Raw genomic sequence first — 142,719 nt, 5'->3', positions numbered from 1 at the left:
CTAGCTCGCTCTTGCTGTTTCTCCCTCCTGATATGTGATGAGGTAAGGCAGCTGTCTGCTCCTGCTATGCTTTCCCTGCCATGACAAAGCTTTCCTCTCAAATTGTAAGACAAAATAAACCCTTGCCTTCCATGAGCTACTTCTGCTCAGGTGTTTTGTCCCAACAGTGAGAAGCTGCAATGAAGAGATGAACACCCACATGAAAACGGACCCTCAGCAGCAGCCCCAAACCTTCTGACATCTTCATCTTGGACAGGTCTGTGAGAAGTCAAACCTCAATGATTGATAAGCTCTGCTCTGTGCTGGCATCTTGTTACGGCAGCCTGCCTGAACTAAGACGTAGCGGGAGCATGGTGAGAAGTTGGCCTCCTGCTACAGAACCATCTTCTACGTGGACAGAGGCTCTCAGACTGGGCTAGGCCCACTACTGGCAGACACTTGTGTGTCCATTGTTTGGCATGGGTGAGGGGTGCCACATGGGGGAAAGGAGAGAGTTCTGGTACTGGGGGAATCTTTTGATTGTGACAGCTCTCTGGAGGTCTAGAGAAAGCCCATTTTTAGGACACTAGGCTGGGCTCCTCCAAAAATAGAGCTAGGTCTTGACCCCTGCCTTGCAGAGAGATGGTATTGAAGTCAGGGGCTATGGGAGCAGCCAGGTCCTGAGTCATGAAGCCTGGGTACTGGAGTGATCGTGAAGGAAAAGGCAGATGAGGCAGAGCCCCCGATTAGCGCAGCACGCTCAAGCAAAAGGGCATTCTACTCCCCCCCTTTCTTCCCAACAGAATGACAAAAAGCAAATGTCTGCTTGGCTCCTCTGCAAATTGTCCATGGACCAGGCCACACCAGGCCACACCAGGCCAGGCCTGATGCAATTGGATGTGAGTCTATAGAAATTCGGCAGGACGGCTCTGAAAGCTGTGTGGGACTTCACCTGAGCAGGAAAAAGGCGAGACCTAGTCCCAGAGGGCAGCCGTGGACAGCTTTCCTGATGCCAGCAGAATGTATCCAGGATCGCAGACAGACATGCAGACAAACAGATGTGCAGCTAAGGGTGACATGCACAGCTCTGGGCACAGAGATGCACTCTCTCATGCTAATTCTTCTCCACCCAGCCAGTCCCACAGGGCACCTCAGTCTCCTTAGAACTGCGGGCAAAGAGCATAGATCAGTGGGAGAGCACTGCCTAACTGCTTGTCTCCAATTCTTTTTTTTTTTAATTTTTTTTGTTTATTTATTTATTTGAGAGTGACAGACACAGAGAGAAAGACAGATAGAGGGAGAGAGAGAGAATGGGTGCGCCAGGGCTTCCAGCCACTGCAAACGAACTCCAGACATGTGCACCCCCTTGTGCATCTGGCTAACATGGGACCTGGGGAATCGAGCCTCGAACCCAGGTCCTTAGGCTTCACAGGCAAGGGCTTAACCGCTAAGCCATCTCTCCAGCCCATCGTCTCCAATTCCTATAGTGCTGCTGCTCAAAGAAAAACTATGCACTGAGAACCTTCTATTTCAACCAAGGTAGAACTGGATTTCCTTCCTTTCTGAAACAACTAAGCCATCAGGTAAAACCCATGAGATAATCTTTTGTTTTGTTTTGTGTTGTTTTTCCAGGTAGGGTTTCACTCTAGCTCAGGCTGACCAGAATTCATGCTATATTCTCAGGGTGGCCTCAAACTCATGGCGATCCTCCTACCTCTGCCTCCCAAGTATTGGGATTAAAGGCGTGAGCCACCACGCCCAGCTTAATCTATTTTTTAATATATATTTTATTTATTTGAGAGAGAGAGAGAGAGAATGGGCATGCCAGGGCATCAAGCCACTGCAAATGAACTCCAGATGCATATGCCCCTTGTACATCTGGCTTACATGGGTCCTGGAGAATCGAACCGGATCCTTTGGCTTTGCAAGCAAACACCTTAACCACTAAGCCATCCTTCTAACCCTCGTGAGATAATATTAAAGACATTAATGTAAAAAAAAAAAGTGGGGACTAGAGATATTGCTCAGTGGTTAAGGCACTTACCTGAGAGGCCTAATGACCCAGGTTCAATTCCCCAGTACCCACATACAGCATATGCACAAAGTGGCACATGCATCTGGAGTTCATCTACAACAGGTAGAGGCCCTAGAACACCCATTCCCCCTCCCCCTCCCCCTCTGCTTGCAAACAAAATGGGGCTAGAGAGATAGCTCAGTGGTTAAGGGTGCTTGTTTTCAAAGCCTGATAGCACAGGTTTGACTCCCCAGCACCCATGTATAGCCAGATGCACAAGGTGACTTATGTGTCTGAAGTTCATTTGCACTGCTGGAGTTCATTTGCAGCATCTAGAGGTCCTGATGCAACCATACTCTTCTCATTCTCTCAAATAAATGAATAAAAATTGTAAAAGAAAGAAACAAACAAACAAGCCAGGCATGGTGGTACACACCTCTAGTCCCAGCCCTCGGGAGGCAGAGGTAGGAGGATCACTGTGTGTTTGAGGCCAGCCTGGGACTACATAGTGAATTTCAGGTCAGCCTGGGCTAGAAAAAAACACATAGAAAGAAAGAAAGAAAGAAAGAAAGAAAGAAAGAAAGAAAGAAAGAAAGAAAGAAAGAAAGAAAGAAAGAAAGAAAGGAAAGAAAGAAAAGAAAGATGGGAAATTGACCAGGCACTGTGGCATGTGCTTTTAATCCTAGCACTCAGGAGGCTGAGGCAGGAAGATTGCCATGGGTTCAAAGCCCGCTTGGGCTATAGTGAGACCCTGCCTCAAAAAAGAAAAAGGGAAGGCTGGGTGTAGTGGTGCATGCCTTAAATCCCAGCTCTCAGGAGGCAGAGGTAGGAGGATCACCATTGAGTTCGAGGCCACCCTGGAACTACATAGTTAATAACAGGTCAGCCTGGACCAGAGTGAGACCCTACCTCAAAAAAAAAGAAAAGAGGGGCTGGAGAGATGGCTTAGCGGTTAAGGCGCTTGCCTGCAAAGCCAGAGGACCTAGGTTCTATTCCCCAGGACCCACATAAGCCAGATGCACAAGGTGGTGCACGTGTCTGGAGCTCATTTGTAGCAGCTAGAGGCCCTCACCATCCATTCTCTCTCTAACTGACTCTCTGTCTCTCTCAAATAAATAAATAAAAACAAAATATTTTAAAAAAAAAGAAAAGAAAAGAAAAAAAGAAAAATGGAAATTAGGCGCTGGGTTGTGGTTTAGTGGTAGTTCAATCCCCACCATGCTCATGCACGCACGCATGCACACACATACACACAGATAAGAACAAGGCAAACCATACACTTTTCCCCATTTGTGATCTTAAGAGCGTTTTCATGGTACAGCAAAAAGAAGATGAATCCATAGCCGAGCTTAGTTAAGGACAGGGGATGCAGCCAAGAGACTGAGGGGACCAAGGCATAAGCATTTCTCAGATTGAATCCAACAGAAGTTCCCTCAAATATTCAGCAAGGTACCAGTTTATGCTGAATATGATGATGGTATCCAATATCATGAAAAGAATTGCTAGAACCAGAAAAAAAGCAATTTATAGAACACACTGAATTGATAAAATGAAATGCAAAAGACAAATAGTTATCTAGTTTTTAAAATATTTTTGGGGGCCAGGTGTGGTGGCACACACCTTTAATCCCGGCACTCAGGAGGCAGAAGTAGGAGGATGGTCATGAGTTTAAGACCACCCTGAGACTACATAGTGAATTCCAGGTCAGCCTGGGCTAGAAAGAGACACTACCTCGCAAAACCAAAAAATGTATTGGGAGGGGCTGCTGGAGAGATGGCTTAGTGGCTAAGGCACTTGCCTTAAGAGCCAAAGGATCCAGGTTTGATTCCCCAGGACCCACATAAGCCAGAGGTACAAGGTAATGCATGCGTTTGGAGTTCCATTGCAGCAGCTGAAGGCCCTGGCACACCCATTCTCTCTATCTGCTTCTCTCTCCCTCTCTCAAATAATTAAAATAAATATATGTTAATATTAAAAATATATTTTTATTTGCCAGGAGTGGTAGTGCACACCTTTAATCCTAGCACTCAGGAGGAAGAGATAGGAGTATTACCATGAGTTTGAGGCCACCCTGAGACTACATAGTAAATTCCAGGTCAGCCTGGGCTAGAGTGAAACCTTACATCAAAAACAAAAGAAAAGAAAGAAAGAAAGAGAGAGAGAGAAAGAAAGAAAGAAAGAAAGAAAGAAAGAAAGAAAGAAAGAAAGAAAGAAAGAAAGAAAGCCAGCCAGCCAGGTGTGGTGGCACATGCCTTTAATCCCAGCACTTAGGAGGCAGGTAGGAAGATCACCATGAGTTTGAGGCTACCCTGAGACTATATAGTGAATTTCAGTTCAGCCTATGCTACCTTGAAAAACCAAAAATAGAAGAGTGGGCTGGAGAGATAGCGTAGCAGTTAAGGCACTTGCCTGCAAAGCCTAGGGACCTACATTTGGCTCTCCAGATCCCACATAAGCCAGACCCACACAAGGGTGAGGTGAGCGCAAGGTATCACATGCCCACTAGGTGGTGAAAGCATCTGGAGTTCGATTGAAGTGGCTGAGGCCCTCTCTCTCTCTCTCTCTCTCTCTCTCTCTCCCCCTAAAAAAAATTTTAAAAGGAGGGGTTGGAGAAAGGCTCAGCAGTTAAAGGTGCTTGCTTGTAAAGCCTAACAGGCTGGGTTCAATTCCCAAGTACCCACATAAACCCAGCTGCACAAAGTGGTGCTTGTATCTGGAGTTCATTTGCAGTGGCAGGAGGCCCTAGTATACCCATTCTCTCTCCTCTCACTCTCTCTCCTCTCTCTCTGCTTGAGAATATGAATAAATAACTTTTTCAAAAAGGGACTGGAGGGATTGCTTAGCAGTTAAGGCACTTGGATTCAAGGCCTAATGACCCAGGTTCAATTTCCCAGCACCCATGTAAAGCCAGATGCAAAATGGCTCATGTATCTAAAGTTTGTTTGCATTGGCTAGAGGCCTGAGTATGCCCATTCTGTGTGTGTGTGTGTGTGTGTGTGTGTGTGTGTGTGTGTGTGTTTTCTCTCTCTCTCTCTCTCTCTCTCTCTCTCTCTCTCTCCTTACAAATAAATAAATAAAATATTTTTAAAATAGCACATGCCTTTAATCCCAGCATTTGGGAGGCTGGGATAAGAGGGTCACTATGAGTTCAAGGCCAGCCTGGTCCCCAGGACCCACATAAGCCAGATGCACATGGTGTTGCATGCACCTGGAATTCATTTGTAGTGGTGAGAGGCCCTGCCACACCCATTCTCTCTCTCTCTCTCTCCCTCTCTCTCTCTCAAATAAATAAAAATAAAGTATTTTTTAAAATACTTATAAAAACAGAAAAAAAAGAGAGTCACTGTTGTAGTCAGCTTCACATTGGTGGCAGAAAACACCCAACCAAGAGCAGCTTGCCAGAAGAAAGGTTTATTTTGGCTTCCAGACTTGTGGGGAAGCTCCATGATAGCAGAGGAAAACGATGGCATGAGCCGAAGATGGACATCATCCCCTGGCCAACATCAGATGGACAACAGTAACAGGAGAGTGTGCCAAACACTGGCTATCACACCCATAATCCCTCCACAACAATACACCGCCTCCGGGAGGCGTCAATTCCCAAATCTCCATCAGCTGGGAACCTAGCATTCAGACTACCTAAGTTTATGGGGGACACCTGACTCAAACCACCACAGTCTCTTTACCAAACAAGATATCCAAAGGGCAATTAAGAGCCACTAGAGAAATGTAAATTAAAACCACAATGACGCACTGCACACCTAGTCAAAGAGTCAGCAACTGGTCATACTGAGCATTGGGGAAGATGTGGAGAAACCAGAACCCCCATCCATTCTACCAGCAGTGAAAAATGACACGATTACTTTCCAAAACAGCTTAAAACTCTCTTTAGAAAGTTAAACATACCCCTAGCATACGACCCAGCCAACTCCTAGACATACACCTGAGAGAAATAATCACACACGTCTTTACAAAGACGTGCAGATGAGTGTGTTTATAGCAGCCTTACCTGTAACAGACACACATGAAACAACCCAAATTTCCATCAGCAGTTGGGTAAATAAGTATGTTAAAAGAGCAATTCAGGGCTGGAGAGATGGCTTAGCGGTTAAACGCTTGCCTGTGAAGCCTAAGGACCCCAGTTCGAGGCTCAGTTCCCCAGGTCCCACGTTAGCCAGATGCACAAGGGGGCGCACGCGTCTGGAGTTCGTTTGCAGAGGCTGGAAGCCCTGGCGCGCCCATTCTCTCTCTCTCTCCATCTGTCCTTCTCTCTGTGTCTGTCACTCTCAAATAAATAAATAAATAAAAATTTTAAAAAAATATTAAAAAAAAAGAGCAATTCATCAAACATGTTATTGTTAATAATAACACAATTTAGTACATTTTATAGCTTACAAATATCTTTTCCTTCTATTTAGAAATCATATAATTGATTTTCATTAGGCAAAGGAGTGAAAAAGAATTACTAACTTAAAAAAGGGGGCTGAGCCAGGCAGGGCAGCGCACACCTTTAATCCCAGCACTCAGGAGACAGAGGTAGGAGAATTGCCGAGTGTTCAAGGCCACCCTGAGACCACATAGTGAATTCCAGATCAGCCTGAACCAGAGTGAGACCCTACCTCAAAAAACAAAAATAAAAATACATAATAAAAAATATATATATATATATATATTTTTTTTCTTTCCCTAAGGTATGATCTCACTTTAGTCCAGGCTGACCTCAAATTCACCCTGTAGTCTCAGGGTGGCCTCGAACTCATGGCTATCCTCCTACCTCTGCCTCCTGAGTGCTGGGATTAAAGGCGTGTACCACCACACCCATCTTAAATAAAACACTTTAAAATTAATGTTTTTATTTAATTATTTATTATAGACAGAGAGAGGGAAAGAGAGAAAGAGAATGGGCGTGCCAGGGCCTCTAGCCACTGCGTGGTGGTGCACGCCTTTAATCCCAGCACTCAGGAGGCAGAGGTAGGAGGATAGCCATGAGTTGGAGGCTACCCTGAGACTACATAGTGAACTCTAGGTTAGCCTCGGCTACAGCAAGACCCTATCTCAAAAAACCACCAAAAAAAAAGTTTTATTTAGAGCTGGAGAGATGGTTTAGTTGTTCAAGTGCTTGCCTGTGAAGAGCTGCTTGTGGGAAGAAAAGAGGATTATTTTGGTTTACAGGTTCTAGGGGAAGCTCCATGATGGCAGGGGAAACGACATCACCCCCAAGCCAACATAAGGTGGACCATAGCAACAGGAAAGTGTGCCAAACACTGGATGGGGAAATAGGCTATAACATCCATAAGCCCATCCCCAATAATACACTCCCTCCAGGAGGTGTTAATTCCCAAATCTCCATCAGCTGGGAACCTAACATTCAGAACACCTAGGATTATAGGGGACACCTGACTCAAACCATCACAACACCTTCCAAGGCTCAGGGTCCATTGAGGAAGAGGTGGTGGAAAGAATGTAAGAGCCAAAGGAAGCGTAGGACTGCTTACAATGCAATTGTCCAGACAGAAATTGGTCTCAATATCCATGACCTCGCAGTGCCTGGCACTACCTCCACAAGACCCTCATGATAGGAGGAAAAGATGACGACATCAAAATAAAAGAGAGACTAATGGAGAGAGGGAGGAGATGTGATGGAGGAGAAAATGGGGGAGAAGTTGTCATGGTTTGTTGTCTGTAAGTATGGAAACTGTCAATAAAAAATAAAATAAGTACTGGAGAGATGGCTGAACAGTTAAGGCACTTGCTTGCAAAGCCAAAGGACCTCAGTTCAATTACCCAGTACTCACATAAGCCAGATGCACAAAGTGGCACATACATCTGGAGTTCGTTTGCAGTGGCTGGAAGCCTTGGCATGCCCATTCTCTCTCTGTCTCCCTCTTTCCCTCTCTCAAATAAATAAATATATAAAAATAAAACAAAATAAAGTTCTACCACATATATATATATATATACATGTATATACATACATGGCTGGAGGGATGGCTTAGCGGTTAAGGCGTTTGCCTGCAAAGCTGAAGGACCCAGGTTCGATTCCCCAGGACCCACGTTAGCCAGATGCACAAGGGGGCGCACGCGTCTGGAGTTCGTTTGCAGTGGCTGGAGGCCCTGGTGCGCCCATTCTCTCTCTCCCTCTTTCTCTGTCAAATAAATAAAAATTTCTCTGTCAAGTAAATAAAAATTTAAAAAATATATATGTTAAAAAATAAAATGTTTTATTTAGGGCCTGGGAAGATGGCTCAGAGGTTAAAGAAACTTGTTTGCAAAGTCAGCTAGCCTGGGTTCAATTCTCCAGCCACATAAAGTCAGATACAGAAAATTGCCTATGTGGAGCAAGAGTGCCTGGAGCACCCCACATGCAAATTAATATATTTGTTTTTCTAGGCAGGGTCTCGCTCTAGCCCAAGCTGACCTGGAATTCACTATGTAGTCTTAGGGTGGCCTCGAACTCACAGCGATCCTCCTGCCTCTGCCTTCCAAGCACTGGGGCTTCAAGGTGTGTACCACCACACCCAGCTAAATTAATAATTTTTAATATTTTATTGTATTTATTCATTTCACAGAGAGAGGCAGATAGAGAATGGGCATGCCAGGGTCTCCAGCCACTGCAGATGAACTCCAGATGTATGTGCCACCTTATGCATCTAGCTTATGTGGGTCCTGAGGAATCAAACCTGGGTTCTCTGGCTTCATAGGCAAGTGCCTTAACCTCTAAGCCACCTCTCCAGCCCTTAATAAATGTTTTAAATGTTTACTTTCAAACTATATTTTTGGTCAGGCGTGGTGGTCCCGCCTTTAATCCCAGCACTCAGCAGGCAAAGGTATGAGGATCACCATGAGTTTGAGGACAGCCTGGGACTACAGAACGGGCTCCAAGTCGGTCTAAGCTAGAGTGAGACTCTGCTTTAAAAAAGCCAAAACATGTGAGCAGGGTGTGGTAGCTCATACCTTTAATCCCAGCCCCTGGGAGGCAGAGGCAGGAGGATCACTGAGAGTTCGAGGCCACCCTAAGACTACATAATGAATTTCAGTTCAGCCTGGCTAGAGTGAGACCTCACCTCTTAAAAGAAAAAAAAAAAAAGAAAAGCCAAAAAAATAAAGTAAAAACTGTATTTTTGCATGTGTGTGTGTAATACGGCATGGTACAGTATGTGTTTGTGGTGTGTGCACATGTATGTGCCCGTGCACTTGCTATAGGATGTGCTAACCTGTGGGGGACAGAGAGAAGCATAGCATGTCCCCTTTCATCACATTTCTACCCATTCTTTTTTTTTTAATATATTTTTATTTTTTTTATTCGAGTGTGAGAGAGAAAGGCAGACAGAGAGAGAGAGAGAGTGGGCAGGCCAGGGCTCTTGCTACCACAAACAACTCCAGATGAATGCACCACTTTATGCATCTGGCTTTACGTACATATTGGGGGAATCAAACCTAGGCCTTCAGACTTTGCAAGCAAGCACCTTTAACCACTGAACCATCTCTCCAGGCCCCTACTCTTTCTTGAGTTGAAGTTTCTTATTGATCCCAAAGTGTGTGGGGGAGGGGACTGAAATTCTCAGGTCTCTGCTCCCCATAGGACTTGGGGTTAAAGGCAAGCATGGCCACACCCATCTCTTCATAGGGGTCCAGAGAGCTCACTCAAGCAGTCTCCCAAACCTCAGGCCTTCATGCTGGCACAGGAAGGGCTCTTACCTGCTGAGCCACCTCTTCAGCCCTAAAAAACATTTTTGTTTTAAATGCCAGGGGAAGGAGGAGGTCCCTTGTAACTTGAAAGAATGCTAAGCAACTTCCTGGAGGAGGTGTCCTCTGGGTCCTGGAAGAGGGTTAGGATTCAGCGAGAGCAAAGGAAATGGGTGTTCCAGGCAGAAGGCGGCTTGGGCAAAAGTTAAAAGGCTGGAGGGGACTGGATGGTGGCACCCGAAAGTGGTCATGGGGGTGGCAGGTGGAGGGATGAAACGGCTGAGGCAACTGGAGGGATCCCCACCTCTGTTGAGCTAGGGAGACACTTCTGAAAACAGCCTGAGGCTGCCAGGCCCAAAGCACCAGGGCTCCATGGAGCCGGCCATTCTGGGAGGGAGGGACTTGGAGCTGGCTCTGGACAGTCATCAAAAAATAATCATGTCCCTGGACATGCAGGAAATGCTTGGCCAAGGCTGTGTCCAGGCGGGGCTGTTTGCTTATTTGTGACTTTCCTGCTTTCCATCACCCTGTCAGCAGCCACTCTGTCCCCGTGCTGACCCTGACATCAGGCCCAAGCCAGCCTCAGTCACTGGCTCCACAAGGAAAGTGGGCTGTGGCTGGGAAGAGCACACAGGCAGGAAAGGAAGCCAGATAGTTCGAATGGGGTCAGTGGGGTGGGCATTGGGGTGCCCTGGCACACAGGTGATGGTCTGGCAGTATGTAAGTGGTACATTGTGCGGGGAGGTATGTTTGTTCATATGTACTGAGTATAGGGTGATGTGCTAATGCACATGAATGTATGTGCGTCACATGCACAGGCAGGCTATTTGGGGGTCAGTGTGCATGCTGGGCCCAGATAAATCTGATTCAAATCTACCAATCCCCAGCCTTGTGATTCTATGGGCCTGCTTCAACATCTGTTAAATGGGGGAAAATATTATCATACCAATCTCACAGGGCTGTCATTAGGACTTAAAAGGGCACTGGAGAGCTGGAGGAATGGCTTAGCGGTTAAGGCGAACCCTCACAGACATGCCCAGAGGGGGGGTCTCCTAGGTAATTCCAAATCCAGTTAAGGTGACAATGACATGATGACCATGACACGAACCCATAGAGGTTAAATGCTATCTGGAAATGGTGAGCAATGGACTCAGGACAGACTGATGTCAAGTCCCAACGCTGTCAAGAGAACGTCTCAAAGGAAGCCAGCCCGGCTGATACTGTGATTCAGGCCTCCTGGCTTCCGGACCAATAAGAGAATAAATTTCTATTGGTGTAAGTCCCCCGAGTTTTGGGAATCTCCTACAACCACGGGAAACTAGCACACAAGCAAGTGGTTGTGCTTCTTTCTCTAAGCCTGGAAAAGTATTCCCTCCTCTCGAGTGGTTTGCTTTTGTTTTTTACTTTTTTTTTAGAGAGAGAGAGAGTGAGAGCAAGAGAGAGGGAGAGAATTGGCACACCAGGGCCTCAGCCAATGAAATCAAACTCCAGAATCTTGAGCCACCTAGCGGGCATGCGCAACCTTGTGCCTATGTCACCTTTGTGTGTCCGGCTTGTGTGGGATCTGGAGAGAGATCAAATCAAACATGGGTCCGTAAGCTTCGCCGGCAAGTGCCTTAACTGCTAAGCCATCTCTCCGTCCCTGGCTTTTTTGTTGTTGTTGTTGCTTTTTATTTTATTTTATTTATTTATTTATTTATTTATTTATTTTTATTTTTTTTGTTTTTCAAGGTAGGGTCTCACTCTAGTCCAGGCTGACCTGGAACTCACTCTGTAGTCTCAGGCTGACCTCGAACTCATGGCGATCCTCCTACCTCTGCCTCCCGAGTGCTGGGATTAAAGGCGTGCGCCACCACCACGCCCAGCTTGTTTTATTTTGTCTTTTGAGAATGATTGAAGTCTAGGCCACTAACAGCTCTTTCCCTTGGTGAATTTATCACTGGAAGCAGCCTTCCCAAAGCCACTAAGTGTTTTGTGTTGTTTTAGTCATTGCTTCAGGAGATATAATTTACATAGCATACAATTCACTCCTTCATATAATACTGCTGAGTGTGGTGGTAGAAAGCCCGTAGTCTACATAGTGAGACCCTGTCTCAAAAAAAAAAATAAAGGGCCAGGGAGATGGCTCAGTGGCCAAAATGCTTGCTTTGCAAGCATGAAGACCTGAATCTAGGTCCCAGCATGTTAAAAACCAGGCATAGCAGGGAGTGGTGGCACATGTCTTTAATCCCAGGGAGGCTGACTAAGAGGATCTCTGTGAATTCAAGGCCACCCTGAGACTACATAATGAATTCAAAGTCAGCCTGAGCTACAGTGAGACTCTACCTTGAAAAAAACAAGATAGATAGATAGATAGATAGATAGATAGATAGATAGATAGATAGATAGATAGATAGATAAAGTGGATGTGGGCATGGTGATACACACCTTTAATCCCAACACTCAGGAGGCTGAAGTAGGAGGATCACCACGAGTTCGAGGCCACTCTGAGACTACATACTGAATTCCAGATAAGCCTGTGCTAGAGCGAGACCCTACCTCGAAAAACAAAAAATAAATAAAAATAAAGTAGAGGGCCGGAGAAACGGCTTAGCGGTTAAGGTGTTTGCCTGCAAAGCCAAAGAACCCAGGTTTGATCTCCCAGTACCCATGTAATGCTAGATGCACAAGGTGGCACATGTCTCTGGAGTTCATTTGTAGTGGCTGTAGGCCCTGATGCACCCATATGCATTCATTCATTCTCTCTCTCAAATAAATAAATATTTTTAAAATAAAATAAAATAAATAAAGATGTCTGACATCAGACGTGAGACAAGATCCCTCAAACCGTTTGCGTTACACACACACTAAATGTCACCGCACTGGTTCCTGCACCACAGGATAGCGCTAGCCTTCCAAGCCGAGCCTAGCATGACCACAGGCCTCAGGCACACAGCTAAGGATGCTGGATAGGCAGGATCTCTTACTCATTGAGAGGAGAAAATGGGGCTGGAGAGATGACTCAGTGGGTAAAGTGCTTGCCACACAAGCATGAGGACCTGAATTTGAATCCCCAACACTCACATTTTTAGAAAGGCAGGACAGGCTAGAGAGATGGCTTAGTGACTAAGGCATTTGCCTATGAAGCCTAAGGACCCAGGTTCAATTCCCCAAACCCCACAGATACACAAGGTCTGGAGTTCCTTTGCAGTGACTAGAGGCCCCAGTGCACCATTCTCTCCCTCCCCCTCTCCCTCTCTCTCTCTCTCTCTCTCTCTCTCTCTCTCTCATTAATAAATAAATAAGTAAATAAATAAAAGCAAGAATAGTGACATATACCTGTAGCTCTGACACTGTAAAATAGACAGGAAGATCCCTAGGGTTTGCTGGATAGCTAGTCTAGCTCAATCAGTGAGCTCCAGGTTCTATAAATGACCTTATTTCAAAGAATAAGATGGAAGGCAGGGGAGATGGCTCAACAGTCAAAGCTGCTGGCTTACAAAACCTACCAGCCCATGTTCAGTTTCCCAGTACCTATACAAAGCCAGATGCACAAAGTGGTACATGCATCTAGAATTCATGTGCAGCATCAAGACACCCTAGCATACCCATTCTCTCTCTCTCTCTCCTCCCAAATAAATATTTTTTTAAAGGTGGACTGGAGAGATGGCTTAGTGGTTAAGGCATTTGCCTGCAAAGCCAAAGGATCCCAGTTCGATTCTCTAAGACCCACATAAGCCAGATGCACAAGGGGGCACATATGTCTAGAGTTCATCTGCAGTGGCTGGAGGCCCTGGTGTGCCCATTCTGCCCCCTACCTCTCTCTCTCCCTCTTTCTTTCTCAAATAAATAAATAAATAAAATATGTTTAAAGGCTACACCACTATTTTTTTAAAAGGTGGAAAGGGGAGGACTTAAGGAGATGGTATTGTATATATGTAAATAGATGAACACATTACTGGCGGTGCAATGGCCTACGTGAGGTCACGGGAAGAGATTGAGTAAAAGAAGGGTTGGGAGGGTTAATCAAAATCCAAAATGTTATGAATAAGATATATGGACACCTGCTTTTGTGAGTAATGGCTCACCCAGAAGCTGTTACTAGAAAAATAGCAGTGGCAGGGATGGGATACCTTCCAGTGAGTTGTTGGCCAGGGAGGTTCCTGATGTCCCCAAAACATTACAGGCTATTGCCAAGGCCCTTTGTTTCCCACCAGGAATAAATGGTAAGGCCCTACTGCTGAAGTCTCCTCATGCTTTGGCTGCAAGGCCACTGAGAAATCAAGCAGGAGCTGAGCTGAAACTGCCTCCCTGTAGAACAGCTGACAGACAGCTGGCAAAAGCCATGCTGCATGCAGCCCTATGAGAGAGAGAAGTCATCAGTGGTGAAAACAGTGGACACTGCAAGCCTTAAGTTGGGCCAGCCAGGCCAAATGAGCCAACATGCAATAATGGCATGTCTGTTATGGGGGAAACCAATCACTCTCTACTTGGACTGGAAACCCATTCTATGGGAGGGAATACATGCCTGGTACTGAAAATCTGTGATGGGGGTGGTCATGAACCCTAGGAGTGCAATGCCTGCTCTTGCATGACTAAATGCATATGTGATGCTCACCAAACTGCCCTAACATTTATACCCATATATTAATGCCACTCTCACTTTTGGTTAGAGAAGCTTCTCTTTTCAGTGACGTCTGGGATGACTCAAAACTCACCGTAGTGCTGAGAAGTGACAGGTGAGCATTCATCACTGCAATATCTCTATCACACCTTCCAAGGCTCATTGTCCATTGCCGAAGAGGTGGTAGAAAGAATGTAAGAGCCAAAGGGAGGGTAGGACTGCTTACAACGCAATCATTCAAACACAAATTGACCTGGATATCCATGACCTTGCAGTGCCTAGCACTACCTCCATAAGACCCTCATAATAGGAAGGAAAGATGATGACACCAAAATAAAAGAGACTAATTGAGAAGGAAAGAGGATATGATGGAGAGTGGGCTTGTGAAGGGGAAAGCGGGGGAGGGGAGGGAATTATTATGGTTGATTGTCTATAAGTAAGGAAGTTGTCAATTAAAAGAACTTTTTTGAAGGGCTGGAGGCATGGCTTAGTGATTAAGGTGTTTGCCTGCAAAGCCAAAGGACCCAGGTTTGATTCCCCAGGAGCCACGTTAGCCAGATGCACAAGGGGGTACACGCGTCTGAAGTTCGTTTGCAGTGGCTGGAGGCCCTGGCACGCCCATTCTCTCTCTCTCTCTCCCTTTCTCTGTCAAATAAATAAATAAATAAATAAAACTAAGCCATCCCTCCAGCCCCTAAAATACATTTTTTTTTTTTAAGTTTAAAAAGAAAACAAGGGGCCGGGCATGGTGGTACACACCTTTAATCCCAGCACTCGGGAGGCAGAGGTAGGAGGATCACCATGAGTTTGAGGCCACCCTGAGACTATAGTGAATTCTAGGTCATCCTGGGCTAGAGTGAGACCCTGCCTCGAAAAACCAAAAAAAAAAAAGAAAAGAAAAAAGAAAAGAAAGAAAGAAAAGAAAAAAAAACAAGGGAGAGAGTGACTAACACCAACAATATCAACTTATGTTCTTCCTACACACACACACACACACACACACACACACACACACACACACACGTGTGCATGAAAATGAAAGCAGAGTAAGTGGAGGGAAGCACTCCCAGCTGAGCCAAGGACCACAGCACCCCAATACTGTGTGACTCCAGGTGCCCCTGCCAAGGAAGTGGAGCCCCTCCTGCCTGTGCCACCAGCACCTTCCCTGTCCTCTGGCCATCCCGCAGGCCCAGCTCAGGCCACAGCCTGAAAAGTGACAAGTTTCCCAGGCTTTAAGACATTTCCACGGCAGGCTAAGCTGGCTAGAATCACTTCTCCTCCCTGTCTCTGCCCAGGGAATTCATCTGGGTGAAAAAGAGCAGAGAATGTGACCAGGTGCTAAGTCCAGAGTGCGCCTCAGCCTTACCGTGTCAGAGCCCCACACTGTAGTATGAATGAGCCCCACAGTTTAAGGAGCCCCCCCCCCCCACCTCCAGGGCTCTGGACTGCAGGAATTGGCCCTGCCTGTGCTCAGAGACACATCTTCGAGACATCTGCTCTATGGATGCCTCCAGAGCAATCGGCCACCTTGCCACCGTCTCCTGTCCTCATCCTACATCGGGACCTTTGGTCCTGCTCTGCTGTGGTGACCCAAGTACAACATCCAGAGAAGCAGTTGGATAAAGTGAGAATTCAGAGCCACCTAGGGCTGTGCCCTGTGTCTGCTGTGATCTTGGCCAAGTAACTAATGCTCTGAGCCTCAGTGTCCCGATCACTAAAACTAGAGTTGATAAAACTCATGTTGGTAAATGGTAGTAAACATCAAATGAGGCTGGGCGTGGTGGCGCACGCCTTTAATCCCAGCACTCGGGAGGCAGAGGAGGGTCGCCGTGAGTTCGAGGCCACCCTGAGACTACATAGTGAATTCCAGATCAGCCTGGGGCTAGATTGAGACCCTACCTCAAAAAACCAAAAAGACGGGGGTGGGGGATGTGGAAGGATGGCTTAGCAGTTAAGGTGATTGCCTGTGAAGCCTAAGGATTCAGGTTCAATTCTCCAGATCCCAAGGAAGCCAGATGTACATGATGGCACATGCATCTGGAATTCGTTTGCACTGGCTTGAGGCCCTGGCATGCCCATTCTCTCTCTCTCTTTCTCTCGCTAATAAATAAATAAATTAATTAAATTAAATAAAGCATGATTCTTCTTGCTTACTCTGTCCTTGTTGCTAGAACTTGCCAGCAACCTCCTGCCTCAAGGCTGTTCCCTGTGCTTAGAAAGTTTCCCTGTATACTCAACAGCCCAGATGTGGCTTTCTGAGAGGCCTTCCTTTACCACTCAACTCCATCCATGCCTCTTTTATCCACCTTAATTTTCTTCAAAGCCCTAAGTTTACCTCCACGTCTGACCTACTTAGGGCCCCCACCTCACCTACACCAGGACCTAGCTGGCTACTCCCAGAAAGGGGTTTGACGAAAGGCCCTCTGTCCCCATAGAGAATCCAGGCCACCTGTCCCCAAAGGATGGGTCCTAGGCCAATGCTTGAGTTAGACTTGCAGGCCAGGTGGGGAATGAGGCCAGACCCCAGCCGGAGGAACCAGAGGACACCATCACCATCACAGGTGTGCAGGCCTGAACTGTCCCACCAGGTGACTGGCGTGCAGCAACTCAGAAATGGCGAGAGCCCAGGGTCATGGCCAAAAGTAAGCTCCATCCCCTTAATTATGTGACCTCTGGAAAATTATAGTTGTTCTGTGCCTCGGTGTCCCCATTTGTCAGTGGGAAATAATAATATCCACTTCACAATGCTGATAAGAGGATCCTTAAGAAGAATAATTAGGCTGGAGAAATGGCTTAGCCATTAAGGCGCTTGCCTGCAAAGCCAAAGAACCCATGTTCAATTAATTCCCCAGGACCCACATAAGCCAGATGCACGGGGTGACACATGCATCTGGAGTTCATTTACAGTGGTTGAGGGCCCTGATGTGCCCATTCTCTCTCAATCTCACTCTCTCTGTCTCTTTCCATCTCTCTCTCAAATACACAAAATAAAATTTATATATAAAAGGCATAAAAGAGTCTTTTAAAAAGGTAATTATTGAGGCTAAAGAGAGAGAGCGGCAGTAAAGGCACTTGCTTGCAAAGTCAGATGGCCCAGGTTCAATTCCCCAGTGCCCACATTTTAAAGCCAGATGCAAAAAATGTGGTGCATGCATCTGGAGTTTGTTTATACTGGCAAGAGACTCTGATACGCCCATTCTTCGTCTCTCTCTGTCTTTCTCTCTCACTCTCTCTCTCTCTTTCTGCTTACCAATAAATACACAAAATATTTTTAAAAGAAAGATTACTGATCAGCAATCTGCTATGCATTTGGAGGGTGGTGACATTAATTCATTTGATCCCCAAGCCTTCCAATATTAAGGATTTCTATCACAACTTTATCACTAAGGTTCAAAGAGGACAGTAACCAGCCCAAGGTCAGACAACTAAGAAGCATCAGGATAAAACCACCCAAGACGGCCAGTTGTAAAGTCCAGTTTTAACCACTATCACCATAGAGAACACACTGACACTGCCGCCCCCCCCCCCCCCCGCACAGCCCCTCGCCAGGCACACAAAGACCTCCAAGAAATGGGAAATTCAACTCCTTCCTTGAGCTTCAGGTCTTGGGACAGCAGATGACTATTGGAGCTGGAAAGGCAGGTGGTCCTAGGTGAAGACCACAACATGAACCCCCAACCCTAGCAGACTGGGCTTCCCCAGCCTAGGGAAAACTGAGGTGACCTCCACAAGCCAAGCAGACGTTCAGCGAGGTCAGGCCCATTTCCCACAGCCTCAATGTGACCTTCTGTGTCTATCCAATCACCTTTAGACAGGGAGTCCCCTGAGGTCTCTGCCCAGGGTCTGGAGGGCTAAGCTACCACCGAAGAGGCTGCACCCTCAAAAGGGGGACAGCCCTCCCTCACGTGACCCACACTCATAAATCAAGGAGGGGTAAAGGGTGGAGACATTCATAAATCCATATCAAACAGCCCCCAAATTATGACAGATGACATTGCAGTCATAAAATTGCACAAGCAAAACTCACCAAGTCATTAATTTCATGGCCGTAGAAAATAAACAGACACATTTTTCCCCGGCCCTAATAAATTTTTAAAAACTCAAAGAATGGTCCATCTGCTTCGAATAATTTTTAATTTCCTATTCTGTCTCATTCCCATTAGCTATTCCACTGAGATATTTGCTAAATTCTTTCATTTACCTCCGCCCATCTGTATTCAATTACCCGATTCCCAAATAGAGTGAGTTTTTGTTTCTCTCATGCGCGGGACAAAATGCCCTCACCTGTCCCCTAAAGCAAATGTTATGTGTGTTTTATTATCTGCTAGACGGTATGAGTCATTCTAACCCGATTGCCACTACGGAAAGGCTTGGAGCCCCGCATGTGATTTTGATGTTTTCTGGCTGGGGTAGAACGCACCTGCCCCGTTCTCAAAGCTAATCTATTAACGTGCTAAAATGCTGTAGCAGATGTTCTTGAGTGAGCGAGCGAGGGGCCGCGCTGGGCTGTGACCAGGTCCAGTGTCGGGCATGCTGTGGAAATACTCAGAGATCAGAGGCCAGCAGCGCCACCAGGGGCTCCCTGGAGCTGTCACCAAGTCACTTTTCCTGGCTGGGCCCCTCAGCCCCTGCTGTCTCCATGTGTTCTCTGCAGCTGATCGAGATGCACAGACGTTTCAAGGTCACCCCTTTTTGTATGTGTGTGTGTGTGTGTTCACAGAGGGGAAACTGAGGACCAGAGAGGAGGTTGACTTGGACAAAGCCACACGGCACACTGGAAAAGGACAAGGTGGCAAGCAGGCTTGGGAAGCTTAGCTGACTTGGTGGGACACACTCTCCCACCACTATTTTTGTTTATCATTATTTATTATTATTTTGGCTTTTTGGAAGTAGGGTCTCACTCTAGCCCAGGAATTCACTATGGAGTCTCAGGCTGGCCTCAAACTCACGGCCATCCTTCCTCGGCCTCCCCAGGGCTGAGATTAAGAGGCATGTGCCACCACGCTGCATGGGAAATTTTTCTGAGGAGACATGAGCAAATGTCTGCTCACCTCAAGCAGGGTACCTATGACAGAAACAGGGGGGCGATTCCACAAAGGTAGAGCTTGGTGAACCATTTTAATTGGTTACTTACAGAAGTACAGGAAACTCATGGGCAGCTACCCGGCTGAAGAAAATGTCTCTCACAGCTAAAAATAGATCTACCACATGACCCAGCTATAGCACTCCTAGGCATATATCCTAAGGACTCGTCTCATTACCTTAGAGATACTTGCTCAACCATGTTTATTGCCGCTCAATTCACAATAGCTGGGAAAGGAACCAGTCTGGATGTCCCCCAACTGATGAGTGGATAATGAAGATATGGCACATTTGTACAATGGAGTTCTACTCAGCAGTAAAGAAAAATGAAGTTATGAAATTTCCAGGAAAGTGGATGGATCTGGAAAGGATTATACTAAGTGAGGTAACCCAGGCCCAGAAAGCCAAGCGTCACATGTTCTCTCTCATATGTGGATCCTAGCTACAGATGATTGGACTTCTGCATGAGTAGGAAGAAAACTCAGTAGCAAAGGCCAGTAAGCTAGAAAAGAGATGTAAAGGGAAGAGAAAGGAAGGGAGGGGGTACTTAATAGGATGGTATTGTATATATGTAAGTAGCAGAATAGATTAAGGGGTGAAAAGGCCCAAGTGAGGTCAGGGGAAGAGATTGAGTAAAGGAAAGGTGGAGGGCGTGCTAATCAAAATCTAAGAAGATATAAATAAATCATATGGAAATCTACTTTTTTGAACAATGGAACACTCAGGAGCTATAGATTGTTACTAGAAAATTTTCAGTGCCAGAGATGGGATACCTTCCAGTGAGTTGTTGGCCAGGGAGGTCTCTGATGCCCCAAAACATTACAGGCCATTGCCAAGGCCCTTGGTTTCCCACCAGGAATAGATGGTAAGACCCTATTGCTGAAGACTCCACATACTTGGGCTGAAAAGCCACTGAGAAATTCTGCTGGAGCTGAGCTGAAAACCTCCTCCATGTAGATCAGCTGACAGAAAGCTGGAAGAAGCCATTCTGCATGCAGCTCAATGGGAGAAAGAGAAATCACCAGTGAAGATACTCAACAGTGGACACTGCAAGTCTTAAATTCTGCCAGCCAGCCAAATGAGCCAATGGGTGCAATAGTGGCATGTCTGTCATGGTGGAAACCAACTGCCCTCTAATTGGACTGGAGGCCCGCTCCATGGGAGGGAATACATCCCTGATACTGAAAACCTAAAACTGGGGTAGTCATGAGCCCTAGGGGTGTAACATCTGCTGCTGTCTGCCTAAATGTATATACTATGCTTATCAAACTGCCCAGTAAGCACTTCTCTTAATGTTCATACCCTTATATTAATGCTACTCTCACTTTTGGTAGAGTACCTTCTCTTTTCAGAGGGCAGTGACCTTGGGATGACTCAGGAGGTATCATGGTGCTAGAAAGAAGTGACTGGAGTGCTCAGCACTGTAATATCTCTATCACACCTTCCAAGGCTCAGGAAGAGGTGGTGGAAAGAATGTAAGAGCCAAAGGAAGGGTAGGACTCCTTACAACATGCTCCCCGAGACACAAAATGGCCTGGATATCCATGACCTCACAGTGCCTGACACTACCTACACAAGACCATCATAATAGGAGAAAAAGATCATGATATCAAAATAAAAGAGAGACTGATTGAGAGGGGGAGGGGATATGATTGAGAATGGAGTTTCAAATAGGAAAGTGGGGGGAGGAAGGGCATTACCATGGGATATTGTTTATAATCATGGAAGTTGTTAATAAAAAAAATTAAAAAAATAAAATGTCTCTCAGTAATGGCTAAGTCTCAGTAATGGCCCAATGGTTAACCCCATACATAGCCTCAGGGAGGGGCGTGGCCACATAAGCCCCACCCCCAGCGGATGCTAAGAGTCTGAATTCCTGAGAAGAGGCTGGACTCATAAGCCCCTCCCCTGTCAATTATGAATTGTCCACATGGTTTGTGAAGAGCGTGGCCTTTTGAGCCCCTTCCCCTAGCAACCGTTATTTGTCTATAAATCCTTGGGCAGCAGGCTGGGGAAATGCCTCAGTGGTGAAAGGCTCTTGCTTGCAAAGCCTGCCAGCCTGGACTCAATTCCCCAGTTACCTATGTAAAGCCGGAAGGATAAAATTTTTAAAAATATTTTTTTAATATTTTATTATTTTTACTTATTTATTTGAAAGAAAAATACAGGGGGAGAGAGAGAGAATGGACGTGCCAAAGCCTTTGGCCACAGCAAACAAACTCCAGACGTATGTACCACCTGTGTATCTGGCTTACATCGGTCCTGGGGAATCGAACCCAGGTCCTCTGGCTTTGCAGCAAGTGCCTTAACCACTAAGCCATCTCTCTAGCCCTAAAATTTTTTTTTTAATTCCTTGGGGAAGGGTGGGGCATTGTGAACCCCTCTCCTCTGGTCACCATTAACTAAGATTCTCCCATTCTGCAGGGTGTATTTTCACTTTATAGATATGTCTTTAGAGTAGAAATTTTAAGTCAGGCCTGGTGGTGCACGCTTTAAATCCCAACACTCTCCCGAGGTCACCCTGAGACCACATAGTGAATTCCAGGTCACCCTGGGCTACAGTGAGATTCTACCTCAAAAAAACAAAAAATAAAAGAAGAAGAAGAGGAAGAAGAGAAGAAGAAAGGGAAGGAGAAGGAAAGGGAAGAGAAGAAATGGGAGAGCATGAGGTTGGGGAGAGAAAGTCATCCTCACAAGTGTTCTATTTATCTGTCTATCTATCTATCAGATCTATCTATCTATCTATCTATGTCTCTATTCCTGGCTGTCGTGAATTAAAGAGCTCTGTGCCATGATGGAATGAGACTTTGGAATCCATTAGCTAAAAGGACACCTTTTGTTTGGGTGCAGTAGCTCACGCCTTTAATCCCAGCACTTGGGAGGCGTCTGGCTTAACATAGGTACCAGAGAATCCAACCTGGATCATTAGGCTTTGCAGGAAAGCGCCTTAGCCACTGAGACATCTTTTCAGCCCTTTTTATTTTTTACTTTTTTCTGTTTTCTAAGGATTGCATTTCTTCATCTTTAAAGCCTGGCCTACTGGCACATCACTTTAATCCCAGTGCTCTGGAGAATCATCTTGAGTTCAAGGTCAACGTAGAGATACAGAGTGAGGTCCAGGTCAGTATGAGCTACAGTGAGATGTTACCTCAAAAAAAAAAAAAAAAAAAAAAAGTGTGGCCAGGCATGGTAGAACACACCTTTAATCCCAGCATTTGGGAGGCAGAGGTAGGAGGATTGTGTGAGTTCAAGGCCATCCTGAGACTACATGATGAATTCCAGGTCAGCCTGGACTAGAGTGAACACACATGCACGCATGTGTGCATATCTTGAGAGTTGGTTCAGCAGTTAAAGGTGCTTGCTTTCAAAACCTGAAGGCCTGGGTTCAATTCCCTAGTACCTACATTTATCCATATGCACAAAGTGGCCCCTGCATCTGGAGATTATTTGCTGCGGCAAGAGGCTGCACTCATACTTCGCTCTCTCTCCTCTTGAGAATAAAAAATTAATTAACACAAGCTGGACATGATAGCTCACGCCTTTAATCCCATCACTTGGGAGGCAGAGGTAGGAGGATCATTGTGAGTTTGAGGCCAGCCTGAGTGTACGTAGTGAATCCCAGGTCAGCCTGGGCTAGAGTGAGACCCTACCTCGAAAAACCAACACACACAAACAAATAATAATAAGTAAAATTTTAAAAATAAACCATCATTACTTCTTTATTGTATCCTTTGGGGGTTTTGGTGTTTTGTTCTTCTCAAGGTAGGGTCTCACTCTAGGCCAGGCTGACCTGGAACTCACTCTGTAGTCTCAGGCTGGCCTCGAACTCACAGCAATCCTCCTACCTCCGCCTCCCGAGTGCTGGGATCAAAGGCGTGAGCCACCACGCCCAGTTTATTGTATTCTTTTGAATTGAAGTTGGTCTCTTCCCCACCACTAGTTTGGGAGATTGGTGTTTTTTTTTGTGTTTTTTTTTTTTTTCATTTCATTGGTGATGATCAAACCCAGGACCTCCCACAGTTGATGGACATTTAGTTGTTTCCATTTCTTGGCCATTATGAACAATGTTGCTAAAAATATTCATGTATATTTTATGTGGATATATGGTTTCAATTCTCTTGAATTGAATACTGTTCTTTAAAGACAATTTTACTGCAGTCACAGTCGTTAATGAGTATGATTGTTTAAATGGACATGTTAGTTACCTATGGGGTGCAGTGTGGTAATTCAGGACAGGTGTACTATATGTAACAATCAAATCAGGGCACTTAGCATTTTCAGTCTCTTCAGACATTATCATTTCTATGCATTGGGAGCATTCCAATTCTTCCGAAGTTATTTTGAAATGTGTAATTGTTAGATAGTTGTCCAATGGTGCTGTGACAACATTAGTAACTACTTCCACACACACCACCGTCACCACCACCCCCCACCTGTTTGGTATCTCTCTCCCCTGCCTTGAGACCACTCTCTACTCTTGTGGGATCACTTTTTGTTTTTTTCGAGGTAGGATCTCACTCTAGCCCAGGCCGACCTGGAATCCACTCTGTAGTCTTAGGGTGGCCTCGAACTCACAGCAATCCTCCTACCTCTTCCTCCCGAGTGCTGGGATTAAAGGCATAGGCCACCATGCCCAGCTTTTAGGTGAGTTTTTTTAAAAGCCAAGCTAACTATATCTATATATATCTATATATCTATATCTATCTATCTATTTATCTATCTATCATCTATCTATCTATTAAAATGTTATAAATATGAGCCGGGTGTGGTGTCCCATGCCTTTAATCCCAGCACTCGGGAGGCAGAGGTAGGAGTATCGCTGTGAGTTTGAGACCACCCTGAGACTATAGAGTGGATTCCAGGTCGACCTGGGCTAGAGTGAGACCCTACCTTGAAAAAGAAAGAAAAAAGAAATGAAGAAAGAAAGGAAGGAAGGAAGGAAGGAAGAAAGAAAAGCTCACCTGAAAGTTAATATTTGGGCTAGAGAGATTGTTCAGTGTTAATGGCACTTGCTTGCAGAGCCTAATCACCCAGGGTTCAATGTCAAGCCAGATACATAAAGTGGCTCATGTTTCTGGAGTTTGCAGTGGCAGGAGGCCATGCTACACCCATACTTACTCTCTCTGTGCCCGCCTCTTTCTCTCTGCTTCTTTCTGTAATAATAAAGAAAAATAGTTTTAAAAAATTCATATTTTTCTCCCTTTCATTGTTACAGTTAATATTGGTTTTTTTATTTATTATTTATTTGAGAGCGACAGACACAGAGAGAAAGACAGATAGAGGGAGAGAGAGAGAACGGGCGCGCCAGGGCTTCCAGCCTCTGCAAACGAACTCCAGATGCGTGCGCCCCCTTGTGCACCTGGCTAACATAGGACCTGGGGAACCGAGCCTCGAACCAGGGTCCTTAGGCTTCACAGGCAAGCGCTTAACTGCTAAGCCATCTCTCCAGCCCAGTTAATATTGTTTTTGATTGTTACCTGTTAATCCATTTTTTTTTTTTTTTAGACAGGATCTCACTCTAGCACAAGATGACCTGAAATCCACTCTACGGTCCAAGGCTGGCAACCCTCCTCTCAGCCTCCTGAACACTAGAATTACAGGTATGAGTCATCACATCTGGCTCAATTAAATCTCTTCTAATCATGGAAGTTGCAAACAATTTTTCTGTTTTTTTAATTTTTTTTTTGTTTATTTTTATTTATTTATTTGAGAGCAACAGACAGAGAGAGAAAAATAGAAATACAATGGGTACGCCAGGGCCTCCAGTCACTACAAACAAACTCTAGACACATGTGCCCCCTGTGTATCTGGCTTACGTGGGTCCTGGGGAATTGAGCCTCGAACTGAGGTCCTTAGGCTTCACAGGCAAGTGCTTAACTGCTAAGCCATCTCTCCAGACCAATTTTTCTGGTTTTTGTTTATTTTTTAAGATCCCCCTGTTTTCTGCTGTTCTTTAAGTTGATTATGATGAATGAATTTATATAAATTTATTTTTATATACTGTTTGAGATCATTGGAATTGCTGAATCTGAGGACTTTCTGGAGGGGGACAGGGTCTCATGTCGTTCAGGCTGGCCTCAACCACATTTGAGGAGATGAAACTGAACTTGAACTCCTTATCCTCCAGCCATCACCTCCCATGTGCTGGGATTACATACAGGTGTCACCATGTAAACAAGTTACATACACTTTACATACATTACCTGTAAACAAGGCCATGCTGAGGTACATGTGACCACAACACATTCTAATTGATTCAGGTTTTTTTTTTGTTTTTTTCTTGTTATTGTTGTTTGAGATAAGCCCAAGAGACTGGCCTTTGTTGTGTGTGAGAGAGAATTGGCATGTCAGGACCTCCAGCCACTGCAATTGAACTCCAGATGCATGCGCCCTCTTGTGCACATGGGCGGCCTTGCATGCTGGGTCATCGTGTGTCCTTAGGCTTCGCAGACAAGCACCTTCACTGCTAAGCCATCTCTCCAGCCCTAATTGATTCATTTTAAATGGTCAACATTTATTAAAGAGGACGAATATACCACAAGGTAAAACCCACAGTCATTTCCTAGCTCAGAAGACATTAGGGAAGCTTCTTGCCATGACTCAAGTTCATGTTGTTATTGAAACACGCATACCTGGGGGCAGAAGTATCTAGATCTCATCTCAACCTCAAGCTACTTAGAAAACCAATTATTCTAACCACATGTAGTAGTCTCCTGGAAGGATGTTCGGGAAAATTATTTCCATCTCATTACATTTCCACTGGTATTAGTTGCAATCCTAGCTATCCCATAATTCTAGTGTTCTGAGTGACTATTGCCACATGACAAGTCCTACCAAATGATGTACTACTGTTTATGGATTGAACTGTATCCCACAATGAGATATCATAAATTCCTTACACCCGTACTTCAGAGTGTGACCTTACATAGAAATAGGGTCATTATCAAAGGCAACAGAAAACCAGGCGTGGCGGCACACGCCTTTAATCCCAGCACTAGGGAGGCAAAGGTAGGAAGATCGCGTGCGTTCAAGGTCACCCGGAGACTACCTAGTGAACTCCAGGTTGGCCTGAGTTAGAGCAAGACCCTACCTTGAAAAAACAAAATAAAAAGAGAGAGAGAGACTAATGGAGAGAGGGAGGGGATATAATGGAGAGCAGAGTTATGAAGGGGAAAGTGTGTGTGTGTGTGTGTGTGTGTGCGCGCACGCGCAGAGCCTGGTGGCACACGCCTTTAATCCCAGCACTAGGGACCCAGAGGTAGGAGGATCACTATGAGTTCAAGGCCACCATGAGACTACATAGTGAATTCCAGGTCAGCCTGGGCTACAGTGAGACCCTACCTCAAAAAAAGCAAAACAAAAATAAAATTACTATTTTCTTTTTGTTTACCTACTTAGAGAGACAGAGAGTAGGTATGCCAGGGCTTCTAACCACAACAAATGAACTCCAGACACATGCACCACCATGTCCATCTGGCTTATATGGGTTCTGAGGAATTGAACCTGGGTCCTTAGGCTTCACAGGCAAGCACCTTAACTGCTAAGTCATCTCTCCAGCCCAACAACAAAAAAAAAAATTTTAAGAGGTACTAGGATATCCAGTCATGATGGCTCATGCCTTTAATCTCAGCACTCGGGAGGCAGAAGTAGGAGGATCATTGTGAGTTTGAAGCCACCCTGAGACTACATAGTGAATTCTAGGTCATCCTGAGCTAGAGCAAGACCCTATCTCAAAACACAAGCAAACAAAAAAGACACCAGGCAGATACAGGAGGACTGCTGTTAGTTTGAGGACAGCCTGGGGGTACAGAGTGAGCTCTGTCACAGAGCCCCTTGTGCCCAGGCTACACATTTCCACGGGAGCAGGGACATGCAAACCTAGAGAGAGTCCCTGGGGTGCGTGGAGCAAGAGAGGCCTTCAGAGCCACCGGTACCCCCCCCCCAATAGTCCATGCTTGCCAGCTGTGGAAGAATCAGTGAGACCCAAGTCCAAGTGGGGTTCCCACTCCGTCAGACCCAAGGCTCCCGGGGAGGGGGTTTGGGGCAATGCGGTGTTTTTTTGTTGTTGTTGTTTGTTTTTGTTTTTCAAGGTAGGATCTCCCCCCAGCCCCAGCTAAGCTGGAACTCACTATGTAGCTTCAGGGTGGTCTCTAATTCATCGAGATCCTCCTACCTCGGCCTCTGGAGTGCTGGGATAAAAGGTGTGCACCACCACGCCCGGTTGCAACAGTTTTGTTGTTATTGTTGGTTTTTTTTAATTTTAATTTTTATTTTATCTCATTTATTTGAGAGAGGGAGAAAGAAAGAGAATGGGTGCTCCAGGACCTTCAATCACTGTAAACAAACTCCAGACACATGCGCCCCCTTGTGCATCTGGCTTTCGTGGGTCCTGGGGAATCGAACCTGGGTCCTTCCTTAACCGCAAAACCATCTCTCCAGACCCTGCAACAGTTTCTTATTTGTGGATCGTCCTGCCTGCCTGCGGAGTGAGCCCACGGAGTCAGTTATTTCTAGAAATGTAAGTACCGAGACCACACGGCTTGTCAGTAAATTCATAATCCCATTACATAGGTCTGAATTATTCACAAGTCCAGAGGCGGCCGCAGGAACGCGCAGCACAGAGCCTGCGGGCGTCAGTGGGATGGATGGAGTTGGCTGGCCCCAGGCACTGCTGGCCCAGGATGAGGGGTCCGGGCCCACAGAGGCTGCCAGCACTGGAAGGTACTAGGTATCTGGAGGGGGTGGGGGCTGGAAAGTGAGTTCTGGGCAGAAACGCTCCTCCTTATCCCATCAGGACCCTGCGGAGAATGACTTTGCGACCCCATCTGTTCCACGGGACCTGTGGACAGATCTACGCTCTTCCCACCTCTTCCCGGCTGCCTGGCCTCCAGCAGATTGCCTCTCGGAGCCTTGGTTTCCTCGTGTATAAGTACAGCAGTGGTGCTAAATATTCCCAGTAACTGCTTTGACTTTAAAGAGGACTAATTTTACATCGTCACAACGATATAGATCGTTGTAAAGGCACTTGTTCGCAACCCCTGTTCTATCCCGCAGTGTCACATCAAGCCAGACGCACAAAGGGCACAGATGTCTGTGCAGTGGCTGGAGACCGTGGCACACCCATGTTCGCTTGTTCTCTCTCTCTCTCTCTCTCAGCCTCTTTCTCACTCTGCTTAAATAAATAAATATTAGCCGGGCGTGGTGACGCACGCCTTTAATCTCAGCACTCGGTTGGTTGGGGCAATGGTTCAACAATTACCAAGCTTGCCTGCAAAGCCTAATGACCTGGTTTCATGGCTTTGCACATGCATCTGGAGTTCATTCGCAGTGGATGGAGGCCCTGGCGTGCCCATTCTCTCTGACTCTCGTCTCTTGTTCTCTCTGCTTGAAAATTAATTAATTTATTAATTCAAAAGAATAAAGATGAGCCGGGCGTGGTGGCACACGCCTTTAATCCCAGCACTCGGGAGGCAGAGGTAGGAGGATCGCCGTGAGTTCTAGGCCACCCTGAGACTCCATAGTGAATTCCAGGTCAGCCTGAGCTAGAGTGGCTACCTCAGAATAAAAAAAAAAAAGAATGAAGACCATTGGCTGAAGGGTGACTAAAGTGCTGGTCAAAGGAATGAGTGCAAGGTGGAAGGCTCTGGAAAACACTCAGGCAGCTTTTCAGTTTCCTGAAAGGAAGGGGGAGAATCCCATTTATTTAGTCCCATCCTTTTCCCTGAAAATTGGGTGCAATGGCCAGAGCTCAAGCCGCTGCCTTGCCCAATTCAAGAAGCCACGAGAGGGCTGGGGAGATGGCTTAGCGGTTAAGCGCTTGCCTATGAAGTCTATGGACCCTGGTTCGAGGCTCAGTTCCCCAGGTCCCACGTTAGCCAGATGCACAAGGGGGCGCACGTGTCTGGAGTTCGTATGCAGTGGCTGGAGACAGTGGCGCGCCCATTTTCTCTCTCTCTCTCTTCCTCTTTCTCTCTCTCTGTCACTCTCAAATAAATAAATAAAAATAGAAATTTTTTTTTTTTTAAAAAAAGAAGAAGCCATGACAGCTGCAGTGACACCTGACCTCGAAAACAGACAGACAAAAAAAAGCCACAATAAGGAAGGCTTTTCCTCCAGGATAGTGTAGAGTTTGAGAGCTGTCTGAGCTGGAGAGACGGCTCGGTAGTTAAGGTGTTTGCCTGCAATGCCTAAAGACCTGGGTTCGATTTCCCAGTACCCATGTAAAGCCAGGTGCGCAGTGGTGCATGCATCTGGAGTTCGTTTGATGTAGCTAAAGGCCCTGGTACCCCCATATTCATTCCTTCTCTCACTTTCTCTCTTTTTTCTCTCCCCTTGCAAATAAATAAAAAAAATTTTTTTTAAAAAAGCAGGGGGGAGGGAGGGTACTACCATGGGATATTTTTTATAATCATGGAAAATGTTAATAAAAATTGAGAAAAAATTTAAAAATTAAATTTTTTTTTTTTTAAAATTTGAGCTGGAGAGGTGGCTCAGTGAACTAGGCACTTGCCCCGAGTACTGGGTTCAGATCCCCAGAACTCAGCTATGACTGCCATTCCAGAGCACCTGTGGCGTCATGGGGAGTGGCAGGAGAATCCCTGGAAACTCACGCAGGCCAGCTAGCAAGGTGAACGAAAGACCGTGCCTCAAATAAGGTGAAAATCGCGAACAGACACCCAAGAGTATGCCACGGCTGGAGAGATGGTTCAACATTTAGGTTAAGGCGCTTGCCTCCAAAGCCTTACAACCCAAGTTTGATTCCCCAGTACCCACATAAAGCCAGATGCACAAAGTGCATACATCTGAAGTTTGTGTGCAGCGAGTGGAGGCCCTGGTACGCCCATTCTCTGTCTCCATTTGCTCTATCTCTCTGTGCTTGCAAATAAATTAATTAAAAAAATTGTTTAAGTGTGTCATGACCTTCAATCTCATGCCATGGCACACCCTTGCTGACACTCACGTACATACACTCAAGAGACTGGGTTCAAGTCCCCAAGCTACCACTTATAAGCTATGCATCATGGGGCTTCAGCTTTTGCACCGATAAGATGGTGATGAAAAAAAAAATGGGGGGGAGCCAGGTGTGGTGGCACAGGGAGTACTAGGGAGGCTGAGGCAGGAGGACCACTGTGAGTTCAAGGCCAGCCTGAGACTACAGAGTGAATTCTAGGTCAGCCTGAGCTACAGCAAGACCCTGCCTCAAAAAATGAAAAAAAAAAAAAAAAAAAAAAAAAAGCTGGGCATGGTGGCACACGCCTTTAATCCCAGCACTCGGGAGGCAGAGGAAAGAGGATCACCATGAGTTCGAGGCCACCCTGAGACTACATAGTGAATTTCAAGTCAACCTGAGCTAGTGTGAGACCCTACCTGGAAAAAACAAAAAACAAAACAAAAAAAAAAAATTAAAAAGAAAAGTAACATGGGTAGGGGACTAGAGAGATGGCTTAGAGATTAAGGCACCTGCCTGCAAAGCCAAAAAACCCAATTTCAATTCCCCATTACCCACATAAAGCCAGGTGCACAAGGTGGCACATGTGTCTTGAGTTCATTTGCAGTGGCTAGAGGCCCTGGCACACCCATTCTTTCTCTGTCGCTCTCTTTCAAATAAATAAATAAAATCATTGTTTTAAAAAATGGCATTTCTTGGGAGGATCACTGTGAATTCAAGGCCAGCCTGGGACTACATAGTGAGTTCCAGGTCATCCTGGGTCAGAAGAGTGAGACCCTACCTTGAAAAAAAAAAAAAAAAAAAATGGCACTTCTCCCTGTACAATGCTGATGAAGTGGGGATTTAGTGAGCCAGTAAGAAGTCATAAGACAGAGCTGGCGCCCAGAACATTACCTAAGTGTTAGCTGCTATTATCCCATTTTCACACATCTGGCAGGATTCCTTGTGTATCTCAGGGACCTGACCTCCCAGTGCTTCCCAAACCTTCCTCTTAGTTTAAATTTCCCCCTTGGGGATTGCACTCTTGGGCAGTAATGCCAGGACATTCCAAGTTCCAGCCAGGATATGAACAGTTTCTCAATAGAGAAGAATTTAAATAAAGCCTCCTAAACCAGAAGTTGGGGCCAGCCCACGCTGAAGTAGGAGGATCACTGTGAGTCTGAGGATAGCCTGGGCTACAAAGTGTGTTCTGGATCAGCCTGGGCTACAGTGAGACCCTGCCTCAAACAAAACAAAACAAAAAGTAAATAGATAGATGGACAGAGAGATAGATAGATAAACTAAAGGAGCCCCAATAGATAGCACCCGCCTCTGGAGAGCAGATGGAACCATGAGGGGTTACAGCTGATAAGCCAACAGCACAGACCAGCATGGGGATGAGTGAAGCTCCCTTAGCTAGAGGCAACAGGGAATGGTGGAGAATGAAGCCAGGCACTTGGGGCCACCAGAGTGGAGGGTCACCACAGGGGGCCAGCCTAAGCTGGGCCTGATGCAGATAGATCTACCTTTTCAAAATGGAAGCCATGGAGCTTGAAAGATGGCTCACCAGATAAAGGCACTAGCTTGCAAAGCCTGATGACCCAGGTTCAATTCCCCAGTAGCCACATAAAGCCAGACGCACAAAGTGGTGCATGTGTCTGGAGTTCATTGCAGTGGCAAAAAAAAAAAAAAAAAAGCCCTGGTGTGCTCATACTTTCTCTCTCTCTCTCTCTCTCAAATAAATAATAAAAAATGGAGATCAGAGCTGGGCATGGTGGCTCACGCCTTGAATCCCAGAACTCAGGAGGCAGAGGCAGGAGGATCACCGTGAGTTCAAGGACACCCTGAGACTACATAGTGAATTCCAGGTCAACCTGGACTAGAGCAAGAGCAGTGAAAAGAAAAAAAAAAAAAAAGGAAAATCAGATCTGAATTCCATGTGAAATCTGCTTTAGTCCTGGCCACATTAAAACACAAAGCTCTGCAGGAGGCAGACACCTTACGTCCTCAGGCAGTTCAAGTCCGCCAGATGCAAACAAGAGGAGAGGCGCGGGCTCTGGGTCCCGCAGGCCAAAGCTGTGGGCACATCTCAGGGACAGACACGGGCAGGGGTGGAGAGCAGAGGAGACCAGGCAAGCAGCTCTACTGAAGGGAGGGTCTGCCCTTGCCCGGGAGCGAGGGGAGCGGCCTGGACTGGACTCCAGGAAAGCCAGCCCGTCCCTGGCTGGCTCAGGGTGGCACTCGGATGGGGTTAGGGCTCAGCTCGGCAGACTGGGGCCACGCTCTGACTCCCTGAGTTTCAGGTTCTTCATCTGACAAATAGATGCCCAGAATCTCAGAGCTGCTGTGGGCAACCAGAAGAAGTCTCGAATGTGGGTTGGCACAGGGGCTGGGGGCAGCTCCCGCCGCAGTATCTCCGCCTTAGCTCTGCTGTGCTCCGCCCAATGGGGCAGAGTTGGGGGGCGGGCCCTGCAGCCAAGACTTCTGGACTCCCTGGGGCACTTGGGACCTGTTAGACGGGGCATTCACCCTCACTCTTCACTGTACCCCACTGTGATGGTTAGTATCATCAATTTGACAGGATCTAGAACCCCAAGGAGACAAACCTCTGGGCATCATCCCCATGGGCCACCAGAGCCACCTCACCTGTCTCTATTCAACCCTGACTTAAAATTTCCACTCTGGGGGCCGGAGAGATGGCTTAGCGGTTAAGCGCTTGCCTGTGAAGCCTAAAGACCCCGGTTCGAGGCTCGATGACCCACGTTAGCCAGATACACAAGGGGATGCACGTCTCTGGAGTTCGTTTGCAGTGGCTGGAGGCCCTGGCGCGCCCATTCTCTCTATCTGCCTCTTTATCTCTCTGTCATTTTCGAATAAATAAATAAAAATAATTTTAAAAAAAAATTCCACTCTGGGACTGGGGAGAGGGCCTAGCTGTTAAAGTGTTTGCCTACGAAGCCTAAGGACCCAAATTCCATTCCTCAGGACCCACATAAGGCAGATGCACAAGGTGGCCTGTGTGTCTGGGTTTTCTTTTTCCCCCAGTGGATGGAGGCCCTGACTTATTCTCTCTCTCCCTCTATCTACCTCTTTCATTCTCTCTCTCTGTCGTTCTCTCTCAAATAAAGAAATAAATATATTTTTTAATTTTTGTTTATTTTTATTTATTTATTTGAGAGTGGCAGACCACAGAGAGAAAGGCAGAGAGAGAGAGAGAGAGAGAGAAGAGAGAGAAGGGTGCACCAGGGCCTCCAGCCACTGCAGACGAACTCCAGATGCATACGCCACCTTGTGCATCTGGCTTACATGGGTCCAGGGGAATCAAGACTTGTACTGGGTCCTTAGGCTTCACAGGTAAGCACTTAACTGCCAAGTCTCCAGCCCTAAATATATTTTTAAATATTTTATTCATTTATTTATTTGCAGAGAGAGAAGCCAATAGAGAAAGAGAGAGAATGGGCATGCCAGGGCCTCCAGCCCTGCAAATGAACTCCAGACACATGTGCAACCTTGTGTATCTGGCTTATGTGGGTCCTATGGGATCACACCTGGGTTCTTTGGCTTTGCAGGCAACCGCCTTAACCACTAAGCCATCTTTCCAGCCCCAAAATTAAATATTTTAAAAAATTCTTCCACTCTGGCTCACACAGTGCATCTGATTAGCTGAAACCAGTCTGGGAAGGATGGGTGTTTCTTTGCCTAACAGGCCAGCAACTCAACGTGGAGTTGGACAAGCTGCAGAGGGACTTCCTCTGCCGGTGCTCACAGGACCCATGAAGGTTTGTCCTCTTGAGTGCTTCCGAAAATCAAGTCCCCAGCAGAAAGAGAGACATCCAGAGTGACTGGAACTAAGCAGCCCTGGCCATTCCTTTCAAAAAAAAAAAAAAAAAAAGAAAGAAAGAAAAGAAAAAGAAAACCGGGCTTACTGGCGCACGCCTTTAATCCAAGCACTTGGGAGGCAGAGGTAGGAGGATCATTATGAATGTGAGGCCAGCCTAAGATTACATAGTGAATTCCAGGTCAGCCTGGGCTAAAGTGAGACCCTACCTAACCAAAATAAATAAATAAATAAATACCTGAGAAAAATCAACTTAGGTAGGGGTCTCACTCTAGCCCAGGCTGACATGGAAGTCTAACTGTACTCCTAGCTTGGCCTCAAACTCACAGCAATCCAAAAAAAAAAGATTCTAACACTACCCTTCCCTGAGTGCCAGAATTACAGGGACCTACCACCACACCAACTTCTCTATGTCTTTTAAAAAATTATTTGGGGCTGGAGAGATTGTTCAGTGGTTGAGGCACTTGCTTGCAAAGCCTAACAGCCAGGGGTTTGATTACCCAGCGCCCACATAAAGCCAGATGCACAAAGTGGCACATGCATCTGGAATTCATTTGCATCATCAAGAGGCCCTGGTATGCACATATTCACTCTCTCCTTGATTGCATTACTATTAAATTAAATATTAATATAAAAAATTAATAATTTTATTTGTTCGGATGTGGTAGTGCACGCCTTTAATCCCAGCACTTGGGAGGCAGAGGTAGGAGGATCTCTGTGAGTTCCAAGCCAGCCTGGAACTACAGAGTGAGTTCCAGGTCAGCCTGGCCTACAGAGTGAGACTCTACCAGGAAAAACAAAAAGTAAAAAAGGAGCCAGGAGTGGTGGCTCACACTCCAGAGGCAGAGGTAGGTGGATTACTGTGAGTTCAAGGCCAGCCTGAGACTATACAGTGAATTCTAGGTCAGTCTGAGCTAGAGACCCTACCTCAAAAAAAAAGTGTGTGTGGGGGGGGGAGTAGAGATGGTTTATTTTGCTCAGTTTCAGAAGCTTAGGTTCAGGGTCACTTGGCAACTCACGGTGGGTCTCTAGGGACACAGTACACACCATGAAAACAGGTGCCCAATGTCTCCTGACCATGAGAACTAAGTGGCCTGGTGGAATGTGAGCTCTGGAGCGCCCCCTGTCACCAGCACCTGGGGACATTCAAGTTTCAAACCCTTAGGCCCATCTTGATTCTATGACTTTACCCTGTGCCCTGTCCTACCCAGGACCAGCCTGTGTGATGTTAACAGGGCTGAGAGAAGCAGGAGGGAGGAGCATCAGACTGGAACCTCAGGAGTCTTCCAGGTTCTGGGGCAGCGGCCTGGCTCTCTTCATGGTGAGCTGAGATGCTGGCTGGCACTGCAAAATGGAAGAGACAAGAAATGAGTAGAAAAAGGGGGAGGGAGGTGGAAAAATTAAATTTTGCGTGATCAGCAAGGTTTCAAACAATCGCTCGCCAACTGAAGTGGGAGCCACGTCTATAAGTCATTCTGTTTTATAGACCATTAGGATCTCCAGAGAGAACCTGCATGGAGACCATTGCTTTCTGTTGAAATTAAAATGTCAGAGAAAAAGAAATAGAACAAAACAGGGAATCTGCAATTAATTACCAGGCCATAAAAATTCAATAATCAGGAGGCAGGGCGGCCGCAGGCCCAGAGGTATCAGAGGCAGTGTAACAAGAATGGAATACATTAATCTTTTCAAATTAGTTTTTTAATCTGACGGGGATATATGGTGACATGGCTTTCACCACTCCCTCTCCCCTCCACCCCCCCCCCAACAACTCCACAGCTCCCGCCTAAAGCCAGGCTGGGGGAGGAAAGCTCTGGGACTCTGTGGTCAACCAGGAGCCCCAGATAATGGGAGACAGGGCCCAGCTGAGGCCAGGGGCCCTGTGCCACTGGCGTGGTGCAGGAAAATGCCTGTTCCCACTGCGCAGGGACAAAGGCAAGAATTGCTGGAAGGTGTGGTTGCCCCTGCGGGGAAGCTGGTTGGCTGGGAAGGCAATGAGTCTCCAGGCAAATTCCTTTCCTAGTCTGGAACATGGGAATAATAATCTCTGTTTCACAAGGACCCTGGGTGGAGTGCTCCTGGCACCCAACAGATGCTCAGAAAGGCTCCTAAGGTTACTATTTTCAATGTAGCAGATGGGGCAGCAAGCAGTACAAGACACCGCCCGACCCACAGAGCACCTGCTCTGAGCTCCACCCTAAAGAAGGCCATGAACTGCAGCCTGCGTCCTAACCTAGGCAACACTTACCGAGATATTTACAGGGCCCAGCAGGATGCAGGGGGTCAGTGAGGAAGGGACAGGAAGCTCAAGCCATGGGCAGACCTGCCGCCTGGTGACAGGTTCTAAGAAGAGCTGGGAGAAGCGGACCTGGGGCAGCCACTGATCAGTCAAGAAATCAGTGCAAGCAGGGCATGGTGGTGCACGCCTTTAATTCCAGCTCTCGGGAGGCAGAGGTAGGAGGATCACCCAGAACTCGAGGCCACCTGGGACTACAGAGTGAATTCCAGGTGAGCCTGGGCTAAAGTGAGACCCTACCTCAGAAAAGCAAAAAAAAAAAAAGAAGAAAAAGAAAAGAAAGAAATCAGTCCACCCTGATTTTGATTGGAGGCCGGCCTCGGAGCCCCGCCCCAAACCTTGACCTCCCATTACCCAGGATTGGGGCAGCTGGGATCAGTCTGGCCTGGGGCCTCAGCTAAGCCTCATTTCTCACTGAGCCCGTTGTTGGCCTGCCTCCCACCGCCTTCGGAAGAAACCAGGGCCTGGCGGGTGTTGTCATGACTCAGGCTATCAGAGCGATGGGCCCAGGGTCCTCAGCAGGGAAGTTGCTCAAATGACCTTCTGCCCTGGGCATTCTGATTCCTGTAGAGCACTAAGTGGCAGGATTTTCTCTATTAGTAACTTCATTGTACAGAAAAGGAAACAGTCGCTTACTTGTTCTACTCCACCTGTTGCCTGAAAGTCACAAGCCAATACAGGTGTCTTTCGCCTCTGTCAGGGTTCAGCATACAGGTGTGCAACGCTCCCTGGTTAGCGTTCTGGACGGAGGCCGCGCCTACCATCCCATTGCTAACAGATTCCCCATGGTATCCTCTCTCCACGCAAGGACTAGAACAACAGCTGCCATTATTGAAAGGCCACTGCGTGCCAGGCTGTAGAATCTGATGCATTTTACCATAAGACTGTGGCTCCCATGTTACAGAAAGAAAACTGAGGTTGGAGAGGCTGCTGGGGTCCCAGATCACACAGCCAGGATTCCAGCCGCTAAGGATACTGTCTCAGCACCCGCTGCACTCTGCGTTTCCGAACCAGAACCTTCCCTCCTGCAACCTCATCCTTTGGGGCCTGTTACCCAGCAGGCATCCCTTTGATTCTCTCTGGCTTTCACTTTATCGCTGGTACTGGTCACACTCTTGTCCTCGCCACTCACCCACATATGCTGTAGGGGGCCTCGGGAGAAAACGATAGCGAACAGAAGAAGCAAGCGTAGCCATGAGGGACACTAGACGGTGCTGGGTCGCAGCCAGGCGTTTAAGACCCCAGTGTCCATGTGGGAGGTTGGCGCCCCAGCCCAGGCGCAGTTCCGCAGGCGGCCACCAGATGGCGCGCGGCCCTCTGGGGAGGAGTCTGCAATGAGGAGAGGTGGTCACCAGATGGTGCCCGAGGCCACGGGCGCTGCGAACAAGCGGGGCCTGGACGAGGTGGAGCCCGGCCTGCGCATGGATCCCATTCCGGAGCCCGCGGCTACGGGCACACGTGACAGCCTCAGCCAGCTACCAGCGCCATGACCCACCCCATGCTCCGGATCTCTGCTCCCGCCGCGCTGGCCCTGGGCTCGGCCGCGCTGGGCGCCGCTTTCGCCACCGGCCTCCTCCTGGGTGAGCAATGCGCTGCGACGGCGGCGGCTCCCGGGGGACCGGCAGGCTGGGGGGGGATGGAGGGGAGCAAGGAGGGACGGACGGACACAGGTGGCGGTGGCTTGGAACCCGGATCCCTGACTCGGCACCCTCTCTCCCCTTGCAGGCAAGTGGGGGCTCCCATGGCGGTTCCGGCGACAGCAGCGCCTGCTGCCCCCCGAGGACAGTCCCCTGTGGCAGTATCTGCTGAGCCGCTCCATGAGGGAACATCCGGCGCTGCGGAGCCTGCGGCTGGTCAGTAGGGCCGGGTGACCGGCCACGGGATAGGTGGACCCACGTGGCCCGTGACCTTGGATTTGAGCCACTGCCCTCTCGGGGCTTCCGGGTTCCAGGACGCTATGTTGTGGGCGTCCCACAAGAGGCTGTCCACCCCCTCCAGGCCACGCCCACCTCCGGATTTGCAGACTTGGGGTGGGGTGGGTGATTGATCGGCAGATGTGTCACCCTCTCCGTCTCCCCCACCCCCCCGCACACAGCTGACTCTGGAGCAGCCGCGGGGGGATTCCATGATGACCTGTGAGCAAGCCCAGCTTCTGGCCAACCTGGCGCGGCTCATCAAAGCCAAGAAGGTTCTGGACCTAGGTAGGGATGCGTGGCCCGGATCGCCGGGAGCCGGGGTCCCTGGGCTGTTCCCCACCCGGCTGTAAGCCTGGCCCTGCCCCCGTCCGCAGGCACTTTCACTGGCTACTCCGCGCTGGCGCTAGCCCTGGCGCTGCCCCCGGATGGGCACGTGGTGACCTGCGAGGTGGACGCGGGGCCCCCGGAGCTGGGACGGCCCCTCTGGAGGCAGGTGAGCGCATCCACAACCCCGAGGGCGCGGGCGGGCCTGTGGCTGGCTCCGACCCTGACCTCGTCCTCCCGCAGGCCGAGATGGAAGACAAGATCGACCTTCGGCTGAAGCCCGCCCTCGACACCCTAGGTGAGCACCCCCTCGGGTGGGAAGGGCCTTGGCCCCACTCACTGGTGACCGGGTCTGCGGGTGACAGGACCGGTGGCATCCCTGAGCAAAGGCTCGGAGCACCAGGTCTGCAGACTCAGTGGTACCTGCCCTGTCTCTCCCCACACATAAGACGAGCTCCTGGCGGCTGGCGAGGCCGGGACCTTCGACGTGACCGTGGTGGACGCCGACAAGGAGAACTGCACGGCCTATTATGAGCGGTGTCTGCAGCTGCTGCGCCCGGGTGGCGTTCTCGCCATCCTTAGAGTAAGGGCGGGAACCGATCCCGACTCTCCCCTAGTCACCTCCGGATTCCAGGGGTTGGACGGGTGGACGTTCCGCGAAGGCTTTCGGGACTCCAGCCCTCCCCCCGCCTTTCCGCAGGTCCTGTGGCGTGGAGAGGTGCTGAGGCCTCGACCTGGAGACCGGAGAGCCGAGTGTGTGCGAAATCTAAACGAGCGCATCCTGCGGGACGCCAGAGTCTACATCAGCCTCTTGCCCCTGGGTGATGGCCTCACCTTGGCCTTCAAGATCTAGGTCTCAGCCAGGCATAGTGGCATATGCCTTTATCCAAGCTCTGGGGAGGATCACTGAGTTTGAGGCCAGCCTGGGGCTTTAGAGTGAGTTCCAGACCAGCCTGGACTAGAGACCCTACCTTGAAAAACAGAATAATAGAGCAAGCTAAGGCTTAACCCAGCGTGCCAGAGAGATCCGGGGAACCCCGTGCATTGACAGAGCTAGGGTTACAGCTGACAATAAAGATACTGGAATAGGCAACATCCTGAGCCTCCCTATTTGGTGTTGAACCGGAGAGGGGACATCCTGAGCCCGTAGCTTTTCCAGTGAAAGGGTACCTTAAAGGCACCTAGGCTGTGGGCTCCAGAGCAGGCTGAGGGCTATTTGCATAGGTCTTCTTCCTGCACCCCTCAAGGGCAGGTGAGGCTTGCTCTTGACTCACTGCAGGTGGGACTAGTGGAGCCACCCAGCAGACAGGGCTGTCCTGGGTCTGCTGGCAATCCGCCCATGTTTGCAGAGAACGGTGGGCTCCCCTGTACTTTGGAAGCCCTGGTCAGAGTCCATCACCTGTAAGAACCAGACCTCTTAACCTGAGGATGTCGCAGTTGGCTCAACTATCTGGTCCCCTCCTCTGAAGTTCTGGAAGGGAATGTGGTGACTTATTTACTGCAGACACAAAGGGACCCAGGCTTTCTGAAGGGGCATTCTTTCTCAAAGCCCCCAATTCCTGGGGAACGTCAAGTTCTTCCCGCAGAAAGCAGAAGTGGCGGCCAGCACTGCAAGTTTCACCACAGTATACGCACGCGCCCACAGCCAGATATCCCACCTCCACAGCTCTTGGAGTTTACCTTGCATTCTGGATGACTTCTGGGGATCTTAACTCTTCTCTGTCATAAAAAAAAAGCCTATTAAGGTACACCTGGGTGACTAGGTTCAGCCTAGTTCTCAGTAGATCCGAGACACGGGTAGCTGCGTCCACTCCAGAGCAATGAGACAGATAAAGTGCACACTGGTTGGCAGAGGGGCAGAGCCACCAAGGGGCTGAAGCAACCAGACAGTCCTGGGCACCTGCTGCACTCTCAAGTCAGTTTGTGGGTTGACACTGCACCCAAGTACAAGAACTGCTTTCACACAAGCTTAGACAATCCCCTAGACTCAAATCCCAACCTACTGCCAGAGGCCTGTTCCTGAGGAAGAACCTTCCAGTCTTCTAATTTACACAGACCACCCCAGCCAATCCCTTAAGGCAAAGATAGGACCAGAAGGCTGCAGCTTGGTGTCCCCCTGTGGAGAGCATAGGCAAATTCTCATCAGGTTCTTCTCAATCTAGTTGTTGGCATGCATCATTTCTAAGGGTGGAGGGTCCCCATCCCCAAAGTACTCCATTTTCGCAGGCTCTCAAGCTCCCAGCTGAACTTCAGGCCTCGGTGCACTCAACACATCTCCCTTCCTCTGCGCCTGCCATCCTGACTGGCCCCTCCCACCAAAACACTTGTGCTTTCCTACTTTTCTATTCAGAGCCAGAGTAATGCAGATCATTCTTGACCAGAAGAAATCCAGGAGAGAGCTACCAAAGTTCAGACGTCAGCCCAACTTTTCAGTGTCTGCAAGGAGGGAACAGGGACTCCTCACCAGGCCTGGATGCTCCCTCACAGCCCGCAGTACCACTGATCCTCCTCCCCACCAATCAGTGCCCATTGCACTTTCTGTAGCACCAGCTCACAGGGGGACGGCACCATCCTTATTTCCTTTTCATTCCTCTCCAGCCATCCCTGGAGTTAAAAGTTGCACTGTAAATTCATCTGTGTGCAGTGGCGATCTATGCATAGAGTACATGCATGCAGATATGCCTGCTTTTAACATGGGTGCTGGGGATCAAACTCAGGGCCAAACAGGCCCTCATGCTTGTGTAGCAAGTGATCTTACCCACTGAGCTTAGCGGTGAAGGCATTTGCCTATGAAGCCAAAGCACCCAGGTTTGATTCCTCAGGACCCACATAAGCCAGATGCACAACAGGGTGCATGCATCTGGAGTTTGTTTGCAGTGGTTGGAGGCCCTGGCGTACCCATTCTCTCTCTCTCTCTGCCTCTTTCTCTCCCTCAAATAAATAAATTTTTAAAATATATGAAGGTAAGCCGGGCGTGGTGGCACACGCCTTTAATCCCAGCACTTGGGAGGCAGAGGTAGGAGGATCGCCAAGAGTTCGAGGCCACCCTGACACTACAGAGTTAATTCCAGGTCAGCCTGGACCAGAATGAGACCCTACCTCGAAAAATAAAAAAAATTTTTATATATATATATATATATATATATATATATATATGAAGGAGCCAAGCGTGGTGGTGCACGCCTTTAATCCAAGCACTTGGGAGGCAGAGGTAGGAAGATCTCCGAGAGTTCAAGGCCACCCTGAGACCACATAGTGAATTCCAGGTCAGCCTGGGCCAGAGTGAAACCCTACCTCAAAAAGACGAAAAATAAATCTCATAAGAGTGAAGGGATCCTCTTAAAAAACTTCTAGGGACACAGGGAACTCCTGCAGATTTAGGAAAAGAGCAAAATGCTTCCCAAAAAGAATAGTAGCAAGGTAACAGGACACCCAGCATCTCCCTCTGGCCTCATGGGGCACACCATCTACACACAAATGCACACCAAAAACCCCACACAACTGCAGTTTTCATAAAGGTCTATTTCATTACTGGTGGGTAGCACATTTAACAGTTAAATACATTTAAATAATGTATAGGTGACTGCACGACTGCAGCATTGGTAACTTGATAACCAATTCAACTAGAAACCAGCTAACATGTGACTGTCTACATATTTAAAATACAGCTCTTGTTTAGATCATCCTTCGTTTTGACCACCTTCTTGGGGGAGGGGGGAGACACCTGCTGGTCACATGGAAATATATTAAGGCCAAATCTTCCAATATCCATTCCCAGAGGTTTCTTTCAGCTGGATTAAGCCTCCAATTCCAGGGCAAGCCCAAGTTTGTGACCTCCAGCATTAATGCTCTTCCCGTCTACCAGAGCAGACAATGTGAGCTTCACACCTGTGAACACAGCAAACCATCGCCATGAGCCGAACACACTTCACTTCTCTTGTAACCACCCAGTAACTGCCTGTCCCTGCTCCAGCCTGCCGGCTAGCATACTACTTCTGACCACCAGAGGGCGCTGAAAACTGGCAATACTGACTTGTAAGCCTCTGAAAGCTCTGAAATCAGAGCATAAAAAGGTTAGAAATTAATGACAAGTTCAAAGTGTTCTAGAAAATACAGTTATGTTCACAATATTTTCCAGACTAAATGACAGCTGAGAGACCAAATCAGAACTCGAACAAAAAGGCATTTGGGGACAAAAGGAAAAACCTGAACAGTGACTATATCAGATAAATTAATACTAATTTTCTTACAGTGACCAGGGTATAGTGATCATGAAAAATGTCCTAATAGGCCAGGCATGGTGGCGCACACCTTTAATCCCAGACTCGGACGGCAGAGGTAGGACTGCTATGAGTGTGAGGTCAGCCTGAAACACCATAGTGAATTCCAGCTCGGCCTGAGCTAGATCAAGATCCTACCTCAAAAAACTAAAAACGAAAAAAAATTATTTGCAAGCAAAGAATGGGCACATTAGGTCCTCCAGCCTCTGCAAACGAACTCCAGACACACGTGCCACTTTGTGCATCTAGTTTTACATGGGTACTCAGGAAATGAACCCAAACCATTAGGCTTTGCAAGAAAGTGCCTTAACACTACTGAGCCATCTCTCCACCCCAACACTGTGTGTGTGTGTGTGTGTGTGTGTGTGTGTGTGTGTGTGTGTGTGTGTGTTAGGTCTCACCTAGCCTTGAACACACAGCAATCCATGCTGGAAATAAAGGTGTGTGTTACCAACACCTGGCCTCACAAACACTTTTTTTTGTTTTGGTTTGGTTTTTCCAGGTAAGGTCTTGCTCTAGCCCAGACTGACCTGGAATTCACTATGTAGTCTCAGGGTGGCCTCAAAATCATGGCAATTCTCCTACCTCTGCCACCTGAGTACTGGGACTAAAGCTGTGTGCCACGCTGTGCAAACACACTTTTTAAAATGTGTGAGGCAAGGGAGATAGGTATGCAGAGTAGTCATGTCAGTGAGTAACTATTTACAGGACCATTTCTTCACTTTTCTTTAAGACGGTCAAAATTAATTCTAGGTGTGGCGCGGAGAATCTCTACCAATAAGGGGAAAAAAGAGCAATGAAGACTTTAAAACCTTCTTGGTCCATGGCTTAAGCAGCTGTGAACCAGAAGCTAAATAGAATAGAAACATAGGATTCACTGCCCAGCCCTACTGGCTCAGCACCTGTGTATGAAGGGCGCTCCCCAGATTGTTCAAGCACCCATATGCTCAAGTCTCAAAAAGCTGCTGAGTAACCACAAAGTCTACGTCAACAAGACCAAAGCAGTGAGCGAGCACTGAGGAGAGGGAAGTGACTCCAGGACATTACTCAGACCCAAGTGAGGAGACTCAGTGGGGAATGGGTGTAACTAGTAAGTCAGTCAGTCAGTGCTGCCTCAGCTGTGCCAGGGGTACACCATAAGCTGCAATTTCCCAATGAAAACTTTAAAAAAAGGCCGGGGGGGGGGGGGGAGAACTAGTCAATTCTAATACTAGTTCAAAAGGTTTACAAATAACTAAATGCTTATAGCACAAGCCAGAGTACCTGAGGTGGGAATCCCCAGACCTCATGTAAAAACCTGGAGCCTTAGCCAGATGTGGTGGTGCATGCCTTTATTCCCAGCACTTGGGAGGCAGAGGGAGGAGGATCGCTGAGAGTTCTAGGCCAGCCTGAGACTACATAGTGAATTCCAGGTCAGTCTGGGATAGAGCGAGGCCCTACCTCAAAAAAAAAAAAAAAAAAAACCTGGAACCTGGGCTGGAGCGATGTCTCAGTGGCTCAGGCACTTGACTATAAGGCCTAGAGACCCAGGTTTCATTCCCCATTACCCACATAAAGTCAGATGCACATGCACATGGACTTCATTGGCAGTGGCTAGAGGCCCTGATGCACCCATTCTTTGTCTCTTTCTCCCTCCCCCCATCTCTCAAATAAATAAAATAATTTAAAAAAAAAAAAACTGGACCCTGTAGCAAAATCCCAGAAGGCCTACAGTGAGATGGTAGGCAGGCACAGAGAATTTCCAGGAAACTTGTGGGCCAGCTAGCCTGGCTTCAAACAAGGTGAAAAGGCAAGACCAACATAATACCCAAAAGTGACCTCTGGCCTCCACACAAGCACTATGGCCCAAGTGTACCCACCACACACACGAGCTCACAAATACACAAACATCATACACTCATGTCCCAAAATAAGTAAATAAATAAGAAAAGATAATCCAACTTATACTTACCAGGCCTCAGAGTCTGAGTGTAGCCTACTCCAATTAAACTAGAATTGTTGACTTTTGCCTAAAATTTTAAAAAGAAATAAATGTTATAATTAGAAAGACTGCAATTTTAATTCAGATGTGAACTACAATTTACTACTGATATATTAAGCAAAATAAAACCCAGGAGCTACTTAAAAATTATGCATCTAGCCAGGTGTGGTGGTGCATGTCTTTAATCCCAGAACATGGGAGGCAGAGGTAGGAGGATCACCATGAGTTCAAGGCCACCCTGAGAGCACAGAGTGAATTCCAGGTCAGCCTGGGCTATGGTGAGACCCTACCTCAAAAAAAAAAAAAAAAAATTCAAACTGCATAGGTCCCAGTAACTCTTGACACTCAAAACATGTGTCCACAGACCCAAACTATTCATATAGCACAAAAATTGTCTAGGCACAAAAGCAGGACATGTGGTGAATGAAGTTCCAACAGGCTCAGCAGAGGTGACACAGCAGCTTTGAAATGAGTTCAAGCACACACTGCTGCTTCTCACATCTCCAAAGGCCAAGTACGTAAATCCTCGCAGCTCTCACCAGCTGTGTAGAACTAGCCTGCCTGTGACAGATGGCTCCAACAGGGTAGGGTTCATCACCCAGGCCTCTGCCTTCTTCATACAGTCCTAACATTTTAGGATTTTAGGTCACAGACTTTCAAGGGTTGACAGGAATGCTTGTGGGCAAAATATGGGAAGGAGAAGCTCCTTTTAGCTCCATTCTCTACCACCACGCACATCCCTCAAACCACACCAGCAGCTCTAAGGGAGCACCTCACCCTCAATGCCAGAGGCGAGGCAGGCATCTGTACTGGTCAGCATAGGAAGGCACGGTATAAAAGTAGCTAACAAGCCGGGCATGGTGGCGCACACTTCACACGGGATGCAGAGGTTAGAAGTATTGCCACGAGTTTGAGGCCAGCTTGAGACTACATAACGAATTCCAGGTCAGCGTGGGTTAGAGTGAGACCCTACCTCAAAAGAAAAGGGAGGATGGAGAGCACTACGTAGCAACAACAGCTGTAACATTCTGTCACCCCAGCACACACAAGCAGTCCAACACCGTAAGCAACTGACACAGAAGGCAGATGCTGATGGGCCGGACGGGAGCCGACGGCCCCGCCCTCGCACTGCACTCTCCTGCCCCACCTCGGGCCGCCCTAGAGACCAACAACAGAGACCCCCAAGAACCAGATAAGAGAGTCACCACCCCACATGCCCTTTGCAGAAGATGGTGAGGTGTGTGCACACTGAGCTTTTAGAGGACAGTTCCAGTAAGGTGTTCTGCTCACCCTTACAGAGGGACTCTATCAAAATCAAAGGACATAGGGTCTAGTCCTGGCTTCACTCCCTGCCTACTCCCTACCCACCAACAACAGTTCTTTCTCTTGCAAAGCTTGTTTCTTCACCTTTAAAAATGGCATGTAGACTGATGACCTCAGATCCTTTCTACAGAAATTTCACAAACAATAAAAAGACAACAAAGATAGTGGGCATAGAACAAGACAAGGTAACATGGGGTAAATATGACCAAAATATATTATATACATATACATAAAACAGTCATAAGCTCCATGATTATATATAATATATACTAATTTAAAACCCATCACACTAGGCAAAAAATGCTTTTAGAGAATGGAGTTACACATATGATTGAAAAGCCTTGCAGATATGAATACATTTGAAACTTTTTTGAGGGCTGGAGAGATGGCTTAGTGGTTAAGCGCTTGCCTGTGAAGCCTAAGGACCCCAGTTCGAGGCTCAATTCCCCAGGACCCATGTAAGCCAGATACACAGGTGGCGCATGGAGTTCGTTTGCAGTGGCTAGAGACCCTGGCGAGCCCATTCTCTCTCTCCATCTCCTTCTTTCTCTGTCACTCTCAAATAATAAAAACTTTTGCCAGGCATGGTGGCGTATGCCTTTAATCCTAGCACTTGGGAGGCAGAGGTAAGAGGATCACTGTGAGTACAAGGCCACCCTAAGACATGCCTGCAAAGGCTAAGGAGCCAGGTTCAATTACCCAGGTCCCATGTAAGCCAGATGCACAAGGTGGCACATGAACCTGGAATTCCTTTGCTGTGGCTGGAGGTCCTGGCACGCCCATTTTCACTCTCTCTCTCTCTCCCTCTGTCTCTAATAAACAAACAAACATATATCTTTTAAATTAAAAAAAAAAAAGTCAAGCCTCATTTGGTGGCACACACTTTTAATCCCAATGATCAGGAAGCAAAAGGAGGAGAATTACTGTGAATTGGAGGCCAGCCTGGGACACAGAGTTCCAGGTCAGCATGGACTAGAGACCCTAATTTGAAAGGGGGTGTTGGGTAGGTGGGCAGGAAATCAAAGAAATAAGGTACTACAGTACCTCAACACAAATTGCTCAGGGCCCCAAACACTTGTTAGGCAGAACTGAGATTCAGAGTTACTATCAATGCTAATTCAACCTGGCCATGGCAGCACAGACCTTTTATCCCAGCACCAGAAAAAAAGATCACTGTAACTTGAAGGACATCCTGTGCTACAATGTGAGTTCTAGATCATCCCTGGCTAAACATAGATAAAACCTGCTCCCCTCACCAAAAACATGATGGGCGTGGTGACACACACCTCTAATACAAGCATTTGAGAGGCAGAGGTAGGAGGATTGCCTTAAATTTGAGGCCACCCTGAGACTACATAGTAACTTCCCATTCAGCCTAGGCTAGAGTGAAATCCTACCTTGGAAAACAAAAATAAATAAACTAATTAACTAACTAAACAAACCAGAAACACTAACGGGACAGCACCTGACTGGGGTCAAATCACTTTAAGTGGCGTAGCCTGGAAATCAAAGCTCTCACACTGTCTCCGTAGGCAAAGCAACACTCCAAGTTCTAATCCCAAACTATTTCCTAACAGGGGACTGTATGTATCACACAGTTCAATATACCCAAAGAAGTCCCACAAGCAAAACCCTACCCTGGGCCACAGAAACACTCACAGAAATAGAAGCAGTGGGATCCAACTGGTATTTAGCAGCAATGCCAAAGCGGGTACAGTTGGTACCCGAAGTCCAAGCGAGGTTGACTGAAGTGTCAAGGTCTTCACATACTTTCTGATAAATTGATCCTCCAAATTCTGTCCCATCATTGCTGAAAGAGAATTTAAGTTAGTGAATCTTAAACAGACAATGCAGGGCTGGAGAGATAGCTTAGCAGTTTAGGTGCTTGCTGGCAAAGCCCAAGGACCCAGGTCCTATTCCCCAGGACCAAGGAAAGCCAGATGCACAAGGGAGTACGTGCATCTCAAGTTCATCTGCAGTGGCTGGATGCCCTGGCGTGCCCATTCTCTCTTCCTCTCTGCCTCTTTCTCAAATAAATAAAATAAAATAGACAATGCAATAATTTCTAAGGCAGAGTAATACTGTAACATTAAAGTATAACTGACTACTAAAACTGAGCAAGTACCAAAGGGATAAAGTGTGTTTGCCTAGTCAGGCTTGGTGGCACACACCTTTAGTCCCAGCACTCCATAAGACTGTGAGTTCAAGACCACCTTGAGACTACATAGTGAATTCCAGGTCAGCCTGTGCTAGAGCAAGATCCTATCTCAACCCCTCCCCCCAAAAAGTGTTTGCCTAGCTTTCAAAACAAAAACAAACAAACAAAAAAAAAAAGCCCTAAATTCAATCCCCCAAATGGGAGGGATCAGGGGGACAAAAGTCTGGGAAACACAATGCTCATTTTAAATTTGCGTGTGTTTGTATGGGAGGGGTGGGGGAGGTGGGAGGCATGAAGACCCTCCCATCACTACGAACTCTAGACTCTGTGCATCTCGCTTTATGTGGACGCTGGGAACAGCACCTGAGCCAGCAGATTTTGGAAGCAAGTGCCTTTAACCACTGAACCTCCCCAGCCCGCCATTCATGTTTTCTAGTGAGTATCTGAAAGTCCTTTTGGGGGGAGAGACAAGATGAGTCTCACTTGCAGCCCAGGCTGGACCTAAACTCACGGGACTCCTCCTGCCTCAGACTCCTGAATGACAGAATTACAGTGTGAGGACTAGGCCTGCCCACAGTCTTGAAAGACTTTTTTTCTGACCTAGGGAAATGTGTCTAGAGTTTGTTTGCAGTAGCAGCAGGTCCTGGTGCACCCATACTTTCTCAAATAAATAAATAAATATATATATATATATATATATATATATATATATATATATATATATATAATATTTTAAATTTTAATTTTAAATTTTTTAAAATATTTTTTAGCCAGGCATGGTGGCACACATCTTTAAGCCCAGAACTTGGGAGGCAAAGGTAGGAGGACTGCTGTTAAGTTCAAGGCCACCCTGAGACTACATAGTGAATTCTAGGTGAACCTGGCCTAAAACACGACCCTACCTTGAAAAAACAAAATATACATAGGTGCATACATCGATACATATATTTTTTTTTAAGGGGAGGACTGTCAGTATGGGGACATGGCTCAGCAGTTAAGGTGTGTGCTTGTAAATCCTGACAACCTAGTTCAATTCCCCAGCACCCACATAAAGCCAGACACAAAAAGCAGCACATGTATTTGGCATGTGTTGGCAGTGGAAAGACACTCTGGCATGCCCATACACACAAGTGCAAAGAAAGGTTCCCTAACCCATGCCTCCAATAGAGGAATGAGTAAAATCACAGCATACTCATCCAGAATTACTACTCTGTCCTGAACAATACAGCATAAAATGCATAATGATATGAGAAAATTATCAAGATGTTCTTAATAGGAACAGTGAGACCATACCTCAGGAAAAAAAAAAATTTTTTTAAAAAGGGCATGATGCACACACACACACACAAGCTGGAGGTGTGCCTCAATGGCTCAAGTGTTTTCCTAGCATTTGTGAAGCCTTAGATTCAATGTCAGCACCAAAAATACATAAATCGCAAAACATTAATAAAGACTATATTTTATGGGAAGTAGTTTTCTTCTTTTTGCTTGTTATTTATCAATATACTATTTTATCATATCAACTAATTTGGGTTAGGTAAAAATACATCTTAGACAGTCCTATCAACTCAGCACCCTCTCATCATAGGTAACGAACTGAGGTAAGGAAACACTGGCAGCGAGCAGTCGGCCAATGGTTAAAGAAAGCCTGTTCTGGAAACACAAAGTACATCAAAACTCACAAGTGACTATTCTCTGTCAGCACCGGAAGTCACACTAACACCTTTTCTCTGTGCTTTTGTGAAGCACCACAGAAATGGCCAAGGATGACAGGTGAGAGATAGCATCAGGTGTACTATCCTGAGGGCCCACATCTTAACATCCAATGCAAGAAACACTTACACGTTAGTGTGTAACTGGAAGTCCCCAGTCCTGTAGCCCACTGCAAAGTTATTCCGTGTCAGCTTCGACTTGGCACTGTCAAAGGTCATCTGGTATCCAGCAAGCCAGCCCTCGTAACCAAAGACAGCTGAGCCATGGATTGCAGGTCCAGCAAAATCAAAGTCAACATCACAACCAAGATTTATACATTCCCTTTTATAAGAGGACTTGATTTTACCACTCTTCTTTCTGGGGGAAAAAAAAAAAACAGACTGACTTAAAACTGGTATCACTGAGAAAGACACACACACAACTCCAGCATGGTGGACACAAAACAGATTTAAATAAACTGCAGTGTGACTGGCTTAGAAACAGCAGAAAGAATTAAAGGCAAGGGCACATGGGTAACTGGACTGCTACACTACAGGAAGCCTGCTTGGCAGAACTGGTACTCACAAAAGCCTCTTAAGACACCAGATAGTAATTACCACCAGACAGTGTCACAGTGAGGAGGCAAATGCACCAACGACAGCAAGCAGTGCTCCAATAGGCAAGGCAACTATCAGCCGACACAAAGCAGTGAACTGTCAAACACATGTGCATCTCTCCAGGAAGACAAGGGGAATGCTTTTAAAGTCAATGCACAAAAAATGTCAATACTTACCCCGTGTTCGGCGAGAAGGTAGTATCAAATGTCAATTTCAAACCTTGACATATCTATTTTGAGAAAGAGAGTATGTTCACTTCATTTCCTTTGTGAAACACAGAAATTAAAAATAACACTAAAAAGCAAGTTTTTGAAAATTTACCTGGTCTTCAATTGCGATTTCTGTTCCAAGAGTATTATCAGTGTTCCATTTTTCTGTGAAAGTCAGACCATACTCACACCATTTATATTTGGTCTCCAAAGTCCCAGTAACTTTACCAGTGTCTGTATTAGATGAACCAGATGTTGAGAATTCCTAAAGAATAAACAACTTAATGAGCCTTCTCCTAAGTCTGAATAAGAATCTACAGCCTCACACTTTGTAAGTCCTCTCTCTATTCTCTCTATCTACCTGCATCTATAAGTAAATAAATAAAACATCCTTTTAAAAAAATCTCCAATGTAGCCAGGCATGGTGGCACACTAGTCCCAACACCTGGGAGGCAGAGGTAGGAGGAATGCTGTGAGTTCGAGGCCACCATGAGCTACAATGAGGCTATTTCAAAACAACAAAAAATCTCAAATGCAGCCAGGCATGGTGGCGCACTCCTTTAATCCCAACACTCACAAGGTAGAGGTAGGAGGATCACCGTGAGTTCATGTCCACCCTGAGACTACATAGTGAATTCCAGGTCAGTATGGGCTAGAGAAAGACCCTACCCCAAAATACCAAAACTAATAATACTAGTAATAATAATGATAATTAATTTAAAAATATATAAAAACTCAAATGAGACTGAACAGATGCTTAGTGGTTAAGGCACCTGCCTGCAAAGCACAAGGACCCATGTTTGACTCTCCACATCCCATGTAAGCCAGACACACAAAGGTGAGGCAAACACAAGGTTGTACATGCCCACTAGGTGGCACAAGCATCCGGAGTTTGACTACAGTGACTGAGGCCCTGGTGTGCAATTCTTTCTCCCCTAAAAAAAAAAATCTCAAATGATCAATAAACTATGCTCATCTTAAAAAAACTTCTGCTGAGTCTGGTGCTGCAGACCTATAAACCCAACTACTCAGGAGGCTAAGGCAGGACTTGAGGCAGTTCAAGATCAGCCTGAGTAACTTGAAAAGACCCAGTCAAAAAGAAAGACCGGGGGGGGGGGGGGGGGGGTTGGAGAGGTGGCTTAGCAGTTAAGGCATTTGCCTGTAAAGCCATAGGACTCAGGTTCGATTCCCCAGGACCCACATTAGCCAGATGCACAAGGAGGCGCACACATTTGGCATTCGTTTGCAGTGGCCCTGGCACTCACATTCTCTCACTCTTTCCCTCCCTCTTTCTGTCAAATAAATAAATAAAAATAAAATACTAGAGGGCTGGAGTGATGGCTTAGCGGTTAAGGCGTTTGACTACAAAGCCAAAAGACCCATGTTCAACTCCCCAGGACTCATGTAAGCAAGGTGCACAAAGTGGCATGTGCATCTGGAGTTCATTTGCAGTGGCTGGAGGCCCTGGCACGCCTTTTCTCTACCTGCCTATTTCTGTATCTCTCTCAAATAAATAAAGATAAATAAAATAAAAAATATTTAAAAAGAAATAGAGGGGGCTGGAGAGGTGGCTAGAGGCCCTGGGGCACCCATTATCTTTTCCTCTCAAATAAATCAATGAAAATAAAATGTAAAAAAAGGAAAAAGGGGCTGAAAGTTCAGTCCTGAGTTTAGTCTCCAGCACCACAAGGAGGAGGAAGGAGTTTGTCTCCAATTTACCTGATACTGAAACATTGCCAGTATGGTTCACCACAGATCCCCATCCCTGAAGTCAGAATTTAGAACAACCAAGGTTATTTTTAAGGAATGTTTCCCAATTTTCTCTTATCCTGCAAATTATTTTTTTCTTTTTTGTTTGTGACACCATAGCCCAAGCTGCCCTCAGACTCTCAGCACTCTTCTTGCCTCAGCTGCCCAAGTGCTGGGGTTCCAGGTGAGGACCAGCACACTCAGCTTCCCTGAAAACTTGTGGAAATTGTTTTGTGGCAGCAGTTTCTGTCATGAGTTCAAAACACTTGAGGGGAGGCATATTTGCTATGAGTGCAAAACCAGCCTGGTCTACAAAATAAGAATGACCGACCACTATCAAAATTCTTTTCTTTTGAGAAAAAGAGAATTGGCATGCCAGCACTCAGCCACTACAACTGAACTCCAGACATTTGCACCACCTAGTGGGCATCTGCGACCTTGCATTTGCCTCACTTTAATGCATCTGGCTAACACGGGATCTGGAGAGTAGAACACAAGTCCTTAGCCTTAACCACTAAGCCCCCAAAATATTTTTTATTAATCCCAATATTCTGTTTTTCAGAGATGGAATCTTCAGCCAGTTTTAATCCATTCAAACCATTATACATATTCTTATTAACTGCTGGGCATGGTGGCGCATGCCTCATGCAGCACTCAGGAGGCATAGGTAGAGGATCGCCATGAGTTCATCAAGGCCACCCTGAAACTACGTAGTGAATTCCAGATAGCCTGGGCTAGAGAGAGACCCTACCTTGAAAAAACAAAATAAAAAACAGGGCTGGAGAGATGGCTTAGCAGTTAAGATGCATGCCTATGGAGCCCTAAGCACCCAGGTCCAATTCTCCAGGTCCCACATTACATCAGAGGCACATGGTCACACACGCATCTGGAGTTCGTTTGCCATGGCTAGAGGCCCTGGCATGCCCATTCTCCCTCTCTCTCTCTCCCTGTGTCAAATAAATAAATGAAAACAAAATTTTTTAAAAATCAAATAAAAAATAAAAAGCACAAGGAAGAACTTAAAAACATCATATGTGCTTCTTTCCTAATATAAGCTACACTATATAAATTAGACATCAGCACCAAAAAAAAAAAATCTAATGCAAGCCAGGCGTTATGTTGCACACCTTTAATCCCAGCACTCAGGAGGCAGAGATAGGAGGATCTCTGTGAGTTCCAGGTTAGCCTGGGCTACAGACCCTACTTTAAAAACAAACCACCAAAAAAAAAAAAAAAAAAAGTTTAACTATTTCTGTGTAGTTAGACGTATTCAAATCCTTAGGTATCATATACACACTCCAAAAATAAGATGTTCTCATTAGAAAGAATTTCAAGTCAAAGGTTGGCACTCAGTGCCATTCTAAATATGCCCTGGGTTATATTGGGAAGTAACATGTGATATAAACCTGAGAGTCTACATATACAGTCCTGGGTGTCATTTACCAAAGGAGTAAGATTGAGAACACCTGTAACTTTTGGGGGTCTACTTCAACTGTAACAAAGCCTACCTCTGGAGTACTAGAGTGAGCTGACACTGTGAAAGTTTATCATGTTTTCACATACTCCAAATCAGATCATGAAGCCAGGCGTGTTGGCTCACATATTGTTTAAATATTTTATTTATAGATAGATATTACAGATAGAAAGAGGCACATAGACAGAATGGACACACCCAGGCCTCTAGCCATTGCCAATGAACCCCAGATGTATGTGCCACCTGGAGCATCTGATTTTAACTTTCATGTTGGTAATGGGAAATTAAACCTGGGTCCTTTAGCTATACCAGCAAGCACCTTAACTGCTAAGCCATCTCTCCAGCTATTGGCTCACATCTTTAATCCCAGCACTCAGGAGGCTGAGGTAGCCTGGGCTACAGAGTTAAGTATCAGCTCAAACTTGGCTAAAGACCTTGCCTTAAAAGTGAGGGAAAGGGCTGGAGAAATGATTTTGCAGTTAAGGTGCTTGCCTGTGAAATCTATGTACCCAGGTTCAACTCTCCAGGTCCAAAGTAAGCCAGATGCACAAGGTGGTGCATGCATCTGGAGTTCGTTTGCACTGGCTAGAGACCCTGGCACATCCATTCTCTTTCCCTCTCTATTAAATAAATAAAAGTTTAAAAAAAATTTAAAGCAAGGGAAGCATCATTATTCAAGCAATATATATGAGGCATATTGTTCCAATAGATAGTTAAAATGGGCTGGGCATGGTGGTACATGACTTTAATCCCAGCACTTGGGAGGCAGAGGTAGGAGAACACCATGAGTTTAAGGCCACCCTGAGACTACATAGTGAATTCCAGGTCGGCCTGGGCTACACTGAGACCCTACCTCGCAAAAAAAAAAAAAAAAAAAGTTAAAATGCTAAATATGTATGGGTGGTAATTAATTTTTAAATCCCAAGTGACAGTGATAAATGACTCAAGGCTCCACCTATTGTCATCCATCAGCCCAGAGATCAACAACTAGCCTAAATATATGCCATTGAATCCTCAGGATACAAAACCAACATCCAGCCTGGGACCAGACAGGGCCAGATGACACCAACAGTGGAGCAATTCACTCTACCACTGCATACTGTGACTTCAACAACGTTGAGCAGCCTGAACATCTCTGCTATACAAGAAAGAAGACAAGCCTCAGTAGGATTTAATTGAGGTAAGTGCAAACTACGGCATCAGGACTATAACTATTAAATTATATACAGAAGGTCTAAAACTAAACATCCTCTCTGATCAGTTCATCCTCAACTTGCCCCCATATCTGTCCCTAACCCTTACCACACTTACCACCACTCTAGAACCTGTTAAAAGTCCACTCAGGCCGGGCGTGGTGGCACACGCCTTTAATCCCAGCACTCAGAGGGCAGAAGTGGAAGGATCACCATGAGTTCAAGGCCACTCTGAGACTACATAGTGAATTCCAGGTCAGCCTAGGCTCGAGTGAGACCCTATCTTGAGGGGAAAAAAAAAGTCACTCAACCAAAACCATAGGCTTCCCTGAAGACCAAAGAAAACAAAGGACAGGACAAAAAAATAAAACCTTAGAACCTAACAACTTTGGTCTTTAAAAACTACAACAGTGATAGAGATGGCTTAGCAGTTAAGGCGGTTGCCTGCAAGGCCATAAGACCTAGGTTCAATTCCCCAAGACCCATGTAAGCCAGATGTACAAGGTGGCACATGAGTCTTTTAAGTTTGTTTGCAGAAGCTGAAGATCCTGGCACAGCCTTTCTCTACCTGCCTATTTCTCTCTTGCTCAAATAAATAAATAAGGGCTGGGCATGGTGGTACCCACCTTTGATCCCAGCACTTGGGAGGCAGAGGTAGGATTGCCCTGAGTATGAGGCCACTCTGAGACTACATAGTGAATTCTAGGTTAGCCTGGACTAGAGTGAGACCCTACCTCAAAAATTAAATAAAATAAATGGTGCTGGGAAGAAGTGACAGGAATGTTCAGCACTGCAATATCTCTATCACACTTTCCAAGGCTCAGGGTCCATTGCATAAGAGGTGGCAGAAAGAATGTAAGAGCCAAAGGAAGGGTAGGACTCCTTACAACGTGCTCCTCCAAACACAAAAGGGCCTGGATATCCATGACCTCACAGTGCCTGACACTACCTCACAAGACCATCATGGTGTGCGCCACCAAGCCTGGACCTTTTCTACCCCCCCATCCCCCCAGGTAGGGTTTTGCTCTAGCCCAGTCTAACTGAGACTACACGGAGAAAAATGATGACATCAAAATAAAAGAGACTGAGAGGAGGAGGGGATATGATGGAAAATGGAATTTCTAAGGGGAAAGTGGGGGGAGGGAGGACATTACCATGGGATATTGTTATAATCATGGAAGTTGTTAATAAAAAAATAATTTAGGGCTGGAGAGATGGCTTAGCGGTTAAGCGCTTGCCTGTGAAGCCTAAGGACCCCGTTTGTGGCTCAATTCCCCAGGACCCACATTAGCCAAATGCACAAGGGGGTGCACGCATCTGGAGTTCATTTGCAGTGGCTGGAAGCCCTGATGCGTCCGTTCTCTTTCTTTCTGCCTGTTTCTCTCTGTGTCTGTCACTCTCAAATAAATAACAGAAAAATATTTTTAAAAAGTAATTCAGGGCTAGAGAGATGGCTTAGCGGTTAAGCGCTTGCCTGTGAAGCCTAAGGACCCTGGTTTGAGGCTCAACTCCCCAGGACCCACATTAGCCAGATGCACAAGGGAGCGCACGCATCTGGAATTCGTTTGCAGTGGCTGGAGGCCCTGGCACGCCCATTCTCTCTCCTTCTCTCTATCTGCCTCTTTCTCTGTCTGTCGCTCTCAAAGAAATAAAAATATTTTTTAAAAAAGTAATTTAATCCTATTTTGTTCTTTTAGTTTATTCCACTTTTGCTATTATAAATAAAACTTACATATCAAGTTTAAAAAAAAAAAAAGTAATTTAAATAAATAAATAGAAATATACACACGCGTATATTTTTGGTTTTTCGAGGTAGGGTCTTACTGTAGCCACGCTGACCTGGAATTCACTATGTAGTCTCAGGGTGGCCTCGAACTCACGGCAACCTGTCTACCTCTGTCTTCTGAGTGTAGAAATATAAATATGTTTAATTTTTTAAATATATAATTTTTTTAATGACACCAGGGCTGGAGAGACAGCTTAGCAGTTAAAGCACTTGCTGGCAAAACCAATGAACCCAGGTTCAATTCCCCAGTACCTAATAAGCCAGATACAGGCCAGATGCATTTGGCATTGGCTAGTGGACCTGGCATGCCCATTCTCTCTGTCTCTCTCAAATATTTTAAAAAAACTACAACAGGATTAACTTTATCAAAGCAACCAGTAACACTAACAAGTCCATTATGCTCCTACCTCTAAAAGCAATCATAAAATAAAAACTGCTGTAACAAAAAAATTTAAGCAAAATTAAATTTTACTTCATTCCTTTTATGAGTTATGAAGGATCAGCACTCACATATCAAAATATTATACTCCTTAAGAAGATATTAAAATCAGGCTGGGCACAGTGACACACGCCTTTTATCTCAGCACTTGGGAGGCAGGGGTAGGAGGATCACTGTGAGTTCAAGGACAGCCTGAGACTACACAGTGACTTGCAGGTCAGCATGTACTAAAGCAAGACCCTACCTCAAAAAAAAAAAAAAAAAAAAAAAGAGGTATTAAAATCAGAACTCCATACTGACAAGGCATATGTAGAACTACCTATGGAGGACTATCAGCAATATAGCCATTATATAAATCATTAGTGTACTCAAATGAATAAAGTACTATATACTTTTCAAAAGGCTTCCTGCCTTCAAGCTGAGTAACTAGTCCCAAATGACCAGTCATTGTTATTTTACAATATAGTGATGATGCATTTTATACAGAGTAATATGACAAGACCACATGAAAACCACGTAAAACATATGTAGACAGCTTTCAATTATTTTATGGGATGAGAAATTATACAGGTTCACCAGAACTTATTAGTCAACACTTACCACACCACTACATGACTTTGTTTTCACATCCAACTTCACCAACCCAAAGCCTTCAAAAAGTAAAGAGCAAAAGAGAATGATTTTTCTGTATGAACAATACATTCTTACTACAACACATGTTAAAGACATTCCACATATCCACAGAGGGATAAAAATGTACTGATACATAGTATCTGAACGAAAAATTTAACAGGAGTTCTCCTTAGGGTGACTCAGTAAAGGAGAGCTTCTCTGTGATGCTCTGCCTCGTGTATTGGTGTAGAGTTTGTCCCCACACCCTATATTTGCTTTTAAACATAACACCAGACTAGAAAATCAACTTGTATCAAATCTCAGAAGAGCCCATGGTTTATGTAGCACTGAGACTTGGAACACTCATGTCAAATGGGTATGACCAATAATCTAAAGGGCATATGTAACACAAAATCTTCCAGGAAACTCAAATTCTCTCTTACAAAAAGAAAGAAAAGATTCCTTATGGGTTCTAAGAGTCAAAACCCAACTTTCAGTTATTGAAACCAAGGTCTAAGCTATAACTTAAGGAAATAAAAAGCACAGCCTGCTTATTCTTAAAGATAAGACCATAAAGTATAGTTTGAGGGCTAGGGAAATTGCTCAGTGGTTAAAGGCTCTGGCTTGCAAGGCTTGGAAACTGGGGTTTGATTCCTCAGTCCCCATCTAAAACCAGACTCACAAAGTGGTGCATGCATCTGGAGCTTGTTTGTAGTGGCAATAGGTCCTGGCACGCAACACCCATCCACCCCCCCCACGTGCCTCAAATAAATATTTGTTTTTTAAAAAGTGGGGAAAAAAAGATGAAAAAAGGGAGAAATTGGAGTGGACTGCTGTAGCATCTATTTTGACAGAGGTTTCAAGTGACATTTTACCCAAAAGGAGAATTAAGCAAAAGTTTCAAAAAATTAAAGGTTTGATTTCCCTAACAGATCCAACACGTTTTCACTTTTGAGCTAAAACAAAAAGAATAAAGTCCTGGGCTGGGGAAATGGCTTAAGTGGTTAAGACATTTGCGAAGCCCTAAGACCCCAGTTCGATTCCCCAGAACCCACATAAGGCAGATGCACAAGGGGACGCATGTATTTGGAGTTTGTTTGCAGTGGCTGGAGGCTCTGGCACACCCATTCTCTCTTTCTGCCTCTTCCTCTCTCTCAAATAAGTAAATAAATAATATTTTGGGGGAAAAAAAAGAATAAAGTCCTTACCAAATCCTTTGTTGAAAATATCTCTAGCAGCTTTGCCAAGGTCAGCGTATGATGGAGGAATACACATTGCTAATAAAAAGAAACATTTGGGGTTAATGCTCCTGTTCTCCTACCTTCAGTCCCAGAACCAGTCTATCACCCACTACTAATCTTTTAAATTCAAGCAGGCCAGCTTGCAGATAGAGGTATGCTTAGATGCCAACACGGACCACAACAAACAATAATGCATGAGGGAAAGAGATATCTCCAGTCACTTTCTTTCTAAACAGACGACCATGTGATTATACAAACTTGATAAAGGTCTTCCAAATTTAGAAAACCAAACTTTCTATTTGACATTCGGCGCCTACATTATCCCTGTAAAAGAACAGACTCTTGTACAAAGAATTCAGAAGTCAGCCAAGCTTGGTAGCTCACACCTTTAATCCCAGCACTTGGGAGGCAGAGGTAGGAGGATCGCTGTTTGAGTTCAAGGCCACCCTGAGACTACATAGTGAATTCCAGGTCAGCCTGGGCTAGAGTGAGACCCTAACTCGGAAAACCAAAAGAAAGGAAAAAAAAAAAAAAGAAAGGAATCTACAATTCTCATGTGTCAAAACTCACTGGGATGGGCTGATTTACCAAAATGACAACACCAAAACTTAAAAGCATTAGACCCTTTCTCCTGCAAAATAGCCTTTGAAATACCAGAATACCAGAGATCAAAATCAGCCATTAAGAAGCAAAGCCAAACTTAACACTGTGGGAACTTAGATATTGGGACACAGGAGGGAAAAAAAAAAAAATACAGCCATGTAGATTTCACTTAAGTGCCTACATCAATGACCTATCAAGTGGCACTTTAAACATATGAACACACCCCCCAAGTCCTCCTCCAATGCAGAGAGGCTTAAGGGCAAGGAGTCTGAGCTCTCTCACACCAGCCCATTCATACTACGGAGCACGTCCACGCCCTTAAGAGCACATGGGGTGACCTTGCACGAGGCAGTAACTACCCCCCATCCAAGGTGGAATCGAAGCTAACTACTTTTTTTATTTTTATTTTTGCTTTCGAATTTGTCACATCCAAAAGCTGAAGATGAATGCGGCCACAGGCCAACGCCCCAGGCTCGAGCCCCGCACCCCGGGTCCCCCAACAGCCCTACGTCCGCAGCACAGGTGACGGTCAGTCCCAGTGGCCTGGGTGGTGGGGGGAGGAAGGGGGAACAGTTTCCCGGTCCTGGGAAAAGGATGTGGAGGTGGAGCGAAGGGACGAGCTGCGTCTTTCGGGAGGACGAGGTGCCACATCCCGCCGAGGTCCCCACCACCACCACCCCGACCCCTCCAGCTGGACTTACGCCGCGGGCAGCAGTTCTGTCTAGAGGTCGCCATGGCGAGGCCGCGGGAAGAGGTGATCTGTACAAATGGGACAGAGGACAGTCAAAAAAAAAAAGGACGCAGAAGGGGCGAGGAGGAGTGGGGGTAAGGCCGCGGCCATCTTAAGGCCGACCCCGATTAGCCCGGGCTCCCGACTCCCAGCTTCGAGGCCTTTTGGCCGCCGCGGCCCTAAGGCCTCTCTCCGTGCGGCTGACGTGAGACAGACACGAGGGGGTACCTGGTGCTCTCTCCGGAGGGCCGCCGCCGCCGCTCGCTAGCCTCGCAGCTCAGGCCGCGCGTTCTTACAGTCGGCCGCGTCGGGCTGCAACTGCCGCGGCTGGAGGGCGAAGTGAAGGAGACTCCGTTCCGCCCGCCCGCCCGCCCGCCCGCAGCCAGCCCGTCCTCCCCCAGCCAGGACCCCGCCGCTGTCCTCCCCGCAGAGGGGGGCTGCCCGCCGCGCGCCTGTCTCCGCCGGCCACCCGCCCCCACCCGATCCGGAGCGGGCGCGTCGATCGACGACACGTCCGTCCCCGCGGGTGGACCGTTCCGTTCCGTCGGCGGCGGAGGGGTGGGGGAGGTGGTCAACGCAGCAGCAAGCCTCCGGACTTCGAGACAGGCACTGGCCAGGGCAGCCCCGCGGCCGGGTGGGGGGGGTGGAGGGGAGGGCGGAGCGGGGAACGGCGAGGCCGCGCGCACGCGCACACGCGTCACGGACGGGGCGGGGCGTTGGGTGTTGTCCCGCGCGGTCACGTACGTTCTCCCAACGCCTTGCGCGCCGGCGTGGGCACCTGAGTCTTTTTCCCGCTCCTGTCCGGGGCGTCGGGGTATCAACCCGCCGCGGGGGGGCTCCCAAGAAGGAGTCAGTGATCACGCCCGCGTCCGGGTCTACCCTGGGTTTAGCGCCCTTCCGGCTGGCCTGCGCCGCCCTCCGCGGTGTCGTGGCCACTCCCGGCTGGACTGAGCACCCCCGGGGTGGCGGGGGGAAGGGAACAATCCCGGAACCAAGTGCGTCTGTCTCGGTTTTCTCCTCCTCCGATCTGGCCTCGGGGCGGCTCTTGTGCGGCCTCCTGCCCATTCCGGCGCGGGAACTGCTTTCCCCTGGCAGAGACGTGGCAGCGTGCCCGGAGCGCAAGCTCCCCTGGGTGGCCGGCCCGGAAACACCCTTGTAGGAAGCGTGATGGTGTGCGACCAGAGGAGGAAGGCAGCCGGTCGCCTATACCCTCAATCCCAGGAGGCTGAGGCCCAGCCTGCGCTACATAGTCAAGAAATAGAAGTGAGATAGAAATGTGGACAGTTTGTCAATGTGGTGGGCAACACGCCTATAATCCCAGCACTCTGGAGGCGGATGGTAGGATAGCTGTGAGTTCAAGGCCAGCCTGGGCTAAAGAAAAGAAATGTGGACAATTGGGACTTCACTCGATCACCTCTATAAAGTGACAGGGTTTGTTAGCCATTCCCAGTTGAATATTGGAAGCAGAGCAACCTCCCCCCCACACACATACACACAAAATAGGCTGTCCTAAACCCGTGGTGGTGCACGCCTTTAATCCCAGCGCTCTGGAGGCACAGGTAGGAGGATAGTCCTGAGTTCGAGACCACCCTGAGACTATATAGTGAGCTCCAGGTGAGCCTGAGCTAGAATGAGACCCTATCTCAAAAAACTTTAAAAAGAAAAAAATGCAGGAAATTGGATAGCTAGCTATGCTTTTCTAACCCGAAACCCAAATTCAAGGGGCAGCCTAGTGAATTTCTCTTCTCATGATCAAGCCCAGCCAGCAGCCTTGACTGAGATTGTGTGTGTTGTGAAAAGTCAGAAAAGAGTCTGCTTCTAAGATGCCAGGCTCCACATTATTTTTTTAAATTTTTTTGTTTATTTTTATTTATTTATTTGAGAGAGACAGGCAGAGAGAGAGACAGATAGAGAGAGAATGGGCACGCCAGGGCCTCCAGCCACTGCAAACGAACTCCAGATGCATGTGCCCCCTTGCGCATCTGGCTAACGTGGGTCCTGGGGAATCGAGCCTCGAACCGGGGTCCTTAGGCTTCACAGGCAAGTGCTTAACCGCTAAGCCATCTCTCCAGCCCCACATTATTTTTTTTAACTTTATTTTTTTATTTATTTTTATTTATTTATTTATTTATTGGTTTTCTGAAGTAGTGTCTCTCTAGCTCAGACTCACCTGTAATTCACTATGTAGTCTCAGGGTGGCCTGGAACTCACAGTGATCCTCCTACCTCTGCCTTCCAAGTGCTGGAATTAAAGGTGTGTGCCACCATGCCCTGCTCATTTCTTTCTTTCTTTTGTGTGTGTGTGTGTTTGTGTGTGTGTGTGTGTGTGTGTGTTTGGTGGTGGTTGTTTCGAGGTAGGGTCTTAGTCTAGCTCAGACTGACCTGGAACTCACTATGTAGTCTCAGGGTGGCCTCGAACTCACAGCGATCTCCTACCTCTGCTTCCCCAGTGCTGGAATTAAAGGCGTGCACCACCATGCTCAGCTTGATTCGTTTCTTTATTCAGATTCGGACAGGTCAGTGTGCAATCAACCTGGCTGGGGCGAGAGTTGACCAGTTTTGGCCTGTTTGAGACAAGCAGCCCCATTCCAGTTGGCCTATACAACCATATGCCAGGAAGAGTCAGTCTGCTAAATAAGGCCTTTTTACTTCCTGAAGCAGGGCTTCTTTATTTTATTTTTGGTTTCTGTTTACTTATTTACATTTGTGGTGGGGGCACACCAGGGTCTCTTGCGTGGGTACTGGGAAATGGAACCCAAGCTGACAGGCTTTGCCTGCATGCTCCTTTAAATAATCACTGGGCCACTTCTCCAGCCTTACATTGTGAATTTTCTGTAGCAATTTTCTTTTATTAGTTTTTCCAGGTGAGGTCTCAATCTAGTCCACGCTGACCTGGAATTCACTGTGTAGTCTCAGGCTGGCCTTGAACTCACGGCAATCCTCCTACCTCTGCTTCTCGAGTGCTTGGATTAAAGGCATGTACCACCACACTGGGCTTTATTAAAGGCAGGACAGGGCTGTAGAGATGGCACAATGGTAAAGGTGCTTGCCTGTGAAGCCAAAGGACCCAGGTTCTATTTCCTAGGATCCACATAAGCCAGATGTACAAGGCAACACATGTGTCTGGAGTTTGTTTGCAGCGGCTGGCAGCCCTGGCACACCCATTTTCTCTGTCTGCTTATCTCTCTCAAATAAATAAATAAAAATATTTGTTAAAAAGTAGTACAGAAGCTGGGTGTGGTGGCGCACACCTTTAATCCCAGCATTGGGGAAGCAGAGGTAGGAGGATCCAATGAGTTCGAGGCCATCCTGAGACGACACAGTGAATTCCAGGTCAGCCTGGGCTAGAGTGAGATCCTACTCAAAACTCAATAAGTAGTGCAGAACCCAAAACTTGGGGTTCATAAAAACTGGGGAACTCCTCCTGAAGCCCCAAATCCTGTATCAACATGATGGCTGACTTTTCCCAGAGGTGCTCTAAGAAAGGATGAAGCTGCAATATCTTTTTTTTTTGAGGTCAGCCAGGGCTACAGTGACACTCTACCTCAAAAACAACCCCCTCCCAAAATAATAATTACTATACACATGCTATGCACCTCAGCACACCTCTTCCTGCAGAGGGCCCAGCCCTGGGCCTTGGGAATGATGACTTTGACCCCCACTCCTTGCCCCTGTGGCCCTCCTAGATTACTGCACCCTGAGCTTCGACGCCTCTCCCGCCAGCCACTCGGTGCTGAACCTGGGCATCCTCCTGGATCCCTCCCGACCAGCAGCCCTTCCTTCACCAAGTGTCAATCAGTGGCCTCAGGTGCTGTGCAGCAGGGGCCTGTCTCAAGGTCATCACTACTGGGAGGCCAAGGTGTGATCTACCTGTTGGGTTGCAACCCCTACTCCTGGAGCCTGGAGTGGCACTCCAATCAAGTTCTCCGTGTGGCACAACACCATGCAGACAGTGCTTCACGCTCGGGGCGCTCGACTTGTCCACCAGCTGCCTGACGTACAGCGTGGCCTGTACCGCTTCCTCACCACCTCTGCACTATCTTAACTGATTTAGCTTCAGAAATCACAGGCTGGGCTGGCGAGTTGCCTGAATGGTTAAAGACACTTTCTTGCAGAGCCAGATGGCCAGGGTTTGATTCCCCAGTACCCACATAAAGCGTAATGCATGGCACATGTATCTGGAGTTTGTTTGTAATGGCTAAAGGCCCTGGTGTGCCCTTAGTGTCTCAATTAGTGCCGAGATTAAAGGCATGCACCATCTTTCACGATATGGCAGAGATACTTGGATTGCCATGAGTTCGAGGCCACCCTGAAACTACATAGTGAATTCCAGGTCAGCCTGAACTAGAGTGAGACCCTACCTCAAAAATAAAACAAACATAAAAACCAAGTACCTCTGCCTTCCAAGTGCTGGAATCAAAGGCATGCACCACCACACGTGGCTTACATTATTTTTTAAATGTTTTTTTATATGTATGGTTCAATAATGCTCTTATTTAATTTTATTTATTAGAGAGAGAAAGAGGCAAATACAAAATTGGCACACCAGGGGCCTCCAGCTACTGCAAATGAACTCCAGACACATATGCCACCTTGTGCATCTGACTTTATGTAGGTACTGGGGAATCGAACCTGTGTCCTTAGGCCTCACAGGCAAGCACCTTAACCACTAAGCCATCTCTCCAGCCCTACATTAAATTTTTAAATTTAATTTTATTATTTAAGAAAGAGAGGCAGGGCTGGAGAGATGGTTTAACAGTTAAGGCATTTGCCTGCAAAGCCAAAAGATTCCGGTTCAGTTCTCCAGGACCCATATAAGCCAGATGCACAAGGTGGCTCACACATATGGAATTTGTTTGCAGTGGCTGGAGGCTCTGGCATGCCCACTCTCTATATCTGCCTCTTTCTCTTTCTCAAATAAATAAATAAAATATATTTAAACAAAAAAAAAAGAGAGAGAGAGAGAGAGAGAGGGCTGGAGAAATGGCTTAGTGGCTAAGCCCTTGCCTGTGAAACCTAAGGACCCCAGTTGGTTCGAGGCTCCATTCCCCAGGACCCACGTTAGCCAGATGCACAAGGGGGCGCGTGCGTCTGGAGTTCGTTTGCAGTGGCTGGAAGCCCTGGCGCGCCCATTCTCTCTCTCTCCCCCACTTTCTCTGTCTATCATTCTCAAATAAATTTAAAAAAAGAGAGAGAGAGAGAGAGAGAGGCAGATAGACTGGGTGTGCCTGGGCCCCCAGCCACTGCAAGTGAACTCCAGATGCATGTGCCACCTTGTGTGTCTGGCTTTCATGGGTGCTAGGGAAATGAACCTGGCTCCTTAGGTTTTGCAGGCAAGCACATTAACTGCTAAACCATTTTTCCAGCCCATAAATTTTTTTGTTTTGTTTTTGTGAGGTAGGGTCTCACTCTAGCTCTGCCTGATCTAGAATTCACTATGTAGTCTCAGGGTGGCCTTGAACTCCTGGCCATCCTCCTAAATCTGCCTCCAAGTTCTGGGATTAAAGGGGTGCGCCACCAGGCCTGGCTCTTTTTCTTTTTTAATATTTTATTTTTATTTATTTATCTGAGAGAAAGAGGGAGAGAGAGAAAATGGATGTGTAGGGCCTCCAGCTGCTGCAAAGGAACTCCAGAGGTATGCGCCACCATGTGCATCTGCCTTACATGGGTCATGGGAAATCAAACCTGGATTCTTTGGCTTCTCAGGAAAGTGCCTTAACAGATAAATTATCTCTCCAACCCTTTTTCTGTTTTCTTTCTTTTGAGGTAGGATATCACTCCAGCCCAGGCTGACCTGGAGTTCACTATGTAGTCTCAGGCTGGCCTGGAATTTACAGTGATCCTCCTGCCTCAACCTCCCGAGTGCTGGGATTAAAGGCATGTGCCTCCCCTTCATAACTTTCCCCTTTTAAATCTGTGGTGCGGGCCTGAGTCTCAAAGCAAGAGAGGGGAGCTGGTTTCACAGACCTGTCACCAGGTCACTGCTGAGACTGTCTCGTGACTCCCATCCCACGCCTGCCTGCATCTACTGTGCAGCTGCCCTGTCTCTCTGGAGTTGGTGTGGGAGGCAGTGGAAGGAGGGCCACGAAGAGCTGGGAAGTCACAGGGCAATTTGGCCAAATGCCTGGACGCTCCATAAGGAGGAAAGCCGAACAGGAAGCTGGAGGGACAATGAGCCACTATTTCTAGCCATGGGAGGCTGGTCAGTTTGATTCCAGATGACCCACCATCTCCCCACCAGTCTGCTGCGTTCTCAGCTTTCTTGGGTTGAACACAAAGCGATCAATTTCTTTTTTCTTTGCTTAGTTTTTCCAAGGTAGGGTCTCACTCTAGCCCAGGCTGACCTGGAATTCACTATGTAGTCCCAGTCTGGCCTCAAACTCACAGCAGTCCTCCTTCCTCTGCCCTCCAGAGTGCAGGGATCAAAGGTATGCTCCTCCACTCCGGGCAACAATTGGATGTCAAATGATTTGTTAGCCTATGTGTGGAGAATGGAACAAACCCCAGGCTGGTTCTGGCTGTAAAGACTGATGATCAGTGATGACATGGACAGCCTTCTTCTTCTCCCATCTTCACTACACAGGGTTGCCATGAACACAGCTCAGCACATGACATCCTGCTTCTGAACCTGACCAGGAAGCAATCCACACACCAGTGCTTCTGAGGGATGGGATTAAAGCCCAGGAGCCCCTAAATTTTTAAAAAATATTTTAATTATTTTGAGAGAGAAAAAATGGGCATACAAAGGCCTCCAGCCACTGCAGATGAACTTCAGATGCATGTGCCACCTTGTGCATCTGCCTTATGTGGGTCCTGAGTAATAAAACCTGGGTCCTTCGGTTTTGCAGCCAAACACCTTAACCACTAACCCATCTCTCCAGCTCCCCCCCCCCCAACTGCCTAAAAATTTTAAAAACAAAGTGTTTCCAGATTCAGCTCCTCCTTGAGTCTCCCATCACTGGTTCATCACTGTGCCTTCTTCTGGTCTGTGCCTGGAGGCCTCCCAGTGCAGTGGAGACACTCACAGTCTCTGAAAGACAGTGGTACAGGTTCAATCCCAACGCTGGAGGAAGTTCCTCAGTGAGCCCAGAAGGAGGGTCTACGGGGGATTAAATGAAATGTGAGGGCACCAAGTGAAGATTGGGTACTTAGCAGAATCGCCACGATCATTTGCAGATATTTGTATTTTCCACTTTCATCTTGTATGTTATGAACCCTTTGATGGTGATGAGTGTGATCTTCATCTATAACTCCCACGAAGTGCCTGTGACAAAGGCTTTATTCACAGTGGGCCAACAAGTAATTAAATTGTGTGTGGGAAAGGGCAAAGTGGCCACTTACGTAAGCAAAGAGGCACCTCAGAGAGAGAGGCAGAAGAGCTGATTAGGAGAAGAAAGCCGAGTCCTCCACTGGTTCAGGGAGATGGAAACCCAGTTGGCCCTTCATATCCATTAACTTTATATCCATGTATTATTCATCATTGCTCAAAAAATATCCAGGGACCAGCCAGGCGTGGTGGCGCACGCCTTTAATCCCAGCACTCAGGAGGCAGAGGTAGGATTGCCGTTGAGTTCGAGGCCACCCTGAGACGACAGAGTGAATTCCAGGTCAGCTTGGGCTACAGTAAGACCCTACCTCAAATAAAATTAAAAAAAAAAAAAAATCTGAAGCTGGGCATGGTAGTGCACACCTTTAATCCCAGCATTCAGGAGGCAGAGGTAGGAGGATCACTGTAAGTTTGAGGCCATCCTGAAACTACATAGTGAATTCCAGGTCAGCTTGGGCTAGAGTAAGTTCCAACCTCAAAAAACTGAAAAAAAAATTCTAAAAGTTGGAAGCTTGGAAGTTGTTTGCCTGCAAAGCCTAACAACCCAGGTTCAACTCCTCAGTACCCACATAAAGCCACATACACAAAGGGACATATGCATTTGGAGTTTGTTTGCAGTGGCTGGAGCCCATAATGTACCTATTCTGTCTTATATCTCTCTGTGCTTGTAAATAAATTGAAAGGACCTAGGTTCAATTCCCCAGGACCCATGGAAAGCCAGATGCAGAAGGTGGTGCATGCATCTGGAGTTCGTGTGCAGTGGCTAGAAGCCCTGGTGCACCCATTCTCTATCTGCCTCTCTCAAATAAATAAAATTTAAAGCACGAGAGGACTTGCACAGATTATATGCAAGTCATTTACACAGAGGACTTCAGTATCTGCAGATTTTGGTATAGGGGTGTTGTCCTGGAACCAATTCCCTGTGCATACAAAGAGACAGCTATATACAAAATATATAAAGAAAGCCCAGCCGGGTGTGGTGGCGCACACCTTTAATCCCAGCACTCGGGAGGCAGAGGTAGGAGGATCCCCATGAGTTCGAGTCCACCTTGAGACCACATAGTTAATTCCAGGTCAGCCTGGACCAGAGTGAGGTCCTACCTCAAAAAAAAAAAAAAAAGAAAAGAAAATGAAAAAAGAAAGCGAGGCATGGTGGCACACACCTTTAATCCCACCACTTGGAAAGCAGAGGTAGGAAGATCACTATTAGTTCGAGGCCACCATGAGACTACATAGTGAATTCCAGGTCAGCCTGAGGTAGAATGAGACCCTACCTCAAAATACCAAATAAAGAATACCACAAGTGAAAGCCTTAGCTATGTACAACTAGGGAAAATGCAGCCGGAAATCAAAGGCAGGAAATTGCAAAGGCTGGTGATACAACATGTCCACAAAGGGGCGTGCTTAGGACATCAAGATGTCGGCTCTTGTGTCGAGTTCAGAGTAGTGCTTTCCCATCTCTTTAGGGAATCAGGCCATCTTCCTTTTGTATTTCCCCAAGCACTCTGACTTGACAGGAGAAGCCATGATGGCTTCTAAAATGACCTATTGTGGGATTTTGTAGGAAGAAGCTACTAGAAATCCTATTTCTACTTATGTGCTCATCTGTGGCTCAGCCTCTAAAGAGACTTAATTATCTGGGTGTGGTGGGGCACACCTGTAATCCCAGCACTTGGGAGGCAGAGGTAGGAGGATTGCTGTGAGCTCCAGGCCAGCCTGAGACTCCATGGTGAATCCTGATTTAGTGGGCTAGAGCAAAACCCTACCTGGGGGGCTGGGGGGGTAGAAAAGGTCCAGGCTTGGTGGCGCACACCTTTAATCCCAGCACTCAGGAGGCAGAGGTAGGAAGATCACCATGAGTTCAAGGCCAGCCTGAGACTACATGGTGAATTCCAGGTCAGCACGGGCTAGAGTGAGATCCTACCTCAAAAACCAAAATAAAGAAAAATTTAGAAAGGGACAGATATGAAGAAGTATTGTCAAGGGCCATTGGACAAATATGTAGTGTTGTCCTTACCTTCACATTTCTGGCACAAAACACCCCATCAAAAGCAGCTGACGAGAGGAAAGGGGAAGCTCCATGGCGGCAGGGGAAATCATGGCATGAGGACAGACTGGACATCACCTCTGCCGCAGCAGGTGAAAAACAGCAGCAGGAGAGTAAGCTGAGCTCTAGCAAAAAGGAATTGGCTATAACATACCAAGATCCACCCCCAGCAACACACCTCCTCCAGCAAGGCTCCACGTCCCAAAATGCCATCAGCTGGGGACTCAGCATTTGGACCTTCCTCAAATAAAATAAAATAATTTAGGGCTGGAGAGATGGCTTAGCGGTTAAGCGCTTGCCTGTGAAGCCTAAGGACCCCAGTTCGAGGCTCAGTTCCCCAGGTCCCATGTTAGCCAGATGCACAACGGTGCGCACGCGTCTGGAGTTCGTTTGCAGAGGCTGGAAGCCCTGGCGCGCACATTCTCTCTCTCTCCCTCTATCTGTCTTCCTCTCTGTCTGTCTCTCTCAAATAAATAAATAAATAATTTTAAAAAATTATTTATTTGCAAGGAGAGAAACAAGGAGAATGGGTATACAAGGGCCTAGTGACATGGTGTGTCCAAACATTTTGTGCATCTGGCTTTACGTGGATACTGAGGAATTGAATCCAGGCCATCAGGTTTTACAACAAAGTGCCTTTAACCATTGAGCCATCTTCCCAGCTGAGAACTTTTTTTTTTGGTTTGGTTTTTTTTTTTTTGAGGTGGGGTCTCACCCTGGCCCAGGCTGACCTGGAATTCACTATGTAGTCTCAGGGTGGCCTCCAACTCATACCAAATAAAGAATACCACAAGTGAAAGCCTTAGCTATGTACAACTGAGAGTACTACATAGTGAATTCCAGGTCAGCCTGGACTAGAGTGAGACCCTACCTTGAAAAACCAAAAAAAAAAAAGTGTTGAAAATGGAAATGCTTGTTTTTAGCATTTTGGAAAAGAATTAATACAGGTTGAGTATATTAAGTCATCAATATTTTCACTCAACACTCATAAGAACCCTAAGAAGATGAGTACTGGGCGGGGCGTGGTGGCACACGCCTTTAGTCCCAGCACTCAGGAGGCAGAGGTAGAAGGATCACCGTGAGTTCGAGGCCGCCCTGAGACTCCATAGTGAATTCCAGGTCAGCCTGGGCTAGAGTAAGACCCTACCTCGAAAAACAAAAACAAGAGAGAGAGAGAGAGAGAGAGAGAGAACTATTGTCACCTCAAAATGGAAAGACAGTAATTTCCCAAGGTTGCACAGCTAATAAGCAAAGGAGCCAAGATTTGAATGCAAGACTCAGCTTCAGAGTCCATGTCCGTAAACCATGGTGTTTCCAACTACTACCCCGCTACAGCCAATAGAGACACAGCTTTGGTGCCTTGCCTTCATTCCAAATTGCCACTTCAGTAGCTGGTTGTGTGTCGGAGTGACAAAGGAGTACAGGCTGCTAGAGGCTTAGAGCACCCTCTGCTGGTGATCACCTGCAAAGGCTCTAGGCTTTAAAATTTTTGTGCTAAGAAAAAAATAGCTGTTTCTTATACCCACTATCGTCTCATTTATCTTTTTTTCCAGCCTCGCGCGGTAGCCCAGACTGGACTCTTGACTTGTGGTGATACCCCCTGCTTCAGCCCTCCGAGTAATGAGATTACTGGCACATGCCACCAGGCTCAGCTGCCTGCAGCATTTCTGAGTTTATCTTTCTTTCTTTTCGTTATGTATTTTATCTGAGAGTAAGAAAGTGGGAGAGAGACAGAGAATGGGTGCACCAGAACCTTTAGAGCATTTCAGCTGCTGCAGACAAACTCAAGATGCATGTGCCATCAAACCTGGGTTATTTGGCTTTGCAGACAACAGCCTTAACCACTAAGCTACCACTCCAGCCCTCATATTTCTTTTCTTTTCTCTTTTTTGGGGGGAGGGAGGGGTTCAAGGTGGGTCTCATTCTATCCCAGACTGACCTGGAATTCACTATAGTCTCAGGGTGGCCTCGAACTCACAGCAATCCTCTGACCTCTGCCTTCCAAGTGCTAGGATTAAAGGCGTGCGCCACCAAGCCCAGCAACTTTCTGAATTTTTGAGAAAGGGTCTTCTTATGTACTCAGCCTAGCCTAGAACCCACTACATAGTCCGAGCTGGCCTCTAGCTCATCATCTCCCTCTACTTCTCTCGCAGACAGCCTCAATTGCCGGAATGAACTTCCAATCTAAAGGTGCGCAGACACTGGTATTCTGGGTCCGTCCCCACACTTTAGGGCTGGATCCTGGGATCCGCCTACAGTGACCCCAAGTTACAAGCTTGAATAAAACCCCTGCCTGTGAGAAGCATAAAGGAACGTTAAAATTTGCCTTCTTGCCATCCAGCCAGCATTTCGAGGCAGAGGTAGGAGGATCTCCATGAGTTCAAGGCCACCCTGAGACCACAGAGTGAATTCCAGGTCAGCCTGGGGCACAGCAAAAACCCTGACTTGAAAAACCAAAACATACCCACACACCCTCCTGAATCAGTTGGGGGACATCCATTCAAACTACCACATTTTTCCCCTGGCCCTAACAGATTTAGGACCATTTTGTAATGTGTTGGGGGTCCAGGAAAGTCCTTGAACTCCAAACCCTAGATTTGTTTCTAATTTTAATCAAAGAAAGAAAAAACAAGAAAATAAAGAAGACTCAGGGTAATTTTTAAAATTATTTTTATTTAAGAGAGAGAGAAAGAAGCAGTTAGAGAAAGAATGGGTATGTCAGGACCTCTAGCCACTTAAATTCCAGATGCATGCTTCATTTTGTGCATCTGGCTTACGTGGGAACTGGGAAATCAAACCTGGGTCCTTAGGCTTCACAGGCAAGTGCCTTAACCACTAAGCCATCTCTCCTGCCCTTATTATTTTTATTTTTTGTTTTTTCGAGGTACAGTCTCACTCTAGCCCAGGCTGGGATTACAGGTGTGTGCCACCAGGCCTGGCTTAGAAGGATAACATTATTAAATTATTATGCTTATTGAAGGAAGTACAGAGCCAAGAAAAGGCACCCAAGTGGCTAGAAATCCCATGTGGAGGGTCTGGAAAAACCGCGGAAAGAAAAGAGAAGAAAAAAGAGATAGACAAGAAAGCTCCTGCCATGTGGGGATCTGAAGGGGAGAGTTAAGGGCCAGGGGGCTCTCCAGGCTGGGCCTGGGCGGAGACCCAGACCCAGCTGAGGCAAAAACTCACTCATAGCTGGGAGTTCCCAACTGGTCAGAGAGCCTGCTCCTCCTTGTTACCTTAATAGCAGTGGGCTATCTTCTGGCTCAGGTGAACCAGAGGGACAACTGGTTGGTTAGGGCTAGGGGCTGTCTCACAAACAGGCTAGGTCTGGCACCAAGTTCCAGGGGCTGGACTTGACCAATTATAATGTTTAAATCCTATGCAAGACCTCCCTTCCAGGAGGGGTCCTGACTGTGGAGAAACAGGTCTAGGGAACTAGGCAAGAGATAAGAAGTCAGATCATCTTTCCTGCTTTTTTTTTACCTTCCCGGATCCAGTCACTCTAACTGTAACTGCTCTCTCAATCTCACATTGTAAATTGTATTCAGTCCAACTTCAATGGTCCCATAGTCTTTAACAACTTAAAAGTGTTTTTTTTTTCTTCTTCTTCTGAGGGAGGTGGTTTCAAGGTAAGGTCTTGCTCTAGTCCTTCAGGCTGACCTGGAATTCACTATGTAGTCTCAGGGTGACCTCGAATTCATGGCGATCCTCCTACCCTTGCCTCCCAAGTGCTGGGATTAAAGGCGTGCGCCACCACCACGCCCAGTTTAAAGATAAGTTTCTAAAGTGCCAAGTCTCATCTGAGATTTCAGATTGTCTCTCAGCTGTGAGTCCTTTGGCTTTGCAGACAAACCCCTTAACTGCTAAGCCATCCCTCCAGCCCTCATGTAAAATCAAAACAGGTTATATACTTTCAATATAGAAAGGCACAGAGTAAATATTTTCAATTGCTATAAGGCACAGCAAGGAGAGACTGGACCAATGCAGACTCAATAACCATCAACCAAACATCAAATATCATTTTCCATTTCTGCCTCTCCCAACTGGTTTGAATAGGCAAGGGAAACTTTCATCCCAGGCCACAGAGTTTCATGGTAGCCTTGGCACAGTCCATTTTCCCATAGCGTCACCGGCCTCTTCCTCAGGGTCACACCTGCCTCATGCTGCCCCTCAGCAGCAGCTCCTGGAGCCACGAGCACTTCATGGCCCACTCCACGCATTTCTCATGCTTCAGAAACCAGTATCAGATTCAGGAACAAAACAAATAAATCGTCACCTTACAGAACGGATTCCTTATAAAAGTGTTTGCTTTTTCTTTTTGGCTTTTTGAGGTAGGGTCTCGCTGTAGGCCCAGGCTCTCCTGTAATTCACTCTGTAGTCTCATGGCGGTCCTCCTACTTCTGCCTCCCGAGTGCTGGGATGAAAGGCGTGTGCCACCATGCCCGGCTAAAAAAAAAAGTGTTTTTACTACTGACCCAAAGGACCCAGGTTTGATTCCCCAGGACCCACATAAGCTAGATGCACAAGGTGGCACATGTGTCTGGAGTTCGTCTGCAGGCGCTGGAGACTCTGGCGTGCCAATTCTCCCTCTCTCTGCCTCTTTCTCGCTCAACAAATAAATAAGATGCTATAGTAATAACAGTGCAAAGGCCTTCAAGTCAGAAACTGCAAGTCAACTTTCGAATGTTTTATTTTTAGTGTTTTTAAACATTTTAATACAACAAAGATATAAAATAATATATATTAGTTACATCTGGATTTAATTTAGGATCAAGGTATTTGCTTATTTACAACACTGTGCTTCAAGGTATGGCTACCACAGGAACTCTCACAGCTTCAAGTAATACTAGTTTCTCTGTGGACTGGGAGACTTGAAGGTCAAATTCTCCAAACTTAACTTGCCCACTTACGCTGACCTTGCTTTCCCCACTGAGTACCACTTTTCACTTTCTTGGTTCCGTATCAGAAATATTTCATTTCCTTAGCATTTCATGGATTCTCTGAACAAAAATTACTAAAAAAAAATTAAGGTAGTATTACTAAATCATAATGCCAATAGACTGTTTAGTCCTTCAGACAATTCAGTAGCTTAGATTGAAACACACTTGAAAGAACAATGAAACTGACAATCTTCCTTTTGCCAAAGTAATGTTTCCTTATGCAAGGACATGAAATACAATGAATAGAGTCCTTGGGTTAACTTTTTTCTGGGGGGGGAAGGGGGGTTTGAGGTAGAGTCTTACTCTAGCCCAGGCTGACTTAGAATTCACTCTGTATTCTCAGGGTGGCCTCGAACTCACAGTTATCCTCCTACCTCTGCCTCCCAAGTGCTGGGATTAGAGTATGCCACCACACCTGGCTCCCCTTGGGTTAATTTGCAGTAGGATGTATCCTAAAAAAACAACTTATTGGTAGCTGACAAAATAGCTTACAAATCTCATAAACATGTGTACAAAGTAATTAGTCATATTAGTTATTTGAGATTACTGGTGTTGGATTGAGGTGAAGTGAGGGGTGGACCAACACCTACTTCCACAGTAACTTTAGTCATTCAACGCCACCCACCAAGAAAGGCAACAATTAACAACAAAAACCTCGTTTTCTTCTCACTGGTCACCTGAAGCACACTGATTTTTGATGTTAATTAATGATTTCCAGCTGTAGAGGTTTAAGGTTAATGTAGGTGAAACTTTAAAACAAAAAGCCAGTACCAACTGTCTGAACTGTCAGTTAAAGCTGGCATTACAGCAGCCAAGCTTTGTTGTCTCTGAAACCGTCTACATGACACCAATACTGCTTTGTACCTCAATACCTCAAAGAATGGCTGGATGACTACATTATCCTTACGTTGAGTATGTGAAAATGTCAGTCTACAAGACTGCAGATAATTAAATGTACCATTACACCAGAGCTTAAGTCAAGAATATGGCAAACATTCTTAAGCATTTTGGATATAGAATCCTTTATTGATGAAGCTGCCTTTTGCTGAATGAAGAGAGCAGTTTTATGTTATAAACCTGACTTTGTGAGTGCAGAAGTAACACTTTTTAAATGAATATTCCTAAAACAGACTGTTTCTTAGCCATAATGGAATTATTTGGCTCCTCTGTACCCCATTCATGGGGACTTCACAATCATAGGACTCAGGCAGGTACAGAGCGGGGCAGACCACCACTCTCAAGGTCATGGTGACCTCAGTAGGTCTCTAGGCCAGTAGGTTTTTGTCAGAACAGCCTACATTTATTTAACTAGCTGGTTCTACAGCTAAGCTCACTGCTTTCTGATTTGGAAAGACATTAATACATTAGCAGGGCCACCAGAGAGAATCTGTATTTTTGCCATAGCAATTCTGGTCAGAGAGGAGCAAGGGGCAGAGAGGAGGAGTTTGCATCCCCACACTCAAAACCTTCCAGCTCCTTCTGTACTAAGCTCCTGGGGGATATGCACCTCTCTGAAGCCTACAGCTTCTCTACCAGCCACACCCGCTCGAACGCAAACGCGAATTCTGTCTTCATTACAGCTAAAACATCTAGCAAGAACTCCGTGGGGGAGGGGCAGAGGTAGGAGGGTCACTGTGAGTTTGAGGCCGGCCTGGGACTAACAGAGTGAGTTCCAGGTCAGCCTGGGCTGGAGTGAGGAGACCCTACTTGAAAAAATAACAAAATTAAAAAAAAGTAATTCTGTCTTCAAGATTGCCAGGAGAGACTTGAAGATGATTAACTTACAGAATTTATGTAAACACTGCCTTATAACAGTCAGAATAGTAACTTATAAGTTCAGCTTACTTCACTCGCAGAACAGCTAGGAGCACATGCAAGGCTGGAAGCTCCTTCCCAGCCCTCGCTGCAGGCTGCTGTTAGGTGTGCATGCTAACAAGAGCTCTGCAAATAGTTGCATCGATTTTCCTATTTCATTCTACAACAGAATTCATATTAGGTAGAGACTAATATTAGGAAAATTTCCCATTAATGACTATGTAACATCCTAAAATTAATCTTTTCTTTTTGTACTTTTTTCGAGGTAGGGTCTCACTCTACAATTAATCTCTGACATGGATGTTCTAGGAACACTCTTCCAAAAGCCAACATAGGTCCCTCTAGCTAACTAGGTCTATCATCATTTGGGGATAAACAAATGGCAGAAGCATGTCCTTTGACCTGAAGAGTCAGACCATCCAATATGCACCAGAAAGCAGCTTTCACTCTTCATGATTAAGCAATTTCTTTACACGAGATGTTGGCATTTTTGTCCCTGGCATGTAGTAGAACTAAAAGTTTAAGATATTTTAGGAGGGCTGGAGAGATGGCTTGGCAGTTAAAGCGCTTGCCTACAAAGTCTAAGGACTCAGGTTCAATTCTCCAGGTCCCATGTAAGCCAGATGCACATGGTAGCACATGTGTCTGGAGTTCATTTGTAGGGGCTAGAGGCCCTGGAATGCTCATTCTCTCTCCTATCAAATAAAAGTAATGTTTTTTAAAAAAGTTATTTTGGGGCTGGAGAGATGGCTTAATGGTTAAGCGCTTGCCTGTGAAAGCCTGAGGATCCCAGCTTGAGGCTTGATTCCCCAGGACCCACGTTAGCCAGATGCACAAGGGAGCGCACGCATCTGGAGTTCGTTTGCAGTGGCTGGAAGCCCTGGCTCACCCATTCTCTCTCTCTCTCTCTCTCCCTCTTTCTCTGCCTGTCATTCTCAAATAAATAAATAAATAAATAAACAAAAAAAAAGTTATTTTGGGATTCTAATCCAGGTGTTGGTGGCTCACACCTATAATCCCAATATTCAGGAGGCTGAGATAGGAGGATCACTATGAATTCAATCAAGGACAGCCTGGGCTAGAGTGAGCCCCTGCCTCAAAAACCAAATAAAGAAAGATTCTTTAGTATAAAGATTTAAAAATACAGTAACACTTGAGTTGCCTTGTATTACTTCTCAACTGAGAAATAAATAATGTTCAGAACAGACTCAATGTAGGGCCATGCAGCACTGGCTGAAGCTTGCCTGCCTAGCACTCCTTTCTGACACAAGTCATCCAGGCTCCTCCGCGGCTGAGCCAAGGGTGGGACTACGACTCAAAGTGCAAAACACACCGTTTTCCAAGACAAGAAGGGAACAAGCTCCTCACTTCAGGCCTCGGTGTCAGTGCCTTTTGTGACGCTCTGTTCTAAACTGGAATGTAAAAACTGTGCCATTAATACTCCATATGCTTAAGTTCATCAACTGAGGGTCAGTTCCAATTCTACAACCATGCTGTCAAAGCTATTATGTAAAATCATCAAAAATAAAGTGACAAACTTCATCAGAGAACTGAAATCACTTCAGGTACTAAGCTTCTAGTATTGTAAACAGCAGCTAAGTTAAAAAATTTCCTGACTGCCAAATTAAGACTATACAGAAAGAATGTATGTACACAATTATTTCAAAAAAGAAAAAGTAACAAAGCCTTTTTGCATCCAAGTATGTCTCAGACTATTTACTTTTAATGGCTGAGAATCAGACTTTGAAAAAAAAAAAAAGCCTTAACACTGTGTTTACAACCTGTTATAAATTTCTTTTCAGAAGAAAAAAAATCTTTGCATGCGTATGAAGTTCCTTACTTACTGACACAAGAACTTTAACATCTGGTATAACACTTACGTGGCTCATTAAATTACATCATTTAAAAAAGCATTAAACTGGGCTGGCATCTGTCTAACAATTATAGCAGAAAGTTATTCCATATACCTATACCACTAAAATCACACAAATTTACTGTTATGAATGCAGTTGTTTTTCCTGCATGTACACTGACTGATGTTCATGCCGAATCTCCAGAACAAAACAGAAACTGCATCTTGTTGCATCTTCGGTGACAAATGCTTGCCCTATGTCTGCATTAGCGAGAAGGCCAGTGACCATCAATACCCTTCATCTATGGCTCCTTGCGTTCTCTTCTTTTTCCAGGCATGCTGGTGTGCTCAATACACTTTTCTTGAAAATGGTTCAGAAGGAAAAAAAAAAAATCACTTTCCAGACAGACATAGAAATTAGTTCAAAGAACAAGTACTGTTCACTTGGTAGGGCTTCCAACAACATTTCTTGACTAGAGTCCTACCGAATATCAATAAAAATCCTTCAACCAGCTTAAGAGATTTGCTTAAGATCACTAAGCAAATACTCAACAGCTAGGAACAGCAGCCTGGCATCAACCAACCGTGTCTTCTTAAGGCAAAGGGGCAGAAAACCTCTGAGCTTTCTGCTCATGCAGCTAGGAGGACTCTTGATTGTTCTTTCTCACATTTTATAATCACAGCCTTACTCAGAATTGGGAAATCTGTCAACATAAAAGCCAAAATGCAACCCAGCCAGGAACAACCTGGGAGAGAAAGCAAAGTTACTCACTTCATTCATAACTACTGTATAATTAATCGCAAACTCATTACAGAGATATAGTCTTCATCCAATTAGTCTTTTCATTATTGCTGGTTTTGAAAACGGCCAACAATATTCATTAGGTACTGTGCCATTTACATTGCATTCAAAAAATGAAAACATGGGAAACCAAATTCTTGCTCTCCTACTCTGCTGATAAGCTCTTGTATTGGCCAGTGTGTGGTAGTATAAAAAGAGTCTTGTTGTGATATAAAAGGCAATAAACACATCAATAGAATAGTGTTCATGGGCAGCCAAGATGAAGAAGATCCCAAAGAGGTTGAGAACCCAGGATAAAGTATGCAAGAAATTCCAACTTCTTGGTGTATCTAGGGAGAGAACACAAAGCCATTTTAAGCTACATTCCTTCCAATGCCATCCATTCTTTCCCCTCTTTGCCTTTTTTTTTTTTTTTCTCTTGAGGTAGGCTCTGTCACTCTAGCCCAGGCTGAACCAGAAATCATGGTGATCTCATGCCTACCTCATCCTTTGCTGTGCTGAGATTAACAGCGTGCACCACCACAGCAACATGTGGTTTGTTTGTTTTTTTTTTCCAAGACAGAGTCTCATATAGCTCAGGCTGGCCTCACACTTGCTATGTAGTCCAAAGATGACCTTGAACTGTTTCCTTTACCTCAAGATTGCTGGCATGACAGTAATGAACCACCATGCTTGGTTGTGTGTGTACAACCTTGAGTCTTTGCTTTCCACCATATTTGAGACAGGGTGTCCCTTGTTTTTGTCACTGTGAAGGCAGACGCGAGAGCTTAGGCATTCTCCTGGTCTCATCTCCCAATGTCTATTTGTCTGGCTTTACTTAGATGTTAGTGAGTTAAGGATCACAGCAAACATTTAACTGTTGAGCCATTTCTCCAGCCCTCTACCAAGTTTAGTTTTATGTGGTGGCAGGGAAAAGACTCAGGGCTTACTAGGCCAGGGTGCATCCCCAGTCCTGCTGCACAAATTCTTCATAGGACTTCACACCCTCCCCCCAACAGCCTCCTCCAACATACACACAAGCATTAAAGTGACACTTACATTCAGTGACAAAGAAATTCAGCATAGTTAGAACAACTGTGTGGCCACTGAACATGTAATCTCCGCAAGTGTGGACTCCAGTCAGGGTCATACCAAAGCCACTCCAAATGGCAAAGGCCCGGCGAAGTTTTTCCCACACACTGCCGTACACCTACAAAGAGAACCATGACTTAGAACTGCAAGGGCTTAGGGAGGTCACATTCATCCCCAGAGAAATTCAAACGAAAAATGACTTACAAAGAAAAAAAATCTAAGCAAAGCAACCGGAAGCCTAATGAATTGGATTCTAGGTTAACCCTAAGAATAGGTGATCAACCGTGAGTTCAAAGCCACCCTGAGAATACAAGGGATTTTCAGGTCAGCTGGGACTATAGCTAGACCCTATCTCGAAAAAATAAAAAGGGAGTGATCAGGGGCTGGAGAGATGGCCCAGCAGTTAACAGCGTTTGTTTTCAAAGCCTGATGGCCCAGCTTCAACTCCCCACAATCAACTAAAAACCAGATGGACAAAGACCTGGCCATCATTTCTGGAGTGCCCGCACTCACCTTCTCTGCCTTTCCTTCTTTTAAATTACGTATATGGGGGGATAAAGCTTTACTACACTCAGAAAAATGTTGCTAATTAAATGAAATCACTGTAACTCAAAGGAACTCACACTTCAAGGAACTTAAACTCATTCTCTTTAAATAAATTGGTCAAAGCCAAGAAAGACGGAGCAGCAGCAGGAGGAAGATCAGGATCCAGGCAACTTTAATTAGAGCGCGGGCTGGGCTACCAGGACCCCGACTGCAAGGAAACGAGGGCGGGAAGGAGGATGAAACGGTTATTACAAAAAAAAAATCTCCAGGGCTGGAGAGATGGCTTAGTGGTTAAGGCGTTTGTCTGCAAAGCCAAAGGATCTCAATTCTCCTGGAACTCACTATGTCATCTCAGGGTGGCCTTGAACTCACAGTGATCCTTCTACCTCTGCCTTCCGAGTGCTGAGACTAAGGTGTTCACCACTGTACCCGGCAGTTTTTTGGTGTTTTTTTTTGTTGTTGTTGTTGTTTTTACTTTTTTGTTTGTTTGTTTTGAGGTAGGGTCTCACTCTAGCTCAGGCTGACCTGTTATTCACTATGTAGCCTCAGGGCGGCCTCAAACTCATGGCAATCCTCTTACCTCTGCCTCCAACTGCTGGGATTAAAGCTATGTACCACCATGGCCAGCTTTCCAGCTAGTTTTTAAATCCAATATTGTAGGAATATTCACTTGATTATTCCTTTTTAAAAGTAATTTTATTTGAAAGAGCCAGAGAGACAGAGAGAAAGATCAAGAGCTCGAAAGAGAGAGAAAATAAGAATGGGTGCACCAGGGCCTCTAGCCACTGCAAACAAACTCCAGTCACATGTGCCACCTTGTGCATCTGACTTACGTGGGAACTGGGTAATTGAACCTGGGTCCTTAGGTTTTACAGGCCAGTGCTTTAACCACTAAGCCATCCCCCAGTCCCTTATTTTTTTTTTTTCATTAAAAAAAATTTTTTTTTTTTTTGCCGGGTGTGGTGGCACACGCCTTTAATCCCAGCACTTGGGAGGCAGAGGTAGGAGGATCGCCGTGAGTTCGAGGCCACCCTGAGACTACAGAGTTAATTCCAGGTCAGCCTGGACCAGAGTAAGACCCTACCTCGAAAAACAAAACAAAAAAAAATTTTTTTTGTTCATTTTTATTTATTTATTTGAAAGTGACAGAGAGAGAAAGAGGCAGAGAGAGAGAGAGAAAGAATGGGCGCACCAGGCTTCCAGCCACTGCAAATGAACTCCAGACGCGTGTGCCCCCTTGTGCATCTGGCTAATGTGAGTCCTGGAGAATCGAGCCTCGAACTGGGGTTCTTAGGCTTCACAGGCAAGCTCTTAACTGCTAAGCCATCTCTCCAGCCCTTTTTTTTCCTATTTTTAATGATGTTCACAACTATACGGGTCAGTAAGTAGGCTAGATTATACCTCAAAGCAATTAGCAGTATTTAGGGCAAATTTTGATGGAAATATCCATAAGTAACTAATTAATAATGGTTAAGTCATCAGAGACAAAAAAAAAAAGAGGTTGTCCATACTGTTGTGGAATGATAGCTAATTTATTTTTGCAGCATATGTTGCAGCTCTCGACACAAAAATCCATTTTTCTCTTCAGTGGTTGTCTGTAATGAAATTCCCCTCATCTGATAAATAAACTTTATAGGAAAGCAAAATGTCCCAAACAGTCCTTTAACATTCTAAGATTCAATTACTCAGAGAACTGCAGATAGTTCAGAGGCAGGGAGATGGAGAAGGGGGAGGACTAACCAAAATCAGTACATATATTAGAAGAATAAAAAGATGGCTGACCTGGATTCCCTATGCAGGTTAAGGGTGGCCTTGAACTCACAGCAATCCTACTTCTGCCTCCTGAGTGCTGGAATTAAAGTTTTGTGTCACCTCGCCTATCTTGAGAATTTTTTTTTTTTATTTTTTTTATTTTTCAAGGTAGGGTCTTCCTCTAGCCCAGGCTGAGCTGGAATTCACTATGTAGTCTCAGGGTGGACTTGAACTAATGGTGGTCCTCCTACCTCTCCTTCCCGAGTATTAGGATTGAAGGCGTGTGCCACCACACCTGGCATGAGAATTTTTTATTTGTCTGAGATAGGGTCTCACTGTAACCCAGACTGACAATAAAACTCCAACAAGAATAACCCTGTTCCCAGGAGTTACAACTTCTTCAGACCACATCACAGAAACAGAACTGAGGCAATGACCAAGCGGACCACACTATGACCAAGTCTGCCTAGTGAGATATACTTCTTGTCCCTTACCCCAAGTTTCCTCCTATTTGACCCTAAAATTGAGTCAGGTGTGGTGGTGCACCCCTTTAATCCCAGCACCCAGGAGGCAGAGGTAGGAGGATCTCTGTGAGTTCGAGGCCACCTTGCAACTACATAGTAAATTCCAGGTTGGCCTGGGCTAGAGTAGACCCTACCTCAACCTCCCACCAAAATATTTATTTGCTTTACAGACTGCTAGAATGAAACCCTGCCTCAAAAAAAAAAAAAAAAATGCTTTATATAAAATCTTAAGTCCTATGAAGCAGTTCTCTAAGCATTCCTACTACCTGGAGCAGTTTGATACCCCTCATCTCAAAGACACTATTTTGAGCTCTTTATCTTCTTTGGGTGCTTAATCTTCTCTAGCTGGCATGTCGGCTATTTATAGTTGAGTAGAGGAAATGTCACCTAATACTGGTTTGTAAACAACATTAAAGTAACAACAAAGATGGTGCTATTTCCAGTGAACGCCTTGGGAACACAGAAAAAAGCATGAAGGTCTGTGAGAGGCGCAATGAATTCCTTGTCCAAATTTAACAGTCAAAATAGCTACTTTTATGATATCACTTTTAGGGCGGCCTTAATTTTAAAAATTATTTTAATTTTATTTATTTATTTGAGAGGGGGGGAGAGAAAAAAGGAGGAGGGAGAGAATGGGCACATCAGGACCTCTAGCCACTGCAAACAAACTCTAGACCATGTGTATCAGGCTTATGTGGGCTCTAGGGAACTGAACCTAGGTCCTTAGGCTTTTCAGGAAAGCACCTTAAACTGCTAAGTTCTCTCTCCAGCCCTAAATTTTTTTCTGTTTTTTTTCGAGGTAGGGTCTCACGCCGGCCCAGGTTGACCTGGAATTCACTATGTAGACTCAGGGTGGCCTTGAACTCGACGATCCTCCTACCTCTGCCTAGTGAGCACTGGGATTAAAGGCGTGAGCCACCATGCCCAGCTTTCTAAAATTATTTTTTTAATAATTATTTTGTGTGGTGGTGGTGATATGCTGGAGTTGACTTGCATGCTAAGTAAGCACTCTACCACTGACCTATCCCCAGGCCTTAAATTTTAAAATAACGTACAAAAAAAAAAAAACACATAACTTTCCCTTTTATTACTAGTATGTTTTTCTCTCCCCCCACCCCCCTCAGGTAAGGTCTTGCTCTAGCCCAGGATGACCTGGAACTCACAATGTAGTCCTGGGCTGGCCTTGAACTCATGATCCTTGTATTTCTGCCTCCTCTGGGATTAAAGGTGTGTGCCGCCACACCCAGCTATTATCAGTATATTCTCTCCTCTGTTTAACCAAACGGAAAGATATGCTTAATCTGCTACATTTAAAGAAAAGGAATAATAGGGCTGGAGTGATGGCTTAGCGGTTAAGCGCTTGCCTGTGAAGCCTAAGGACCCCGGTTCGAGGCTCGGTTCCCCAGGTCCCACATTAGCTGGATGCACAAGGGGGCGCACGCGTCTGGAGTTCGTTTGCAGAGGCTGGAAGCCCTGGCGTGCCCATTCTCTCTCTCTCTCCCTCTATCTGTCTTTCTCTCTATGTCTGTCACTCTCAAATAAACAAATAATAATAAATGAACAAAAAAATTTAAAAAGAAAAAAGAAAAGGAATAATGAGGACACGAAAGGGTCAGATGACACCAACAGATGCTAGGGTGGTGGGAAAGGAAAATGAACAGAAAAAGTTGAAAGAAACGTTATTTTTCTATACATCTGCAGCACAGAACTGGTATCAATGAAAGGAAGTAAAAAGGAGATGGGTCTAACTTAAGATCTTTTTCTTCTCATTTCCAGAATTCACTACGATATCACAAATACTAAAAGCACATCTTCACAGTACAGGTGGAATGCTAGTCCTACTGTATAAACTGCGCTGTCAACCCAACAGGAGCAAAGAAGATAGAAAAGGTAGCAGGCTACCTTTCCCGTGCACTGCAGGTGCTGTCCTGGCACGGAGAGGGAGGTCACAAACATGGTAAAGCAGCGAAGCAAGAAGACAGTGCCCATCAGACTACAGAGCCTTCGCAGAAGGATCGACCTGTGAACAGAGCGACCAGAGGGCAAGGATCAGAAGAAAACATTCCAACATCCCAGGGCGTCAAACACTACCTTCAAGAGAAAGCAAGCAGAGAACATCAGACAAGAACACCCCCCCCCATTCTCATGCACACATCATTAAAGGTAAAATTACATATAGGTCAGCATTTGCCTGAGGCCAGGGGGTTGGGATCAAAATTAATGGTCAAAGGAAAGAGGGAACTTGAGAGCAGAAGTACTCTAATCTGAACTGTGGTACAGACCCGCATGTTTAAAGGGACAGTGTTTAAATGATCCCTCAATACGTGTGTGTGTGTGTGTGTGCGCGCGCGCGCGCGCGCGCTTTTATTATTAATTTTTAGGTAGCATACAGAACAAGGGTCTTCAATACACATGCACCATTCTATTTTGTGCTGACGTGGAGGACAGGAACTTCAGAGGTCATTTACAATATTACTAATAGAACGCTGGGCAGTGAGGGAGATGTTCTATAATTACACTGTCCAATCAGTGGGCTACAAACTACTTCTTGAATGCTTTAAAAGGCTGGAATAACTAAGGGCCTTAATTTTAAATTTTACTTTAAACTTTAACAGGCACCTACCTGTGGCAAGTGCTTGCCAATGAACAATACAGATCTAAATTCAATTCTTTTTTTTTTTTTTTTGGTTTTTCGAGGTAGGGTCTCACTCTGGCTCAGGCTGACCTGGAACTCACTATGTAGTCTCAGGGTGGCTTCAAACTCATGGCGATCCTCCTACCTCTCTCTGCCTCCCAAGTGCTGGGGTTAAAGGCGTGCGCCACCACACCCGGCTAAATTACATTCTTAAAGTGTCAAGGCAATGATAAAATATGGCTGACAGATATGAAGAGATATACAAGGTAAAAGCAACACTGGTAAACTTGATGTTAGTCCTAATGATTTTTTTAAATTTTTATTTATTTGAGAGAGAAAGAGGCAGATAAAAAGAGAATGGGCAACCCAAGATCTCCAGCCTCTGCAAGTGAACTCCAGACATATGCTCCACCTTGGGCATCTGGCTTATGTCGGTACTGGACAATCAAACCTGGGTCCTTAGGCATCACAGATAAGCGCCTTAACCACTAAAAGCTGTCTCTCCAGACCAGTCCTAGTAATTTTCAAAAAAAATTAATTTACATATACACATGCATGTGTGTGCTAGAATCTCTTGCATTGGCAAATGAATGCCTACCAAGTCTTTACATGGTTGGTGGGGGTTTGAACCCAGGCCAACAGACTTTGCAAGTAGGCATCTTTAACTGGTAAGCCACCTACCTAGGACCTGCTTTGATTATTTACAGGAGGTAGAGTCATTCATCTTATACTAATTAACAATACTAAATTAGTTAATGATAGTGGCTATCTAATACTCATTCTAATGTTTCCTAACTTATAACTTGAGCTATAAATATTTTTTTTTTAATTAAGAGTTTGTTCTAGATCACCCTGGGCTAGAGTGAGACCTTGCCTATAAACAACATTCCCCCACACACTAACTTGTATCTTAAATATATCTAAAACAATTTTGAATAGTTATAATTTGGATAATCATGAATTGTATTGTGATATCATTTATATTGTTAGGTTTGTTTTTTGGGTAGGGTCTCATGCTAACCTGGAATTCACTATGTAGTCTCGGGGCGACCTCGAACTCATGGTGATCCTCCTACCTGTGCCTCTCAAATGCTAGGATGTGCGCACCATGCCCGGCAGTATTGTTACTTCTTTAAATGTTCTAAATCCAAACAGACTAAGACTCTAGAAGGACAGAGATTTTTGCTTTACACATTTTTGAAATGTTCTTTGAACTGAAAAAAGCCCCGAAGCCAGGCATTGTGGTGCATGTCCAACACTCTGGAGGTTGAGGTAGGAAGACTGTCAAGAGTTTAAGACTAGTCTGGGCTAGAGTGAGACCCTGCCTCCAAAACAACCAAACAAAAAAGCATTTCAGACATTAGTGTGCACATCTGGATGGAGCAAGACCATACTTTAAAAAACATTTTTTTTTAATTAGAGAGGTAGGGAGAGAAGCGGCACACCAGGGTCTCCAGCCACTGCAAATGAATTCCAGATGCATGAGCCAACATGTGCATCTGGCTTACATAGGTTCTGGGGAATCGAACCTGGCTCCATAGGCTTTGTAGGCAAGTGCCTTAACCATTGAACCATCTCTCCAGCCCAAAGACCACACTCTGAGCAACACTTTGATTTAGCAAACATCACCACTTGGTCTTTACTTGGACTTAGATTACTGAGCTACCAAAGTTTCCTGTAACATTAAACTCCTTATTTTTCACAGGGTCTTGAGAGGCAAAGTCAATCAGAAAGCAGTGAACATACATTTTTAAAGTACTACCAGTTTATGCAAACCAGAATTTAAAGTTAGTAATGCCCACAGGACAACATGGGAAAGTACTAAAATAACCGTAGCCTAGGGTGCACAGCTCACTCATGGTTACCTCATAGCTTCATGATAAAGAGAAAGATCCTAAAAGTATAAGAAAATGTCCTTATTTCTCTCCATGTTCCAAACACAGTGATCAGCAGATAATGTTATTCCCCCTCATTAGGCCTTCTTTCTTTTACTTCAGTCAGGCAACATTAAAGTAGAAAGGGAGCCTCCTTACCCATGCTTTCCTTAAACTAAAATAAATCCTGCATTTATCTTTCTTGTGGAAAGTGGCAAGAAGCACTTTCACTATTGAGCAACCTCCTCTACCATCTCAGGCAGGCATAGTGTGCAAAATCATCTTCTCCACACAGAAAACAAAGTCCAACCAAATATTTAAGCAACACCATACTTGGGGTGTCTTTCCTTCCACAGAAGTGACATTTCCAGTTTGTTTCGTTAAAAAAAATGCCTGGTAAGGGTTGGCTCGTGACTGACCATTCCCAACTCTGACTTCCCATACAAAATATATTCTGAGTATTGCTGAATAGATATGTATTATTTGGGGCTGATCCTTGTTGACTAACCACTCCCCCACCACCATGAATTTTCTGTTGTCAAAATGTATGTGATAGTTAATTCCAGGTCAGCCTGGACCAGAGTGAGACCCTACCTCAAAAAACCAAAAAAAAAAAAAGTATGTGACCCAGAACAAGGAAGCGAGTCCTCAGGCACGGCGAAGGGGTGGGAAGGGCCGAGGGGCGTTGCTAGCGGCCAAGTACCTGTGCTTGTGCAGAAGAAGAACCAGGCTCCAGATGTAGCACAGGACCATGCCACAGACTTCAGTCATGGAAAAGGCCCATGGGATTCTAGGAACGCTGCAACACAAGCAGACAGACAATGAGCTAAAGGACTGCAGGGGGCCCTGTTCATTCAGATGCTTTTCTAATAATGGCCTCAAAGCTGTTCTCTACACGGGCTAGGGAGATGGCTCAGTGGATTAAGTGCTTGCCAAGCAACCCTGAGCACCAGAGTTCAATCCTCAGGCTCCACATAAAAGCTAGCAGCTGTGGAGGACTTCTGTAATCTCAGTGCCACTACGAGAAGCGAGGCGAGGAGACAATTTCCCAGAAGCTCATGAGTGGAGGAGCAGTGAACAAGCATATGCCCACACAAATAAAATACACTGCTCTACATAACTGTTGTTTTGTTTTTCGAGGTAGGGTCTTGCTTTAGGCCAGGCTGACCTGGAATTCACTATGTAGTCTCAGGGTGGCCTCGAATTCACCATGATCCTCCTACCTCGGCCTCCCGAGTACTGGGATTAAAGGCAATGCACTACCATGTCTGGCAATTTTTTTTTAGTTTATTGGGGAAGGAGGAGAGCACACTAGTGGGTCAGATCCTTCAGCCACTGCAAACAAACTCCAACACATATGCCATCATGTGTGGGAGTCCTTAGGCTTTGCAGGCAAGCCTTAACTGCTAAGCCTTCTCTCCAGCCCTTTGTTACTTATATTATTTTATATCTTTTAGGGTTTTTGATGTAGGGTCACACTCTAGCCCAGGCTGACCTATAATTCACTATGTAGTCTCAGGGTAGCCTCGAACTCATGGCAATCCTCCTACTTCTGACTCCTGAGTGCTGGGATTAAAGGTACGCACCACCATGTCCAGCTCCTTTATATAACTTTTATGTGAGATCTCAGGAGATGATGATATTTAGAAAGCTTGGGGAGGGGCTAGGAAGCTGGCTCAGTCAATAAAATGCTTGTCACCCACTGGGTGTGGTAGCACATGCCTTTAATCTCAGCACTCAGAAGGCAGAGGTAGGAGGATCACAGTGAGTTTGAGGCCACCCTGAGACTACATAGGGAATTCCATCCAGGTCAGCCTGAGCTAGCGTAAGACCCTATTTCAAAATACCAAAATAAATAAATAAATGCTTGTCACCCAATCATGAGGACCTGAGGTCAGATCCCAATGTAAAAGCTGTTATCCCAGGGCCTTGTGACAACCTAAGCTACCTGAATTGGTGACCGCCCTGTGTTCAACGACAGAGCCTGAATCAAAACAAACCACGGACAGCACTTGAGGAAGAGACCCTCCATCAACCACTGGCCTCCACACACAAGCACATGGACACATATGCATCCACACACAAGTCTTTAAAAAAGAAAAGAGGGCTGGAGAGATGGCTTAGCGGTTAAGCGCTTGCCTGTGAAGCCTAAGGACCCCAGTTCGAGGCTCAGTTCCCCAGGTCCCATGTTAGCCAGATGCACAAGGGGGCGCACGCATCTGGAGTTCGTCTGCAGTGGCTGGCGGCCCTGACGCGCCCATTCTCTCTCTCTCTCTCTCTCTCTCTACCTGCCTCTTTCTCTATCACTCTCAAATAAATAAATAAAAATAATAAACAAAAAAAATTTTTTAAATAAATAAATAAAAAAGAAAAGAAAGCCTGGGGGAGGATATCAGTAGCATAAAGTAATCAGAACCCATTCATTATGCTTTGATTTCCTGTCACAATTCTCTATAAAGAAGTAATAATGGCTAGGTGTAGTGGAACATGCCTTTAATCCCAGCACTTGAGGCAGAGGTAGGAGGATCGTCATGACAGCCTGAGACTATACAGTAAATTCAGGTCAGCCTGTGCTATAGCAAGACCCTACCTCAAAAATAAATAAATAAATAAAGTAGTAATAATTATTCCCTCCCAATCCATAGCACCCAGCTCCTTAAACTGTGGATTGTGAACTACTGTAAGGAGAGTTGCAAGAAAACTGGCAATGGTAAAAGATTACTAAATAGGCAATGACCAAGAAATAAAACACAATGCATCTGAGGTGTTTCCTACAGCACTTGCCTGTGCTGCCTCAAGAGACTTCGTTTGGTTCTGAATGCGCATGCCATACTGTGTACTGCACATGTCACACCACATCTCAGCTCAGATGTAGGACCACTGTATGTTTATTTTTGTTTTGTTTTGTTTTGTTTTGTTTTTTGAGGTTGGGTCTCACTCTGGCTCAGGCTGACCTGGAATTCACTATGGAGTCTCAGGGTGGCCTTGAACTCACGGTGATCCTCCTACCTCTGCCTCCCGAGTGCTGGGATTAAAGCCGTGTGCCACCACGCCCGGCTGTATGTTTATTTTTAAAAGTTTCTTTCTTTCTTTCTCCCCCCCCCCCTCTCTTTCTTTCTTTTTGGAGGTAGGGTCTCAATCTAGCCCAAGCTAACATGGAATTTACTATGTAGTCTCAGGGTGGACTCAAACTCATGGTGATCCTCCTACCTCTGCCTCCCGGGAGCTGGGATTAAAGGCGTGCACCGCAATGCCTGGTCTTTTTTTTTTTTTTTTTTTTCTTGCCTTCTGGTTTTCCAAGGTAGGGTCTCGCTTTAGCCCAAGCTGACCTAGAAGTCACTATGCAGTCTCACGCTGGCCTCTAACCATTGAGAACCAACTCCAGATGCATGCACCACCTTGTGCATCTGGCTTTATGAGGGTCCTGGAAAGTTGAACCTAGGTCATTAGGTGTGTGTGTGCACGCGCACGCATGCATAAGCCTGAGGACAAGCAGGTGTCATTCCTCAGGCATGCTGCTCACCTTCTGTGTTGACACAGGGCCTCTCATTGGCTTAGGCTCTCAGAGGAGGCTAGACTGGCCAGAGTGAGCCCTGGGAGCCTCTGCATCTTGCTCAGCAGCACTGCGATCACCAGTGAGTGCCACATGCCCCAGTTCTGAAGACTGAGCTCAAGTCTTTGGGCATTCAAGGCAAGCCCTTTATGGATTAGTCTATCTCCTCAGCTGAGGAATTCCCCTTTCCTAACTTTATGTTTCTTAAACCTTCTTTTTCTCAGTTTGCATTTTTTTGCGGGTGGGGGAGGCATGTATGCATATGTGTAGAGGTCGGAGGTGAACTTATGGTGTTATTTTTTGAGACAGGGTTTCTCATTGGCCTGGAGCTCATTGATTCTGCTGACCAGAATCTGTAAGCCCCAGAGACCCCATCTCTGCCTCCGCAACAACGGGCATTAGGCTAACATCATTCCACCCAGCATTTACACTGGCACTAGCGATTAACTCAAGTCCTCATGCTTCCATGGCCAGTGCCTTACCAGTCCTGTTCCTTTGTTTTGGTAGTGTATAAATTTGAGCTATTTTCTAAGTAAGATACTGCAGGGTGATTTAATGATGTTACTGACAGAAAACTTCACCAGCTGGCTATGCAATTCAATACGACTTTAGTAACACAGCAATATAATCACCACAATAAAGATATACAGAACACTGGCATCACTCCAGGAGGTGCCTTCATCTCTAGCCCTGAGGCAACAACAGACCTGAATTCTGTCCCTGAAAACTCCAGCTTTTCCAGAACGGCATATAATGATATCCTACAGTAATTACCCTGTATCTACTTTCATTTAATATAAGAGTTTTACTTCCCCATGATACTACATGTGCAATTAACTATCCACTCACTGGCTGATGAAAACTTAGATTCCCATCATCTAGTAATTATGAATAAAGACCATGTACAGGGCAGGCGTGGCCACCCTGAGACTATATAATGAATTCATAAATAAAAAATAAAAATAAATAAAGACCATATACAGATTTTTACACAGACATGCTATTGCAGTCAGGTTCACACTGCTGGCAGAAAACACGCAACCAAGAGCAACTGGTGGGAAAAAAGGGTTTATTTTGGCTTACAGGCTCAAGGGGAAGCCCCATAATGGCAGGAAAAAAGGATGGCATGAGCAGAAGGTGGACAATAGCAACAGGAGACAGTGCCAAACACTGGCAAAGGGAAACTGCCTGCCCATAACACCCATAAGCCTGCCCCCAACAATACATCGCCTCCAGGAGATGTTAGTTCCCAAATCTCCATTGGCTGGGAACCTAGCATTCAGAACACCTAGGTTTATGGGGAACTCCTGAATCAAACCACCATATTGTGCTCCTGGCCTCCATAAACCATACATGATGGAAAATGCAATGCATCCAGTCCAACTTTAAAAGTCTCCATAGTTTCTCTCCCTTCTTCTCCAATGCCTTGTTAAGAGCAGTTTATGAGGGCTGGAGAGAGAGCTTAGTGGGTAAGGAGGTTGCTGTGAAGCCCAAGGACTGAGGTTTGATTCTCCAGGTCCCATGTTAGCCAGATGCACAAGGTGGTGGATGTGTGTGGAGTTCATTTGCAGTGGCCGGAGGCCCTGGTGTACCAATGTTCACTCACTCTCTGTTTCAAATATCTAAATAAAATAGATTTTAAAAAAAAGAGTAGTTTATGAAACAGCATCTATTCTCTCTCTCTCTCTTTTTTTTTTTTTTTGGTTTTTCAAGGTAGGGTCTCACTCTAGCTCAGGCTGACCTGGAATTCACTATGTAGTCTCAGGGTGGCCTTGAACTCAAGTCAATCCTCCTACCCCTGCCTCCCCAGTGCTAGGATTAAAGGCATGCGCCACCACGCCCAGCAGTTATTCCCTAATTTCTTACAGCTCTCGATAACGTCTCCCACTGTGATGACATTCTTGCTCACGTCTACCTTCACCTCTCTTCCTCTGATCTTGTCCCTTGCTCTACCACGGCGACCTAAGCTCACTGCTGTAACCTAGCTCTGTCACTCACTACTGACATGACTCCTCATAACCTTAGTCTCTAGAACCTATGCGTTAGGCATGCATATTCTTTTTAGTGCTGGGGATTTAATTCACAGTCTTGAACATGCTGAGCAGCACCCTATGAAGCTTAACCTCTGTATTTCATGCAATAAATTTTGTGTTTTTTTTTTTAAGTTACTAATCAATGCTTTATCTTTCCAGCTTATTCCTTCTAGGAACCCCCAACTATATCCTATAATATTTCACTATTCTTTTTTTAAATATATTTTATTTATTTGAGAGAGAAAGAGGTGGGGGGAGGGAGAGAGAAAGATAGAGAATGAGCACACCAGGGCCTCCAGCCACTGCAAACAAACTCCACATGTACGTACGTGTGCCCATTTGCACTTTTTTGTTTTCTTTTTTTTGTGCACCCCTGCCCCCCGACATAGGGTCTAACTCTAGCCTAGGCTGACTTGGCACTCACTCTGTAGTTCCAGGCTGGCTTCGAACTCAGTGATCTTCCTGCCCCTGCCTCTCAAGTGCCAGGATTAAAGACATGTACCACCACTCCCAGAATTTTTTTATATTTTATTTTGAGACAGGATCTAAGTTGCGTAGGCTAGCTTTGAACCTGTGATTTCCCTGCCTCAGCCTTCCCAGCATTTGGGATTATGGGCATGAGCCACCATGTCTGGCAAAGAATATCCTTTTATACCACCAGATAAAGCAAATGACAAGGACATGTCAACTATAATCACAACACTCACATAATTATCATATGGTAGCACTGCTGTTACTGTAGCAACATTCTAGAAACTTAGCAAGTAGAAACAAAACTTACCTGTCTAAGAATATGTCTGGGAGTGGAGGGTAGGTCTGCATGTCAGGGACTCGCTCATGGACTATCACCATAATGAAAGATGTAAAGCCAAATACTATAAAAACATATATACAACTGAGTATGGTCTTCCAGTACTCTGGGTCCAATCTTCGAACAGAATGTTTGTTTTTGCCATTCATGTACTGGTACTGATCAGAATTCAAGTCAGTGACGGGTCCATCACAGTCATGGGCAGGCTCGCCGTTACACAGCCAATCCGCGCTCTGAACAGCACTGAACAGTGGCGTCATGGAGCCCATAGGGCTGTCACTGCTGTAGCCCATCTCTTCTAAAACATCAATATGTATTTTCTGTAATTTGCGGACTGAAAGCATTAACCTTTTAATGTCCCCTAGGACTTTGATTTCCAGAGGAGGAGAACGGAGATCATATTCAGTCAATGTGAGCAATGTGATTCCATCAAGTCTGTGCTTGTTGCAAAGAATGTCCACATATTCAAAAAAGCCTTCATCCTTCAGCCACACAGCTACATGCTTGGTAGTCCAACGACGAATGCAGAGGTGGTTAGGGCCTGCCATTTCCTCCTCCACTGCCTGCCAAGAGAAAACAAGTTAAAAATTTTAATGTACTCCAACAACTACATTGAAGACCAAAGAAACCAAAATCATTCAATATGAGTGATGTTCAATGGAATAACATTCTAATAATTATATGCATCATAGCTGCAATAGCTAAGAAAAGTGAGTAACAATTTGTTTTGCTTTTGTTGTTTTGTAGGGCTTAAGAGTGAACCCAGAGCCTCACATAGGATAAGCCAGTGAGCTACATCTCCAGGTTCAACATTTGACACAAAGATATTTTACAAATGGTTTTACCACATCACATCAGCCTTAAGTTACTTTAAAAGATTTGTTTTTTTGGGGGGGGAGGGACTACTGTTGTTACAACGAAGGACAAAAATCTCTAACATGGGCTGGAGAGATGGCTTAGCGGTTCAGTGCTTGCCTGTGAAGCCTAAGGACCCTGGTTCAAGGCTGGATTCCCCAGGACCCACATTAGCCAGATGCACAAGGAGGCACACACATCTGGAGTGTGTTTGCAGTGGTTGGAGGCCCTGATGTGCCCATTCTCTCTCTCAAATAAATGAACAACAACAACAAATCTCTAACATTTTTCACAAATGAGATCTATAAAACATTTGATAAAGCCAGGTGTGGTGGCACATGCCTTTAATCCCATCACTCCAGAGGCAGAGGTAGGAGGCCATCCTGAGACTACATAGTAAATTCCAGGTCAGCCTGAGCTAAATAAAGCGAGACCCTACCTCAAAAAACAAAAAATAGGTAGATGCAAAAATATTCAAATTTCTGAAATTGTGTTCACAGAAAATTCTTTCCACATGAAAGGGAAAAACACAAGAACACATAGGTAACTCTAATTCCAGGAAACTCTAGATTTGGCATATTTCAATCTATACAAAATGATTTCTCCAACAAATATACAGATTTTTTTTTAATACTTATATTTGTTTCAGAGAGAGAAAGAGAGAAAAGAGAGAATATGGGCACACTAGGGCCTCCAGTTATTGCAAATAAACTCCAGACACATGTACTACCTTGTGCATCTGGCTTACCTAGGTCCTGGGGAATCAAACCTGGGTTCTTTAACTTTGTAGATAAGAGGCTTAACCTCTAAGCCATCTCCCCAACCCAATATACAATTTTTTTTTAGGGGGGGGTCTCACTCTAGCTCAGGCTGACCTGGAATTCACTATGTAATCTCAGGGTGGCCTCAAACTCAAAGTGATCCTCCTATCTCTGTCTCCTGAGTGCTGGGATTAAAGGCGTGCGCCACCATGCCCAGCTAATATACAGATTTTTTAACTAGGTATAAATTTGAGTCTTTTTTCCCCCAAGGTAGTCTCACTTTAGCCCAGGCTAGCCTGGAATTCATTGTGTACTCAAATTTGACTTTTAACAGTTTACTAGCTCTTGAACATTCCATTATAGAACTGAATAAACTACTTCTAGAATTTTGATAAAAATATTTTATGAAACTATAATTTCAATGTATTTATAATATGAAATAAGCATTTTATAGTTATAAAAGGCCATTAATGTGCTATTTTAAAAAGCATTATGGGGTTGGAGAGATGGCTCAGCAGCTAAAGGCACTTGTTTGTAAAGCCTAGTGGCCTGGGTTCGATTCTCCAGTAACAACATAAAGACAGATGCACAAGGGACCCATGCATCTGGAGTTCATTTTGCAGTGGAATGTAGCCCTGTCACACCCGTACCCACTCTGTGGCGGTTTGAATGTGAATGCATGTCCCCCATAGACTTAAAGCCTGTAACTTGGATCTCTAGCCACCTGGTAGAGGAGGTGTCACTGAGGGGGTGCTGGAGTCCCACCCAAAGATGAGAGAGAGCAGTTTGAGCCTTGTGGGGGTCCTGCTTGCTGCCTTTGGGAAGAGTGCTGTGAGGACAGCCTGGGCTACAGAGTAAGTTCCTAGTCAGCCTGCAGTGCAGTGAGACCCTGCTTCACAAAAACAAAAAAACAAAAAAAGTGCTGCTAATTTTGAGTACTTTGATCCTACCCAGTTATTTATGTTCTTTTGCTATTATAAGCTTTCAGTTACTTGGGACTGTTTCATGTTTATAAAGTTACTCAGATACAAAGGGGAGAAAAGGTCTACACGGGGAAAAGCAACAACAAAACTGTTACTCAAATGTACTTCCACCAATTATTAAAGCTTGCAGGTTTATTAAATCTCTGAAGACTGAGTATATTTTCCTCTGAGATGATGTTTAAAAACAGCACAGGTAAACTTCAAAGTATTAAAAAATATATAGAATGATAAATAGCTTGGGGAAAATACAGTTTTAATGCAATATTCTGGTTTTTTGTTTGATTGTTTGTTTGAGGCAGGCTCTCGCTGTAGCCCAGGCTGATCTGGAATTCACTATGTAGTCTCGGGGGATCCACTTATCTCTGCTTCCCAAGTGCTGGGATTAAAGGTGTGCACCACCACAACTGGCTTAATTTACTCTGGGCAGATCTTAGCTATATGGGCACGCTCTCTTTTTGTGGAAGTTTATCAAGCCATAGGCTGTTGTGTGCACTTTATATATGTTAAAAGTTCATTTTGAGGAATCGTTTGCTTTAAAAAGCAAACAAAACATGCGCACCAATGAGCACCCTTCTATCGTGAAGGACAAATGTTCTTCACAATGTCCTGAATTCACTATCTCCTTTTCCTCCCGGATGGGCTAGTTCCTCAACGCAGTTGTTTATTATGGCTTTACAGCATGCCCCGTGAAGCCGGAAAGGCCACTCCTTCTCCCGTAGACTGAAGACAGTAAGCAGCAGACGGTGTAACACTTTCCTCTCTAGTTCCCATAAAGACAATCACTAAGTAAAAGTTGATACCATCACTATTCCAAAAACAAGAAGTAGACTTAAAAATCACCTACAATGGACTGGAGAGATGGCTTAGTAGTTAAGGAGCTTTTCCCTAGTACCCATGTAAGCCAGATGCACATGGTGATGCATGCATCTGAAGTTTGTGTGCAGTGGCTAAAGGCCCCAGCACACCCATTCTCTCTACCTGCCTCTTTCTCTCTCATAAATAAATATATATTTTAAAATTATCTACAGCCGACCGTGGTAGTGCATTGCCTTCAATCCCAGCACTCAGGAGGCAGAGGTAGGAGGGTCGTTGTGAGTTCAAGACCACCCTGAGACTAGAGTGAATTCCAGGTCAGCCTGGGCTAGAGTGAGACCCTATCTTGAAAACATAAACAAAATAATCACCTACGGATGAAAGCCATGGAAATTAAAAGTCATTAAGTATTTACTTGTTAATACTAAAAATAGGCAACCCTAGTTTTTGGAAACCTCAGAAGCATTTTTTTTTCCAAACACCTTTTGATATGATAAATGCTCATAGTTTTCCAATCTTAGAAAATTACTACTGTATCCATCTACAAGGAGTTCATATTCGCTAAAGTCTGCTGTGAAGTTATAAACTCCTGACTTTTCTACTAGGATGTACTCCCACTGTTACAAGTCAAGGAACTATGACTTCTTTGTAATTTATGTCTAGAGGTAGCAGGTATGAGCTTATACTGTGTCTCATATAGCATCTACAATGTGCCACTAACATATGACTTTGCTGTTTCAGTTCACATACGGTTTATCCTACCTTCTAAACCTGTATCTTCTTTCCCCCCAGGTAGGCTTTGAATAGTTTGTTTCGCCCTTGACATCCAATAAACATATGCTACAAACTAAGCAGAAATTATAATAGCGCCAATGTCACACAAAGCAAGCCCAAATTTCTCCATTTCATTCCATTCTGCTCCTTCCCCCTTTCCCGAGCAGCTCACCCCCAGCGGGTTCCAGGCCACTCCCATCCTTGTAGCATTATTCTTCAGTAGTGCTCGTGTCAGACTCTGGCCAGAATGAGCCTTCTCTTCTCCCAGGTTTCTCACCCACCTTAGCTCACTAGTCCTTTACAACTTCAATCAAGTTAACAGGCTTTGATGCCTCTTTAAGCTGTCAGAGGAGTTATATGCAGAAGCCTTCAGGAAGCCTCGGAGCCCGCAGTGGGAATGCCCTAGCCGCATGACGCATCTCACTGCTGTGCTTCATCAAGTCAATGCATGTCTCTTAATTGTATGCTACATGTACTCGGTACAGGCCCACAGTATCACGACTCAGATGTTACTGTGAAAGCTTGTGTTAAGGAGGTATTAAAAATGATAAAAAGCTTTAGTGCCCATTTAACGTTTATGCTGCGCCCCAGTGATTACAGGATAGAAAACTTTGAACCAACAATGTAACAGGTACAGATTTTTCACGAAGCAGGAACAGGAAGAAAGGTGGTCAGCAAATGTTTAAGAATGCGTTCAGCAAATCAATCAAAGGAACCTTCACTTCTGGCCAAGATATAGGAGCAAAAACAAATGTTTTTCCCAGCTTGAAACAACCAAAAGGTAGATAAAATACAGGAAACAAAATCAATTCACAGGGGATTATTAAATCCGCGAGAGACAGAAAACAAGTAAGGTAGATGCTCACCCCTGTAAATGCCACGACAGCTTCCTAGCTTCCGCACATTAGGGGCATGATGGGAGACTCAGGTGAGCCCAGAAGACGTGCTGACCTGAGAACAGCACTAAATCAAAGGCCATGTCTGTGAAGCAAACTACTGCGCACACGCGGGGCGGGGGTGGGGAGGGCCAGGAGACCTCCCTCAGAATACAGAGCTAAATGTGACCGGTCAATACATGCAGTACTAACATGGAGAAGAGATCATTTCACAAGAGAAATATATCCTGTGCCAAACAACCAGGTTGAAAAACACTTCATGAGATATGAAGCTTTCAGTAGAATATACAGAATGATTTTGTCACAGTACTAAGGCAAAAATAAACCTAAACACAATGGTCCACAACTAAGGACAATTCCCTTCATGCTCCAGGGATATTTGGCAACATGTGGAAGCATTTTTGATTACCTTAGGTGGGAGAAGGAATGTCACTATCATCTATGGCATAAGATATTGATAGCCCTCTAATGCCGCCTGGCAGGTGGTACACAGCCACAACCTCAACATGCTGGAGACTGAGGCAGGATGGCCATGAGTTCAAAGCCAGCCTGGGCTACATGAGATTATCTTTAAAAAAAAAAAAAAAAAGGAGGAGGAGGAGAGCAAGCAAGCAAGGCATGGTGGCACACACCTTTCATTCCAGCACGCAGGAGGCACAGGTAGGAGGAAGCTGTGAGTTGGAGGCCACCTTGAGACTACATAGTGAACATAGTGAATCCCAGGGTCAGCCTGGGCTACAGCGAGATCTTACCTTGAAAGACCAAAAAAAAAAAAAAAAAAAGGAAGTGAAAGGAGGACAGGATAGGACAAGCAAGGAAATAAGAAGAAACATATAAAATCAATACAGCCAAAAGTTGGTTCTTTAGAAGAGATCAATAAATGGTGGCTCACACCTTTAATCCCAGCATGAGAGAGGCAGAGGTAGGAGGATCGCCATGAGTTCAAGGTCACCCTGAGACTCCATAGAGAATTCCAGGTCAGCCTGGGCTACAGTGAGACCCTGCCTCGAAAAAGAAACAAAAATTGATAAATTTCTGCCCAGAATGAGTGTGTGTATGGAAGTGGGGGAAGAGAAATATAAACATAGCAACAAGGACAAATTGGTGACATCTTAACAGGTTTTAGATATATAAAGGGTAATAAACACTATGAACTGTATGCAAGGCAATATGGTTATTTAGATAAACAAATCCCTTAAAAGACATTCATTAGCAAGATTTAATTAGAATCAATAGTTTCGATAGCTCTGCATCTACTAAGGAAATTAAGTATGTAGCTAAAACACATTCTCACAAAAAAATTTCAGGCCCAGTGGGCTTCACTCCTGAGTTGTAGCAAGTATTAAAGAATAATACCAATTTTGGAGCTGGAGAGATGGCTTAGCAATTAAGGTGCTTGCCTGTGAAGCCTAAAGACCCAGATTTGGCTCCCTAGAACCCAGGTAAGCCAGTTGCACAAGGTGGCACAAAAGTCTGTGTCTGGAGTCTGTATGCAGTGGCTAGAGGCCCTGCCATGCCCATTCTCTTTTTCTCTAATAAATAGTAAAAAAAAAAAAAAAAAAAAATTTTTTTTCAAGGTAGCATCCTACTCTAGCCCAAGCTGACCTGGAATTCACTATGTAGTCTCAGGGTAGCCTTGAACTCATGGTGATCTTCCTACCTCTGCCTCCCAAGAGCTGGGATTAAAGGTGTGTGCCCCATTGAAGGCACATATTTAAAAAAAAAAAAAAAAAAAAGCAAATTTCTCCAAACCCTTCCACACTGGAGTACCCAAGCTGGACGTCCAAACTGGACCCCAGGTTCCATGTAAAAAGCCAGAAGCTGCGGTGGGCTTCTGTCACCCCAGCATGCTGACACTGATGGCGAGTGGGAGGTGGAGCCAGGAGGAGTCCCATAAAGCTCTTGGTGAGCACACTAAGAATCAAAGAAACACTGGGAAGGCAAGGACTGATCCATACACACATCAAAGCTTTAAAAAAGGAAGCTGGAAGCCGGGCGTGGTGGCGCATGCCTTTAATCTCAGTACTCGGGAGGCAGAGGTAGGAGGATCACCGTGAGTTTGAGGCCACCCTGAGACTCCATAGTGAATTTCAGGTCAGCCTGGGCTAGAGTGAGACCCTACCTCGGAAAAAAAAAAAAAAAGGAAGGTAGATGCCGAGCATGGTGGCGCACGCCTTTAATCCCAACACTCGGGAGGCAGAGGTAGGAGGATCACCATGAGTTCGAGGCCACCCTGAGACTCCATAGTGAATTTCAGGTCAGCCTGGGCTAGAGTGAGACCCTACCTTGAAGGAAAAAAAACAAACAAAAAAAGAAAGCTGGGAGCTGGGTGTGGTGACATATGCCTTTAACCCCAGGACTCAGAAGGATTACAGAGTGAATACCAGGTCAGCCTGGGCTAGAGTGAGACCCTACATTGAAAAACCATAAATAAATAAATAAATGAACAAAAAAGGAGGAGGAGGAGGGAGAGAGAAAGAAAACCATGATATCCTGTATAAAAGACCTCTTAAATACAACACCAAAGCAAACTTCATAAAGGAGCACACTGCTACAATGGACTTCATCTTTCTATATAGGGGAGCATGATTTTTAGCCTGCAAATTTCTACCATCTGAATTTCTTTTTTTTCCCTTTTGGATTGTTGAGGCAGGGTCTTACTCTAGCTCAGGCTGACCTGAAATTCACTATGTAGTCTCAGGGTGGCCTTGAACTCACAGCAATCCTCCTATGATCCTCCTACCTCTATCTCCCAAGGGCTGGGGATTAAAGGTGTGCACCACCGCACCTGGCCTTTTTTTTTTTTCTTTTCTGAAACAGACTTTCTATGTATCCCAGGCTGGCCTGAACTTCTGAATCTCCTGCTTCCACCCATCAACTGCTAGGATTAGATGCATGTACCACCACAGTTGGCTGCTTGAGTCACAAGGTATTTCTATGGTAATAAGACAGATTTTTTTTAAAACCAACAGCTTTGGTGACACTCCACTGTATTATACAATAACATGTCCGTCTCCACATTGCTAGCAATTGTTCACAATTTTATTAGAACTATAAATAGCACCGTATCACCTTAGGATAGATTTCTATAGATAGAATCCAAAATGATATTTGAACACTAACTCAGTTACATGATTAAAATATAATCTACTCTTTTTTAAAAAACATGTAACGCTTCATGAATTTGTGTGTCATCCTTGTGCAGGGGCCATGCTGATCTTCTCTGTATCGTTCTGGTTTTAGTATGTGTGCTGCCAAAGGGAGCACTCTTTTTTTCTGTTGTTTTTTGAGGTAGGGTCTCACTCTATCCCAGGCTGACCTGGAATTCACAATGTAGTCTCAGGCTGACCTCAAACTCACATCCTCCTATCTCTGCCCCCCTCCCAAGTGCTGGCATTAAAGGCCTGCACCACCACTTTTCTGAGACAAATCGGGCTTTGTAGATTTAATTGGTGTGGAACTTCCTACACAGAGAGCAGCAGACTGCCCTCAAACTCGCTTTGATCTTTCCACCTCTGTCTCCCGAATGCTATGAGTATATAGGCATGTACCATGCCATGCCTGGCTTTGCCCACATTAAACATTTTTTATTTATTTATATATTTGACAGAGAAAGAGGGAGAGAGAAAGAGGGAGGGAGGAAGGGAGGAAGAGAATGGGCACGCTAGGGTCTCCAGCCACTGCAAACGAACTCCAGATGCATGCGACCCCTTGTGCATCTGGCTAACATGGGTCCTGGGGAATCGAATCTGGGTTCTTTGGCTTTGCAGGCAAATGTCTTAACTGCTAAGCCATCCCTCCAGCCCTTCACCCAAATTTAAAAGCATTGCATGTAAAGCCTGTTACTTATTCCAAACAAATTGTTTGGCTTCGGTGCTGCTGGGGATTGAACCTAGGGCTTCATGCATGCAAGGAAAGGGACTTACCACTGAGCTACAGCCCCAGTCACCTGGCATGTGCAAAGGCAACATTTCAGTTAGAAATGAAATCAAGAACAATCAGAACTTCAGCCTGGCCTAGATACTCAGTAGTCAACGGGTCTTTAAGGCATTCTATTAGGTGATCCAAATCTCTTTCTGTATAAGTACCTCCAGCGGGCTTAACAAATGAGCACCGCCAGCTGCTAACTGCAAAGGGAGATGATGTCGGCACACCCTCTCCCCTGCTGCCATTTTGCCCACTCTACCTCTGACTGACAAGACAGTCTGGCTAACTGGAGCTGCATGACACTAGTGACTCAGTGTGTGTCACACATGATGAACGAGCACCAGCACCAAGCACACTCACCAGGATGAACGAGCACCCAGCACCAAGCACGTTCACACATGATGAACGAGCACCCAGCACCAAGCACGTTCACCAGAATGAACAAGCACCGGCACCAAGCATGCTCACCAGGATGAGCCACTGCAGCCAGACAAGTTTTGAAATGAAACGGAAAGCAAAGGGGAAAGGAGGACCTAGTTTTCAGTCACTGTTCTTGTTATCATCACAAAGTAGCTGGGTGTGGAACAGCAGTACTGGCTTTCTTTCTTTCATTTCTTTTTTTAAATAAATATGTATTTATTTGACAGAGAAAGAGAGAGAGAATGGGCGTGCCAGGCCACCAATAAATAAAATGAATAAAATAAATAATAAATAATAAAATAAAATTCCAGCCACCGCAAACAACCTCCAGACATGTGCGCCTCCTTGGGCATCTGGCTAACGTGGGTCGTGGAGAATCAAACCTGGGTCCTTAGGCTTCATAGGCAAGCACCTTAACCACTAAGCCGTCTTTCCAGCCTCCATTCCTCATTTTTAAAGCTGAAAGCTATTTCATTCTTGGATACTGTGAATAACTGCTCTGAACAAGTATCTGTTCAGATCCCTTTTCAATTTTTCTGGTTATGCCAGAAGTGGAACTGCTGTTGAATTTTCTGAGGCCCTGCCATATGTTCTCAACAGCAGCTGCACTATTTTACTTTCTACCAACATTATTCTTACCAATTATTACTGGTCTGGGCTTTTTTGGTTTTGATAACAGCCATTTTAATGTGTGATGTGGTGACTGTGGTTTGTATTGACTTTCCCTAATGAGCAGTGGTGTGAAGCATCTTTTTATATACATCCTAGACATCTGTATATCTTTTTAGGAGGTGAGGGGACTGAATTCATAGCCTTACACTTACTAGACAAGTAATTTACCACCGAGTTACACCCCTTGGTTTTGAAATAAGACTCATTACATAGTCCAGATTCCTCCAAGACCATTATTTGTAAATCTTTGGAGAAATATCTATTCAAGTCCTTAGTCAATTTTCTAATCAGGCTGTTTCTGCAATGGGTCTGTTTGTTTTGTTTTTACTTTGAGGCAATATCTCCCTCTAGCCCAGGATGACCTGGAACTCAGCTTTAGCTTAGGCTGGCCTCAAACTCACTTCAATCCACTGTGCCTACCTCCCAAGTGAGTGCTAGAAAAGGCATGAACCACCATGCCTGGATAGACAGTATTTTTTTAATTATTTTATTTTATTCATTAGAGAGAGAAAGAGAATGAATGAATGAGTATATGCACGCCAGGGCACCCAGCTGCTGCAAATGAACTCCAGACTCATGCACAGGCCACTATGTGGATCACCTTTACGTGGGTCCTAGGGAATCGAACCCGGGTCCTTTGACTTTGCAAGCAAGCGCCTTAATCACTAAGCAATCTCTCCAGCCATAGATGGGGCTTTTAAAAATTATTTATATGTATGTGTGGGGGCACACCAGGGCCTCCTGCTACTGCAAACAAGTAACAGACATCTGTGCTGACAAACGCAGGCAGGCTTTGCAATGGTATGTTTTTAAATTCAACAGCACCATGCTAACCTGCTATCAATGTGGCAAAAGCAGCACTGCTCTCTAGACCAGTCCAAACCATCTCTACTAGCCCAGCCCAGTCCAGCCCAGCCCAGCAGATCAAAACTAAGTAAAGCCAAATAACGTTATTTCCCCTTAATTATTTGGGAGTACAAGGTATGCTTCTTCCTCTCTTCTCATTAGTTCATATACTACTGTATCCTTTTGAATGTATGACATGATGTGTTTTCAATAGGCTTTGTTTCAACTGAATTTTTTTTTTTTAATTTGAGAGCGACAGACACAGAGAGAAAGACAGATAGAGGGAGAGAGAGAGAATGGGCGCGCCAGGGCTTCCAGCCTCTGCAAACGAACTCCAGACGTGTGCGCCCCCTTGTGCATCTGGCTAACGTGGGACCTGGGGAACCGAGCCTCGAACCGGGGTCCTTAGGCTTCACAGGCAAGCGCTTAACCGCTAAGCCATCTCTCCAGCCCTCAACTGAACTTTTTTTGCCTAAGCATTTAAGTGTCAGTGGAAAAAGATGTGGTAAAGGGTCCCAATAATACTTTAAACACAAGCTGGGCTTGGTAGCTCACATCTTTAATCCCAGTACTCAGGAGGCTAAGGTAAGAGGATTGATATGTGAGGCCAGTACTCACTCAGGGCTAGAGAAAGCCTGCCTCTAAAAAATATAAATAAAATAATAAAATAAACAGGGCTGGAGAGATGGATTAGCAGTTAAGGTGCTTGCCTGCAAAGCCAAAGGACCCAGGTTCAATTCCCCAGGACCCACGTAAGCCAGATGCACAATGTGGTACCTATCTCTGGAGCTCGTTTGCAGGAGCCGGAGGCCCTGGCGTGCCCATTCCCCCTCTATCTGCTTCTTTCTCACTCTCTTGCAAACAAACAAACAAACAAATAAATAAATGCCAGCTTGAGTTTGACTCCCCAGTACTCATGTAAAGCCACAAGCAGCAGATGCAATGCATCTGGATCTTTTTTTGTTATTTTTTGGAGTGAAAAGGGGACTTGGTGCACCCATTTTTCTCAAATAAATAAATAAAAATATTTTTTAGCCAGGTGTGGTAGTGAATGCCTTTAATAGCACTTGGGAGGCAGAGGTAGGAAGCTCATCATGAGTTGGAGGCCTCCCTGAGACTACATAATGAATTCCAGGTTAGCCTGGGCAAGAGCAAGACCCTACCTCAAAAAGCAATATACATACATACATACATACTTTACATACATGTATGTGTGTGTGTATATTTACATAAATATTACACTTCGCACAAAATACATTTTTTTAAATTATTTTAAAGTGAAACAAATAATCTGATCTGGCTACTTCATCTTATATTATGCAAATTCAAATAGCATTGAGATTAAGAAAGTATATAAACAACCCCCCTTTTTTTTGGCGGTAGGGTCTTACTCTAGTCCGGGCTGACCTGGAATTCACTATGTAGTCTTAGGGTGGCCTCTAACTCACAGCGATCCTCCTACCTCTACCTCCTGAGTGGTGGGGTTAAAGGCATGTGACACCACGCCCGGCTTAAACACCCCCATTATAAACACCTTTACCACAGAGCCATCTCCCAAGCCCCTCACTACAAATTTAAAAAAATAAAGTAATAATAAACAAGTAACAGAAAGTAGACAGAAACAAAAAATAATAATAAAGCAAACAAGGGTTTGAGCAATGGCTCAGCAGTTAAGGCACTTGTCTGCGAAGCCCAAGGACCCGTGTTTGACTCTCTAGATCCTACATAAGCCAAATGCACACGGTGACACCAGCATGCAAGGTCATACATGTGCACAGGGTGGCGCATGCACCTGGAGTTAGATTACAGTGGCTGGAGGCCCTGGTGTGCCAACTGTCACTCTCTCTTGCTCTTGCATTGAAGAAAAAAACACCAGGGTTGGGCGTGGTGGTGCATGCCTTTAATCCCAGCACTTGGGAGGCAGAGGTTGGAGGATCACTGTGAGTTCAAGGCCAGCCTGAGACTCCATCGTGAATTCCAGGTCAGCCTGGGCTAGAGTCAGACCTTATTTCAAAAAAATTCTAAAAAACAAAAAACACCAGGCCTGGGGGCGCATGCCTTTAATCCCAGCACTTGGAAGGCAGAGGTAGGAGGATCACCGTGAGTTTGAGGCCATTCTGAGACTACAGAGTGAATTGCAGGTCAGACTGAGCTAGAGTGAGACCTTACCTCAGACTAAAAAAGAAAGAAAGCCAGTATGTTAGGCTTGCCTAAATAAATAAAGCAAACAAAAGTAACACCTAGGACAAAAGAACTTATTGGATTTTTGTTTGTGTTATTTAAAAAAAAAACACTTTGATTTATTTGCAAGGAGAAAGAGAAAGGGAAAAAGAGAGAGAAGAGAGGAAAAAGTAGATATGTCAGGGCCTCTTGCAGCTGCGAAAGAACTCCGGATGCATGCACCACTTTGAGCGTGTGACTTTACATGGGCACTGAGGAACCCAACCCAGGCTGTCAAGGCTTTCCAATTTAGTGCCTTTAACCACTGAGCAACTTCTCCAGTCCCTAAAATATAGTTTAAAAGGGACAGTCTCACAAAATAAACAAACAAAAACCCTGTAAACTTATAATCTGTACATAATGCCAAAATCTAAAACTCAGAAAATAGAAGTATTATAAATAATTGATGAAATTTCCAATTTATATATTTCTTTTTTTTTTTAAGAGAGAGAGAGAGAGAGAGAGGAGAGATAGAGAATTGGTATGCCAGGGCCTTAGCCACTGAAATCAAACTCCAGACACTTGAGCCACCTAATGGGCAACTTTTGCGACCTTGTGCTGGCCTCACCTTTGTGTGCCTGGCTAACATGGGATCTGGAGAGTAAAACATGGGTCCTTAGGCTTTGCAGGCAAGCACCTTAACCACTAAGCCATCTCTCCAGCCCCAATTTATGTATTTCTGATAATTATGAGAATAAAAGAGTGTTCAGCCAGGTGTGGTGGTGTACACCTTTAGTCCCAGCACTTGGGAGGCAGAGGTAGGAGAATCACCATGAGTTCAAGGCCAGTCTGAGACTACACAGCCTAGGCTAGAGTGAAACCTTACCTTAAAAAAAAAATGGGCTAGAGAAATAGCTTAGTGGTTAAGGCACTTGCCTGCAAAGTCAAAGGACCACAGTTCGATTCCCCAGGACCAGATGCACAAGGTGGTACATACATATGGAGTTTGCCTGCAGTAGCTGGAGGCCCTGGAACACCCATTCTTTCTATCTCTATCTGCCCTCTGTCTCTCTCAAATAAATTTTTTTAAAAGTTCAAAATATGGCATGAATACTTTCACCAACTCTACATCAATAAGTCTGGAAATCTGTAAGTTCCTGATAGAGTTCAGTACTCCAAGGCAAAGCAGCCTGACATAGAGCAAGGAGCACGACTGCACTGCACTGCACTGTAATCTCGGGAGGTTAATTTCTATGCTAGTATTATTTTCAGGTGAGTTGATCATCTTTTTTTGGAGGTCGGGTCTCACTCTAACCAAGGCTGACCTGGAATTCACTATGTAATCTCAGGGTGGCCTCAAACTCACAGTGATCCTCCTACCTCTGCCTCCCGAGTAATAATCATCTTTCGTGATGCCTCAATGCCCTTCCACCTGTAAAATGAGGAAACAGGAATAATAGAAGGAAATTAACATTTACTAACACATTCTACAGATGGGACCGGTCTTTCATCACAATTCCTTCCTCATCTCTGCCTGGCTGACTGTTCTATGTTCTATTCTTGAGTCTTCACAGTAACAGATGACAAGATAGATACAAATAGTGCCAGTAGGAGCTGCTGCTACATTTACTGATGCTCAGACACTCTTCTGAGACTCTCGATGTGATCTTATCTGTATTGCATATGGACAGCATTGAAGGAGTTAGTGATGCGTTATCCCGGAACATGCCACACTGATAAATTATTTCAGGTTGAAATTGTTTCAGGAGCTGTAACATCTAAAAGAGCCAAAGGAGAGGACAGGGCCGGAAGAGAGCTAGCTATACTGTACTGTGCTCTTAACTTTCTGATGGATTGAAGAAGAAAAAAAAAAAGCCGGGTGTGGTAGCACACACCTTTAATCCCAGCACTCAGGAGGCAGAGGTAGGAGGATTGCCTTGATTTCGAGGTCACCCTGAGAGACTACATAGTGAATTCCAGGTCAGCCTGGGCTATAGTAAGACTCTACAGTGAAAAAACAAAAACACCACCAAAAAATAAAAAAAATAAAAAATCTCTGTGAAGGAATAGTTCTGAATCTTCACTTAGACACTGGTCACACAAATCTATTTTTGTTTTGTTTTGTTTTCCAGGTAGGGTCTCACTCTAGCTCAGAATGACCTGGTGTTCACTATGTTGTCTCAGGATGGCCTTGAGCTCATGGCGATCCTACCTCCACCTCCTGAGTGCTGGGATTAAAGGCATGCACCCCCATGACTGGCTTCTTTTTTTATTTTTTAAAAATTCTTTAGAGAGAATGAGAGAGAATTCGTGCACCAGGGAGTCAGCCACAACAACTGAACTACAGACACTGTGACACTTGTGCCACCTAACAGGCACGTGCAGCCTTATGCTTGCCTCACCTTTGTGCGTCTGGCTAGCATGGGATATGGAGAATAGAACATAGGTCCTTAGGCTTCGCAGGGCAGTGCCTTAACTGCTAAGCCATCTCTTCAGCCCTAAAATTTATTCTTTACAACAAGCATATATACTTGATAATTTAGAAAAAAAAATAAGAAAATTTAAGCAGTATTATTTCTCCCAGAATATCATACTTAAATATACATATATACATATACATATATATATATATATATACATATATATACACACACACATATATATATAATACATCATACTTAAAAAGAGATAAACAAAACTCAATTCAATGTATCCTAGGAATACTGTGGCAACCAACAAAGCCACCAAGTCCATAACAAGACCTGATTACAGATGCAGCTCCATCGCATTAACAGGGTGACTGGAAAATGATCCAACCTTTAGGAGCAGTTATCTGAAGCCCCAAGGACATCATCTGTGCGTCAACAGGACAGCATTCTTACAGTATTAGACTGGTGGTGACCTAAGATACCTAGGTTAGTTCTTCAATTTACAACCCCAAAAAACTAAGCTAGTGTTGCAGTCAGCTTCAAGTTGCTACATAAAGACCCCGACCAAGAGCAGCTTGTGGGAGGAAAGGGCTTATTTCGGCTCACAAACTCAAAAGGAAGCTCCATGGTGGCAGGAAGAAAACAATGGCATGAGCAGACAGTGGACATCACCTCCCGGCCAACATCAGGTGGACAACAGCATCAGGAGAGTGTGCCGAACACTGGCAAGGGGAAGCCAGCTATAACACCCATAAGCCCACACCCAACAATAATGTCCTCTAGGAGGATCCAATTCCCAAATTGCCACCAGCGGGGACCTAGCATTCAGAGCACAAAAGTTTATGGGGGACACCTGAATCAAGCCACCATACCTAGAGTTAAATATTCCTGAGCGATCTGCTCCAACAGAATCTGATATAGAACCTGGAAAGCACAGCACTTTAGGGTACTGGCTTTACCCACTGACAGATGGCTCAGCAGGTAAAGGGGCTTGCTTGAAAAGGCTGACAGCCTAAGTTCAATTCCCTAATACCCATGTAAAGCCAGATGCACAAAGTGGTATATGTGTCTGGAGTTTGTTTGCAGTGGCAGGAGGTCTTGGAATGCCCATACCCACTCTCACTGCCTGCCTCTTTCTGTTTCTCTTTTAAATATATATTTTTTTAATAGGCTCACTCTAAAATCAAACTGCCCAAGGTCAAATTGGGAATTTATTCATAGTATGCGCTACGGCAAAAGTTGTAACCAAATGGCCTTCACTATCTCTCTCTGTAGTCCCAGCTGGCCTCAAACTCAGTGATCCTCCTACCTCTGCCTCCCAAGTGCTACGATGAAAGGCGTGTGTGCCACCACGCCCGGCTTCTTCGCTATCTCTTTTTTTCCAAGCACAGGCAGGGGGAAGGGGTGCATGCCAGGACCTCTAGCCACTGCAAAGGAACTCCAGACACATGGGCCACCTTGGGCATCTGGTTACACATGGGTAATCAAGCTTGGGTTCCTTGGCTTTGCAGACAAGCACCTTAACCACTAAGCCACTGCTCCAGGCCCTTCAATGTCTTTTCACTGCTTTTTTTGATCTTTCAAAGTAGGGTCTCAGTGCAGCCCAGTGTGACCTGGAACTTACTCTGTAACAGTCCCAGGCTGACCTCAAACTCACAAGACTCCCTCGTGCTGGAACTAAAGGCATGCACCACCAAGCACTATCTTTTTTTTTTTTTTTTTGGTTTTTCAAGGTAGGGTCTCACTCTGGCTCAGGCTGACCTGGAATTCACTATGTAGTCTCAGGGTGGCCTCGAACTCACGGCAATCCTCCTACCTCTGCCTCCCGAGTGCTGGGATTAAAGGCGTGGGCCACCACGCCAAGCACTATCTTATCTGTAAACAGGAAAGTACTTGTTCTTCCCGTTTCTGTGAAGATGCCCTGAAGGTAATGATGCTTTCAAGGCATTTATAATAGTGCTTGGAAATTAAAAAAAAAAAAAAAAAAACTGTCTCTTTTTCTCTCAAATAAATGAAAAAATAGTAAAAATGCCAGGGCTAGAAAGAGATGGTTCACTGGTTAAAGGAACTTGTTGCTTGCAAAGACTGATGGCCCAGCTTCAATTCCTCAATTCCCATGTAAAGCCAGATGCACAAAGGGGCACATGTGTCTGGAGTTTGTTTAATGGGAGGAAGCCCTAGTGTGCCCATTCTCTCTATGTATCTTTTTCCTTTTATTTCTGCCTCTTTCTGTTCTCTCACATAAATAAAAATAAAAAAATAAATAAAGTTAATGTTCATAAGTTTTTATAGGCTGGAAAGCTCAACTTTCCTGGCTAGTTTGCTCAAGGCCCTGACTTGGATCCCCGACACTGAAAAACAGTTTCCTTAGGGAATAATATATATTATAGCTGTAATCTTGCTAAAATAAGCCTAAACTCAATTTAACCTAATTGAACCTATCTAATACGCACACAATAGAAATAACTTATATTAGTTACACATCCATCAACAGAAGTCTAAAGCAGTCCTTATGAAAGCAAAACAGTATAAACTACAATGTAGAAAGACGTTTACTTTGTGCATTTATATCTAAATTTTGTGGTAAACTTAACTGTAGCTTCTAGTATTTTGGACTATCCAGACTCTTCATTTCATTTGAAAATTTTTAGTTCTAAATAACATTTTCCGTGAACACACAAATTTTTTTTCTTATTTATTCAAAGATATTTTACGTTTTCTTAGTAAGCAAAAGGACACTGTCTCCAAAACACCTATGAAATCTGTACTTCTTACGAAACAGTTCCAGAGACCATGAGCCAGTCTTTACCAGTCATTTCTGAAAATCCAGTGTTGTTATGAGCACTTCTCAACAACAGAATTTGGGGCAGCACATGTGAAAACAAATTGCCTTCTCAGTTTCATCAACATTCCCTTGGCTGCACTTCAGTTCTGAGACTTTTTTGCTGTCCCGAGCATGCACGTGCTGCTCAAAAGTTGATATGTATACCAAAGAACATAAATCCTTTCTGGCTCTAACTGACTTTAAAACTAAGGCTGGGAGCCGGGTGTGGTGGCGCACGCCTTTAATCCCAGCGCTAGGGAGGCAGAGGTAGGAGGATCACTGAGAGTTTGAGACCACCCTGAGACTACATAGTGAATTCCAGGTCAGCCTGGGCCAGAGTGAGACCTTACCTCAAAAAAAAAAAAAAAGAAAGGAAAAAGAAAACTAAGGCTGGGGTTGGGGATTTAGCTCAGTGGATCAACGCCTGCCTAGCAAAGCATAAGACTCTGGGTTCAGTCCTCAGCACTGGGGGGCAAGAAGTCACAAAAAGACCAAAAAACAAACAAACAAGGGAACTAAAATGAAAGCTCACACTGGTTGAGTTGCACTGAATAAGGATCCAGAGCTATCTGAGCCTAATGAAGACGGGGTCACGAGGCCCAAGCCCTCCCTGAGGAGCACTTGGCAGTTAATAGTTGCTGGCTAAGGGAGTCCAGTGGCAGAGCTACTGATAAAGTTGCCCATCCTCCAGGAAGTACTGTTGACCCTGACCCCCACCCAAGGTAGGGTCTTGCTGTAGCCCAGCCCAGCCCAGCCCAGGCTGACCTGGAATTTACTATTTAGTCTCGGGGTGGCCTCAAACTCAGTGCTGGGATTAAAGGGCACCATGCCTGGCTTTTTTTGTTTGTTTGTTTGTTTGTTTTGAGACGCATTCTCATATAGCCTTATACCTGCAGGTGAAAATACCATGCCCACTGTTACAGTCAGGTTCCCACTGCTGACAGAAAACACCCAACCAAGAGCAGCTTGTGGGGAAAAGAGTGGCTTCTGGCTTACAAACTCTAGGGGAAGTTCCATGATGGCAGGAGAAAACGATGGCATAAGCAGAGGGTGATATCACCTCTCGGCCAACATCAGGTGGACAACAGCAAAAGGAGAGAGAGTGTGCCAAACACTGGCAAGGGGAAGCTGGCTACAACACCCATAAACCTGCCCCCGACAATACCCCGCCTCCAGGATGCTTTAATTCCCAAATTGCCATCAGCTGGGGACCTAGCAATCAGAACTCCTAAGTTTATGGATGTTCTGATTGCTAGGTCAAACCACCACACCCAGCTTAAAATCTTTATTTTAAAATATGCTATATCCCAAATCCAATCTACATAATGGAAAATAAGAAAGGGGCTCAAGACTCCACATTCTTAACTACGAAAATGGTGCTGCGAGCCAGTCATGGCAGCACACATCTTTAGTAACAGCACCCCAGAGGCAGAAGAGGATCACAGAGAGTTCAAGGCCAGTCTGAGACTACACAGTGAATTCCAGGTCAGCCTGAGCTAGAGCGAGACCCTACCTCGAAAAACCAAGAAACCAAAACAGAACAACAACAAACAGTTACAGGCAATTGTGCAGTGTGAAGCCTCTTCACAGAATGAGGTGCGTGCTAAGTGCCCTGGGAAGTCTACCACCGCACTCACGATGGCGCTTTCTGCCGTGCAGATCCACTTTACTCTGCAGCTGACTTCTTTATGACTACAGCTGACAAGGGAAATGGAAATGCAATAGACAGTAGGCATGCTGATTACCAATGGCGTGCCTGCCTGGAACAGATGCTCTTTAATTTTGTAATAACATCAAAATGTAACCTTAACAGAGTTCTTATATTCCAAATTTTTATACTCCAAGACATATTTAGAACTAAGTTTGGCTGGGTGCGGTGGAGCATGCCTGTAATCCTGGCACTCAGGAGGTTGACACATGAGAATCGTGAATTAAGGACTAGCCTGGGCTACAGAATGAGCCCCTGTTCCACAAAGGAAAAGCAAAACAAAGAACTAAACATAAAGACAAGTTCTGTAGAGGATCTGTCTGGGAAGGAAGCAGAAACAAACAGGCAGCAACACTCTACGTAGGCTTCAACTAAAGGTCACTTTTATTAAGGAAAGTCAATCTTCTGACTACCTCAAAGAAGCAAAACTAGCAATTCACCTCTCCTTTGAAGAAATAACTTCCACTGAACATTTGAAGATATGGTCTACTCACATTAACTGATTTAGAAGCTTGTAATCAGTAAATGACCTTCTCATGATGATTAAAGAGTAGATCCTTGCTAAGCGTAGAAAATACTTGCTTAGGGCTGGAGAGATGGCTTAGTGGTTAAGGCATGCGCCCACAAAGCCAAAGGACCCATAAGGACCCATATAAGCCAGATGCACAAGGTGGCACATGCATCTGGAGTTCATTTGCAGTGGCTGAAAGCCCTTAGTGCACCCTTCCTTCCTTCTTTCCTTTCTCTGTCTCTCTCAAATAAAAATATTTTTAAAAAGAGACAAAATACTTGCTTAAAGTTAGTTTTGAAATGGTCAACAGCTTTGCAAAACTTATCAGATAAAAAACCTCCAAAGTTGCTGGGCATCCTAACACACCCTTTTAATCCCAGCACCTGGCAGAGGTAGGAGGATCCATGAGTTCAAGGCCACCCTGAGACTACACAGTGAATTAAAGGTCAGCCTGGGCTAGAGTGAGACCCTACCTTGGAAAACAAACAAACAACCAAAAAAAAATCTAAAAATCTGAGAAGTTTTTGCATTTACTGGCAACATGCCTCAGAGTAAAAGATTTTCAGAGAGTCATGTTACAATTTATCTTATTTCTAATTAAGTGAATACAATTGCTGGAGTCAATATTTTCCTGGCACAATTATGGCTTGGGTATTACGTCTTCTATGAAAAGAATCTGTGGACTCACTGGTCCCAGTTGTTAGCTGCCACCTACAAGCATCCCCTCCTACCCTTATTTTTCTGTAACATTACTACAAATGTTATCCATACAAAAATCTGCAAAACAGCCTGGCATGGTGGCACATTCCTTTAATCCCAGCACTGGGGAGGCAAAAATAGGAAGATCACTGGTGAGTTCAAGACCATCCTAGACTACATAGTGAATTCCAAGTCAGCCTGGGCTAGAGTGGGACCCTACTTCAAAAAACAAAACCAAAAAATCTGCAAAATAGCATGGGGTGGGGGTGGAGGGGGGTGGCACATGCCTTTAATCCCTGCACTCAAAAGGCAGAGGGTAAAATGATCATCTTGAGTTCGAGGCCACCCTCAGACTACATAATGACTTATGGGTCAGCATGGGCTAGAGGGAGATCCTACCTCGAAAAAACAACAAAAATAACTGCAAAATACCACTAGAATATTGGGCCCACAAATCAGTCAAAAGTACCCCACCCCCCCTAAAAAAAAATTAAAGAGATGACACCAATCCCGGAATGGAAGGATGATTTGTGAAGTTCCTGGACTGGGTTGTTTTCTTGATTTATGTGCCCTCTTAACCTAGAAACTAACATTAACTATGTTTCTTCCTTGTGGCCAAGGTGTGTCAACAAGCTGTCGAAGTGTCACCAATTCACAATGAGCATCTGTAAAATACAAGTGTCCAAATTCCCCTTTCAAGTTTAATTTTTAAAATTTAAAGGTAATATATTAGGCCGTTTTTTTTTTAGGATTTAAGTTCGTCTGATATTGAAAGAAAGTAGTACATTTCAGGAGGCTGAGATAGGTGGATTAAAGTGAGTTCAAAGCCAGCCTAGGCTACAGAGTTAGTACCCTTTTGGGGGGGGGGAGGACAGGGGGACAGACAGAGAGAGCCTCAGCCTCCAGACAAACAAAAAACAAAGAAAAAGACTAAACCATTAGTCGTAGAAGAAATCCGAGTGACATCGTTTTATTTTCAGAATCACTCCTTTCACTACCTTTTGCTAACATCACTTCCTCTCCACTCACTTCCCCCCCCAACCCAGGCTTTCAGAGAAATCCGTGATGCACACCGACCCTCACACTCCAGATTCTGAAAAGGACCCCACTGTTCAAACGAGAAAGCCCCATCTACCTTCCACACTTCCTTCAAAGTGCACTGCCCTGGTGATCTTTGACGCCGTCCGGTAAACACGCCAGAAGCCCCAAATTAGATCCCCAAGGGCTCCTTTTCTTTCTTGACCAGATTTCTCTAAGATGACTGCCCCTAACCTTTCCCAAGGCCAGGTGACCCTCCCCTATCCAGCAGCCCCTCCCTCTTGCAGCCGATAACCATCCTTCCCCCGGCCTTGGTCAGGGTGGTGGTCAGTTCCCACCGGGGGACCTCCGCCCTCGCCCGGGGGGGGGGGGGGCTCACAGCGGCCCGGGGCCGGCTCTCCCCCATCCCTCGTCCCTCATGCCCACGGCCACAGCCCAGGGCATGTCTTTCCAAGACCCTCACCTCTCTGCAGACCACGGCCCCTCCCAGCCTCCCTCCGGCGCCAGGGGACCACGGACCCCTCTCGGCCTCAGGCGTGGTCAGCGCCGCCCGAGGCCGTCGGCTCCACCACGTCCAAGGCCTCGGGGTCCACTGCGGAGCCGACGGGCCCGGCCGGCTTCCCTCAACCGTCTCCCTCCGGGCTCGCGAAGCCTCCGGCTCCACCCCGACACCCCCCCACCCACACGCACCCTCGGCTTTGCAGGCGCACCCCTAAACAAATCTAGCAAACAAACAAAAAAAAACCCCTCCCCTTCTCCTCGGCCTCCGGCGCCCCGCTCACCTCCGCGGTGGGGGTCGGACACCCCGGACCCACCTCCGACTCGCCGCCGTCCGAGGAGTCGTCGGTGTCCCGGGTCCTCGGCGCCCCGGCCGAACCGAGCGGCGGGGGCGGAGCCCGGGCCGGGGAGCCCGAGCGCAGGCTGCAGCGCGGACGGCTACGAGCCGGCATCGCCCCGGCCCCCCGTCGGCGCCGCGCCGCTGCCAGCCGAGCCCAGCCGAGCCGAGCCGGAACTGCCTCGGGGGGCGGGGCGCCGCCTCGAGGGGGCGGGGCCAATGCCGGAAGGGACGCGAGCTCCGGGAGGGAAACCAGAGGCGGGGGGGGGGGGAGGGGGGAGGAGCCCGAGAGCGCATGCGTCAGGCCCCAGGTCCCAGGGTGGAGGAGGAAAGGAGGTCCTGGGTAGGAAAGATGGCTCAGCTGTTAAAGACGCTTCCATGCAAAACTTAATGGCCTGGGTTCAATTCCCCAGTACCCACATAATGCCAGATGCACAAGGTCTGCCGCAACCCTTCTCTCCCCCTTTGCCCCGCCTCCTTCTCCCAAAGAAAAGGGGTGTGGCACAGGCCTTTAATTCCACCTCTTGCCTTTAATATCCCATTACTTGGGAGGATGGCTGAGAGTTTGAGGCTAACCCTAACCCTGAGACTACACAGTGAATTCCAGGTCAGCCCCAAGTATCGATATTACTTAGTGCCTACTTTATTCTGTCAATCTCAAATGCCTTTATGCACATGTGTATGTATGTATATATAATTTATATGTATGTTTTGTTTTTTCGAGGTAGCGTGTCGCTCAAGCCCAGGCTGACCTGGAATGTTCTCTATGTAGTCTCACGATGGCCAGAAACTCATGGATATCCTCCTACCTCTGCCTGTGCTGGGATTAAAGGCATGCACCTCCACGCCCGGCTCTCTAAAAATGTATTTATTTATTCACTTGCAAGCAGAGAGAGATAGAAGAGAGACAGACAGACAGAATGAGAATGGGCATGCCAGGGCCTCCAGCCACTGCACACAAACTCCAGACACATGTGCTCCCTTGTGCATCTGGCTTACATGGGTACTGGGGAATCGAACCTGTGTCCTTGGGCTTCCCAGGCAAGCGCCTTAACCGCTAAGCCATCTCTCCAGCCCTCTCTAAATGTTTTATTTAAGAAAGGCAAAGGCTAAGTATGGGTGCTTCAAGGGCCTTCTGCCACTGCTCATGAACTCCAGATGCAAGCACCGCTTTGTGCATCTGGCATTATGTGGGTTCTGCGGAATTGAACCCAGGCCATTAAGTTTTGCATGAAAGCGTCTTTAACAGCTGAGCCATCTCTCCAGCCCTCCATTCTTCTTTCTACAACACAGATAAAGCCAAGGAACATAGGCTCAAGCTAGCATTCCAACCCCAAACTATCATCAGAACCTGTGTTTTCATGCTACTGTTGTACCCTACCCTAACAAATGGGCTTCCCAACCCAACGCCAAGCATTGGCAGAAACCAAGTTCGAAGCCAGCTGCAATGTGCCATCTAACTCCTCCTTGGCTTGCTTTCCTGAGTGGTGCAGGACCAGACTGGGTGACTGAATGGGATGGGAGCAGGTTCCAAGGTGGGCAGGAAAAACTGCTTTCATGGTTACCCTTTTTTTTTTTTTTTCAAGGAAGGGTCTCACTCTAGCCCAGGCTGATATGGGCTGTAGTCTCAGGCTGCCCTCAAACTCAGGGCGATCCTCCTATCTCTGCCTCCCGGGCGCCGGGATTAAAGGTGTGTGCCACCACGTTCAGTTCATGGTTACCCTTAGTGTGGTGTTTCTCTTGAAGCTAAGACTCCAAGACTAGGGGTAGCAAAGAACCTCCTCGCATGGTGCACATACCCTTCCAAGCCTCAATATGCAGTTGCATGAGAGGGCAAGACATCTCCTTCGCTGAAAACCAGCTCTGGTAGAAGGACAGGAGTGATTTCTCTTCAGTTTTCAGTCAGGCTAAAAGCCCTGATAGGCAGAGGCCTCCTTCTACCAAAATATTTTCTATGCCAAGCCTTTTGGCCCTCAAAACCTAGGGCAACACTCGTCTCTCTTTAACATAGGCCCTTCAGCTTTCTTTTGAGAAATCAGCTATCTTCACTATGGGACCAATGGTTCATGTCTTCCTCCATGGACTTCGTGGAGACACACTTTAGATACTTTCTTCCATGTCTCTGAAAATTGCCCCTGTGTTTCATCCAGAGATCATCCAAGATCCAGAGACTTCATCCAATAGACATTAGGCCAGCCAGTTCTCCACCCTCTAACCTAGTTCTCAGAACCAAACGGCCTATGCAAGGGTTCTAATTCTGCTAATTCAACTGTTTCCAACAATCTGCTGTTAGACACAGCGATCCTGTTTTGTTTGACCCTTGCAACAATTATCTGAAGCATGTGTATCTTTTTTATTTTTATTTATTTGAAAGAGAGAGGAGGCACAGATAGAGACAGAGAGAGAATGGACACGCCAGGGCCTCTGGCTGCTGCATAATATCTCCAAACACATGTGCCACCTTGTGCATCTGACTTTACTTGGGTCCTGGCGAATCAAACCTTGGCCCTTTGACTTTGCAGGAAAGTGCTTTAAACACTGAGCCATCTCCCCAGTTCGAAGCAGGTATATCTTTTTTCTTAATTAATTAATTTTTTTATTGACAACTTCCATGATTGTAAACAATATCCCATGGTAATTCCCTCCCTCCCCCCACTTTCCCCTTTGAAGCAGGTACATCTGTGCAGATGAAAAACCTGAGGTTGAGAGAGGAAGTGACTTAAAGGGGTCCAATTCCATTTTGAGGGACTTTAGGGATGGGGACTGCCTTGGGAAAAGCAGGTCACGTCCTCTCTGGAGGCCCCGGGGGACTTGCTGAGTCACTTACTTCTGTCCCACCTGTCCCTGCCAATCTCCCGGAAGGAGAAATGACACTGGAGATCAACGAGTGACCTGACCACAGAGGCGAAGGGATGGGCAAGCTGGCCCATGGCTGAGGCCTCCATCCCAGAGTTGGGGGTAGATACGGAAGGCGCACCTTGTCCCAGCGTCCTGCAGCTGGAAGAACTCCTGAGGGCGGGAAGGGTCTCTTGCAGCCATGTAGATGAAGTTTGGCCCAACCTCTTCATAGGAGATGCGTGAGTAGCTGCTGCCAGAGGGTTGTGGGAGCAGGGACAAGGAGAAACAGTTTTGTCCTGAGCACCCCAGGCCAGGGACTTCTCCCAGGTGCCAGGAATAATGCAGTGACCAGTTTAGATCACCAGAGGGAGCAACTCTTTTTTTTTTTTTTTTTAGTATTTTATTTATTTGAGAGAAAGACACAGAGAATGGATGTGCCAGGGCCCCCAGCCACTGCAAACCAACTCCAGATGCATGCCCCACCTTGTGCATCTGGCTTTACAGGGGCACTGGGAAATCAAACCTGGGCTCTTTGGTTTTGCTGACAAGTGCCTTCTCTGTTTAAACCATCTCTCCAGCCCAGGGATTTATTTGATTTTCCTGTCTGAAAGATCAGATCTTCCCAGAGGGTCCCTGGAGTCTTCGGACATACCCAGGATGGCTAGCCAATCTAGCAGTAGTTGGCAAATCGCATTTGGGGTGTAAGATGGGATAGACAGAGATCCCTCCTTCTGGTCCCAGTATCCTTTATCTGGACTTAAAGTGGGTGGAGAAGCCTGACCAGGGGTGAATCAGGGAAGGTGTCACCTCCAGGTATTTGCAGATTAGACACTGGTATGAGGTGGTGTGCAAGACAGGCTGCATGCGGAACGTGAGTAGGTGAGCATGGGTCAGAAAGGGAGGGGCAGCCAGTTCTGAAGGCTGAAGCAATCCCTTCCTTCCCGCCCTGCCTGGGGACAGTCTGTCCAGGGAAGCAACAGGGGTCTAAAGATACCCTGTGCCTTCAACTCTCCCATCAGAAAACTCTGGAGCTGGAGCTGAGACTGGGGCTACAGACCCTAACAGGAGACGGCTGAGTTTAGCTCTCTTTCACCTTTATGGTTTCATCCCCCCAAAGCAGGGGTTGGGCAAAGTCTCCTTCCTGCACCCATGGCTCAGCCAAAATCCAGCCCACTTTCTGCCCTTCCCAGGACCACAGCAAACAACCGCTTCGAGCTGTGGAAGCTGGGCATCACGCATGTGCTGAATGCCGCCCACGGGGGACTCTACTGTCAGGGTGGTCCTGACTTCTACGGCAGCAGTGTGAGCTATCTGGGGGTGCCAGCCCACGACCTCCCTGACTTCACCATCAGCACTTACTTCTCTTCTGCAGCTGACTTCATTCATCGTGCCCTCAACACACCTGGGGGTAGGGCTGGAGCCCATCTCTCACCCTGCTTACTTGTGGGGTACAGTCTCATTCTCATTCTAGCCCAGGCTGACCTCAAACTCAAGGCAATCTTCCTACGTCTGCCTCCCAAGTGCTGGGATTAAAGGCATGCGCCACCACACCCGGCCATTTTTTTAAACTTATTTTATTGTATTTATTTGAGAGAGAGAATGGGTGCACCAGGGCCTTCAGCCACTGCAAATGAACTCCAGACGCATGCACCGCCTTGTGCATCTGGCTTACGTGGGTCCTGGGGATTAGAACCTATGTCCTTTGGGTTCTCAGTCAAGCACCTTAACTGCTAAGCTATCTCTCTCCAGCCCTATAGAAACAATTCTTGCTCTGCAACAGTGAGTCCTGGAAAATCACTTTTTGATAGTTGGATATCTGCCCCAAAGTACTTTCAAATGAAAATAATAAGATACCAAGGGTCCCCCCAAAGGCTCTGAAAAAGCTAGGGCCTTGCATTGTGTTCATCCTGGGAGGTGGCTGTGCCCCTTGGCTTTGTGATCCTGGGCCAGCCTGTATCTCTGGGCTTTTGAGTTTCCTCGTTTTTGTAATAGGCATGGCTCATATCTCATCACAACACTGAAGCACTTTGACATTCCCTTTTATCTTCATTTATTCATCCATTGGCTATTCATTATCTGTCAAGCACTGAAGTAAATTCTAGGAAGCCAGATTTAAACAAGGCAGAGTTCCTCCTAATGGAACTTGCTAATCAAACTGGTGTTATCCTGAGTGCTACTGATATGACAGGGCAAATATGAGGCACTACAGAAACACCCACACCAGAGGAGCAGAAGCAGGCTAGGGTTTCCCCTTACAGCAGTTTCCACTGGGCCACATACAGAGCTGCTCTGTGAGTCAGGCAACACCTTGAGTGGTCAGGAAAGCCGATGGAGGAAGCTGTGCCTCAGCTGAAACTTAGTGGATGAGTAGTGGAAGTTAGTCAGACCAAGATCAGAGAAACACTGTCCAGGAAGTGGGAATAGCACGGGCTGAGGCTGAACGTCAGGGGCCATGACAGCTTCAAAGAACTGAAAATTAACCTGTGATCCTACAGCCAACGGTTGAAGTGGATAATGAGTCGAGGTCAGGAAAGGCCAGCTCTCAGGCTCTCAGACGCTTTCATTTTTTTTTCCCCCCTTTGGTAGGGTCTCACTGCAGCCCAGCCTGACCAGGAGTTGACTATATAGTCTCAGGGTGGCCTTGAACTTACGGTGATCCTCCTATCTCTGCCTCCTCAGTGCTGGGATTAAAGGTATATGCCACCATGCTTGGCTCAGACACTTTTTAAAGTCATGTTAAGGATCTGGATTGGATCCCAAGGCTTGACAAAACAGATGTTTTTCTTCTGCTTGAAAAATCAGTAAACTGGCTGAAGAGACATAGCTCAGTGGCTGAAGGCTTTCCATAGAGACTTGAAGATCTGAGTCCAAACCCCTAACACCCACTAGGCATGCTGGAATCCCAGGACTGGGGAGGCAGAGACGACGCCCACAAATCTCTGGGGCTCACTATCTAGCTAAAGAGCTCAACTGCTGAGCTCTGGGTTCTACAGGAGACTGTCTCAAAGCATAAGGTCGACAACAATGGAGGAAGACACCCCCCCCCCAGTGTTCATCTCTGGGCTCCATACATGCACACGCACGCACACATCACTCCCCACAAACACATGAACAAGCACACACACACCACATATACATACACACGCACACAAAAGCCCGTACAGACTGAGGGACTTGCTTGAGGGTATGCCCAAGGCAGGAGCAGGAAATGGAACTGGGGTCCCCACGTCTTCCTGTAGTGGGCCGGCTGGTGGGAGGGGAGTGACTCACCAAGGTGTCTCCCTCAGCCAAGGTCCTGGTGCACTGTGTGGTGGGCGTGAGCCGCTCGGCCACACTGGTCCTGGCCTACCTCATGCTGCACCACCGGCTGTCCCTGCGCCAGGCCGTGATCACCGTGAGGGAGCGTCGCTGGATCTTCCCCAACCGAGGCTTCCTCCATCAGCTCCGCCAGCTGGACCAGCAACTGAGGGGCACGAGCCAGATCTGAGGGGCCAGGTGAGGCGGGGGCATGGGGGCAAAGTTGGGTATAGTTGACAGTGAGAAACCAGGTGAGGGCCTGGACAGGATGCATGGGATGGAGTGGGCTGGAAGGGCTGTATGTGGCTGGAGTGAGGGTGGGAGGCAGCCTGGCCCATACCCAGCCTCAAACTGCCAGGCTTACCCCCCCCACCACGCCTACCCAACATCTCACCAGGGTCGGTGGGTGGGGAGTGCCCCTGTGGGACCCGTGCCCTGTCACTCTGAGCCCACCCAGATCCTTTAGGCCCCACAGAGAAGAGGGAGGAAGAGGGCGAGAAGTGTTATGTGGAGGAGAGGAAGGGGGCCTTCCTACCTGCTTCTGCACGCTGCCCTGCCTCTGCTCAGCGCCTCTGGGGAGTCACCAAATCCCCAGGGAGCAGCACAGCCAGGCTGGGCTGTCTTACACGTCTACATCAAGCCCTGTTGTATAAGCTACCAAGAGGAGACACGTTCCCCAAGGGAATGGTAAGTTCCCAGTCTGCTCTTTGTCCCCCAGGCAGAGCTCAGAAACCTGGCCAAGATTTAGATCTCTGGGGCCTTACATATCATGACCTGTGACCTCAGCATCTTGCTTGCCAAGCACCTTGGCTTTGGGGAAGTTGGTGGAGCAGGGCTGCTGGGTCACTGCATAGTTAATAAAGGTGACATCCACACAATTATCTGTGTCCTTGAGAACCCCCCTGGAGCTTGGTAGAATACCGCCTGTACAGCTGTACCCAGGCCGAGGACCCTAAAAGTGAGGAGGCAGTGGAGAAAGGGTATCTCTCTCCACCAGCCGTGCATGTCAAACTTACCCTCATCTGTCCGTGCACCCGCATGCACTTGACCTTGCACGGGGCACTAAGCATGTTTAGTGAACAGCTCTTACTCCTCTCCTATCAAGTCCCAGCTGGCCCGGGCCTTGGCGTACCTTGCTGTAACATGACGTGTCATCTCTCCCCCAGAGCCAGTCCTTACAATCCAACACAGGGCTCTGCCACTTCGCCTCCCTCACCCTCACCCTGTTGTTGATGCTGCTGGAGACTCTGGCCCAGGCAGATGCGCAGAAGATGAAAAGAAGCCAGTGTGGGGCTCACCTTCGAGCCCACACGTCTACCTCCTTTCTCCTGTGTCCTGCGCCACCTCTCCGCCACTGTCTTCGGTCCCCGCAGGTAGGAGTGGGCCATCTTCTCCCTGCCCAACTACCTACTTGCATGCCTAACACATACTATGACAGACATCTCTGAGCCGTCTTGATTGGCTGAGGCCCGGGCCTAATGAGATGCCTGGCTTGGTGCTGACCATGCCATGAGACTAGTGGGCAAGTTGGGAGTGGCAAAGGGGAAGCTGGAAGGGAGCAGACAACAAGCTTTATAATTAAACTCAAATCAAAAAATAGAAACGGCATCAGCTGTGTGGAGACAGGCGGTTGGAAGCCGGCAGCACAAACTGCCTGTCAGAGAAGACCAGAGCCTGGGCCAGATACTCCCACAGGTAGGTAAGTGGCCCTAATTCAGAGGCCCCTGTGCATGCTGGACAATGGGGACTAGGGCACCTTTGCCCATGTGTGGGGGGCAAGTGTGAGGGTTAGGTTGAGGAGGGAAAAAGCATCAGCAATAGAGGAACAGGGAGAGACAGGAAATCCTGGACTTGAATTCTGCCTTCCCAACTGTGCGAGTTTAGGCATCCTGCTTAATCTCGCTGCGCCTGTTTCCTGATATGTAAAATGAGGTTGGTAATACTGCTTCCCAAGAGTACTGTGACGATTCCATATGAAAATGTAAGTTAGGGGCGGGCGTGGTGGCACACGCCTTTAATCCCAGCAGAGGTAGGAGGATCACCATGAGTTCGAGGCCACCCTGAGGATACAGAGTAAATTCCAGGTCAGCCTGGGCTAGAGTGAGACCCTACCTGGAAACACCAAAAAAAGGAAAAAAAAAAGTAGGTTAGTACTGAGCTCTGTCTGGTACATAGCACATCCTTCCTTAATAAGTAGTGGATATAGTAATTACTGCTGGATAAACAAACATCAAGAAATAAACATGTCACTGGCATGGTGGCACACACCTTTAATCCCAGCACTCAGGAGGCAGAGGTGGCAGGGTCACTGTGCGCTCAAGGCCAGCCTGGGCCTACAGAGTGAGTTCCAGGTCAGTCTGAGCTAGAGTGGGACTGTATCTTGAAAAAAATAAAAGAAAAGAAATAAGAAGGTCAACACCAAAGGAGACTTACTATATACCTGCCAAGGCTCAGGGAACGTTGTGGAAGAGGGGTGGAAAGACTCTAAGAGCCGAAAGGTAGGAAGGAGTATCCTGAGGCATGGCCCCCTCCCCCAGAGGCTGACTAATGCATTCACAGCCCCAAGGTAAATGACAGTAACCCCACCAAGAAGGGCCTTCAGTGGCATGGGGACAGGAAAGAGGGGCTATATGAGGATAATATGAGTGGAATGGAATAAACACATTTGTCCATATAATAAAGTTGCTTATTACTACAAAAGAAAAAGAAAAAATTAAACAGACAATGGCTGCAGGAAAGGCTTAGAGGTCAAGGCACTTGCCTGCCAAGCCTCCTTGATTCCCCAGTACTCATGTAAGCCAGATGCACAACGTGGTGCATGCGCCTGGAGTTTGCGGTGGCTGGAGACCCTGGTGCATCCATTCTCTCTGTCTCGCTCGAATAAAAATAAAATATATACAAAACCCTGTCACCCCATGAAAAGCTATCCTCTGGCTGGGATATGGCTGAAGATGAGTAATTATAGTAATAATAAATAACAATAGCAAGTTGCCCTGTTTATTGGGCCTCTTCCGTGACAGACTCGATAGCAGGCATTTCCCAGTCACGATTCTGTGGGATTCTCCCAGCTCAGAGAGGCCTACCCAGATGCAAGCTGCAATCCAGAGAATTCCTGTTGGGTATGTCCTCCTCCAGGGCCGCACACGGGGGAGATCCCATTGCCACCCACCCCTGGTAGCTACCAGGTGCTCCCCAAAAAGTCCCAGGTGGAGTTTCAAGAAGTAAAGCTCTGAGATCCACCCTGTGCCTCCTGGGGAAGAGAAGGAAACAGAATGGGGTAGCGAGGGAGACCAGGAGAGAGAGTTCCTGAAGCTACAGCTAAGGAGTTGGGTGGCAAACAGCTATCCTGCCCTAGGAAGGCTGGGCCTGGCCGGGGGCCTCGGGCAGATGGGGCGATGTGCTAGGACGCTATGGTTCTGGGAGTGGGTGGAAGACAGACAGACAGAGAGGAGAGACACAGATGAGAACACGCGTGTGCACCTGAACAGCGGAGGGCACCGAGGCCAGGTAGAGCTTGCACGAGTGTAAAGGGAACATGCTGGGCCCGGCCCTACAGGATTGGGCCCCTTTTGTGGCCAAGAAGATATGGAAGCAAGCGCGAGGCAGGGCTCTCCATGAACCAGGACTGGGAGTGGCAGAAACCAGAGGAGCTGAGGCCGCAGATTCCCCTTCCTTGGGTCCCTGGGTGGATGGCTGGGCCTGTCTCTGACAGGTGAGCTGAATTCCTAGTTGGCCTAAACAGACATCTGAGCACCAGGAACAATGCCCTAGGTGGGAGCCTTAGACCAAGAAGAACCTCTGCTCTGCAGCTCTGGGTTGGATCTCCCAGGGAGCTGAGGCCTGAGCTGTGCCCTAACAAGCCCCCACAATCCCTCACCCTGCCGGAGCCCCAGGAGCAGCCTGATCTTGCTCCCCACAGTTCTACTGCCTCCTCCTCTGCATAGCTAGGCTGTGTAGCCGCCACTGGCCACCTGAGGGCAGCCTCACCCCATGCCAAGCTCAGCAGTGCTAAGAGGTGCCGGCTGCTTTCCCAGACCTGGAGTTAGAGCGGGGCCACATTGGTCACTGAACTGTCTGAAGTTGGGGACTTCCACCATTCTGATATACCGCCCTGCCGCCTGCCCTGTTGTTACTTCATAAACAAACAATGGAAACGCAAAGACTTTCAAGAAGTAAAGCAGCCCCGTTATTATTATTATTGTTTGTTTTTTTCAAGGTAGGGTCTCACTCTAGCTCAGACTGACCTGGAATTCACTATGTTGTCTCAGGGTGGCCTCGAACTCACAGCGGTCCTCCTACCTCTGCCTCCTGAGTACTGGGATTAAAGGCGTGAACCACCATGCCCGGCCATTATTATTATTATTATTTTATTTATTTACTTATTTGAGAGAGGAAAAGAGGCAGACAGAGAGAGAGAGAAAAAAAAAAGAGAGAGAGAATGGGCATGCCAGAGCCTCCAGCCACTGCAAACAAACTCCAGACGCATGTGCCTCTTTATGCATCTGGCATATGTGGGTCCTGGGGACTCGAGCCTGGGTCCTTTGGCTTTGCAGGCAAATACCTTAACCACTAAGCCATCTCTCCAGCCCTATTATTATTATTATTATTATTATTATTATTATTATTATTATTATTTTGAGGCAGTTCTCCCTCTAGCCCAGGCTGACCTCGAACTCACAGTGATTCTCCTGCCTTCCTACCTCAGTCTCCTGAGTGATGAGATGAAAGCCACAAGCCATAACTCCGTCACCTGCAGCAGTCTTAACCTGAGAAAGAACTGTGGCCCAAATGAGAGCCAAGACTTGCTCAAGCCACAGAATCTCAGCCAGGACCCAAGAAGAGTCAGTTCTCTGGCTACTACTTTGGGGGACATCCCACCCCCATCTTCAAGAGGATTAAGGAACAGTCCTAGAGGCGCCAAAGAGAAAGTTAGGATCGCCACTTCAGCCCCAACCCCCATGGGCTCCGAAGGCAGGACTTGGAATCCTAGGCGCTTCACAACATTTGTGTTCCAGGCGGAACCTGCCCCAGCCTGGTTCCGCTCACACACAGAACCTTGGCTCTGTATCCCGTCCCCCAGTCCCAGCCCCAGACCATGTCCTAGGTAGGTGGCAGGCCACTCAGCCTGCCTTGAGAGGTCACAGTGGGAAATGAAGGAGAAAGCCCGGACTTCACTTCCACCTTGCCCGCCATCCACCCGCTGGGTGAGCTTGGCCAAGCCAGTGGCCTCCTGGGTGCCCATTTCTCTTTCTGGTCTTGGTACTGCCAGCCAGAGAGAGAAGATGTTCTTCCCAGTTTGCACCTTCTCGAGTTACTGCTTGAAGGAATCAGGCAAGGTGGGCCAAAATAGGCCTGCTCTCTCATCCCGACACCAGGCCCGGGTTCTGGTGCCTACGACACCTCAGTTCTGCAGGGTCCCAGATGGCCTGAGCCAGCTGACTCCAGACACAACCCACTCCATCCGGGTGAGGCCTGCCCAGCTGCCCTGGCCTGAGTCCTGGGGGTAAGGAGAAAAAGCCTGTAGGCGGATGTATAGCTCAGCCCACCAGGCTCTCCGCGAGGGAGAAGATGAGTTGGTGATCACTCCCTGGCAGCTACAAGGCTTTGGGATGGAGCTGAGGGCTGAGAACTGGATGTCAGCCCCAGCCTTGCTACTCAGTGTCCATTCGTCTCCAGGTGTCACTTAGAGAAACACATTCAGCTTCAGGGTCCCCACACAGCATGCAGTCTCCATCTACAGTGGCATTCACTGGCTTGTTCAGCGTGGAGAAAAAGGCAACAGGCTCACAACCTGCTCTCTGATGTGGGGCAGTCTCTGATCTCAAGCACTTTTGAAAGTGGGAGCGGGTGGGTGGGGGAGGCCTGAGGACTAAACGGCTGGGTACAGTTAGGGGCACCCTCCTGGGTACCCTCTTAGAGCCTCAGCCAGCTGAGACCTCCATACCAAATGATCAGCCACTTCAAGGGAGGGATCTGCAATGGTCAGCCCTGCTAACAGGACGCCAAGGTCCCAAGGCCAAGGTTGCTAAGATCAGTGGCCTTGGGAAAGAGTAGGGGAGGCCTGCCCAGAGCCACGGCAGCAACAAGGGAGTTCTAGTTCTCCTTGTTCTGGGGGCGTGGGGGAGGGGGAGAGAGGTTCTAGGTTCCAGTCCGCCCAGCTCAGTGGGTTAATGACCTCACCTAACACAGCCGAGGCCCATTCCACGGCACCCCAGCGGTACCTGGACTCTACACCACAGGCCTCCCTGTCTGCTGGACTCTCTTGGGGAGCCTGCTTTCAGCTGCTGCGGCGCCCACTCTCTTCCAGGATGGACTCCCTGCAGAAGCAGGAGCTCCGGAGGCCGAAGATTCACGAGGCAGTCCAGGTGTCCCCCTACCAGCCGCCCACGCTGGCCTCCTTGCAGCGCTTGCTGTGGGTCCGGCGGGCTGCCACGCTCACCCACATCAATGAGGTGTGGCCCAACCTCTTTTTGGGAGATGCGTAAGTAAGGCCCGTGTCAGGACTGGGGGGTGGTGGCAGGAAGGTATGAGGGTAACATGGGACAAGCCTCTCCCAGAGTCCTCTAGGGTCAGAGAGGTGGCACCCACTGCTTCCCACCATCTCCTTCTCTGTTTTTCTTTAAACTATGGAAACAGAACACATGTAAGAAAAAGGCACAGGGCTGGAGATTGCTCAGTGGTTAAGGCACTTGCCTGCAAAGCTAAGGACACAAGTTTGATTCCCCAGTACTCACCGTAAAGCCAGATGCACTAAGTGGCACATGTATCTGGAGTTTGCAGTAGCAGGAAGCCCTGGTGTGCCCATTCTCACTCTCTCTGTGTCTACCTCTTTCTTTCACTTTTTTTTTAAGTGCTGGGATTAAAGGTGAGTTTCATCATGCCTTTTTAAATTTTTTATTTTATTATTATTATTGTTTTTTGCTTTTTGAGGTAGGGTCTCACTCTAGCTCAGTCTAACCTGGAATTCACTCTGTAGTCTCCGGTGGCCTCGAACAATCAGTGATCATCCTGCCTCTGCCTCCCAAGGGCTAGGATTAAAGGCATGTGCCACCACACTCGGCTTAATTAAAATTTTAAAATAGGAAAAAGGGGGCTAGAGAAATGGCTTAGTGGTTAAGGCACTTGCCTGCAAAGCTGAAGGACCCAGGTTCAATTCCCCAGAACCCACATAAACCTTATGTACAAGGTGGCGCATGTGTCTGGAGTTCGTCTGCAGTGGCTGGAGGCCCTGGTGTGCCCATTCTCTCTCTCCTCTCAAATAAATAAATAAAAATAAAATACTTTAAAACTTTTTAATTTTTTTTTTTTTAAGGAAAAAGATAGAGAACACACATAAACAGTTCCACCGCCCAGCCCGTGAAACAGGACGTTACTTGTGTTCCAGCAGCACAGACGCTCCTCTTCCCAGCAGAGAGCCATGCTTCAAAATACTTGATTTTCTTTTCTTTCTTTTTTTTTGAGACAGGGGTCTCACTCTAGTCTAGGCTGATCTGTACTCATTCTGGATTCCAGGCTGGCCTTGAACTCAGGGTAATCCTCCTACCCCAGCCTCCCAAGTGCTGAGATTAGAGGCATGTGCCACCACAAAAAGTTTAAAGTTATTTTATTTCAGCCGGGTGTGGTGGCGCACACCTTTAATCCCAACATTTAGGAGGCAGGGGTAGGCAGATCGCGGTGAATTTGAGGCCTCCCTGAGAATACGTAGTGAATTCCAGGCTTAGAGTGAAACCCTACCTTGAAAAGCAAAACAAAACAAAAAAATAATTTATTTGCAAGGAGAGAGGAAGAAAAGAGAGAGAGAGAGAGAATGAATGGATATGGGTGCTCCAGGGCCTCTAACCACTGCAAACGAACTCCAGAACCACTTTGTGCATCCGCTTTACATGGGTACTAGGGAAATGAACCCGTCATTAGGCTTTTCAAGCAAGCACCTTAATTGCACAGCCATCTCTCCAGTCCAGAATCATTTATTAAAAAATTTATTTTTATTTATTTATTAGAGACAGAGAGAGGGAGAGAGATAAAGAGAATGGGCACACCAGTGCCTCTAGCCACTATAAACGAACTCCAGACACATGTGCCCTCTTGTGCATCTGGCATATGTGGGACCTGGAGAATCGAACCTGGGTCCATAGGCTTCACAGGCATGCGCCTTAACCACTAAGCCATCTGTTGAGCCCCAAATCATTTTTTAAGTTGGTGTACAGTCACTGTATGTAGTGATGAGTTTCACATGGATATTTTCAAGAACATCATGTATTTTGACTATATTCACTCTCCCATATTGCCCCAGTCTGTTTCTTTCCCTCAGTCGATCTTCCTTCTTTCATGTATGCGTTGGGTGCATGTCATTTTCTGTAACTATATAAAATCTGGAATCCACAAATGAGAGAAAACAACATTTGTCTTTCTTGGTCTGGCTTATGATGACTATCTCCAGCTACATCCATTTCAAAATCATTTCCATAGCTGGGCATGGTGGTACGCACCTTTAATCTCAGCACTCGGGAGGCAGAGGTAGGAAGATTGCTACGAGTTTGAGGCCACCCTGAGACTACATAGTGAATTCCAGGTCAGCCTGTGCTACAGTGAGACCCGACTCTGAAAACAACAAAACAAAATTTCTTTTGCTTTCAAGTGTTACCACCTATGTATCTAAACAACATAGATCTGTCTTGTAAGATTTTATGAGTGGCAGCCCAGCATGTGGTGCACGCCTTTAATTCCAGTACTTGGGAGGCAGAGGTACGAGGATTGCTGTGAGTTTGAGGCCACCCTAAGACTACATAGTGAATTCCAGGTCAGCTTGAGCTAGAGTGAGATGCTACCTCAAAAAAAAGATTAAAAAGATTATATGAGTGGAATCAGTGTATTTTGTGGCCTGTATGATTTTGCTTAAAATTGTGAGACACACATATTATTTTGGATGGCTGCAGTTTGTTTTTATTGCTATCATACTATCATAATTTACTGACTTTGTTGTATGTGAACATTCATATTGTTCTTACCTTTGGGGCATTGTAAACAGTGATCATGGGAATGGAATGTATAAGAACAAGTGTCCTTGCAAAAACAAGACTTTCTCTAGTGCGTGTGTATGATAGTGTAGAACTCTGAATTATTTTTATAAAAGTTTCCTTGGGCTTGAGAGATAGCTTAGTGGTTAAGGCGCTTACCTGTGAAGCCTAAGGACCCAGGTTGGCTTCCTCAGGACCCACGTAAACCAGATATGCATGCGTCTGGAGCTCATTTGCAGTGGCTGGAGGCCTGGCGCACCCATTCTCTCTTTCTCTCTACCTGTCTTTCTCTCTCTCTCTCTCTCTCTCTCAAGTAAATAATTTTAAAAAGATTTTTAGCCGGGCATGGTGGTACACACCTTTAATCCCAGCATTCAGGAGGCAGAGGTAGGAGGATTGCCATGAGTTCAAGGCCATCCTGAGACTACATAGTGAATACCAGGTCAGTCTGGGCTAGAGTGAGACCCTACCTGGAAAAAAAAAACAAAATAAATAAATAAAAATAAAAAGATCTTTATTGGGCTGGAGAGATGGCTTAGCGGTTAAGCACTTGCCTATGAAGCCTAAGGACCCCGGTTCAAGGCTCAGTTCCCCAGGTCCTACGTTAGCCAGATGCACAGGGGGCGCACGTGTCTGGAGTTTGTTTGCAGAGGCTGGAAGCCCTGGTGTGCCCATTCTCTCTCTCTCTCCCTCTATCTGTCTTTCTCTCTGTGTCTGTCACTCTCAAATAAATAAATAAATAACTTTAAAAAGATCTTTATTTATTTATTTTTTAAATATTTTTATTTATTTATTTGACAGAGAAAGAGGGAGAGAGAGAATGGGCACACCAGGGCCTCTAGCCGCTGCAAATGAATTCCAGATGCATGCACCCCCTTGTGCATCTGGCTAACGTGGGTCCTGGGGAATCGAACCTAGGTCCTTAGGCTTTGAAGATAAGCGCCTAAACCAATAAGCCATCTCTCCAGCCCCAGTTCTAAGTTTTTGATGCTTGTAAGTAAAGTGTTCTTCCAGAGAGGTTCCCTTGAATGAAAAGGACTCTTAAGCTTAACAAGGAGGGGAGTCATTCACCAGGGCAAGTTACTGGTTCGGCGTCCACCCTTAGAGAACAGCGCAGGGAGGAGCAAGTTCTAGGCCAGCCAGAGCTGACCCAGTGAGACCTCCCCTTACTACCCTCCTAACTCTCCTTGTGCCCCTCTTGCAGGTATGCTGCCCGGGACAAGAGCAGGCTGGTTCAGCTGGGTATCACCCATGTTGTGAATATGGCTGCAGGCAAGTTTCAGGTGGACACGGGTGCCAAGTTCTACCGTGGAACGTCTTTGGAGTACTATGGCATCGAGGCTGACGACAACCCCTTCTTTGATCTCAGTGTCTACTTCCTGCCTGTTGCTCAATATATCCGAGCTGCTCTCAATACTCCCCGAGGTGAGGTACTGGGGAAGGGACTAAGCAGGCTGGGGGCCCGAGGGGACTCCGTAGCCATCCAGCTCTCCAGCAGCACTGATGGGCAGGTAGTCCAGAACACACGACCCATCACAAGCCTTGCACCATATGGGGCAAACAGCTTGTACTAGTGAGTGCCCCCTTCAAGTTTATCCTGAAAACCAACAACGTTCACTGTGGTGGGCTGGGAAAATGGTTCAGTAGTTAAGAACACTGGAAGCTTAAGCATGAGGGCTTGGGAAGGGCCCGAGACCACACAAATTCAATTCCCCCAGAACCCACATAAAAAGCTTGGGCATGGTCATGTTAACCCCTGTATGTAGGGGTGATGTAGGGGTCAGACACTGGAGAATTGTTGGGGCTTGCTGACTAAAAAAGGCAGCTCTTGCTTAGGGAAAGAGACTCCATCTCAAGGAAGCACATAGGTAAGTGTCACAGAGGGCACCCAAAGTTCTCCTCAGGCCACTGTAGGCGCACACATGATACGTACATCTGTGCTACACATAACACACCACACCATGTCTCCTTTACACGCACAACCACACAGACAAAATGATTCGCCACAGTCACCAGCAGAACCACACTCTTAAGTGAGATGGCGTGAGTCCAGGCACCAAGCAGAAATCTCAAGACACAGCAAATGGACTTAAACAGGCTAGTCTAAGATGAGGCCCTTGGCATGTGCTTCAGGGGCAAGGGAGAGGGCAGTACTGGGGAAAGAGAGAAAATGGACATCCCCTGTGATGTGAGACAAATCTAGGGGACCATAGGTCAGTAACCCTATGCCAGAGCTGCGACGAGCGTCAAAGGAAGCACTCTAGACCAGAAACGGTGCATTCAGGTGCTTACGATGGCCCCAATAGTGACCTGGGCCAGTCTCTTTTCCTCTCTGGACCTCAAGTGCCCCATCCTGCAGCAAAGCGAGTGTCGTTTTTCTAGCATGTCACAGCAGATGAAGTTAGACAGTTGAAGGGATAGCCAGATGTCTCGTAAGGGGCAGGTGATGCGGTGTAGATCACTGGTATTCGGTTGGGTCTCCCTGCAGGCCGCGTGCTGGTCCACTGCGCTATGGGGGTGAGCCGCTCTGCCACTGTTGTCCTGGCCTACCTCATGATCTGCGAGAACATGACATTGGTAGACGCCATCCAGACGGTGCAGGCCCACCGTGATATCTGCCCCAACTCAGGCTTCCTCCGACAGCTCCAAGTTCTGGACAACAGGCTGAGGAAGGAAACTGGGAGACTCTAACTTGGAGAGCGCCTGGTGCCCTGATCCTCCATCCAGCAGTGCCCGACCAGCCTGGCCCTGGGGACAGCATCCTGTGCTGTTCCCAGAGACTCTGAGATGTCACCAGCAAGTGGGGGCTTCGCTGAGGCAAGAGGCAGGGAGAGCCGGGTGATGACCTTTAGTGTGTGGAGTCCCCTGACCCAATCCAGAAATTCTTTATGCAAAAGAGAATTCAGTCTGTCTCTATAATAAAAGGTTCATCATAATAAAGAAAGGTGGCCCGCTGGTGGTTTGTGATGCAAAGGCTCACTCTCATGAGGTTACAAGTTTCCTGATGGCTTGCCAGCTCTGACTCAGCATCCCAGAGGAGAAAGGCAACTGAGGCTATGCAAAGGCCTAATGGTGGAGTACAGGTGTGGATCAATTAGCGGTGACATTGGCTCTGGGTGCAAGAAAGGAGTGGCATGGGTGCTGAGGATTAGAACATTTCTTTCTCTGGCTGGAGAGATGGCTCAGTGGTTAAGGCACTTGCCTAATGACCCGAGTTCAATTCCCTAGTACCCACGTAAAGCCAGATGCACAGTGTGGCGCAAGCCATCTGGAATCCATTTGCAGTGGCTAGAGGCTCTGGTGTGCCGATTCTCTCTATGTCTCTCTGCTTGCAAATAAAATAAAATTTGAAAACAATTTAATAATAAGAAAAAGAAAACTTCTTTACCTTGATCTGTTAAACGCCAAAGTTCCAGTGTCACATCCTCTCCATGTGTCACAAACCAAACTTGCCACTGGAGCTGGGGATGTCTGTCCGTGGCGGAAGTCCATGCCTAGGGCATGTGCACGGCTCTGGGTATTCCTGCTCCTCTGGGTGGTCCTCTGCTCCCACAGCCTCACTTACCATGACCAGGCCAATGATCCCAGACAGATATGGCTCTTTCCTTCCTGCCCCACATCACCTACTCCTTCTGGAAGAAAGGACATCTGGCCATCCCTTCAACCCATCTACTGCAACATGCTAGCAACTGACACTATCTTCCCTGTCAGAGGGGGCACTGACCGAGACCGATGGTGGGGCGATAGTAAGCCTTTCACTGGCCACCTCCACTTGAACAATGCACTTGAACTTTAAGCCCCTCTAAACTTTTTACCACTTTGCATCCAGAGGCCCTAAGTTCAAGTCCCACCTTTACCCCTCATCAGAGGTGTGATCTCAGTTTCTCTCTTCGTGCTCCAGTTTCCCCGCCTGTAACTTGGGGTTAATAGTGGTCACCTGGGCTGGGGAGATGGGGCAATGGGTCATTTCTACACAAGCACGAGGCCCTCAGTTCAATCCCTAACACCCATGTTAAAAAAGAAAAAAGCCGGGCATGGTGGGACACACCTTTAATCCCAGCACTTGGGAGGCAGAAGTATAAGGATTACCAGAGTTCAAGATCACCCTGAGACTACATAGTGAATTCCAGGTCAGCCTGAACTAGAGTAAGACCCTACCTCAAAAATAAATAAATAAATAAAAGTGGGGGGGCTGGTGAAATGGCTTAGCAGTTAAGCCATTTGCCTGTGAAGCCTAAGGACCCCTGTTCAATGTCCCAGGACCCACATAAGCCAGATGCACAAGGGGGTGCATGCGTCTGGAGTTTGTTTGTAGTGGCTAGAGGCCTTGGCACACACATTCTTTCTTTCTATCTGCCTCTCTCTCAAATAAATAAATAAAATATTAAAAAACAGGCAAGCCTTCACACGCCTGCAACCCCCCAGCACAGATGAAACAGAAGACCAGCACCAGACTCCTTGAAGCTCCAGATCCAATAGGAAAGTCTGTCTCAGCCACGTGTGGGGTGCACGCCTCTAATCCCAGCACTGGGGAGGCAGAGGTAGGAGGATCGCTGTGAGTTTGAAGCCACCCTGAGATACATATATTATAGCTGCTCAATTCATAATAGCTGAGAACTGGAATCAACCCAGATGTCCATCATTAGACGAATGGATAACCAAGATGTGGTATATCTACACGATGGAATTCTACATGGCAGTAAGGAAAAATGACACAATGAAATTTGAAGAAAAATGGTCGAACTTGGAACAGACCACTCTCAGTGATCTCACCCAATCACAGATAGACAATCATCACATGGTCTTACTCATCTGTGGCTACTAACCTGATACTGGTCAAGATGGCGGCATACCTAATAAACATCTCAAGGACCGAACAATAGGTAAGGGGGAGACGCAAAGCTGAACCCAAATGGAACTGGTATCATAAAATCCTATATCCTGAAAGACACTCTAAAAGGTTGAACCTTCATCAGGTCCTTACAAGGAACACCTGGATCCCAGGGGCCAGGAGAGGGTATGATGAACAGTAACCCTAATCTGCTCCTGTTTCTCTCTCTCTCTCTCTCCCTCCCTCCCACTCTTCCCTCTATCTCGTCTCTCTTTCTCTTTTATATTACCTATCTTTTCTTCCTTCTTTTCTCCTGGTGCTGGCTTGTAACATCCACAATGAACTGTTGATCAGAAAGACCTACAAGGTTTCCCAAAAGAAGACAGATTTCTGTCAGAGCACTTGATGACCCACCAAAAGGTTAATGGTAAGACCCTATTGCCAAAGACACCATATGCTGTTGGTAAGGAATATGGAGAGACCTGGCTGGAATCTGGAAGACAGTCAGTCCCCAGAGAGCTTGTCTAGTGCCAGAAGGTGTTACATGAGCAACTGGGAGAAAATGACCAACATCTGTCCAAGCAACTCATGGCCTAAGCTACTCAGCAGCAAACAACCTGATGTGATGCTCACCCAAGTGCAATAGTGGCACACAGCCATGGTAGATAATCAACTGCTCTTGAATTGGCTAACAGATCTGCTCAGTGGAACGGAACCCGTGGCTGGAACTGGGAAACAAGTCAGAACCATATCCAAAAACTAAGTTCACTCTCCAATGTCAAGCTCCCACCAATCTTGGGCTACAAGAGGGCCTACACCTATTAAATTCTCTCTAAACTAACAATGGTTATCCCATTTAACCTGTGCTGAGTTCACCCTCCATTGGAGAATCTGCTTTTCTCTTTCAGATGGATGAAGGGCCTAAGGAGAGAATCAGCCCATCGTGCCTTACCAGGGCCCTAGATGAAACCCTAGAATAATTAGGGAAATGAGCAAGAGTGCTGCTTTCTTGGTGAACCTGGTACCAGCACAAGGGTGAAGGAGATAGACACAGAGAACACTCAACTTCTGCCAAACCACCAGAGACACAAGGCTCCCAAGGCCTCATCACTGAAGTAGACCTAAAACAAAACCAACATGGCTCAGGGAAATTTGCAGAAAGAGGGGGTGGAAAGATTATTAGAGCCACACGTTGGGACATTATGCACAGAGACACCTCTTCCCCATAACTGACTGCTACCCCCACAATGCACAACCCACATTCCCCAACTAGGAGAGTAGGACAGGAAGGAGGCTAACGATGGCACCAACATGGCTGTTTACACACAGAGTATGTGCATAACTAATGAAGAAAAAATATGTCTGTCTCAGGAAAATGAGGCAGAAGAGTGATAGGAGAGGACACCAGGTGTCTTCCTCCAGCCTCCACAGCGTGCACACAGAGTGTGCACATACATGCACACACACACATGCCACACACACACACACACACACATGCCACACACACACATATAACACTCACACACAACAAAACAAGAATAATGACCACCAGACAGAATCATTGTGAAGATTATGTTGGGTATATAGAAAGCGTTTTGCACAATATTTTCTTAAAGGCTGGGGAGATGGCTCACTGGTTAAAAGTGCTTGTTTGTCAAGCCTGACGGCTGAGGTTTGATTTTCCAGTACCCACATAAAGCCATATGCACAAAATGGCACATGCAGCCAGGCATGGTGGGGCATACCTTTAATACCCGCACTCGGGAGGTAGAGGTAGGAGGATCACTGTGAGTTTGAGGCCACCCTGAGACTACACCTGAATTCCAGGTCAGCCTGAGCTAGAGCGAGACCCTACTTAAAAAAAAAAAAAAAAAGGCACATGCATCTAATTTATTTGCAGCAACAAGAGGTCCTGGCATGCTCATACTCTAAAGAAAAATATTGAAAAATGTCTTGTTACATTCTCAATTTGATAGCTGTAGGGCCTGAGGGTGCAGCTCACTTGTAGAGGGTGTATTTGGCATACAAGAGGCCCTGGGGTCGATTCTCAATACAAGGAGGAAGGGAGATGGAGAGGAAGAGGGAAGAAGAAAGGAAGGAAAGAAAAATGAAGGCTGTAGAATAACAATCAGTATGCATCATCAGTAGGGTATACAAGCTCCTGGCATCAGCTGCTACAAAATGCCCCCCCCCAACGCACACACGACACACAAGCAGTTGGCAGTGTTCTGGGTACGGTGAATGAGTAATGGATGATCCAACATTTGTTGGCCTAAATGCAACATGGTATCCTGGACTGAGTCCTGGAACAGAAAAAGGAAATGGGCAGAAAAACTGCTGAAATCAGAGTAAAATTTATAGTGCCTTAGTTAATACTGTCAGAACAATGACAATTTCCTTTTATTTTTTTTTCTTGTTTTTTTTTTTTTTTTTTTTTGAGGTAGGGTCTCACTCTGGCCCAGGCTGGCCTGGAATTCACTTTGTAGTCTCAGGGTGGCCTCGAACTCATGGCAACCTTCCTACCTCTGCCTCCCGAGTGCTGGGATTAAAGGCGTGCGCCACCACACCTGGCTCCTTATTTGATAAATATAGCACATTACATACAAAGCAAACATTAGGGAAGGCTGGGTGATGGGAATACAGCAAATGTGCACACCTGTAATGCCAGGACTTAGGAGGCAGAGGCAAGAAGAACAGAAGTCCAACGTCATCCATGGATATACAGAGAGTTTGAGGTCAGCCTGGGATACACAAAAGTCTGCCAAAAAGAAAGTAAGAGAAAAAAATAAAAAAAGAAGAAGCCAAGAAGCCAGGTGTGATGGTGCACACCTTTAATCCCAGCACTCCAGAGGCAGAGGTAGGAGGATCACTGTGAGTTCGAGGCCACTATAAGACTACATAGTGAATTCTAGCCAGCTTGGGCTAGAGCAAGACTCTACTTCAACCCTTACGCTCCCCAAAAATTAAATAAGTAAATAAATAAGGGGCTGGAGATATGGCTGAGCTGTTAAAGCGCTTGCCTGCAAAGCCTAACACCCCCAGTTCAATTTCCCAGTACCCACGCAAAGTCAGAAGAACAGTGGTACAGGTGTATGGAGTCCATTGCAACAGCTACAGGCCCTGACTCCCCCATTCGCTCTCTCTTTCACTCTCTGCTTGTAAATAAAGGTATGGGGGCTGAAGAGATGGCTCAGCAGTTAAGATACTAGCTTGTAAAGCCTGATGGCCTGGGTTTGATTCTCCAGTACCCACACAAAGCCAGATGCACAAAGTGCCACATGTCTGGAGTTCATTTGCAGCAGTAAGAGGCCCTGGTGATTTTCATAGCAGTCAATGGAAATATATATACATATATATACATATACATATACATATATATGTAAATTTATTTACATATATAAATATGCAATTATAAATCATGTAATAGATTAAATATATACTTAATTATAAACTGTCATTATAATCTAACTCTTACAAAGCCCTAAGAGGTAGATACTAGTATTTATCCCCATTATATAGGTGAGAAAATAGGCTCAAAGAGATTAAATACACTTTCTCAAAGACTCACAGCTTTCAGTACTAGTTTCATACTACCAGCAGTGAGCAAACCTGTGTTTTGGGTTTTTTTACTTGTTTGCTTGTTTTCAAGGCAGAGTCTCACCCTAGCCCTGGCTGACCTGGAACTCACTCTGTAATCCCAAATTGGCCTCGAACTCATGACAATCCTCTCACCCCTGCCTCCCAAGTGCTGGGATTAAAGGCGTACACTAACACATCTAACTAGGGTTTTTTGTTTGTTTATTTTTTGGGACAGGGTCACCGTTGTGTCTATCCCAGGCTGACCTAGAACTTACTCTGTAGCCTCAACCTGGTCTTGAACTCATGGTAATTCTCCTACCTCAGCCTGCGAAGTGATGGAATTAAAGGCATGTGCCATCACATCTGGCTTAAACCTGTGTTCTTAAAGGCTTCCTGACTCTTCACTCTTGGTCACCCTTAGTGACCTACTTGCCAAGAGAATGCAGCCGAAGTGACATTCCGGGGCTTCTAAGGCTGGGTTGTAAGCTATCCTGGAACTTGTGCCTGGGTCACTTGGAATACATTCTCTGGGAACTGTGAGCATTCCAAGCCCACAGTGCCAGAGTGGTCACTGGGTGCTATGGGGCCAGGGATCCCTCTTCTCAAATTCCCTCCTATCCCACCTGCTGTAGCGGTCTTGGTTCTTGAGCTCCGGAGGGAGAAGAATTCACGCTGGGGCCCATGGAGAACAAGTGGCCAAGTTTATATTTAGCAGGTGAGAAAACCAAGGTCCAAGCAGTCCGGGGTAAGGGCAGAATAAGAAGGATGAGTTTATTCCCTCGATGAAGAAATCTCAGTCTAGTGGGCCATGGTGGCACATGCCTTTAATCCCAGCACTTGGGAGGCAGAGGTAGGAGGATTGCCAAGAGTTCGAGGCTATCCTGAGACTACATAGTCAATTCCAGGTCAGCCTGAATCACAGAATGAGACCCTACCTTAAAAAACCAAAAAAAAAAAAAAAAAAAAAAGAAAGAAATCTTGGTCTACCATTTCTCCTCCCCTTGTCCACCCTGAGGATGATTTGGGGTGGTCTCCTTCCTGGAACAGGCAGATGCTTTCTTAGATGCAGTCCTTACCCACAATTCAGTCTGTTGCCATTAGATACATTATATGCAGGAATATGTAGAAAGGTGTAATGAGCCATAAAATTGAGAAGTTTAGGGCTGGAGAGATGGCTCAGCGGTTAAGGCATTTGCCTGCGAAATGGAAGGAGTCATGTTTGACTCCCCAGTACCCACACAAGCCAGATGCAAATGATGATGTGTGCTTTTCAGGCCCTGGCATGCTCATTCATTCACTCTCTGCCTCGCTGTCTCATAAATATTATTATTATTTTTTCTTTTTGAGGTAGGGTCTCACTGTAGCCCAAGCTGACCTGGAATTCACTATGTAGTCTCAGGGTGGTCTTGAACTCATGGCGACCCTCCTACCTCTGCCTCCCGAGTGCTGGGACTAAAGGCATGCACCACCACGCCCAGCTATAATGTTTTTTAATTGAGAGGTTTACTAGGGAAAAGGGCAACAGCATTTTGCGCTGACCCTGTGCTCAGACCACTTCTTCCCGGAGCCCTGTTCTTCCTGTGCCTGACTAGATTGGCCTCTGATAGTACAGCTGCCAACACTCTTTTCATCCTCCTTGGTGTCCCTGACACCAGCACTTTAACACTTACACC

General features: G+C 46.2%; 5 protein-coding genes and 1 non-coding gene across 7 annotated transcripts; 3 read left to right on the top strand and 3 right to left on the bottom strand.

Annotated features, from left to right (window-relative positions):
* The first annotated feature begins 37,762 nt into the window (after window positions 1-37,762).
* Comtd1 (catechol-O-methyltransferase domain containing 1) lies at window positions 37,763-39,760 on the top strand. Its single transcript, XM_004657963.2, has 7 exons — window positions 37,763-38,005; window positions 38,151-38,278; window positions 38,521-38,626; window positions 38,716-38,834; window positions 38,909-38,963; window positions 39,115-39,248; window positions 39,366-39,760. Exons 1-7 carry the CDS (start codon window positions 37,912-37,914, stop codon window positions 39,516-39,518), a joined length of 789 nt encoding a protein of 262 aa, XP_004658020.2. The 5' UTR covers window positions 37,763-37,911; the 3' UTR covers window positions 39,519-39,760.
* A 2,407-nt stretch (window positions 39,761-42,167) lies between these two features.
* Vdac2 (voltage dependent anion channel 2) lies at window positions 42,168-61,121 on the bottom strand. The gene is made up of 10 exons (XM_012948650.2): window positions 60,981-61,121; window positions 60,724-60,781; window positions 59,387-59,455; window positions 58,167-58,216; window positions 51,038-51,190; window positions 50,893-50,945; window positions 50,250-50,477; window positions 47,909-48,059; window positions 44,897-44,954; window positions 42,168-42,553 (listed from the first exon to the last, which is right to left on the bottom strand). The coding sequence occupies exons 2-10, from the start codon at window positions 60,755-60,757 to the stop codon at window positions 42,462-42,464; spliced, it is 888 nt and encodes a 295-aa protein (XP_012804104.1). The 5' UTR covers window positions 60,758-60,781; window positions 60,981-61,121; the 3' UTR covers window positions 42,168-42,461.
* Window positions 61,122-77,900: 16,779 nt separating this feature from the next.
* On the bottom strand, window positions 77,901-117,568 carry Samd8 (sterile alpha motif domain containing 8). 2 transcript variants are annotated; one of them, XM_045137780.1, is made up of 6 exons: window positions 117,432-117,568; window positions 94,304-94,896; window positions 88,640-88,735; window positions 85,330-85,447; window positions 80,573-80,723; window positions 77,901-79,863 (listed from the first exon to the last, which is right to left on the bottom strand). In XM_045137780.1, exons 2-6 carry the CDS (start codon window positions 94,879-94,881, stop codon window positions 79,559-79,561), a joined length of 1,248 nt encoding a protein of 415 aa, XP_044993715.1. In that variant the 5' UTR covers window positions 94,882-94,896; window positions 117,432-117,568; the 3' UTR covers window positions 77,901-79,558. The 2 variants fall into 2 exon arrangements, with proteins under 2 accessions (XP_044993715.1, XP_044993716.1); XM_045137781.1 differs by having other exon boundaries at window positions 117,465-117,513.
* Window positions 102,576-102,682, bottom strand: LOC123455933. The gene has a single exon (XR_006634230.1). It is a non-coding gene; the product is annotated as a U6 spliceosomal RNA (small nuclear RNA).
* A 2,844-nt stretch (window positions 117,569-120,412) lies between the features above and the next one.
* LOC101608793 (dual specificity protein phosphatase 13) lies at window positions 120,413-123,809 on the top strand. Its single transcript, XM_004657825.2, has 3 exons — window positions 120,413-120,561; window positions 121,513-121,730; window positions 123,610-123,809. The coding sequence occupies exons 1-3, from the start codon at window positions 120,413-120,415 to the stop codon at window positions 123,807-123,809; spliced, it is 567 nt and encodes a 188-aa protein (XP_004657882.2).
* Window positions 123,810-128,714: 4,905 nt separating this feature from the next.
* On the top strand, window positions 128,715-135,327 carry LOC101599857 (dual specificity protein phosphatase 13). Its single transcript, XM_045137723.1, is given in 5 exon segments — window positions 128,715-128,744; window positions 128,746-129,122; window positions 129,927-130,100; window positions 133,841-134,061; window positions 135,125-135,327. Coding segments are annotated over 5 exon segments (1,005 nt in total).
* The last annotated feature ends 7,392 nt before the right edge of the window (window positions 135,328-142,719 follow it).

Source organism: Jaculus jaculus, chromosome 18 (genome assembly GCF_020740685.1).
Source record: "Jaculus jaculus isolate mJacJac1 chromosome 18, mJacJac1.mat.Y.cur, whole genome shotgun sequence".
NCBI classification, from domain to species: domain Eukaryota; kingdom Metazoa; phylum Chordata; class Mammalia; order Rodentia; family Dipodidae; genus Jaculus; species Jaculus jaculus.
Note: the sequence above shows the minus strand (reverse complement) of the source record. Positions and strands in the feature narration are given on the sequence as shown.

What these genes read in the sequence shown, in the direction of transcription:
- Comtd1 (XM_004657963.2), top strand. Translation starts at nt 37,912, where the DNA reads ATGACCCACCCCATGCTCCGGATCTCTGCTCCCGCCGCGCTGGCCCTG. An exon ending in CGCCACCGGCCTCCTCCTGG is followed by an intron (nt 38,006 to 38,150) that starts GTGAGCAATGCG and finishes CTCCCCTTGCAG; the next exon opens with GCAAGTGGGGGCTCCCATGG. An exon ending in GACGGCCCCTCTGGAGGCAG is followed by an intron (nt 38,835 to 38,908) that starts GTGAGCGCATCC and finishes GTCCTCCCGCAG; the next exon opens with GCCGAGATGGAAGACAAGAT.
- Vdac2 (XM_012948650.2), bottom strand. Translation starts at nt 60,757, where the DNA reads ATGGCGACCTCTAGACAGAACTGCTGCCCGCGGC. An exon ending in TTCCAGTTACACACTAACGT is followed by an intron (nt 48,060 to 50,249) that starts GTAAGTGTTTCT and finishes ATTCTCTTTCAG; the next exon opens with CAATGATGGGACAGAATTTG. An exon ending in ATCCCACTGCTTCTATTTCT is followed by an intron (nt 44,955 to 47,908) that starts GTGAGTGTTTCT and finishes TTAAAATTTTAG; the next exon opens with GCAAAAGTCAACAATTCTAG.
- Samd8 (XM_045137780.1), bottom strand. Translation starts at nt 94,881, where the DNA reads ATGGCAGGCCCTAACCACCTCTGCATTCGTCGTTGGACTACCAAGCAT. An exon ending in CTTCTTCTGCACAAGCACAG is followed by an intron (nt 85,448 to 88,639) that starts GTACTTGGCCGC and finishes CTCTGTTCACAG; the next exon opens with GTCGATCCTTCTGCGAAGGC. An exon ending in GAATTTCTTTGTCACTGAAT is followed by an intron (nt 79,864 to 80,572) that starts GTAAGTGTCACT and finishes TTCTCTCCCTAG; the next exon opens with ATACACCAAGAAGTTGGAAT.
- LOC101608793 (XM_004657825.2), top strand. Translation starts at nt 120,413, where the DNA reads ATGGCTGAGGCCTCCATCCCAGAGTTGGGGGTAGATACGGAAGGCGCA. An exon ending in AACCTCTTCATAGGAGATGC is followed by an intron (nt 120,562 to 121,512) that starts GTGAGTAGCTGC and finishes TGCCCTTCCCAG; the next exon opens with GACCACAGCAAACAACCGCT. An exon ending in TGCCCTCAACACACCTGGGG is followed by an intron (nt 121,731 to 123,609) that starts GTAGGGCTGGAG and finishes TGTCTCCCTCAG; the next exon opens with CCAAGGTCCTGGTGCACTGT.